This window comes from Lissotriton helveticus, chromosome 5_1, assembly GCF_964261635.1.
Source record: "Lissotriton helveticus chromosome 5_1, aLisHel1.1, whole genome shotgun sequence".
Lineage (NCBI taxonomy): Eukaryota > Metazoa > Chordata > Amphibia > Caudata > Salamandridae > Lissotriton > Lissotriton helveticus.
The window spans coordinates 5,598,972-5,743,150 of NC_136065.1; the positions used below are offsets into that span (position 1 = coordinate 5,598,972).

Consider the following 144,179-nt stretch of genomic DNA (forward strand, 5'->3'; position numbering starts at 1 on the left):
TACCATTAGGTCTCTCGCGTATGGAAAAGCTCCTGGGCCTGACGAGCTTACTGCGGAGTTTTATAAAGCACACGCTGACATACTGGCCCCTCATCTTTCGGCAATGTACGCGGAAGCACACAAGTCTGGTCGGCTTCCCCCCTCCCTGCGACAGGCCCTGATTATTACTTTATTGAAAAAGGATAAAACCCCGGAGTACTGTGACACCTATCGCCCCCTATCTCTTATAAACTTGGATGCCAAGATCCTGGCGAAAATCCTTGGCACTAAGTTACAACCTCTCATGCCACTGCTGGTGCTCCCCGATCAGGCGGGGTTAGTCCCTGGCCGCTCTACTTCCCTCAAATTACGCACTATTTTTGCCATGCAGCATGTCCTCAACCCTGACCTCCCAGCTGTTGCAGTACTGTTGGACGCCGCAAAGGCTTTTGATTCTATAGAGTGGCGTTACATGTTGCACATACTGCGCAGAATGGGTTTCCCCCCAGTCTTCATACGCTGGATCCAAATATTGTACACTGAACCGTCTGCGAGGGTACGTGTGGGCGGTAGCACATCAGAGCCATTTGAAATAGGATGGGGCACACGCCAAGGATGCCCCCTCTCCCCCCTCCTATTCGCCATTGTGTTGGAACCCCTGGCGTGTGCGGATTTCAATGTATGCGGACGACATGGTCCTCTATATTCATGAGCCGCAGCAATATCTTTCCCCGGTCCTCCGTGAATATGTTAAATTTGGCCTTTTCTCCGGTTTACATATCAATTGGGACAAATCTGTTATTATTCCGCTGACACAGGCCACTACGTCCCCTGCAGTTGAGTACCCACTGGTTTGGTCTGCAGATCCCGTTAAGTATCTAGGGGTATGGATACACAGAGACCCCGGGGTGGTGATTAGTGAGAATTATGGAGCAGCCTATGCAGCGCTAGTTACACAGGTTGACAGGTGGCTCTGCCTTCCGTTGTCGCTGGCTGACCGGATATCAATCATAAAGACGGTCATTCTGCCCAAATGTTTGTACTTATTCTGCAATGTACCGGTCCCACTGACTAGACATTTTTTTAAAACTGTTCAAACTCAACTATTGTGCTTAGTATGGGGTACTAAACAGTCGAGAATTAGCTGGCGTACACTGTCCTTGACTTACGAGAAGGGGGGGTTTAATGCCCCTGATTTTTACGTCTACTATTTGTGCTGTCAGGCCCAGTATGCATACTACTGGTATAAACCACACAACTTCATCCCTCATGTCGCGGTGGAGGAGGAAGACGCTTACCCCATCCCTTTACACAGCATAATTACACAAGTCCACAGGCATACACCAAGGGTGGCGATCAATACCATTGATGTCACGACGGCGCTTGGCAGGCAATTGGACGGCGTACACACAAACTTCCCCTGTATGCGCCTGCATTGCCAATTGATGGACATGCCGCTATGTCCGTAGCTCAGGATAGGGGTTCAGTTACGGCGCTTCGCGAAGCGGGCATCACACACATGAGTGATCTGTTTCCGGAGGGCTCATATGTTACCGGGGACAACCTAGCTTATATAACTAATCCCAAACTCCTGTTTCAGTTTACATGTTTTAGGTTACGGCGGGCAGTAAAGGGGCATTACCCTAGTTTTCTGGGTGAGCCAGCAACACTGGCGGCCCTTACAATTGGTAATTACAGCTTCGACGAAAAAGAAGCTGGTCACCAAGCTATATAAGGCGATTCAGGAGGACACCCCGCATGACACTGCTACCAGTTTGGCTCGATGGAATGACGGGCTATCACGGAGAGGGAATGGGTAAAAATAAGCTCAGTGACTGGCCGGTTAACGTCCAATAGTAATCTCCGCATTATTCACCTCAAATTTCTACATCAAACATATCACACCCCTCATAAACTGTGGAAGATAGGGCTCAGGGCGTCTGACAGATGCAAGTGATGTGGATCTGATGGGGCTGATTTCTTACATTTAGCGTGGCAATGCTGGCAAGTCCTTAGTTACTGGGAGAAGGTCCTGGCTATGCTCGCCAAGATGACAGGCCTAGAGTTACTCAACACCCCATGGCTGTGTTTACTAGGTTATGCTCCTCAGATCAAAGGTGCTGTGGGGAAATTTGTCCAGGTGGCCTTACGCTTGGCCAAGAGACGGACTCTGTTCACATGGGACAGCCGGCTGAGTCCCAAGGCAGACGCCTGGCTGGAAGATATGGGGGCAGATTTATGATGACTGGCGCACCCCCAGGGATGCGCCAGTCATCCTGCGCCGCTGCTCCGCCACCCATGGTGCGCCGCATTTACAATGCGGCGCACCATGGGGCAAAAACGGCACAGATGCGTGACGCATCTGTGCCGTAAAGGTGGCGCATTTCTGGAGTTGCGTCGCAAGCGCGACGCAGCTCCAGCAAGGCTCGGGGGTGCCCCATCTCCACAATGCTGCGTCAAGACCTACGCCTGCTTCAAGCAGGCGCAGGGTTTTGACGCAGCATTGTCCTGAAAGTGACTGAGTGAAATCTCATAGATTTCACTCAGCCACTTTTGCGAGGCGCACCTGCCCCGGAACGCCCACCCTGCGCCGGAACGCCTCCTGATGGCGCAGGGCTTTACAACGTGACGCATCTCCTAAATGTGTCACGTTGTAAATAGGGCGCATTGTTTGCGCCGCCGTTGCATCAAATAAAGTGACGCACCGGCGGCGCAAGGCCTTCATAAATCTGCCCCATGGTGTATTGTAGGAAGTAACTGGAGACTTATGCTGAGGAACTCCCACTTTCATCACGGCCTAAGGACATCTGGCCTCCCCTCCTCTGACTGAGACACACAACTGTGTGGCAGTTTTTTTTCCCAATGATTTCTATAATACCTGAACGTTCGTTGTATTATCCTAGCATGCTGAGAGGCGGGGGGGAATTACAATATGTGGTAGCCCACTGTTTCTTGATATTTGTAAGGGGCCTGTTATTATTTGCTGATTAATGTGACCTTTGGCTCTGTTATGTTCGGTTCTCTGAGCGTTACATTGCTAATATTCGATCTTATGCTACGACTATGCTGCGTGATTACTGTATGATCAATAAAAGTTTGATAAATATATATATTTTTTTTAAAAAGCACAGGTCACTGGCTAATTGCTTGTCATGTCATGGGCACCACTATCCTAGTGCCTACCCTTTGAAGAAACCGACACTCAGGGGAGATACAACATACTCCAATTCATTGTGGGTGGTCGACATCTCATCTCCTTAAAACACATGGCCCCAACCTGGATGATCCCGACTTCCTGAGACGCGTTTGGGATGGATGTGTGGCACTTTTCCAGCGTGCAGTACTGTTGGGAGTGATTTTAACTTGGTGGTGGGCAGGACCTTTACTGTCCAACACCGCAGCACCCCCCACGCTCCTGCTCTTGCTCTCTTAGACTCAATGGACACAGGTGAGCTGGTGGATATTTAGAGATTGTAGGAAGCTGGCTCGCTATATACTGTACTTAAAAGAAGTACACTATGCAGAAAGTCCAGAAATCCCCAAATGTAAACAAAGGCAAATGCAGATAATTCTGATGCTCTTTTTCTGTTAGCGATTATGTGCGCAATTACGCACCATAGGAAACAATGGGGAAAAAGTAGGAAATGCGTAGAAATTCAGGCAATGCTTTCAAGAAGTTCACCTTCTAGTTTTAGGTGAATGTTGGGACCTGGTCCAAAGTTTTAGCAGAAGTTCAGGAACATCCTGGATCAGGCAGGAGCAGAGTCCTGAGGGACTTGGAAACTTGTGTGCAAAGACAAAGGGGTCACGCAGAAACACACTGCCCAGGTGGACTTACAGGTAAGTTCGACGGGGCTCTTTTGAGGGAGAAGGTCACAAGGGCTAAGGGACCATAAGGGGTACAGCAGGTTAGTCAATACCTGGGTCGGTGGGGTTGGTTGCAGAGCGAACAGGTCAGCCAGGTGTCATGCGTCTTGGAGTCCTCGAGGTCAGGATCCGGCAACTAGGAGAAGCGATCTTGGAACAGCGGGGCCACTCAGGAAGTTGGTCTAGTGTCTCGACAGGTGTTTGCTTCTGGTGCTTCAGGAGTCCAGAGTGGACTCTTCTTCTCTGTGTTTGCCGTTGGGGGTCCGGTACCCTGGGTATGTGTATGCCGCAGCTCCAGTAGGTCTTGGTACCTCCAAACTTGGTGGAGGGCAGGTCTGACCCTCCGTAGCTTTCGTTCCCTTACTTGCTTCGGTGCTGCGTCGTGGTTGTTGGGGAGAAACAAGTTGACAAGACGGACTTCGCGGGATCGGTGCCTGCAGGGTGCAGGGAAGTGATACTTTCACTCTAGGGGAGCTTCTTGGTGATTTCTTGAAGGCTGGAGGCGCTCTGAGGTTTTTGAAGTCCTTTCAAGATCAGGAGGACACAGAAGCAGCAATTGTTGAGTCCTTGGAGCAGCTGGTAGGGTTTGGTGCCTTTTTCTTCTGCACAGGGCTCCTGTGTCTTCTTTTGTCCTGTTCTTCTATTGTCCATCGAATCAGATGTTCAAGACTCAGTGAGCCACCTAAATATTGAATTTAGGCCTGTTACAAGGGGAGACAGGTAGTAGCAAATGGACTACTTTCCTTTATGGTGTCTACACCCTTTAGTGACCCCTTCCTGAGGGAAGAGGCACTACCCTAAACCTGATTGGAGGTTTCTCCACCATTCCAAGATGGTGGAATTAATGAGAGGGATTCACATCACCTGCCTGGCTCTAGGGGTGGTGTAGACTAAGTGGGGACCATTCTGATTCAACAAATGTTCCTGCCTTCCCTCCCGCCAAAAGTGGAGCAGTTGCTTCCCCCACTATCTTGAGGTTCCTGGGTTGGGTTTCAAAGGCTGCATTGCCTTTGAAGGTTCCTGCCTGGGAAGACCATCCTGACGTAGAGGAGGTGTGAAGCACCTCCGCCCCCAGCCGGCTTTCTTTCTGTCCTCTGAGTGCGCTGGCTCTCACCCCATGAGGTCAGAAACATGTCCAGTGGGGGCAGGCTGGTAAACACAGGTCAGGAACCACACACGTGCTTGCTAGGTTTTTAAGGCACCCTCGAAAAGGGTCTCCTGGGTTAATGTATTAATAAATCCAACACTGGCATCAGCGAGGACTTGGTACTAAACATCTTAGAAATCGGTGAATTCATTATGGAGCTAGGATACTTGTGCTGACAAATAAACAGCCATGTACTCTTTATGGCTTCCCTGTTCACTTACAACATCACAGAATGGACTGGACATTTTTTAGGCATATCGGCTCTGCTGATATACCCTCACGTAGGATAAAATGCACCCTGCCTTATGTCTAAAGTAACCCTGGGCGTAGTTTGTGAAGTAGCGCTACACGTAGCTATGCAAAGTGCACTTCCCACTCCGCAAATATCGACCTACAGAAATATCGACAATGTGATCTAGTTCACCATCCATGGGTTTGGACCACAACCGCACCTGTTCAGCCACCTCCTTTTGGTGTTCTGAAACCTGGCATTGGGGTGCCATATGTGGGTCGGTGAGGTGTTGTTACCCAACGGTGCTTGCGGATGCTTCATGCTGTGTGGTCTGTTGCAGGGGCCGGGTTCTCCACCAAGTAGCTTGGCTGCCCTGGTCCTGGTGGTGGGTTGTGTGGGATGTCCATGGGCTGTTGCAGGGCGTCTGTGTCGTAGGTGTGGTGGTCCTCTCCTGCATCACTGATGTGTGGTCTTCTGTGCTCTGCTGAAGGTGTTGTGTGTCCCTCCACAATGTGTAGGGGAGATGCATGTTGATATTGTGTTTACATGTACGTTTGCTCATTGTTCTTGGTTACATGCAGACTGTATGACAATATACATTGCGACTGTTTTGGTGGTGCAGGATTTAGATTCGGGACAGTGTACATTTGGACTACATGACGGATGTGAGGTTGTACGCGTACATTTCCTTCTCACAGTTTCCAGCTCTGTCAGATGTAGTAGGTCTGTTTCTGCGCGTGTGTGGAGCTATTTGTGTCCTCTGCAGTGTTGGGGTTGCACATTGTGCCACATTGTCGTCAATGTGGATGTGCTGTTTCTGCTGTGTGCGTGTGCTGCAGTGTGCCATGGGGATGGGGGACATGATCCTGGGTCATTGTGGGTGTGCAGTGTGTTATACTTAATTTTGCATGTGTGCCATTGTGCCCATCTCCCCTTCTCCCAGTCCCTGGTCGTTACTCACCCTGTTGATGTTGTGTCGGGTCCTCCCGAGCTGTGTCCACACTCCCACCGCCTTGCACCGTCTCCACACTGCCGACTGTGGCCTCTGTTTCCTCCAACTCCTCCTGTGGCGCAGGACTCCCATCTCCTGTCACCGTTGCTGCCTTCCTGTTGGCAGCGGCTTTGGGCCTGGTTTAGGTTTTCTCATCATGCCACGCCTCTTGGCCTCCTCCATTGGCCTCCTCGACACTCCAGCTGCATTCGAGGTGGTCTGATTGTGGGTCAGTTGCTGGTTGCGTTCTGTCACCTCCTTGACGCTGGTCTTGTTTTCCTGCGGACAGCACCCTGTCTTCCTCTCCCTCTTCTCCTTGGCATTCCCAGAGCCCGTTGTTCCTTGCTGGTGCTCTGTGGGGCTTGTGGGGTTTGTGTTGGCCTCTGCGCTCGGTCATGGTGCATCCATGTTGCTACGCACTTTGGATTGTTTCTGGTGTGTTGTTTTTGTAGCTTTTATGGTGCCTTTTCCCACCAGACTCGTGGGATTTGCAGGCCTGCCGCTGGTTTTCGCTGCTTTTTGTATCGCGATTCGCCTCATCGCAGCTTTTTTGGCATTCGTGTTTCGCATTTTTATGGAATGGCGTTGATTTGAACGTGCCTATTTGACGGGTTGTCGGGTGACAATTGCATTGAACCGCCGTGTTGTGAATACTTAGTTAATACGGAGTAATTTTCCAGTGATAGGCTGCGATGCTGAGAGTTGTGATAAGCTAGTCTTGCAGTAGTTATCACACGTTCTTGAGAATATACCCCTATGTTGGCTGGACCATGAGCTTGTCTGTTAGCTTGAGGAGGCATTATTCTATCGGCGATATACAGAATACTTTGACGGATATGCTGTTTGATGGAGCACTGCTTTTTTGATCAAAAGATCAACAGCACTTGAACACTTCATAGAAGACAGACCCACAACAAGATCTCTGGGGCTTTAGTCCACAATTTAGGATTTTTGCTACTTTCAGAGACCCAAGGCCTACAGCAAAGGCGTTCAGATGGAGCCAATCGGCACCTGCTGGTCAACCTCAACAGAATCCCCTTGTTGGTCAGTATGGAGATGGGGCAAGAGACGCAGCTGTGGGCTCCAGCCGCCCTCCTCTGCACCTGCTAGGAAGCCTCAGGAGCTCCTCTGTGAAGGAGCTCAAGATGCTGGTGGGAGGACAGGTATCTTCTTTTCTGTGAGCCTGGCAGGCCATTCATTCAGAGCTGTGGGCCCTACAAAACATAGAAAAAAGGGTACATCCTACACCCATTAGCTATTCAACTCATTAAAAAAGCAAGAGAGAACTACAAAGGAAACACATACCATTGTTGGACTTTAGCCAGCGTCCTTCTAATCACTGGTTAAAAGGTAATCAACAATATTTTGGAGTCTCTACTAAGATCTAGTGATTAGATCAAGTTCATAATCTTTTTTAGCAGCTATTGTAATAATAGGATTTATACATCTTTTTTTCTCTAGTCTAAATGGAAACATCGCTCTTTTAAAGAAACCAACGAGGAATTCTGTCCTTTATGTTTTTAATAAAATAAAGCGTGAAGAGTATTTGTGGGCAGAGGTAGGAAGTCAGCAGTGATTTCTGTTTAAACAGGTAAGACTATCATCTGCTGTAATTACTTGATTAGACTACAGAGATATTTTATAATATTCCAATGAACATTTCTCTCTCATTTGAACAGCCATCACATACCGTCTCCAGTAGTAAAAGGAGAGGTGCCTTACCCGCCCCAACTACCACGTACTTAATAACCTATAACTTCTCTATTCTAGGTAAGGTTTTTTAGTGATGAAATCCTAAACGTCAATGAACTGTTGTAGTGTCCTTATTTAAATGTGGTTGCTCCTTTTTGCTCAACTATTTATAGACCTTGTAGTCAATCACAAGTGAAAATTCTAAAAGGTTTAGATTAGTATTCCCCAAAGAAGATAATAATATTAATTGCTCTGGCACAGGCATAACTAATTCCTCTTGCCCGTGTAACACTACATATACATATGGATGTGATATATGCAGCCAAAATAAATAGGTAATAATGTTTGGTAAATATTTTAGTATAAAATTCTAGAACTGCAGAATCTCCCAGAGATACCGGTCTATTAAAAATGTTACGCCCTTTTCTACCATATGACCATCCTCGGGATTCATCCCGTGTTTTTTGTAAATGTGAGATTTATCAAATATGTTAATGTTTTCCAACCGTTTGTTTTTTACATCTATGTTGTCCTTGGATATAAAGCCTGGCTATGTAAAGAAAAAGGAATTTTTTATAAAAGAAAAGAAGAAGCATGCTTTAAACAGAATCATCTCTTATACATGTGAATAGCTGCACTTGCAATGTACTGTTATGTGGTTGTGATTTTGTTTTATCTTTTTTTAGAAATAATGGCTGATATCGAACTGTCCTGAGGAAGACAAATGTTTTTGTCGAAACGCGTAGACTTACAGCCTTATATACTTTCCACATTGGAGAAATTATTTTTAAGAAAAATTCTTCTAAATCAATTTTTATGTATACTGATATGTTTGTTTGATATATATTGTTCGAATAATCCATGTTTATCTATATTATGCAATTATCTTTTTATTGAATCGGATGTATCCACATTTATATTTTTTATATAATTATATTAAAAATCAACCCTTTTGATATCATTACAGTCTATTGCTTTTTTAATGAGTTGTTTATGAACATATGTCTCTTTCAATAGCCATTGCTTGTCCCTAATTGTCTGCCTGGGTAGATACCTTTGCACAAAAATTGTTTTCCCTGACCCAGGAGCACGATCCAAATCAGGGGGTCCTTGTTACCCACAAAATACATCCTACACCCAACCATCTCTGCTCAACACTCCTTTAGTGGAGGAGACTATCTACAGATCCTGCAATGGGATCTAACCAGTCTGCTGTAGACGGAAGCCGTGGAGTTGATGCTGAAGCAGGAAATTAGCAGAAGTGCTACTCTGCTCTTCCTGGCTCCCAAGAAGGACGGCAGACTTTATCCAATCCCAGAGCTTAGGCTTTTGAAATGGTAAATACCTAAGGAAAAGTTCAGGATGCTTTTCCTGGCCAGGTTTTGCTAACGATGCAGAAGACTGGGTGGTGTCCCTCGACCTACAGGTACTTTCCTATATCAGTCTTGCGGTCACACAGGATGTGCCTATGCTTTTCAGTGGGTGCTGCTCATTGCTAATTTTCAGTCTTCCATTGAGTGGGCGTCGGCACCTCGAGTCTTCTTCTAAGTGATGGCAGTGGTCAAAGCCTATTTCAGGTGGTCTGCGGATCGTGGTGTTTCCATAGCTGGACAACTGGATGCTCAAAGCCAGTTTGCTGCAAATGGTATCACCCTGCTGATGACCGCTTTACTGATCTTTGATTTGGGGTTTTCAGTTCATGTATGTAAGTCTTACCTAGAGCCCTCCCAGCGCCTCCTGTTCCTAAGGATGGTAGTGGGTCACCCTTGCTCCAAGCATTCCAAATTCCTCAGAGGTCTGGGACATTTTGGGTATAAATCTGATGTTTCGGATTGCCGTGCAAAATTTTACAACTAGCTAGCATTGCTAAAGTGAAAATACCTTCCATAGATGGCAGTTCTTTCAGCTATCTAGCGCATAAACTTTGGACCTCCCTTCCTCTTTTGGTTTGTCTGGCCTCCTCGGAATCTCTCTTCTAGAAAAAAATTTAAACCTGATATTTAGATTGGGCTGATTCTGCGACAATTTGTGCACTCTTACCCTGCGGGAGTTTGGACCTTAGCGCTGGGTCACTACACCTGAAGGATCTAAGCGCTCTACAAGCCTCATTATTTTATTATTATTACACCTGCTCATGTTGTTGGCTATTTGCATCGTCTTGGTCACTAACGCAGGTTGGCATATGAGGACCATCCAGTGGTGCCTCTGTAAGCAGTGGCTTCAACATCGCTGAGATCATACAGACTCAACTATGATCTCCACAGATGCTGCTGCAGACTTAGGCTCGTGGGGCATGGAGGAGAACCTGTCTCAATGGAGGTCCTTATGTCCCCTGACCTACTGTGGCCACAGTAGTGACAAGCGAATCCACCTTTGAGTGGTGTGCGTATGTGAGATCTGGAGATTAGAGACCTCTGAAGAGCAGAGGTTACACCCTAATCTGCTGGAACTCTGTGCAATCCAGCTGGTGGCTGAGCCCTTCGACCTGGCCCTTCACAATCAGTCCATCCAGACCTTGACTGCCAACATAACTGCAATGTGGTAATCAACAAACGGGAAAGAATGGTGTCTTGTATTTTCTGTCGAGAAGCACTGATGGGCTGTGGCTAGTAGCCAACCATCTGGCAGGTTCACTCTGTCTGAAACAACAGCCTCGGTCACCGTCTTTTTACCATCCATGAATGGTGGCTCTTTGCTCTGCGGAGAAGAATCAAGTGGATCTGTTTGCCTCTTAGAGCGTCTCCAATTCCCCAAAGCACTGTGCACTCCAGTATCCATTGCAGTGAGTCTTGGGGGACCCTTTTCAGTTGAAGTGGAATTTTCGACACACTGTTTCCCCCAATACTCTTGATTCGTTGGGTTCTAAGACTAATTCACCACAACAGAGTCCCAGCTGTTCTCATAGCATTGGACTGGCTAAGAAGGGTATGGTACACAGAGCACCTGCATCTCATCCTGAGTGCTCCCCTTAGTCTCTTGCTCAGAGTAGAATTTCTCTATCAGTCATAGGGCTAGGTCCTGCAGCCATATCTCTAAGGATCACACCTTCATCCATAGAGATTGAGCAGGCCATCTGAGTTCACGTTCCACCAGAGGCGGTTGACTTAATCCTGTCTGTCCATTGGCCCCAACCAAGTTGGTTAACTCCAGAAGATGGAACTTTGTAGCCTAGTGGGTAAGCAGGTTGATTGACACTTTACCTTTTCTGGCTAAAGTTAGCCACGGTCACTTTAAAGCAGTTGGCACAGTCAATGGATATATTGCAGCCTTGTCTGTATTTTTTATCTTCCAAACCAAGCTTCTTTTGATCAGGATGCTGGTTGAATGCAGATGTTTTTAAGAATTTGACCAATTATACCACCAGTTAATTTTGTCATGCCCAAATGGGACCTGAATTTAGTAATTTAGGGCCCAGTTCACAAAAGTAATCTGAGACAAAATCCTAACTTTAGGACTTTCAGTGTTCACAAAAGGCAATTAGGAGTAGTAAAGTTAGGATTCCTAACTTTACTACTCCTAAACTGAGAAAAATCCTAACTTTACGACTTTCGGTATTCACTAAAGCCATTTAGGAGTCCTAAAGTTAGGATTCCTAACTTTACTACTCCGAAATGCCTTTTGTGCATACCGTAAGTCGTAAAGTTAGGATTTTGTCTCAGATCTTTTGTGAATCGGGCTCTTAGTGTTGACATTTTAAGTCAGTGCTCCGTTTGAGCCTCTATGTAGTTGCCAGTTAAGGCTCCTTACTTTAAAGCAGGTGCTTTCAGCACGGCACAAAAGGAAAAATAAAATGATAATAACGCAATGTTATTTTTATTTTATTTTTCCATGCAGAGGCAGTTTTTTGGGGCGAGGCTGGGCTGGCAGCGCAGGGGGAATGAGTGGTGATGCCCTCCTAAGTAAGCATGAATGTTTGGGCGGCCCGTTCGGCTGGACAAATATTCATGCACACTTTGCATGTTCTCAGGTTTTTAAAGTCTTTATTTCGATTTATAACAAATCATAAAAGACACATTATAACATATTAAAAGAAATCTTTCATGCTATGTAATTATATTAACAATGTGCATTTATAAGATTTATGAGTTTAAAACGTAACAGTGTCAACCTAGTACAAAGATAATAAAAGAAAACTTGACAAAAGAATAAGCAGAACAGGGAGAAAAAAACAGATTAAAGTTAAGATGTTATTAAACAACGAGGAATATAAAGACAAACCTATCGAAGACAATAAAAAGAAAACTCTCAAATACCATGAATTCATAAAAAAAGAGGATTAAGAATTTAGGAAAACCATTCCAGAAACAGCATAAGTTATGCAATATCCTATGCTAAAAGAGGGTGGAAGCAGGTAACCACAGCGTAAAAATATCGGAGGATCTATTTAGCGATTTTGACTTCATTTTAACCTAATAATCCAGGCCCAACCTAGGAATTTAGCTAGGCTCACCACGAACACCTCTGAGGTGTTAGATCTAAGGACCATGACGGCCTCTGCTGATTTTCTGAAAGGAAGGCGCTGAAACAGGGGTTTTAGCCATTTTGCTCGCGGTGCAGAGTAGGCAGGACAGGCGAACAAGAAATGGCCCTCGGTTTCCTTGAGGGAAGGGCACCATCTACAAAATTCAGTAGCACCGTTAATCCACTTGTTCGTAAAGGTATTTAATGGCAAGGCTCCCACCCGAAACTGGTGGTAGAGTTTCTTGTCTAGTGGTTTGGTAATTATATCCCAATATAACTCCCGAAGGGGATCCAACTTGAAGGTCAGGTACCGTCCGGTAAGACTACTAGTACCGGAGGCAAGGACACGTGTTCTGCGGAGTGAGGCCCAGTAGAGTGCCTTAAATTCCTGTTTGGAAGGAAAGGCACTGATACTGGGAGATGTCCATAACTGATCCAACCCCATGTCAACTAGGATCTTTTTTACCATTCGGAGCCAGGGAATTCTCCCAGAGCCCCCAATTGACCTTACTTCCGCCAATTCCTTCGCGAAAAGAGCAAGATCCTGAGAGGTCCATATACGCCTCCAAAAGGCCACTAGCCTAAATCTGGCCATCTCATCGATAGGAAGGCACCCCAGGTCCAAACAAAGGGGAATGGAAGGGGTCGATTGCGGTAATCCAATCAAGTTTCGTAGAAACTTACACTGAGTTTTAAAAAGATTGGAAAGATCCATGTAGCCCCAAAGGTTGGCACCATATAAGATTGCTGAATTTATTTTAGTGTCATAAATCTTAAGAGCTGGGATGACCCGTTTAGTTATTGATTTCTTTTGTTCCTTCAAAAGACCCCCCACAAGACGGGCGAACTTAAGCTGCTGAGCACCAACTTGGTCTTTCCATTTCAAACAGCGATCTAGGGTAACCCCCAGGTATGTCATGGTCTCAACTTGTTCCAGATTTACTCCACTCATGCTTACAGAGCTCCGGACAGGATGGTTCCTTGTGAGGACCATGAACTTGGTCTTGTCCACGTTAACCTTAAGGTCGCTAATGTCACAAAACTCCTCAAAGCGGTCCAGCGCCCGCTGAAGTCCGCTTCGAGTCCTGGAGAGGAGTAGGGTGTCATCAGCGAAGATAAGCATTGGGAACCTAGTCCCTGCCAACATGGGAGCATCGGTGGGAGTGTCCGCAAAGAATTTAACTAACTGATCCATAAATAGGATAAAAAGGGTAGGTGCCAGGACACACCCCTGGCGATCGCCGCGAGTTACGGGGAACGGTTCCGTCACTTGACCTTGACCTCCCCACCTCACCCTTGCAAAGTTGTCTTCATGCATTCTAACTATTAGCTCTAGGACCTCCATGGGTATGCCTCGTTCCCTCAGGACACCCCATAGTTTATCCCTCGGCACAAGATCGAAGGCGGACTTCAGATCGATAAATGCTGCAAAGATGGTACCGTTGCCAAGCAAGACCACCTTCCAGTAGATCAGACAAAATCTGAACACCTGGTCGATGGTGCTTGTTCCTGATCTGAAGCCCGCCTGCATGGGGGATAATATGTCCTCTAATTCGATCCATCCTTGGACCCTGCCCAGGACCATGCGTGCAATAATTTTTTGGATAGAGTCCAAGAGACTAATCGGACGATAATTACCCGGATTAGTCCTGTCCCCTTTTTTATGGATTGGGAGTATCTCCGCCCCCTTCCACGACTTGGGGATTCTAGCACCCTTGGCAATTGCATTGGTGATCTTGGTAATATAAGGCACCCAGAGGGCAGGCTTACATTTTAGCAAATCAGCAGGGATGAGATCCATGCCTGGTGCTTTCCCCCGCTGCGTCAATCCGAGTGCTAGTTCTACCTCGTCTTCGGAGAAATTAAGTTTCTCCGTGCAGGTGAATGGCGAAAGCGCCTTGCCCACAGTGCAAGGGGGATTAACATTCCCAATGCTAAATTGTGCCGCATAGAAGGTCACCCAAGCCTCGGGAGGCACATGGTTGGAGGGGGTACGTAAGTCTGGGTCCTTCCCCCATTTTACCAGATTCCAAAATTTAGTCGGGTCATTCATGGTAGAAGCATCCAGAAGATCCGACCAATACGTGTCCTCCCACTCCCGTTTGGCCACCCACTGGAGTTTCCTATATTGTGATCTAGCCGCTTTAATTACATCCATATTCCGGGATTTTACTGCCTTAATAACGTTACTGTGAGCCTCCCTGCACTTTTTATTATACCATTTCTGGCGTGGGACAATTGAATTGGCAGTTCCCTTCTGACATGGGAGAGAAAGTAGAGTCTTAAGATGGTCAAAACAGCATTCATGAAGATCAATGATTATGTTAATATTAGTACTATCAGAGCTACCCACCGGCAGATCATATAACATTATTTCATCAAGCGTTTTTAAGACCACAGAGTTAACATTTTCCTGTAAGGACTCATCGTTCACAAATCTAACCCATTTTAACCTTTTCCGGTCGTTAGTAAGATACACATCCCCTGTCTGTGAGGAACCAGGACCCTCCAATCTCCTCGTTCCTGGTAACCCTAGTTTAAGTGCCAGGGGGTTGTGATCACTTTCAGGGCGAGATACCACTTCCATGTCCACCAACAACTGCCAATATTCCAGCTTTAGCAGAAAATAGTCAATCCGGCTTTTCCTCTGACCTTGTCAAAAGTAAAATTGGCTCTTAAGTCTGATTTAGTACGTCCGTTTGTGGCCCTAAATCCTCAGGTTAAGCAAAGAGCCGTCCAGCTTACTGCAGCCTCACTTGCTTTAACAATTTTAGCAGGTAATAGATCGGGAATACCCCAGGCTGCATCCTCAGCTGTTCCCCAGTTGTCCCCTATATCATAGAGTGGCTCAAAAGTACAGTTTAAATCACCTGCTAAGATGGTAACAATTCCGCTACCCAAGCCAGCAAGTTTGTAGTCCAAAACATCCAACACGGGGGGGGCAGAGACCGCCAGGTAAGCCTCGAGCATATATGTTAAATACCACCAGATCACATTGGCCTGCCTTACTTAACTTAATTATCAAAAGATCAGGGTTCACTACATGTATCTCAGTGGGGTAATAACCGAGTGAATGCTTCACCCAGATCAACAGACCCCCGGAAGCTCGCCCCTTACCACCCTTGATTGCTGGTTTAAAAAAGTTAACATATCCCAACCTGTAGACTGGGTCTGGTGCCCATGTTTCCTGTTAATGGATGATATCAAATGTGTCCATGAACTCCAGCCAGTCCTCAGAAAGCATACGGCCCTTAATCCCGGCAATGTTCCAAGACAGTATGTTAAATGGTTCCAAAGAGGGGGCAACACTGGGGAACAAAGGGACCGAAGCTTCCATAGATACCAATTCACCCCCTATGCCCGGCCTTCTCTCTGTACCTTTGTGGTTATCCGGAGTTTGTCCCACCAACACATCCTCCTTTGTGACCCTTGGTACTGAGACAATGGCTTCATCGGTTTCTTCGGTGACCAATACTCCTGAACATTCCTCAGCATTATTAGTGGGCAAAATAACCTCCAGACAAGGTGACGGTAGCTCAAACCCACAATTCTCAGCTGAATTAGACTGCCTGAATGATATGTGATGTCAATCTACGGCCTCAAGATCAGAAAGGGGGCCATAGCGGTTGAAGAGAAATGGGAGTGATTGGGGATATGGTGTCATCGCTATGGGATGCCTCCTGACAGGGGGTCTCCCAGAGTTTTTGACAGGTGCAAAAGAACACTGTCTCTGGGGATAGAAATATGCTAGCCCCAGAGTTTGAACATCACCCTGTCTAGCAAACCTAGCTTCTCCACAGATGGTGTCTACTACCCAGGGGTCTTTAAAAGAGGTTAATATGCAGTCACCCTCTAAATCTTTAGTCCCGTGACCCACCCAATCAACTCTTCTTACGAAGAGAATTTCCATTGACAGTGATTGCGGCAGGGGGCGTTTTTTATTCAGCCAGAAGATCACCTTATTACGTAGATCCCCGTCTGACTCCTTGTAACCAGGTTTTAGAGGGGCAACACCAGTTAATACTATTGTGTATTGTGTTGCCTCCGGAGGGAGATCTGCACGGGGGTTAGTGTACCTAGAATTTTTCCCCATCCTCGGGATGTTTGGGCTTCGGTGGTTAGATGTAAACCTTAGTGATTGCTGGCGAGGAGTGCTGGGATTGAGTTTAACAGGGTTAGATTCATCATTTACCTTCGTCTTTGGAGCCTGTGAGGGATCGCCCTCAATTGCCTTATTAGGTATGTCTCTTGGTCTCCCCCCCCCTACCGATTTGTTGTTGTCTGCCCCTGTAACTATAGGTTTGGTAGTTTTACTAGTGAGGGCCTTTTTAGTGCAGGTAATCTTTGTTGTTGGCTGTGTACTAGGGCCTACCACCGAACAAGGGCTGGCTAACCGTTGTAGCAAACCCAGATTTGTCCTTACTGTAGACTCCAAAGTATCTATTTTAGAAGTCATCAATCTTGTACGTTCCAATACGGGAAGTAGAAGTGTTTTAATGATGGCCTCCATTTTTGCCAATAGGATTTCATCACTATTTAGACACACGGGACAGGGGTTAGAAGATCCTAAGGAGTTAAGGGAAGGGCATAGGACATTTGGGAAAACTGGTTGTATTTGTGTATCCCGGGGGAGCTCGTGGGCTGAAGCAACTTTGTTGGATGTGTCTTTTAATTTGGGCATCTTGCTATCTCTCCCCCCCTATGACTCATCTCTTGCTTCCTCTTACGAGAACTTGGATCTGGACCCAAGTGGTCTGCCTCTACTGGGGAATACGAGACGATGTTATTGGTATTAGAGACATTAGGAGATAGATGACAGGAGTTTACACTAGATGTGAAACTAGGTTCTTTACCGCCACTATCCTGAGTTTTGTCTCCCCCACTTAAAAAAATATTCTCCAAATTGTGGTGTACATGGGACAAGGAAGAAACAGGGGGGCCCTCTCCAACACTATCAATATGAACTAGTGCCTCAGTAGTAGTAATACAGTTAAAAGCTGCGTGTTTGACAGGGCTAGTAATCATTGCCAAACCACCCAGAGAGGATCGCTTCCCACTAACGAGGTCAAGAGAAAGTCTTTTTTCCACCATCGCAATTTCCTTTTCTAAAATCCCAGTAGCTCGGGTAATAAAAGCATCCAAAGGACCTGAAACAACTCCGTTGGTGGTTTGGATTTGGACAGTGCGTTCTTTGCCTGATCTTAGAGGCATTTTAAAATCTGCTTATAACTGTATAGTGTTTCACACACTAATCAGTGGGCTCAAAGTACAGGGAGCAAGGAAACAAAGGATTGCAAAGCAGGATTGGGCAAAGAGGATGGGCCAGGGCCGTACTCGAACGGCCTCAAACGGCCCGCTCTTTGCCCACGCTTCCGTCCGCGCGCGTCCCGCGTCCGCGTCTGATGGGAGGATAATATAGTTGGAAGAGGGGGCGGGAAGAGGCACCAGGTGCGCGCGATGACGTGGCGCAAGCACCTCTGGGCCTCGCAGTCCCGCTCCCACTGACTGCTTCCACTCCCCAGCTGTGGCGCTACACCTCCGTTGGAGCACACGGGCTCAGGATTCCTCAGGGTCCAAAATCCAAAGACTGTGGGCAAAACGAGCAAAGTATTTCCTCCGCTTTCTCCGTTAATAGCTGGGCACAGGAGACGACTGCGAGCGGCATGTTCTCAACCCAGGCTGCATTACAGCCTGGGTGGAGAACATGTCTGAGGGCCAATACCCCATCTGAGCACTGAACCACATTACTCAGACCAATCACAAAGCTGCATTGCATCGTTGTGATTGGCTATGGGGAGCCTCGGTGCTTCCTGTCGAATAGAAGCCAGGTAGAGAACGGAAGAGAGGGGGTGGCCAGACAACCGGCCAGCAGAAAAGTGCTCTTTTTTTTTAACCCCTACCTCCCTTCTTACACCTTCCCCACTCCACTACTGCTTCCTGGGAGCAGCCACAACTACTTTAAAGGCTATGTTAGTCCCTCTTTCACATGATTCTCCTCGGATAAATGGGTAATGTGAACTAAGGGCGCTTTACCACCTAAAGTGGTGGCTCCGTTTCATCTTGCCCATTGTTCATCTGCGGCATACCCTACCATGAAGAAGGAAAACAATTGAATGGGTTAGAGCTCAAGCGTGCAGTAAGTCATTATTTCTGATGGATACTTCCCCAGGCTTTCGAGGCTGCATCCTACTCCCATCATAGCACAGCCTGCCAACCTCCCTACGGATTCATTGCACTTACCATAATGTAGAGCCCAGATTTTGCACAATCTTTACAGCACCAATTCAGATAATTATGATTTTGAGGAAGGGGATGATTTTGTCCCCCAATATGATGAAAACTGTTATGAGGAACAACAAAATGCAACTGGCCTGGATACTTCCCCAGATATTGGTTTTGTTTCTCATCCAGGCCTTGCCATAAAAGAAAGCACCTCTTTCGCTGTCATTCAGCAAAGGGTGGAAAGGGGGCGTGGCCTGCTGCCGATGGAGACGGACGTGAGCTGAAGAGTTCCGACCGCCATCTCCCAGTAAACATTAATCCTGATCCCCCGACACATCAGGGGGAGCTGGAAACAGCCTAGCAGGACTCCGGAACATGCCTGCACTTAATGGCGGAGCCCTAAACTGCCGCTGTCGGTGTGCCCGGGAGTGAATTGGAGATCCCTGTCCTGGCGGGCCCACAAGCAAGATGGCAACCGTGAATTGAATACTGCAGCCGTTCCTGCTCCACAAGGCTGGCGGGCAAGTAAGAACAGGCGGGGTCGCCCAAGCTGATCGGTGACCACCTGCGTGTTGCTATGGAGGTGAGAGGGAGCTGGAGCGCACTGTAATGGATGAACTGCCTGGCAGCGCTGACCCCCTGAGAAGTGATGGAGCAGATTTCATCTGCAGTCATGCATTGTTTTATTTTTTGTGCTTCAGACAGGCTGCATTTAAATTGCCACGCACATTTTGGTGCAGGTTAAAAACATGGCACATGAAAAACATGAAAAGTGAGGCCTATTCACTTCAGACTGAAAATGCTTTTGCTGAATTAAATTAACATGTGTTTTTTTGCAATGTAGAGAAAAAGTGGCCTTTTTACCTTTGAAGATTTTTAATAGAATGTGTTTCTCTCTTCCCAGCACATCCATGTAAACTTAGGGCCAGATGTAGGTGGCCAATTACCGGTAGGTAACGGCCGAATTCGGCCGTTACCGACCGGTAATTGGATTTTGAGATGTAGGGGGAAAAAAACAGGCATTTTCGGTAATTTTACCGAATCGGTAAATATACCGGTCGGTAAAATTACCGAAAATGCATTTTCGGTATGTAGGTGCCAAGTTGCACATTGACACAGGGCTTTGAAAATCGGTATTTTACCATGCAATACAATTGCATGGTAAAATACCGATGCAGGTGTACATGCACATCTGTGCATGTACACCTGTGCCATGTGGCACACATACATGCCCTTAGGGCATGTATGTGTGCCACATGGCACACAAGCCTAAAACAGGGGTGCCAGAGGGTGTCAAAGTGACACCCCCTGCACCCTTGCTAAAATCGGTATTTACCGATTCTGTAATTACAGAATCGGTATTGCCCATTGATTCAATCAATAGGAAATACCGATTCGGTATTTCCAGATTCGGTAAATACCGAATCTTAACGATTCGGTATTTCCACATCTGGAAATACCTACATCTCCCCCCTTCATATTTACCACTTCTTAAATACCGAATCGGTAAAATTCGGTATTTAAGAAGTGGTAAATATGAATTACCTACATCTGGCCCTAAATGTATTATTCCTGTCTTAATAGACTTTGACTGGTTGCATATTTTGATAAACATTTTCAGTTAATAACACCTCTTTTTATAATGTGTGTGAATTAATAATGCACTTGGGACACATAATGGACTGATTTACATGAAATTAATATTATCTTTGTGTTTGTTTTATTTTTGGGGCCTACACAAAACATGGCTGCCTGTGAATCCATCAAGACTATGGCTTGCAATTTAATGAGAAGGGAGCATGCGCAGACTGTGGCAGCTTTCCTCATGACAAAAAGTCAAGGACAACCTGAATTCTTGTCATTCTGCCAATGTACCAGTTAGTTAAAAGTGTCCACCTACTGCGCTGAGAAGGAAGGAAAGATGAATTAGATTGAAACATTTTTCCTAGTAAATGTTGCAATGTTTATAAATGTAGTTATTCATGTATGCTTCTTTTGTTAAGACTAGTGAAGTCAGGTTTTTAGAATGAGTCAGGGAAGTGTGACCTCATGCCTTTATGACTGACCAATCACGTAAGGTTCTCCTGAAAAATGTTACATCTTTGTGTACTCTGCCAATAATTATGGTATAAATACTGCCCTCTCTGGATGGGAGCTGCCACTTCTTCTTTTTTCTCAGCTCAGCTGGCTTCTATTGGTTAGGTACGAGAAACGTCTCGGGAGATTGCTGAAGGGCAGGTTTGCGTCCGAGGAGATTCAGGGGGAGGTTTCTTGCTTCCACGTCATATCTTGGCACTTCATGCCGCATTCCTTTGAGGTCTGGTGAAGGAGGGGCTGCTTTCCTCTTTAGACACAGACAGACAGAGAGTGCAGTGAATCAGGATAGATGCTAAACTTTAAGTTCATGTTTTGACTAATTAATTAGGTCTAAAAGATTTATTTGTCTTATGCATTTATTACTCTTAATGGGAGATTTTTTGCCAACTATTTAATTATTGATTAGCTTTGCAAGACTATTTTTCTTAGAAACTCTTTAAGAATTGTGACTGAAATTTTGCGCCACATTTTCATAACTACATGTTATGCTTATATGCAGACTGTAATGTGTTCTGTATTATTGATATTTTTCCTGTTTTCCAAAATTCTGTAACCTAATTGATATTTTACTAATGAATAAAGGGTCAGAGAAAAATTAACTTTTTTGACTAGAAAATAAAACCCTTTAAAATAATCAACAACTCTCTTTATTGGTTTACAATAATAATTGCATTTTGACTGTTCATCTTTATTTAAATTTCTCCTGATGGTAATACATGGTGTGAAGGGCCCAACACCTTTTGAGCGGTAAAATAGAGGTAGCATGAGGGTTTTGCATTGAGAAACTACCAGAAGAAATTACCGCTCTCCATCAGTTTTTGGTAAGCAGAGGATGGTCATTTTTGATTAGTTTGGTGATTAGTAATTTTTGATTTCACCATCAACTACTCAACTAATGGATCATTAACCTTAAGAGGGAAATAAAATAATTGCCCAAGTTAGATAAATGTCCAAGTCCTGATTCCTGACTCCAATGCTCAGAACCTGAAGACTGGCAAAGCAGTACTGGCAGGTGATGCAAGAAGAGGTGTGAGTATCAATAGGGTTGTGAAATGGTGTTAATATGCTAGCATGTATTTTGAAGTGTTGAAAATAGTAAGGATTTTTTACTGTTGGTGATATTTTGCTCATTTTGAATTGATGGTGTTATTGATTATATTGGTAATTTCATAGGACATACTTTTTTGGTTATTGATTACATGTTTTAACTCTTCATGTTAAGTTAGTGTCTTGTTCTATGTTGTCTGGAACACGCAGGTATGCACACCTGTGGAATCCCGGGAAGGAATAGCGGGTGGTAAATGGAAGCCACACTGCACTGAGGTTACTCGTCTGTTGGAATAACACTGAGAAGCTAGGTAGGGCTGGCAGTGTTAAATTAGGGACTATTTTCTGTGTGAGTGATTAATAGCAAAGAGTTCGCTGGTGAAACTTTGGTCTGATATCACCTAGAAAGGGTCACACCAAAGGAGTAGCAGGTTCTTCTGAGCTTGATTGATAGCAAAAGGGTTCGCTGGTGAAACTTTGGCCTAAGATATATCCTGAAGGATAAGTCCAAAGGAGTAGCAGGTTCTTCTGAGCTTGATTGACAGCAAAAGGGTTCGCTGGTGAAACTTTGGCCTAAGATATATCCTGAAGGATAAGTCCAAAGGAGTAGCAGGTTCTTCTGAGCTTGATTGACAGCAAAAGGGCTCGCTGGTGAAACTTTGGACTAAGATATATCCTGAAGGATAAGTCCAAAGGAGTAGCAGGTTCTTCTGAGCTTCAGTGAAAGGTAAGCGGAAGGGATTTACCTGTAGTGTTTGAAGAGTAAACGGAAAGTCTTACTTTGTGAAGGGTAAGCGGAATGTGTTACTCGCAGTGAATATAAATCTATCCTTTATTTAGCACAACAGACAGAGTAGCGAATGTATTTATGTTGTTACTAACAGAGTTATTGATTAAGAGAAATATTGCAGTAAGATTTTGTGGAGGGTCAGTGGTAGGAGTACAACTGACTGAAATTGAGACTGACAGCTTCGGAGAAAAGAAATTGCATTGAACTATTGCAAAAATGAAACTGTTTGAAGGTTTAAAGAAGCTGTTAGGAGGTAAAGTGAAAAATTCGTTTTTTATTGGTGATGCTCCTGAAGGAACACCTGTGCATTTTATGTCTACCAGTTTGGGACAAAACACATGTATGTGGGTTCACCAATGGTGCAAGATTACTGAAAAAGAGGGTGCTTTGAGGTTTCCAAAAGATGGTACTTTTGAATTGCAAATTATTGACAAATTAAGGGAAGTGTTATGTGAAATAAAGACGCCATCTAAAGCTGCACAATTTGAGGCCTTAAGCCTGTGGGAAAAGACAGCAAGAGAGAAAGCAAGTGAGGATAAAAAGGTAGAGCACCATATACAGGAGAAGGGAATTAATGCTGACAAAGAGCTTCAAATAAATAATGATTCAGGGGATGAAATAATGGATGCATTGATAACTGAGTGTCCACCACTTTATGTGGTTCCCATGAAAAAGACTGAAAATAGTGCACCAATAAATACTACAGGGGCTACTGCTTCTGTTGAACAGAGGGAAATACAGACTGAGAGAACTGTGCAGACATTTCAGATTGAACCATTACCTGTTGATTCAGAACTGACAGTGATACCTCCAGGTGTTACTGCTTCAAATATGCCTGATTCAGTTCAAGAATTACAAACTGCAGATGCACAGATAATGCCTAGAAAAATTATGACTGTCCCAATTAATATGGTCCCTACTGAAAAGGTTCAAAGAGCTGCAGAAAAAGTGATTATGGAAGGGTTTATTTCACAAACTCAGAATTCACAGATTATTGAACAGAAATTACCCCAAGTACTGAAAGAGGAGGGAAAAATGTTATTTACAACAACTGCAGCCCAGAATAAAATAAATGTAATTGAAAATGGGATTTTTCAAACCTGCTCTGAGGAAGCAGCAGTGATTAAAAATATAGAAAACATGGGGGAACATATTAACACAGGCCCTGAAAAAGAGAAACAGCTTAGTGTTTTAAATTCAACATTTGAACATGGAGAAATTAACAGTCTCTGCTGTTTTAATAATGAAAATGTGAACCAGTGTCAAGAAAGAGAATTAATTTCCCTGAGTAAGGAAACAGCTACATGTTCATTAATTACTCATAATGGACTGACAGATTTGGCTCAAAAATATAAAACTGATGTTTCAGGAAGTTTTTCATTTCAGAAAAGTTTCAGGGTACACATGGATGATGAAGCAAATGAGAAAATGTATTCTTCAGAAATGCAATTGCACCTTGCAGAAATAAAATATATTTTCAAATGCAATGGGTTTGAGAAATTAGGAGACAAATGGGCACGAAAACATGAGAAGAAAAAGAAACGACCAGACCTAGCAAGGAAACTGGATAAGGAAAAAAAGCCACCAGATTTAGTTGAGAAAAATAATAAACAGAATGAGGGAGAGGCTTTTGCTTACTCATTGAGAGAAAAGGTGGGAGAAATGTATGTGCATATGCCACAGAATAAAAGTGAACTTGCAGCATTTCTGAACACAATCCCACAATTGAGAGACAAATTTATGCTGTGGTACCCACAAGTTGATGGATTTGATGAATTTTTAAAAGAGTTGTGCATTCATTTGGAAATGTTCTTTTACATTGCCATGCAAACGGAATTGTGGTTTGAATCTAAAGTTGTGGAAAGGCCAAGTGAAGAGACAATGAAAAGGGTTTGCATGAATGCACCATCATTTTCTGTTGTTATGGAGGAAAATATAGCAGTGATTTATTTCCTAAAGGGCAGAGTGCTAGCAAAGGATGTTGATTGGGTACAGATTAAAAGAACACAGGATGGAAGTAAAGGTGTTTTGGTTTGTGCAAATTCAGGTATGGATGTTGTACTGCTGGAAAATGTGTCCTTTTGCCATCTTTATAACAGATTTGAGCATTGGAAGAAGAAAACTAAATTTAAACATGATGCACAAAAACATGGAGAAATGCAGGTGCAAAATATGCCAGTTAAGCAAATGCAAATGTCAGTTCAGAAACAGGTACCTATGGCAGGAATTTTCCAAGCACAGATGGTCCCACAAAATATGGAAAATGTTCAAATTAATTTAAATAAGTTGCCCAGAGCAAATGTGAATTATTTCCAGAGACAAAATGAGAACCCAGTCAAACAGGTTGCTTTGTTTGCAAATGAGAGTTTTAACACTCACAATTCTGAATTTACCAATTCCACTGTGAAGGCAATGGAAAGTCTAGATTTAGTTGCAGGAGTTTTAAACAAGGAAATTACAAACCCAGTTTTAGAAAAGGTTGCACCAAAATTAGGCCCATTTGAGGAAGATTGCAAAACTGTTGTCTGTGACTCAGGCCTAGCAGGAAAACAATTATTTTGCAAATTAAGCAGCTCAGATTACTGTACCCCAGATAATGTTATTTTTCAGATTCCTGATGAGGATGTACATTTTAAAATGGCCCATCAAGAGACAGTTGTAGCATTGTTTTCAGAAAAGACAGTTGAAAAATTACCTTCTGCTTTGGAAAAAATATTAAACACAGAAATAAGAGAGTTCACAGAGAAGGATGCCAGGCTAATAAAATGTGCTGAACATGTCTTATTAAAATTTGAACCAGATGACATGTATTCAGGAACACAATCAGTTGCAGGAATTTTACCAATAAAAGGATTTTTGATGGAACTGATTGGAAGTTTGTGTAACTTTCTGATCATAGGTTCACAGAAAATAAATGAAAGGAACAGAATAGTGCAGGAGATTAAAAGCATATTTTTTCCATGTTGTCCTGTGGTACCGAATCCAGCCAATATATTTTTTCACATTCCATGTGGTGAAGAATGGCTTACTTTTATTGATTTTTGCCAAGTTCATGTCACAGTGCCATTGCATGAGAATAGTCAGGAGTACTGTCAAAAAGAAGATGAATGTCTGGGACACAAAATTGGAAAGGGAGGTAGAAAGGTGTCACCAGAGAGGGTGGAAATAATTTCCAAGATGAATCTACCTCAAATTCAGAAAGAAGTCAGGACATTTTTGGGAATGGTTAGCTGCTGTAGAGAGTGGTTACTAAACCTTTCCCTAGTGGCTAAGCCTTTACTGAGGCTGACACACTCAGGTGTGTCTGATCCGCTTCCATTGGACAACAACTGCACAAAAGCATTCCTAGAGTTGAAAGAGAAAAAATGGCGCGCCCCAGCACTAGGAATGAAAGTTTATTTGAAAGAAAATACACTAATTTGCAGTGAGAGGGAGGGCTGCGCTCTCTCGTTGCTTATTCAAAAAGATGAATGTTTTCAAAGGTCTGTGATGTATTGCCCAATGGCCTTTGACCCTAACTTCAGAGAAATGTCAGCAAATGGATTGGATTGTGATGAAACTGAAAATGAGTGTCTAAATATCATGAAAATATGCATAAAGCCAAATTCAGACTTTAAAGATGAACGTCTGAGTCAGCCCAACAATGTCCATTTTGTAGATGGCCCATGTTTGAAAGGTGACACATTAAAAGCAGCACATGCTGTGCTCCTTATACATGATGTTGTCAAAGCTTCATGGCTTTTAGTAATTACCCCAGCCCAAAATTGGAAATTGATTGCCCTTGCCATAACATGCAGTATATCTGCTCAATTGGGAGTCACTGTTGTCATGGGAGAGAGAAATGCTAATTCAGTTGCACAAATTTGTGTTCTGTTAGCATATACATTCTATGGAATCTTCACAGTTAAATTTAAAGAGGCTCAAGAAAATGTTTTTGAAGCAGCACAACAGGGTTGTATCAGAACTGTTTTTGAGAGAAATGACAACTGCATAGTGGCAAATGTGTTATTGCAAAGACTGATGCCCAGGTATAGATTGCCAGTTTCTCTGAAATCAGATCATAATGTGGTCTCAAAGATAATGAGTGCAGAACAACAGATTGGACAAGAAATGGATTGTAGCCATCTGCCTGAAATGTCACGCATAATAAAGCAACACAATGGCAGCACAGAGTTACCTTTTGCAAAAGACTGTGTTTCAGCATCACCAAAGTGGCTTGAAAATACGTATGCAAATGCACTTGTGGAAAACACTGATGAGAACACTAGCCATTGCTGTGTAGGTCTGGTTGATGTACAGTGTGCAGTTTCTCACCAGATTGCAGCTGCTACACAAGATCTGCATAATGGATGGTGCAACGGTTTTGATCTGAGAGATGCTGTGGTGAAACATCTGAATAAGATCAAAGTGAAAATAAGAGTGAAAGGCCTTGGTTGAAAAAGTGCAAAGGATTGATGGTGCTCTGTCAGAGTTTCTCAGCACCTAAGTAGTCCAATTTGCATGGAAAGTATGAGCCATTCTGATGGCAAGCTGATGACACAGAGCAAAGAAATGCTGAAACTGTCATGTTGAATTCCTTTTTTATTATTTTAGTTACTTATTTTAAAGAAGACTAACTGTTCCAAGAAGCTACTTACAGATCTCTGCACTAAAACATTTGAGCTTGGCTATATATGATCTGATTACAGACCAAACTTGTGTTTGCCTTAGAAATAGAAGTAACATTCTTATATGCTCAGCTTTTGCAATAAAAAAAAAAAAAAAAAATTGTCACTTATGAAATGAAATATGTGTGATGAATTATAAATCATTTTATTATGATTTGAATTATCAAGAGGGTGGATTGATGGAGCAGATTTCATCTGCAGTCATGCATTGTTTTATTTTTTGTGCTTCAGACAGGCTGCATTTAAATTGCCACACACATTTTGGTGCAGGTTAAAAACATGGCACATGAAAAACATGAAAAGTGAGGCCTATTCACTTCAGACTGAAAATTCTTTTGCTGAATTAAATTAACATGTGTTTTTTGGCCTTTTTACCTTTGAAGATTTTTAATAGAATGTGTTTCTCTCTTCCCAGCACATCCATGTAAACTAAATGTATTATTCCTGTCTTAATAGACTTTGACTGGTTGCATATTTTGATAAACATTTTCAGTTAATAACACCTCTTTTTATAATGTGTGTGAATTAATAATGCACTTGGGACACATAATGGACTGATTTACATGAAATTAATATTATCTTTGTGTTTGTTTTATTTTTGGGGCCTACACAAAACATGGCTGCCTGTGAATCCATCAAGACTATGGCTTGCAATTTAATGAGAAGGGAGCATGCGCAGACTGTGGCAGCTTTCCTCATGACAAAAAGTCAAGGACAACCTGAATTCTTGTCATTCTGCCAATGTACCAGTTAGTTAAAAGTGTCCATCTACTGCGCTGAGAAGGAAGGAAAGATGAATTAGATTGAAACATTTTTCCTAGTAAATGTTGCAATGTTTATAAATGTAGTTATTCATGTATGCTTCTTTTGTTAAGACTAGTGAAGTCAGGTTTTTAGAATGAGTCAGGGAAGTGTGACCTCATGCCTTTATGACTGACCAATCACGTAAGGTTCTCCTGAAAAATGTTACATCTTTGTGTACTCTGCCAATAATTATGGTATAAATACTGTCCTCTCTGGATGGGAGCTGCCACTTCTTCTTTTTTCTCAGCTCAGCTGGCTTCTATTGGTTAGGTACGAGAAACGTCTCGGGAGATTGCTGAAGGGCAGGTTTGCGTCCGAGGAGATTCAGGGGGAGGTTTCTTGCTTCCACGTCATATCTTGGCACTTCATGCCGCATTCCTTTGAGGTCTGGTGAAGGAGGGGCTGCTTTCCTCTTTAGACACAGACAGACAGAGAGTGCAGTGAATCAGGATAGATGCTAAACTTTAAGTTCATGTTTTGACTAATTAATTAGGTCTAAAAGATTTATTTGTCTTATGCATTTATTACTCTTAATGGGAGATTTTTTGCCAACTATTTAATTATTGATTAGCTTTGCAAGACTATTTTTCTTAGAAACTCTTTAAGAATTGTGACTGAAATTTTGCGCCACATTTTCATAACTACATGTTATGCTTATATGCAGACTGTAATGTGTTCTGTATTATTGATATTTTTCCTGTTTTCCAAAATTCTGTAACCTAATTGATATTTTACTAATGAATAAAGGGTCAGAGAAAAATTAACTTTTTTGACTAGAAAATAAAACCCTTTAAAATAATCAACAACTCTCTTTATTGGCTTACAATAATAATTGCATTTTGACTGTTCATCTTTATTTAAATTTCTCCTGATGGTAATACATGGTGTGAAGGGCCCAACACCTTTTGAGCGGTAAAATAGAGGTAGCATGAGGGTTTTGCATTGAGAAACTACCAGAAGAAATTACCGCTCTCCATCAGAAGCGCCAGAGTTGGCGACAAAATGGCGCCTAGGTTGTGAGTGCCCTGCGGTGACTGCCATATCCATCAGTAAACCACCTACGGTGATCCACATCTGGCCCCTCAATAAGCCTGGAGGCTCGCCAGCCTTGGTGAGGTGCTGCTGGGGCTTATTGCGGCGATCGTGGGCCAGCGAACTTCCCGAGACGCAAGCCTAGCGGGCCGATCATAAGATGGCGTCCACCTACTAGCTGGCCCAGAGGCTCACCACCAACCTGAAAAGTGCTCAGCGGCCGAAGGCAGTTCTCCCCGTGGGGCAGGGACCCCAATTGCGCCCCATTACAGTAGTGACCAGTGTTCAACTTGGCAGCGGTGTTTATCTAGCCCCGACAAGCTCACCCTCGACTGGCCCCAGCCAGGTGAAGAACCCGGAAGAGCTGGTGCGGTGGTGAACGGACGGACAGCAGAGGGGAACCCCCTTCACCAAGAAGTGGCCGGAACAGTGAGTAGGCCCGCCGGGCACTGGGGCGCAGCAGAGGTGGGAAACGCCTGGACAGTAGTACCATCATGGCGACACTCCCCACCCCCAAGCACCAGCATGCATGCAAATAAATACACACCACACAATTTGTTATTGGAAAAAACTGGTGCAGGTTTATTACATCCAACGTTATGTAATCTGGTGGGTTATTTTACAGGCAATCCAAGGGCAGGCAGCATTCTCACCACCTGCCCGCCTGATGAGCCAAGCAGCACTGGGGCGAACCCCATCTGTGCTGCCCCTTCTGGTGATCCTCCTTCGAAATCAAGTGACACTTATACTCGCGCCCCTTTCAGGGCGGAGCGTAGCAAGGGAAGCCCCCGGTTGTCCAGGACCACAACCGTCCGAAGGATAACGGGACGCCGACACGGTTTCAAGGAACCTCCCATGAGGCTCCTGGGCTCTGGCTCTGGCACCCCTATGTGCCGTGCAGAGGTACCCTTCTGTACCCATTTGCTTCCAGATCGCCCTGTAACTCCGCCTGCAATGAAAAAGTACAAGATTACAACATTCTCATCATGCTTCCTACTACCGACCACGCCGGGTAAGTGGTAGGGTGGGAGACAGCGTGTCCCGCGAGGCAGCGGCTGTGCGTGTCCGGTGCGATGACAAAGAGGTCGTCAGTGTGGCGAGGGGGACATATATACCCCTCGCCCCGCCTCCCGCACCGGACATGACGCGGCACTGTCCGCGCCCAGGAGGGGACTCCCTTAGAGCCCCTGCCCATTTGGGAGGAAGGAGTGGTGTGGGCTGCCCGATGGCACTACAGGGCCGCCCTCTTGAGTGGCCTCGGGCAGCCGCATAGTCCCCTGCCTCTAAGACGTGAAGTTGCAGTGGCGACCGCACCCTGACTGTGCTGGCTGACGCCAGAGGCTTGAGGCGGCAGAGAGTTGCCCGGTAACAAAGTCTGTAGTGCTAAGAGCCAGTGGCCTCCTGAATTGGACTTTAAGTGTTACCAGGCTAGTGGGGGTACCTGGATAGGGAGGTGCAGAAGAGCGGCGCAGCTTGTACCTAGAGCACCTCCCGCAGCGTGCAGAAGCAGCTCAGCAACCTGCACTAATGATGTCAGCCTACCTGGCTACCAGGACCAGATGTTTGAGGGTTGGTGGCGGGTGCCAGAGCTCCTACTGCGAATGCGACAAGCCTGGGCTAAGGCTAACACCGACTTGGTATAAAGAGCTGCGTTTGTACACAAATCACCCTATTGCTCCATGTGCGACCTGCTTTAAAACTGCTGGCCCAACCATTTGTGGCTGCCGAGCGCTTCAGCTTTGCAAGAGAGCCCTGTCAGCATTGGAGACCTCATAACCACCTGAACTGCCCCCGCCAGGGGAAAATTCGACCTTGCAGGCCCTTGCGTGGTGACAGCAACTGGCGCCGCTGTTATGGATGGTGATGCACTGAGGTCTGGGATTACGGACGAGACGGCGTTGCCCTGACCTACCTGCTACAACTAGAACCTGGAGGGGATATCGGCGAAGGGGACTCACCGCAACTGTGAATAACTCCCGTTCAGTGACTAGATGGAGAACAAGGCTTAACAGTAGCAGCAAAATGGCGCCTGAGTCTCCGGCATTCGGACTTAACCACCACAGGGGTGAGACAATACTGTTTCCCTGGAGGGCCACGGAGTGCAGTGTATAGCGGAAAGGGCTTATAGGAAGCTGCGCTACTAGGGGGAAGAAAGAGGTCGAGCAGACCACAAAGATTTACAAAGATTTACCTCCAAGAAAAAATCACTAGTCCCCTACGACTGCGAGTTTTTGAGGTGCGCAAACGAGAAGAAGACTGTGCTCAGGAGGGATTGGACTGGTGGCGCCCTGGTGCACCGAACACGGCGAACACAGAGAGCGCGCCAACGCCACACCAATACGAAGCGTCTTTGAGATGGGGAGAACTCAAAAGAAACGGGAGTTCGCTGTCCTTAGCGTGGATGCCCCTCGAACCCACTCAGAAGAGGAGGATGACTTACCCAAAACAAGTGGAGACCCGACCTCCCGGAAACCTACATTGGCTGACATCATCCAGGCTATAACGGCCTCCACAAAGGCGCTGGAAAGGAAAATTGATGCTATTGAAACAGACCTCAGCCTGCTAAAGGATGAGCATCGCAAGCTCAAGAACAGAGTGAATGGCCTGCCGGAATCTGTCCACGAGATGCGCCGCTCCCTCGCTGTCCTGGAAACTAAGGTAAAGACTGTAGAAATGTGTGCCGAGGACAGTGAAGGGAGGTCACGTCGAAACAAGATACGAGTCATCGGGATTCCAGAAAAAACATAAGGAACAAATATGGTCCCTTACTTGGAGGACTGGCTCCATTCTGAAGTTGCTCCAATGGGACTATCCTCCTTCAACGACCTGGAATGGGCTCACAGAGTCCCAGCTAAACCACTAAAACAAGGGGCTCCTCCACGTCCTGTTGTGGCCAGACTTTTATACTTTCGGGACAGGGACCACATTTTGCAAAGTGACTGCCAAAAACAGGAACTGCGCATTGATAATAATGTCATGATCTTCCCGGATTTTACGAAGGAGGTGCAACGCAGCACTGCTGTCAAGGCTAAACTATGCAAATTGAACCTGCCCTATGCCATGTTATTTCCTGCTCGGCTTCAGGTGGTACCCGATGGGGACTTGTTCCTTCAACATGCCACAAGAAGCTTGGGACTGGCTTGATACTCGCAGCTCGGCGGGTCAGCACACTTCAGTTCCTGGGACCCCATAGCAAAGTCCTCGCAGTCATAGGGCTGGAACCAAGACTCCTTCACTTAGAGAACTTAGTCTTGAGCGTCGCAAAGTAGCAGTGATATCGCAAAGCCACAAAAGAACTAGTTCTCCTCTGAGTGGGAGTGGATGCTACACTGGAAGGTCGGAGACCTCACCAGACCGCAGCAACAACGACAGTCTAGGAGTGGACATGCCATGGGTTACGCCCCCAAACAGCTGATGATCTCATGTGAAGGTCATGGGGTGACATCCAACGTGGAGATTTTTCGGGGACTCCCATCATTGTGTCATTGGAGCAGTGGCAGTGAACTTATGCCTTCCCTACATTGCCTTATGAGTAACATCCAGTTGTTGGCAAGATCAGTTACAGGGGGGGCGGCACTATGGGGTACTTAACACGGTTCTCATTGGGTTACCACCCCTTCAACTGTCACTGGACGATGGTTTGTGTTACTATGTTTGGGACGGGGATTCTATTTAGGATACCTGTTCTGGGGAGGGGGAGTAGGGGTCGTTTCTATAGTTGTTTTTTTTTTTAAGGGGACCCAGGTGTGTCATAGGCCTCAACAATGGGATCCCCATTAGGTTTGACTTGTCTCTCGTTGAATGTACGGGGCATGCACTCTATGGTCAGGCGCCATAAGTTACACTCTTATTTGATCCGCAGAGGCATTCAGATCGCATTCCTCCAAGAAACTCATATGCTTGCAAAGGAAGGGAAGGCATTGCAACGCCGCTGGATGGGTCAGGCTTATTACACCACGTTCCCTGCCTTTGCGAGAGGAGTGCTGATATGGATAAGAGCAGGTGTTCCATTGCAATGCATGTCACAAATGATTGACCCTGAGGGCAGGTATGTGGTGGTGTCGGGAAGACTAGACGGTAGGGACCTTACACTAGGTAGTATTTATGCGCCCAACTTGAACCAAAAGGCCTTCTCTCTTCTGCCAGGAAAGCTGGTGACCATACTTACGGGGTTGATACTCCTGGGGGTGACTTTAATTGTACCTCGAATGTTGCCCTTGACCGCCCTCACCCTCCACTCCCTAATGCAGCTGCACACAAACTGGCAGACTCACGTCATAACTGGCAACATAAATGGGGTTTAATTGACACCTGGAGGGCGCACCACCCCATGGCCCGAGATTACTCCTTCTTCTCGGCCCTCCACGAATTACATGTCAGACTAGGTGCCATTCTGTGTTCACTTGATGTCCATGAGGGGGTGGTCTGCAGCGAATACCTCAAAAGGACACTATCGAACCATAACCCTGTCCTTGTACAGTTACAATGGTCGAGTGTGCGCCCGAAAATTCCCACCTAGTGCCTGCGCCCGGAGACCTTAGACGACCAAGCTTTCTGCACTACAATAGGTACAGCTAATACTAACTATTTCCAAGACAACAGGGGTACAGCCACATCCTCCCTCGTGGAGTGGGACGCCGGTAAAACAGTCCTTAGGGGAGGTGCATATCTGAGCTGGTTGGCGTTAGGCAGGTTCTCCTCCAAGATATAAAGAGAGATGACGAACGCCTGCACACCCTGGAAAAGGACAGACCCAAAAACCCTGATTAACAACAGGAGCTACTAGAGGCCAGGGAGGTGGTAGCCACACAGGTAGAGCGCCTGCGATGCTTTGATTACAAAGACTACATAACTCAAGCACACTCGGAGAGGAATAAATCGGGGGTCCTTCTTGCCTGGCTGGCCAACCCGGCTAGACGGGTTCAGTCATACTGGAGATCAGGGACCAGAATGGGGAAGCCAGATATGACCAGCAAGGACGTATTTTTGGAATATTATATGGAGCTCTATCGAAGTCAGCTGTCCCCAATGGATGAGGAACTGCAGAAATTCATGCAAGGGCTTGATCTACCTGCGCTGGACAAAGATACAGCACTCTCGCTAGGACGAGAGATCGAAGTAAGAGAAGTGCGTGGAGCGATCAAGGGTATGGCCTGCAATAAAACTCCAGGCACTGATGGTCTCCCGATACAATTTTATCTGGCAAACATTGACCTCTTGGCTCCCAAACTCATACAATTATAAAGATGCCAAGAAACTTGGCAAGCTCCCTGTCTCTACTAGGATAGCACTCATCATCCCTCTGCTAAAGCCGGCAAACAGGTGTGGGATAAAACTGCGTACCACCCCCTTATCCATGCTCAATCTCGATTATAAAATACTAAGAAAAATCTTAGCCTCCCGTTTGCCCCCTCAAATGACCATCCTTATACACAAAGACCAATCCAGGTTTATCCCCACTAGAAACACAGCGGTCAGTATCAGAAGGCTCATGCACATCCTGGAAGCAGACACCTACCGTGGGGATGTTGCCACAATATTTGCACGTGGGAATAGGCTTGCAGCACACAGAGGGGGTGAACTGGGAAGACAGATGTCTTCCCTATCTGGGCACACATATTTACCACAAACAAGAAGACATTCTTGAGGGTAATTTCGGGAAGGCCATCAGAAGGACAAAAGCCATGTTCGAATTCTGGGGATCCCTGCCGCTGTCAGAAGCGGGGCGTGTGGCCCTTCTAAAAATGATAACCCTCCCGAGGCTCTTATATTACTTTGGGACCCTACCGATCTGGATCCCGGCAACGTATTTTGAGCAGCTTGGCTCTCAGTACATTCATGAGACCAAGAGCAGAAGATGGCCTGGCGGTTCCAGACTATGAGACCTATTATTTGGCAGCACAATTTCAATGGCTTACGCAGAGGGTAGCGAGGGCCACTAGGGGAGATGATGAGTGCAGGGAAGGCTTCGGGCCCCTGTTATTACTGTCCCGCATTGTACTGTGGCTCCCGGTTAACACCGCAACTCTCACCCTGGAATTCACAACGGCGCGAAAATGCTGGCACAGATATTTGCGCAGAGCCTCTACTAAATATCCCTACGCACCGGAAATACCATTGATAATGTGCAGGGCCCTGCCACTTGGTGGCAATTGGCAGAAATTGGAAACTTGGCTGGAGCAAGGGCTGACTACCATAGTGGACCTATATGAGGAGGATGCCATGATCCCGTTCAATGACCTGCAAACCCGCTCTGACCTACCCAGGGGTGATTTCCTGCAGTACACGGCCCTGACTGCGACTATCAGGAAGCACTGGGGTAGGGGACTTACAGAACCACCAACTTCCATGGCCTGCCAAAATGTAGTGTTGGCAGCAGGCACTTTTTAAAGCAGTGACGTGCCTCTAAAGGCGCATGACGCTGGAATCCTTACTCCCCTGTCTGTCCTGAAGCTCAAATGGGAAGTTGAGATAGGTGGGGACATCCCAGATAAGGCATGGGGGGAATTAGTGGAGAGAGCCTGGAAGAGCACAAGGAATGCAAGATTTCAATTGGCGCATTTCCATATTTTACATAGAGCATACCGTACCCCAGCAACACTACACGCATATTTCCCGGACCACTCAGCGGCATGCCAAAGATGTAACACAGAAAGCACAGGTTTTAAACACATGTTATGGGGCTGCCCGTTCTTTGACAGTTACTGGGAGGAGGGAACAACAACATTATCAGACCTCACTGATAGAGAGCTGGATCCAACCATGGATCGTTGTATTTTGCACTGGTTTCCCCACACGTCCAAGAACAAAATGGCTAGCAAATTTATAGACATGGGTCTGCTCCTGGCCAAATGGAACATCGCCATTGGAAGGCAAAACAGGGCCCTAGTATAGCAAAGTGAAAGCAGAATTCCTAAATTAGGATGAATGTGAGGGAATAATCAGGTTACAAGTAGCGAAGCGAACAGAGAGTGAAAAGGCCCTGGAAGCGATCGTTGCGGCACATAAACCTCCCGAAGCGGAGGGGATGACGCATCTGTAGGTGACCCTGCGGCAGCTAGGGGCTAATGCTTAAGCAGCTCTAAAACCACTTCGGTCTGAAGCCTCACGATTCTTAGCGGTGCTTGCCAAGCAAGCCAGGTGACACTCAGGGGCAGCAGCCTCCTATATGACTTAGTCGCCCCAATGAGATAACAGTTCTATTGTAGACTGCACTTAAGTGACACACCTGGGGAGGTTGGGGGAAGGGTGGGGGGCTAGTAGGGGATGGGAAGTTTCATTGGTTGCAAATACTTGTCGTGATGACCGTATGCAATGCCTGAACAGTTGATAAGGACATCATATGGTGCTCCAGTTATGCCATAAGTAGCCTGATTTGCACTGTGGCCTTGCTACCTATCTGGGGTATGTAATCGAAACCCCCCTTGTTATTTTGGATGTACGGAAAATCAATTAAAAAGTGTTTTTTTTTAAAAAAATAAGCAAAGGGCGGAAAAAGTACTGGGCTTACAACTCCCTACTATGGAGGTGAAGGCTAATGTTCTGGCAAAGGTACTCACTCTTGGCAGTGCACTTACAGAACCCCTCTTACCATTTAATGGGACCCTCATGGACGCACCCTTGGGCAAAACATGTTTGGGACGACTAGTCAGTAGTCATAAGCCAATAGGCAGATTCCTCAGGGCCATCTACCAGCACCAAGGGACCCTGATTCTTTACACGGTAATTGCAAACACAACAGTGATGGACAGAATATGGATCAATGTCACACATTCACCCCAGTCAAAAGATCTGGGCCCAAATCCATCGTTTTTCCACTCCACACCACCCTGGGTTAGACAATGGCGATATGCAAATCAGCGCTGACCCTGTGCCCCATGGGAACAGTCCAGTCCGAACTACAAAAGCCATGTCCTTCCCAGAACGGAAACAAGCATCCGAGGACCGGCCCGGTTTCGAGGTAACACCTCTCATCAGCCCGGCTAGCTTGACTCCAGTGGTGTGGAGTGCCTGGGACTCACGTCTGAGCATCCCCAGTACACTTAGAGCGGTAATTGCAAACACAACAGTGATGGACAGAATATGGATCAATGTCACACATTCACCCCAGTCAAAAGATCTGGGCCCAAATCCATCGTTTTTCCACTCCACACCACCCTGGGTTAGACAATGGCGATATGCAAATCAGCGCTGACCCTGTGCCCCATGGGAACAGTCCAGTCCGAACTACAAAAGCCATGTCCTTCCCAGAACGGAAACAAGCATCCGAGGACCGGCCCGGTTTCGAGGTAACACCTCTCATCAGCCCGGCTAGCTTGACTCCAGTGGTGTGGAGTGCCTGGGAATCACGTCTGAGCATCCCCAGTACACTTAGAGCGGTAATTGCAAACACAACAGTGATGGACAGAATATGGATCAATGTCACACATTCACCCCAGTCAAAAGATCTGGGCCCAAATCCATCGTTTTTCCACTCCACACCACCCTGGGTTAGACAATGGCGATATGCAAATCAGCGCTGACCCTGTGCCCCATGGGAACAGTCCAGTCCGAACTACAAAAGCCATGTCCTTCCCAGAACGGAAACAAGCATCCGAGGACCGGCCCGGTTTCGAGGTAACACCTCTCATCAGCCCGGCTAGCTTGACTCCAGTGGTGTGGAGTGCCTGGGACTCACGTCTGAGCATCCCCAGTACACTTAGAGCGGTAATTGCAAACACAACAGTGATGGACAGAATATGGATCAATGTCACACATTCACCCCAGTCAAAAGATCTGGGCCCAAATCCATCGTTTTTCCACTCCACACCACCCTGGGTTAGACAATGGCGATATGCAAATAAGCGCTGACCCTGTGCCCCATGGGAACAGTCCAGTCCGAACTACAAAAGCCATGTCCTTCCCAGAACGGAAACAAGCATCCGAGGACCGGCCCGGTTTCGAGGTAACACCTCTCATCAGCCCGGCTAGCTTGACTCCAGTGGTGTGGAGTGCCTGGGACTCACGTCTGAGCATCCCCAGTACACTTAGAGCGGTAATTGCAAACACAACAGTGATGGACAGAATATGGATCAATGTCACACATTCACCCCAGTCAAAAGATCTGGGCCCAAATCCATCGTTTTTCCACTCCACACCACCCTGGGTTAGACAATGGCGATATGCAAATCAGCGCTGACCCTGTGCCCCATGGGAACAGTCCAGTCCGAACTACAAAAGCCATGTCCTTCCCAGAACGGAAACAAGCATCCGAGGACCGGCCCGGTTTCGAGGTAACACCTCTCATCAGCCCGGCTAGCTTGACTCCAGTGGTGTGGAGTGCCTGGGACTCACGTCTGAGCATCCCCAGTACACTTAGAGCGGTAATTGCAAACACAACAGTGATGGACAGAATATGGATCAATGTCACACATTCACCCCAGTCAAAAGATCTGGGCCCAAATCCATCGTTTTTCCACTCCACACCACCCTGGGTTAGACAATGGCGATATGCAAATCAGCGCTGACCCTGTGCCCCATGGGAACAGTCCAGTCCGAACTACAAAAGCCATGTCCTTCCCAGAACGGAAACAAGCATCCGAGGACCGGCCCGGTTTCGAGGTAACACCTCTCATCAGCCCGGCTAGCTTGACTCCAGTGGTGTGGAGTGCCTGGGAATCACGTCTGAGCATCCCCAGTACACTTAGAGCGGTAATTGCAAACACAACAGTGATGGACAGAATATGGATCAATGTCACACATTCACCCCAGTCAAAAGATCTGGGCCCAAATCCATTGTTTTTCCACTCCACACCACCCTGGGTTAGACAATGGCGATATGCAAATCAGCGCTGACCCTGTGCCCCATGGGAACAGTCCAGTCCGAACTACAAAAGCCATGTCCTTCCCAGAACGGAAACAAGCATCCGAGGACCGGCCCGGTTTCGAGGTAACACCTCTCATCAGCCCGGCTAGCTTGACTCCAGTGGTGTGGAGTGCCTGGGACTCACGTCTGAGCATCCCCAGTACACTTAGAGCGGTAATTGCAAACACAACAGTGATGGACAGAATATGGATCAATGTCACACATTCACCCCAGTCAAAAGATCTGGGCCCAAATCCATCGTTTTTCCACTCCACACCACCCTGGGTTAGACAATGGCGATATGCAAATCAGCGCTGACCCTGTGCCCCATGGGAACAGTCCAGTCCGAACTACAAAAGCCATGTCCTGGATTTAGGCCCAGATCCTTGTACTGGGGTGAATGTATGACATTGTTCTACATTCTGTCCATCAACTGTGTTTTTTGCAATTTCACCCCGAGTGGGCTGGGGATGCTCAGACGTGAGTCCCAGGCTCTCCACACCACTGGAGTCAAGCTATCCAGGCTGATGAAGGCTGATAGCCAGAAACCGGTCCTTGGATGCTTGATTCCGGTCTGGGAAAGACATGGCTTGGTAGTTCGGACTGGACTGTTCCCAAGAGGCACAGGGTCAGAGCTGATTTACATATAGCCAGTGTCTAACCCAGGGTGGTGTGGAGTGCAAAAAAACGATGGATTTAGGCCCAGATCCTTGTACTGGGGTGAATGTATGACATTGTTCTACATTCTGTCCATCAACTGTGTTTTTTGCAATTTCACACCGAGTGGGCTGGGGATGCTCAGACGTGAGTCCCAGGCTCTCCACACCACTGGAGTCAAGCTATCCAGGCTGATGAAGGCTGATAGCCAGAAACCGGTCCTTGGATGCTTGATTCCGGTCTGGGAAAGACATGGCTTGGTAGTTCGGACTGGACTGTTCCCAAGAGGCACAGGGTCATAGCTGATTTACATATAGCCAGTGTCTAACCCAGGGTGGTGTGGAGTGCAAAAAAACGATGGATTTAGGCCCAGATCCTTGTACTGGGGTGAATGTATGACATTGTTCTACATTCTGTCCATCAACTGTGTTTTTTGCAATTTCACCCCGAGTGGGCTGGGGATGCTCAGACGTGAGTCCCAGGCTCTCCACACCACTGGAGTCAAGCTATCCAGGCTGATGAAGGCTGATAGCCAGAAACCGGTCCTTGGATGCTTGATTCCGGTCTGGGAAAGACATGGCTTGGTAGTTCGGACTGGACTGTTCCCAAGAGGCACAGGGTCAGAGCTGATTTACATATAGCCAGTGTCTAACCCAGGGTGGTGTGGAGTGCAAAAAAACGATGGATTTAGGCCCAGATCCTTGTACTGGGGTGAATGTATGACATTGTTCTACATTCTGTCCATCAACTGTGTTTTTTGCAATTTCACCCCGAGTGGGCTGGGGATGCTCAGACGTGAGTCCCAGGCTCTCCACACCACTGGAGTCAAGCTATCCAGGCTGATGAAGGCTGATAGCCAGAAACCGGTCCTTGGATGCTTGATTCCGGTCTGGGAAAGACATGGCTTGGTAGTTCGGACTGGACTGTTCCCAAGAGGCACAGGGTCAGAGCTGATTTACATATAGCCAGTGTCTAACCCAGGGTGGTGTGGAGTGCAAAAAAACGATGGATTTAGGCCCAGATCCTTGTACTGGGGTGAATGTATGACATTGTTCTACATTCTGTCCATCAACTGTGTTTTTTGCAATTTCACCCCGAGTGGGCTGGGGATGCTCAGACGTGAGTCCCAGGCTCTCCACACCACTGGAGTCAAGCTATCCAGGCTGATGAAGGCTGATAGCCAGAAACCGGTCCTTGGATGCTTGATTCCGGTCTGGGAAAGACATGGCTTGGTAGTTCGGACTGGACTGTTCCCAAGAGGCACAGGGTCAGAGCTGATTTACATATAGCCAGTGTCTAACCCAGGGTGGTGTGGAGTGCAAAAAAACGATGGATTTAGGCCCAGATCCTTGTACTGGGGTGAATGTATGACATTGTTCTACATTCTGTCCATCAACTGTGTTTTTTGCAATTTCACCCCGAGTGGGCTGGGGATGCTCAGACGTGAGTCCCAGGCTCTCCACACCACTGGAGTCAAGCTATCCAGGCTGATGAAGGCTGATAGCCAGAAACCGGTCCTTGGATGCTTGATTCCGGTCTGGGAAAGACATGGCTTGGTAGTTCGGACTGGACTGTTCCCAAGAGGCACAGGGTCAGAGCTGATTTACATATAGCCAGTGTCTAACCCAGGGTGGTGTGGAGTGCAAAAAAACGATGGATTTAGGCCCAGATCCTTGTACTGGGGTGAATGTATGACATTGTTCTACATTCTGTCCATCAACTGTGTTTTTTGCAATTTCACCCGAGTGGGCTGGGGATGCTCAGACGTGAGTCCCAGGCTCTCCACACAACTGGAGTCAAGCTATCCAGGCTGATGAAGGCTGATAGCCAGAAACTGGTCCTTGGATGCTTGATTCCGGTCTGGGAAAGACATGGCTTGGTAGTTCGGACTGGACTGTTCCCAAGAGGCACAGGGTCAGAGCTGATTTACATATAGCCAGTGTCTAACCCAGGGTGGTGTGGAGTGCAAAAAAACGATGGATTTAGGCCCAGATCCTTGTACTGGGGTGAATGTATGACATTGTTCTACATTCTGTCCATCAACTGTGTTTTTTGCAATTTCACCCCGAGTGGGCTGGGGATGCTCAGACGTGAGTCCCAGGCTCTCCACACCACTGGAGTCAAGCTATCCAGGCTGATGAAGGCTGATAGCCAGAAACCGGTCCTTGGATGCTTGATTCCGGTCTGGGAAAGACATGGCTTGGTAGTTCGGACTGGACTGTTCCCAAGAGGCACAGGGTCAGAGCTGATTTACATATAGCCAGTGTCTAACCCAGGGTGGTGTGGAGTGCAAAAAAACGATGGATTTAGGCCCAGATCCTTGTACTGGGGTGAATGTATGACATTGTTCTACATTCTGTCCATCAACTGTGTTTTTTGCTGATTCTTTACACAACATCCGATGCCGGTGAGCTTGGAAGTGCGGAAATCTGCCACTAATGTAAATCCCTTGCCTCGCCCAGGACCCCACCATCCCACCTGATTGTGATTCTAAAAGAATACAGAAATTTGGCAAGTGTGATCAGTAAACGCCTTCTGTCTTTTGGGCTGTTACTCCTATGCCCTATGGGGCACGGTGGCCTAAGTTTTACCTGCAGTTCCAGAAGCCCTCTGGGTGACCCAAACTCAAGTTATCCAGTATGGTCACAAAGCTGCAAAATTTGTGATCCTCTCTGTTTCTGACATAACCGGTGGCTTAGGTCAGGCGATTGGTATGAGTTTGGCGCTTTTCTGGGGATAGCCTAGCATCCTTGATCGACATGCCATTTGCTGTCACTCGCCATTTGGGCGAGAAAGTGGATTCCGCCTGGGAAGATTTTAAAGAAAGCTGGACCACAGCACGTTTCTTGAGCTGGTCTCACACATGCAGAAAATCGCATCAACAATTTCCCTTTCATAGAAGCTACGAGAGGGGTTTCTATTACCACCTCAGTCAGACTGCGCTTCCAATATAACAGGTCTCACAGCCCTTTTGTGGACAATACAGTGTCTTACAAATACAATGCCCCGGGCATCAGTGACAACGGGCAGCTTAGCACAGCTGCTACATGTGCAAAACTTCTTTTGTGTGTCCTTCACAGCACACACTAACCCTGTTGGGGCAGGATGCAGCATTTCCTTCAAGTATGGCAAGCAACTACATCAGATGAGGGGGTCCTACAAATTGTCAATTGGTGCTACGCCTTGCCTTTCATTTCGACTCTGCCACATCTTCCACTGCCATGACGACGGCTGTCAGAGGACCGCATGTCCATCTTAAGCAGGAAGTGCATAGCCATTAAGAGGGTTCCGAACCCAGAAGTAGGATCCGGCTGGTACTCCCACCACTTCTTGTGCTGAAGAAGGATGGAGTTATTTGTCTTATTTCAAAACTCTGCTCTTTAAACGCCTTCCTTCGGAAGGACAAGTTTCAGATGCTCACCCTAGCCCAGGCCTTGTCTGTCCTTGACCTTGGAGGCTGTATGTTGATGTTGGATGGTTATTTCCATATTCTTGCCCTGCGGGCCCACTGGTGCTACCTGTGATTTATAGTGGGCCAGCTGCATTTTCAGTTTGCAGTGCTTCCTTTTGGCCTCACTAGTGCCCCTCAGGTGTGCACAAAAATGGTGGCGGTGGTCACAGCACTTCTTCAGAGCTTGGGGATATCGGTCTCCCCCTACTTTGAGGAATGGTTGTTAAAAGCAAGCCCATCCCAGGTAGTTGTCAACCACCTCTGAGGCTGCTGGGATTGTTAGTCTCCTGCATCCAAAGGTTCAACATGCCAGATTGTACAAGTGGGCTTTGCTTTGGGACCTAAAATCCCAGTGGGCTCAGCGCCTGGAGAATCTCTCTGATTGTACGCAGATTTTGGAGGAGACTGCAAACGAACTGCAGTGGTGGCTGCTGGACCACAATTGGATTTGTGGTCGACTCTTCTTATCCCACCCAGATTTGACAGCGCTGACTAATGCATTGCTTCTGGTTTGCAGAGGCCATATGTGAGACGTGGAGATCAGAGACACATCACCTTGTTGAAGGTAAAGACAATTCACTTGGCATTTCAGGCCTTTCTGCCCTTCATCAGAGGAATGCTGGAGCAGGTGCTCACTGACACCACCACCATTTGATATTGCAACAAGCTGGATGGGTTGAGGTTTTTTGGGTCCTGTGGCAGGAAGCTTTACGCCTCTGGAAGCGGCTGGACTGCCACAGAATTTCTCTGCTGGTGAACCACCTGGCGGGATCTCTAAACACCAGGGCAGACAAACACTTAATAAACCTTCAACACTTAATGAATCTTCAACACTCAGTGAACCATGGCTAACAGTTACACACTTCCATCAATGGGGAGAACCTCGACTCTCATTTTTGTCACCACCAAGAATGCACAATCTCTGCACCTATGGGCATTGGAGTTCCCAAGGGCCTCTCACTCAAAGACACATTCGCTCTAAAGAGGAATTCGGACTCCTGTAGGCCTTCCTGCCTGCTACTTCTCCTGCCAGGACAGTGTGGTATTCAGAAATCCTGCCCATGAGAATCTGTACTCTGATCAAGCTACCACTTCAGGGGGTTGTTCTGTTGAAGTAGCATGACTGCACAGGGGTCTGCATTTTTGGGCGCATCCACTTTACTACAATCCTCTCTGACCATTCCACAATGTTCAATATAATTTTGTATATGATTTCCTTCCACCCCTTTGTATTTTTGAACGTTGACAGACCTTTCATGTGAGTAGGCTTATTTTGTATTTCCTTTTCTGATCCTTTAATTGGATTATGTTCATATGTTTTCTATATGCAAAATTTCAATAAAACCTGTTGAAATCAAAACAGAAGATGACTGTCAGGGACCCCTTTACCCACTGCAAACCAGAGCTGTCTCAGTGGGGAAGAGATTGAAGTAAAGCCATCTACTATTTCAAACTGCCACATACAAAAGGAGCCTAGAATGGATTCTACTGATCGCTATCAGGGCCAGTTGCACAAAACCTGGACACGACTGTGTAACGGGTCAGATTTGCCTACCCCGTTATATGCCGAATCAGAGGGAACAGAAGCAAGGGAATGGTGGTCTGCCCCCGCTGAGGACTGTCGATTCCTTTCATTTCAGCCGGAGACCTGGGAAGCTGGAACAGAGGCAGTCTGGTAGGAGGAATCCCCAGAAACCGGCGCATATACCTTTAAGGAGATCCCCGAACTGACTGGAAAAGCCCCGCCTGACGACGTCACCAGAGACCAACCAATCAGGAGACCCGCTGACAGGGAAAAGACGGACGCAAGAGGCGTAGAGACGAGCAGGCAGGAGGGAGAGTCGGAGGATCGGAGCTCGAGTGAGGAGGACGTGCGTAGAAGAGGAGGACGACCAGGACGGAGAGAAAATCGAGAGGAGAAGAAGACGTCACCGGAGGAGGTGCCAGGAGGACAACGGTACCGCTATTTGCCCAGCCACTCTCCTGGAGGAGTGTTGCTCTCCCAGGTACAGAGCCAGGTTGCGGGTTGGGTGGGAAGGCGGGGACGAGAGGATCCCTGAACACCTTGTGGCCAGTGTCAGCGTCCTCCGTTAGTCCAAGCCGCTTCTCGTTTCCCAACACTTCCCCCCCTTCCCTCACGTGCACGCCCTGGAGTAGAATACGTAAAACAAACACCGAATTGTGTTGCACCCCCTTCCCAATTCTGGTAAACGACTGTGTCCTAGAAACTGACACGTGTTCTCTTTCTTTCTTTCTCTTTGTTACTTTCGAGTCTCCGCTAGTGGAAGAAGAAGCCCGGGTGAGGACCAAGGCGGGAGAACCGAATCCCAGGACTGCCCCACCTCAAAGCTTTGATTACCGCATCCAGGAAAAGCACATTTAAGACTTTGTCCTAGGAAGAGACTGGACCTTGCTTTCTTTTCTTTATTTGTCTTTATTTGGAAACTGTTATAATCCTACCAACCCTGGCGACAGTAAAACGTCGAGTGTACCGGAAAATAAAACCCCATCTTCGACATATTGGTGTGAGCCTGTTCACTTCAGATGACACCCCTGAGCCTGGCCCGTCACACATGGTGGAGAATGCAGGCAATCAACCATTGATAACAATGGAATCCCTCATAAAGCACATTGTTGAGGCCCAGGATAAGCTGGGATGGGCAGTAGAAAGCCAGCTTACATCATCCCAAGCCGATAGAGAGGCCTTTAAAGAAACCATCTCGGCGCGATTGGAAGGGCTACAGAGAATCACTGCAGATAACCCCACGGGGTCCGTGCCATATGCTCGTCCGGTCCAACAGAACCCCACTGGGGTAGCCCTACAGAAGTTTATAACCGGGGGGGACCCAGGCGCCTTTTTACTGAACTTTGAAAGGGCGGCCAGGGCCTGTAATTGGCCGGTGGAAAAATGGCCCTATTTTCTAGCACTGCTGCTTACAGGAGACACCCAGGCTGCCTATCAGGTAGCAAACCCTTTGGGGACCACCCCGTATGTGGAGGTAAAGAAAGTGATCCTTGATCATTTGGGACTCGACAATGAGGCCTACAGAGTCCGATTCAGACGGGAGAAAGGGCACCCAGGGGAGAACCCTAAGACTTTGTTTTACAGACTAAAATTTGCTGCAGATAAATGGCTGAGACCGGATGTGTGTTCAAAGGAAGAAATACTTGATAAAATATATCTAGAGCAGTTTCTGGAAGCGGTCCCATTTATCTCCCAACGGTGGCTAAAACAGCATGCGAACCTGTCCACCAAAGAAGCAATGGAAATGGCAGCCACGTTTGCAAGAGCCCAACCCTGGCACGGGGGTCCAGAAACTGACCGTCTATACCGACCCCTCCCAGGCAAATTCGTAAGAGCCAAACATAATATGGAAGTAACAAAAGCAAAGGGAAAAAACCCCGAACTCACGCCCCCAAAAGGGCCCCAGTGCTACGAATGTGGGGAGTGGGGACATATAGCGCGAGCCTGCCCCAAACGGATGACCGAAGACAAACCTATGGACATCGGATACCTTCCAAAAGCAGTCCTATATTCGGAAGAATGCGGTCCATCCTTTTATGTTCACGTAAGGATAAACAAAAGACCGGTTAAAGCACTGTTAGACTCAGGCTGCAAGCAATCCGTGGTCCTACGGGAACTCATACAAGCAGACCAAATCATAGCAGGAAGAGTGGTACACATCAGATGCGTACACGGTGATGTGAAGACATATCCCGTGGCACTTATCCAGCTAAGCACCCAGGAGAAAGACTTATACTATATCTATGTAGGAGTAATGAGTCACCTCCCAGAAGAACTGAGGGACGGACAATACCGAGTTCCTAGAATTGTTCAAAACACTCCTACACAATAAAGTCAGGAAAGAACAACCTGCAAAAGAGGAGGGCTCCTGTCCAGCTCTTCTTTCTCAGGAGCCATGGGTGATGGATAAAAAGTTTAGGTTTGCCCAGTCTAATGACCCTTCTCTCAAAAATGCCTCGCAGTATTCATACAAGGAAGGGCAAACAGTACACACACAAGGACCCTTCTTTATGGGAAACGGGGGTTTGTTGTACTGCTTAGCGGACCACAAGAAAGAGCCCCAATTGCTAGTACCTGCTGCATTCCGTGAACAAATCCTATTTTTTGCACATTCCCACATAACCGCGGGACACATAGGTAAAGAGAAAACCACCCTTAATATCCTACGATTGTTCTATTGGCCTTGGGTCTATAGGGATGTCGAGAAGTATTGTAGGGAATGTGAGACATGCCAAACAATGAGCACCTACAAACCTCCACCAGTACCGTTACAGCCTATGCCGGTGATAGAGGCCCTGTTTTCCCGGATGGGCGTGGACCTAATAGGTCCCCTCCCGAAAACTAGAAAGGGTCACCTATACGCCCTAGTGGTGGTGGATTACACTACCCGTTATCCCAAGGCCTTCCCATTAAGAGCACCGACCTCTCAACTTATTGCTGATCGTCTGATCGAAATGTTTTCGCGTGTCAGATTTCCAAAGGAGATTCTTACCGACCAAGGTACACCCTTCGTTTCTAAACTCATGAGGGAGGTTTGTAGAGTACTTGATCTTCAGCACATTAAAACATCGGTCTATCACCCCCAAACAGACGGCTTAGTAGAGCGTTATAATGGCACCCTAAAAAGATTGTTAAAGAAAATGTTGGTGGTTTAGGGAAGAGACTGGGATCAGCTCCTCCTCTTGGCTCTCTACGTCATCCGTAGTCAAGTACAGAGCAGTCTGGGGTGCAGTTCTTTTGAGCTGCTCTACGGGCGAAGGCCTTGGACGCTTCTAGACATGACGAAAGAGGCATGGGAGAAGGAGGAGGAGGAGGAGGCCCATCATTTCCTCGAGTATACACAACAACTCACCTCCAAAATAGGGAAACTTAGAGACCTTGCCCATACACATCTGGAGAAAAACAGACAGAAACAAAAACATTTCTATGATATAGGAAAGAAATGGAGGAAACTGAACATCGGGGATTGGGCCCTGGTCCTTCTCCCCTCCTCTGCTAGTAAAGTTAAATCCAGTTGGACGGGACCCTATAAGATAGTAGGTACAGTGGGAAAAACCAGTTATAGGATACAAGTCAGACCTGGGAGGGTGCAGACCTACCATATCAATCTCCTAAAAAAAGGGTTAGGACCCCTGCTGAAGGCGGTGAATCTCACCCAAGCCCAGATTACCCTCGAGGCACTGGTTATCAATCCCAACTTGACTCAAGAACAACACCAAACCTTGAAAAAAGTACTAAAAGAGTACGATTCCACCTTTTCAGATCTACCAGGTAGAACCGACTTGATAGAACACACCATTGATACCGTCCCGGGCAAAACCATTAACCAAAAACCCTATCGCATACCAGCAGCAAGGAAACAAGCCATTAAAAAAGAGGTACGTGATATGCTTGACTTAAGGGCGATCCGCTCATCCAAGAGTGAGTGGAATTCCCCCATAGTCATGGTCCCTAAGCCAGACGGGTCCACCCGCTTTAGTATGGACATTCGGGCTCTCAATGCCATCTCCCGTTTTGATACATATCCCATTCCCCGGGTAGACGGCATGATAGAGAAACTGGGAAAGTCCACCTACATTACCACCATAGACCTCACAAAGGGATATTGGCAGGTCCCACTAAGAGAGTCTGACAAAAAAAAACGCCTTTTCCACTCCTGAGGGTCTATAGGAGTTTAATGTATTACCATTTGGTCTACACGGAGCCCCTGCTACATTCCAACGTCTCATGAACGAGGTACTCCGTGAACACCAACACTGTGCAGCAGCATACCTAGATGATATTGTGATCTTTAGTATCACCTGGGAACAACACATGAGAAACCTACAAGAAGTACTCAAGAGTCTTGCACTAGCCGGCCTACATGTAAACTCAAAAAAATCCAAAGTAGGATTTGAGAAAGTAAAATACCTAGGGTATGTATTGGGCCAAGGTATGATCGAACCCCAAGAGGAAAAAGTGAGAGCCATAAAAGAGACCCCCTTTCCCTACACAAAACGTGAGCTTAGGGCGTTTCTGGGTTTGTTGGGATATTACCGTAGGTTTGTCCCACACTATTCAGAAATCGCAAACCCTTTGACTGACTTACTAAGAAAGGGATCCCAGACTAAGGCCCTGACCAACCCCTCCCTTGAAAACTCACAAGCTTTTGAAGCCCTGAAAGACACCATTACCTCGGCCCCGGTATTGAGATCACCTGCCCTTTATCCTACAAACAGACGCCTCAGACCATGGGCTGGGTGCAGTACTTTCCCAACTCTCTAGTGAAGGGACAGAACATCCAGTCCTATTTATCAGTAGGAAGTTGTTCCCCAGAGAACAAAAATACCCCACCATAGAGAAGGAGTGCCTAGCCATTAAATGGGCTATAGAAAAACTGAACTACTACCTAGAGGGCACACGATTCACCCTCTATACAGACCACGCCCCCTTACAGTGGCTTAGTAAAAATAAGAGGCAAAACCCCAGGGTGCTGAGATGGTTTTTAAGTCTCCAACCGTACGCCTTCACTGTACAACACCGGAAAGGACTCGAGAACGGGAATGCTGATTTCCTCTCCCGGATAAGACCTCTCCAGGGGACGGAGAATGCAAGGGAGGGGGAGTGTAACGGGTCAGACTTGCCTACCTCGTTATATGCCGAATCAGAGGGAACAGAAGCAAGGGAATGGTGGTCTGCCCCCGCTGAGGACTGTCGATTCCTTTCATTTCAGCCAGAGACCTGGGAAGCTGGAACAGAGGCAGTCTGGTTTGAGGAATCCCCAGAAACTGGCGCATATACCTTTAAGGAGATCCCTGAACTGACTGGTAAAGCCCCGCCTGACGACGTCACCAGAGACCAACCAATCAGGAGACCCGCTGACAGGGAAAAGACGGAAGCAAGAGGCGTAGAGACGAGCAGGCAGGAGGGAGAGTCGGAGAGTCGCAGCTCGAGTGAGGAGGACGTGCGTAGAAGAGGAGGACGACCAGGATGGAGAGAAAATCGAGAGGAGAAGAAGACGTCACCGGAGGAGGTGCCAGGAGGCCAACGGTACCGCTATTCGCCCAGTCACTCTCCTGGAGGAGAGTGGCTCTCCCAGGTACGGAGCCGGGTTGCGGGTTGGGTGGGAAGGCGGGGACGAGAGGATCCCTGAACACCTTGTGGCCAGTGTCAGCGTCCTCCGTTAATCCAAGCCGCTTCCCGTTTCCCAACACTTCCCCTCCTTCCCTCACGTGCACGCCCTGGAGTAGAATAAGTAAAACAAACACCGAATTGTGTCACACCCCCTTCCCTATTCTGGTAAACAACTGTGTCCTAGAAACTGACACGTGTTCTCTTTCTTTCTTTCTCTTTGTTACTTTCGAGTCTCCGCTAGTGGAAGAAGAAGCCCGGGTGAGGACCAAGGCGGGAGAACCGAGTCCCAGGACTGCCCCACCTCAAAGCTTTGAATACCGCATCCAGGAAAAGCACATTTAAGACTTTGTCCTAGGAAGAGACAGGACCTTGCTTTCTTTTCTTTATTTGTCTTTATTTGGATACTGTTATAATCCTACCGACCCTGGCGACGGTAAAACGTCGACTCTACCGGAAAATAAAACCCCATCTTCGACATATTGGTGTGAGCCTGTTCACTTCAGACGACGCCCCTGAGCCTGGCCCGTCACAGACTGACACTCTTAAAACGGGGAGCATTTGGTAGCCCCTAAACCATAGAGCAGCGTTCTGGGATCTCAGTCCATTTACTAGGTGGCTCTTCACTGAGTTTGCAGGGTTTACTTGGGGGAAGCTGACAAAATAGAAAATACTTAGGAAACGTGACATGGACAGAGGGCCCGCTCTTCAGAGTCATGCCGCGGACTTACTGCCCAACAAGGACATCGAGATGTGCTCTTGGTACTCACCAATACCATAACTACCAACCAATGTCAAGAGTATCCACTGATGCTATGGGCACCTACCAAAGCTTTCAGATCCCACCACTGTGAAATGTACACACCAGTCATGAGTAAACCCAACACTATAGCAAAAGTAGCTTTTAGGAATCTAACTCATCACCCATTCTAGGAGTACCTACTATCACCATAACTACCTTTAAATGCTTAAAGTACTCACTTGCACAAGGACTGTTCACCAGTGCCATGACGTAATATCAATGGCTTTGCCAATGCCAAGACTGCCCTTAAGTGCGTCAAATATACCTCAGTACTCACCATAGACAAGAAAACCCAACAATAACAAAAATACTCACCAGTGCCAGGACTCCCATGAGTACTACGACTGCCCACAAAAGAACGTGTTCACTTTATCATGTGGTTACCCCACAATGTTACTCGTCTTCCAATGGTGGCCAGACCTACATTTAAATTGAGTCCTCTATATACCACTGAGAAACCACTGTGATCGCTTTCAGCTCTGCCGCTATGAGACAGGGAGTTAGGGAATTGAATATCTGCTTTGGATGTGATACCAGCTCGACCCTTAACCCGGCCATGCACTTTGGTTGAGTGACGCAAGTCAAACATCTCCTGAGATATAGCGCACTGCAAAATCCAAATTAAATGTATCAAAAGTATAGACAGTGACATATGGGAAGATTTGACTCGTTGATCTTTATTTAAAATGTGTGGTAAATAGATTTAGAAAGAATTGCATGTGCTTTATGGATCAGCTTTCAGAGTATTGCAGGGGAAAGTGTGTGGACATATCCGAGGTTTCCCTCTATCAGGTCTTGGATCCAGGCTCTGTAGATGGGCAAAGGGGCCGCATTCTTTTAATCTAGAGTTTCTCGGATTGGTACTGGTACATAAGGTCGCTGACGTCTTTGCTGCAGACTTTAATCCATCCATCTTCCTTCATGTGGTACACTGTGAACAGAAAGGTGTAAGAGAGCTTAGACATGGTCATGGAAGAGCCAGCCCAGGGCATTAGGGGAGAGCGGACTCTGTGATCACAGGGGGTTTATGCATGGGTAAACAAAGGAGAGACAAGTGTAAGATCAATAAATGGAAGCTATCTCAGGCCACGGTACCAGAGGAGGATCCATGACAAGAGACAGTTTAGACATGGGTAACAGTCGTGTTCTCAAAAGCGACAAGAAGGCAGAAAGGTCTAGTCAGCTCCTGTTCTAGATTTGAGATACGCCATCCCATGCCACAAGGGTGGAGTGCGCTCTATGGCCTGACACAACATAGACATGGTAAAAGAGCAAACTGCCAAGGGTAGAGGAGAGCAGAGAGGGCTTACACTGGACAACACAGAATCCCCGCAACGGTATCAAGAATAGTTTGAAGTCTAATCTAGGCCATAAAGGAGAAATTTCAATCTCAAAGAGAGAGCCTGTCTTAAGAAGGAGAAACCTTCTGGGACAGGTGAGTCCTTCTAGGCCAGGAAGGAGAGATTTGAATCTCAAAGAGAGAGCCTGTCTTAAGAGGGAGCAACCTTCTGGGACAGGTGAGTCCTTCTAGGCCAGGAAGGAGAGATTTGAATCTCAAAGAGAGAGCCTGTCTTAAGAGGGAGAAACCTTCTGGGACAGGTGAGTCCTAGGCCAGGAAGGAGAGATTTGAATCTCAAAGAGAGAGCCTGTCTTAAGAGGGAGAAACCTTCCGGGGACAGGGGAGTCCTTCTAGGCCAGGAAGGAGAGATTTGAATCTCAAAGAGAGAGGCTGTCTTCAACATAAACATTATCCCCTTTCCAAGGCCATGATGGGGAGGTGCAGTCTGCAATAGGAGGGAGAAACCTTCTGGGACAGGTGAGTCCTAGGCCAGGAAGGAGAGATTTGAGTCTGATGAGAAATAACTCATCCTGAGTTAGAGTGGGGCCCTTCTTAGGCCGCAATGGTGAAATTAGTGCTCGTTGTCAAGCAGACTTTCCAAAGAGGCCACGGACCATACATCATAAAGGTAGGCCAACCTCGTGCAAGGGAAACTGTCACCATTTCAAGGTCAGAAGAGGGGTTGTAAGCTGCAAACTTCCCAGATTGAGTGCCTCCCTGGTCAATAAATGGGCAATGCACAGTGGATCCGGGTCACACAGCAGACGGAACTGTTATATATAACTCACTATTAACGTAACCGCCAGAGTAGGTGTCCCGGTGCGTGGCGTGACAAATGGCTCGCTGGGCCAGGTCATAGGCCTCCTCCACTGTAAGGTCGTATCGGTAGCCACTGTCCACAACCCCGTAGGCGTAGCTGCTCCCAGAGCCAGTGGAGAAAAGAGGTCCAGCCAGACGCGTCCCATTGTCATCCACATAGTATAGCCCAGGGCCCTAGGAAGGAAGACAGACGGGTGTTGATAATATAATAATGTTTTTTTAAGTGTATAGTCAATAAAAACCATTACACAAACATTTGTTCACTGCATGTCATAAACGTAATCAATTTCTTTACTGCCACTCTGAAATATAGACCTTGACTATTTTCTCAAGTTGTTTTAATTTAAAAAGAATATATTTGAAATCTCCAGAAGGTCATACAGACACTTCTATCAAAGATAGACATTTCATCCTTTTTTACGTTCCTACTGTTACAGCGGCCATCTTTTAAATTACCAATCTATACCTCATTAATAGTACCCCACATAAGTCTTATAAGTCTTACTTCAATACTTATTATTCAAATTGAATGTTCTTTAGATCACTTATCTAGAGACGTAGTTGTTTTCCTTCCTAGTCTCATTTCCATACTTGGTGTGTAAATTAATTCCTCTTTTGATTTCTTTTCTGTGATTGAGGCCGTTATTCCCTTTTGCCTTGTCTGAACCCCTAGGTTTGAAGTGTCGGCGCATTGCAGAACTTCTAGTCAATAATACTTTGTTCTTACAACTTCTGCAGATTTTGTTCCCCAATGGTACTTCTTTATAATAGTACAAGTGCCTTGTGTTCATTGTTCCATTGCTTTTATGTTTGCTTTTACAAATGCTACACCTCAGGGAATGAGTGCTATTGAAGCTCGGGCTAGCCACAAAATTGCTGCTTGCCTGGAAGTTTTCGTTTTTAGATCTCTGAAAAATTCTTTTAGCAAATGTTTTACTTCTTTCAAGAACTTTGGGCAGACACAGAAAATATGTACCAGGATTTCTTCCTTGTATTTACATAGTCAACATTCTTGATTTGATATCTGGGATTAGAACTTTTGTTTCCCATTTTCCAAATCTGTACTGCATGAACTGGTGTTTTATTGACTGCGAAAAGTGAACTGTGAGATACTCCTGGGACATCAGTTTTTGTACGAATCAATCATTGTCCAGACATGTCATCTTAGGGAAAAGGCGTTCTTGTCTATTAAATATGTGAGTTGTTTGACTGAAATCTGCATTACTTGATACACGGCTTGTTTCCCAATGCTTGCACGCCAAGCTTCTTGTACTCCTATTTCATTGATGGTCTGGTTCAGATGTTGGCCGCACGACAGTAGTAATACACAGGCATACCTGCCACAGACACCGCCCCAGGGACTGATGACTCTACCAGTATACATGTTTAATAACACTCTATTTTCTCTCTGATCCCACCTGTTTTCAGATTTCAAAAGACCGCACTAGGTTCACTGCAGGATTGATTTTAGCCTCCCTGATGAACACCTTGGATGGTTCTAGGTTGGTTTCATCTCATTCAGAAGAGCAGCTGTTGTAAGCATACCACTCCAATGAAAGACACCTTACAAAAAACAAGCATTGAAAAGGCAACAGGTCTCGCCTTTGATTAAGTTTAAGACATTTGCTTTGCTAATGGTATTGTGTAGCAAAGCAAAAAACTTAATAAAAGGCGAGACCTATTGCATTTTTGATTACACAATAAAGTAAGCAGAAATAGACAAGCACATAAAACACACGTGCAAACATACGCACGTAAAGACATGTAACCATTGCACAAGAAAAGATCTAAAGCATGTACGCAGCCCTGCTTCAGACACAACCATTCATACCTGCACACGCACAAGTGCAATGCATCCATAAACAGCCGGCGATTCTGCACAGGAGAGATGCCCCAGGCAGAGACACGCAAAGAATAATTCATTTGAGATCACTTCTCTGCACTCTCTTGAATCGTGCCCCCGGGTAAGAAGAGAGGCGAGGGGCTGCCAGTAGCAGAAGAGAGGCACACTTGGAAGAGACTCACGCTCTGGACAGACCGCTCACTCTGATAAGATTGAGCAGATAGCAGAGTCTGGTGACACCGCACGCACTTATGAACACATAGGCACACAACAAACGCGCACACACACACCACAAATACATGCACACAACTACCCCTTTTACGCACCTCGACGGCTTGCTCTATTGCAACTGTAATTTCATTTCATTTCTGTGGACAATAAATTACATCTGCTCAGCACTGTATTTTACTCTGTAGATGGCACACAGCGTGTTTGTTTGAGGTGATTGCCAGGACTTTGTGAAGAGCTTTTCGGACCACATGTCCGAAGGCATTTTATTTTTTAGCATCCGTCCACCCACACCACTAGAGGTTGATTCGGAGACTCGTATCTCAAAGATCTGTAGAAAACATGAGCGGCCTATAGGAAGGTGGAACACTGTGGAATAGGCATGAAAGCCAAAAGAGTCAGCCTCGTCTTGTAGCTGAAGAACAGTATCCCAACTGTACCAGCCAATCCGGAAACATTCTCCACCAAGATGTCAAGATGTCCGACTTTAGCCCGTCAGATCTGGTCAGCCTCTTTGGTCAGCCACGGCCCGTACAATAGGTTTAACGTGGCTGAGGCCCTATGAAGATGCACGCTTCTCACATGATTCAACATGGTTCTCATTGTGGTGCGTGGCAGCCGGTTAGAAGTTAAGAAGGGCTTTAACACTGCTGAAAGCGCTACATACATTACGGGAATTTTATTTGTTTATTTATTTTGCCAGTGTTCTATAGCACGAACGTGGACCAAGAAGGGCGTTAAGAGAGCTTTACAATGAAAAAATAGGTTAATAATAATAAACATGATCAATTTTCATAGCAGGCACACAGGTAAAAGTTGATGGTGACGCGTAAAAAAGGCACTATAGGTGACAATCAAATAAGGGATGATGCCTGGACAAACAGGCACAAGAAGAAGTAAAGAAAGAATTAAAACAAGGCAGCGTTGCCAAGAAAAGTTACAGCCTTGTGTAGCGCAACTGGTGTTCATGTAAGGTGCTCTGATACCCGATACCTTCAGGTGAAGTTCGCACTATAAAAACAAGGCAGTGTGACGAGTTGCCATGAAAATGGAAAGCTTGGAATAAAGATGGCGTCGGACTGCCCACTGTCCATACGTGCATGCGCATTCTGTTATGTTTGGACAAATGGCGAGAGCAGCCGTCTTTGTCCATCCCAACGTGTGCATGCAAAGCCTTCAGAGAATCGATAACAAAAGGCACTTGCATGGCGAGTGCAGCGCATGCGCTGCTATCGCCAGGCGAGACCTAAAGAATACAACAAATGAATCACAGCAAACTCATACCTGGCTCATCTTTTAACTCTCATACCTGATTCTAATCCATGGACAGGACTAAAACTGGGCCGGACCCCCATCCAGTGGGTCACTGTTCCACAGCCAGCAGCCTGCCATCTATTCCTAGGGGACTCCCTAGAGCATCTGTGTGCTTCATGGAACTGTCCCCTCCACTCACCTTTTTGTCCCAGCCGCAGATCATGCTACCCATGGACAGCCCCATGCCGCGGTATTCACACATCATGTTGGAGAGCAGCTTGGAGGCGGTGGAGACTGAGATCCTCTCCCTGCTGCGCAGTTGGTACAGCCTGAGAAAGAGAGAGGAACTAATCAGTGAAGGTTAGGTGCCAGGGGAGCTACTAGCAAACTAGGGATGCTCATGATAACACCCCAAATCTGCTTTTGTGACATCTGGACCAAGGAAATGGGCGGGGCAGGCCAAAGGCTCAAGGGGACACCCAACAAGGATGCAGGGTCAAAGGACCAGGGAAACAGCAGCCACTGGAGCTCCATGGTGTCAGGTTGTATCAGCCACAATATGTACTAGCCCACCCAATGAGGTCAGAGGTCACCCATTGGAGACTTCTGTAGGGTCAGAGATCATGTGTAGGAAAAGGCAGAGTACGATTCAATGGGGTGGGGGAAGTATTGAATAGTTTTGTTGAGACAGAGTTTATGGGCTAAAAAAGATCTGAGCAGAATGGGGCTGGCGGTCAAGAGTTCAACGGTATATTGGACTGCTCCGTGGCACAGATTAAATGAATTCATTAGGTTGACTTGAGCATCACGGGTTATAGGAGATGTTGGTTACATTTTTAGGGACCACAGATAATGGTATGTGGGGTCAGCGATAATGAGGGACAAAAGAGAGCTCTTAGGTTCGAAGAGTGCGATGAGACCAAACATTATTGAGCCAATCTGCAGTGTCAGATGTTAAAGGCTGAGAGGGTACTGAACTGATCTATAGGAGTACAGATCTGAGGCAGAAGAGGTATTGGACAGTGCGCTGTGGGCCAGGTGTCATTGTCAATACATTGTTCTAGGAAGTTCTCTGGGACCAGGGTCTGTAGGCTCGATACTGGACAACTCAACAGAGTCACAGGTCATGGGCTGGAAGAGGCAGTGGACAACTGACTGGGGTCAGAGGTTGACGACTCGAATATGCATCGGACTCAACTCAGTCGGAGGTAAGTGACTGGGAGATGCATTTGAGGTCTATTAGTGAGACAATGTGTTGGCTTGTAGAGTTATTAGACAGATCAACCGATTCAAAGGTCAGGAGCTGGACAGGGTATTGATCATCTCAAGGAGGTTAGAGGTCAAAAGCAGAAAAAAGTGGTAGATCACTCTGTGGGGCCATGATTGATGGGCAGCAAAAGATACTGACAGCTCAATGAGTTCAGAGGTCATGCAGTGGGCCGTGATAGGATAGTTACGGGACACGAGGACATGAGATAGGATGGGGAGTGGGTAGGTGTGTATGGTCAATGGCTGAGCTGCAGTAGGTGCTGGACCCGTCTGTGGGCAGAGATCATAGGCTAAAATAGGTATACGACAGTTCTGTGCAGTCAAGAGTTCATGTTAAACAAGACATATGGAAGAAGTGAATAACGTCAGAGATCATGCGTTATAGGAGCTCATGGCCAATTCTATGTGGCCAGGGGCAGGCCTGGGCAGGAGAAGGCATTCATCAGGTCCTTGGAATTAGAAATCATGGGCAAGATGCTATTGGACAAGTGTGTGTGGGCGTATGTCATGTGCCAGACCATTTCAATGAGCTCAAAGTTCATGGGCTGGACAGGTAGTTGGACAGTTTTGCTGGACTAGAGGTAAGGAGTTAGAACAGCTACCATCCGTAACAGAAGTGTGGTTAAAGGCAACCTAGCGCCTGTACACCAGTCCACCCCGACTCCTGACACTCCCCCTAACCCTCCCTGTCTGGTCTGTTAATCAACTGCCCATCGGCAGTTAAGCACGCCGCCAATATTGCCGATCTTATCCTGAACAAAAATCTGACCTAGCAATTCTAACAGAATCATGGCTCAACAAACACTCATCTCCATGCCTGGACCTCTTACTCCCTCCCAACTATAACATTGCTAGACTCATTAGACAATCCAGCAGGAAAGGACGCGGCATCGCCTGCATCTATCGCTCTAAGTCCTTGTCACAGAACTTATGGCGGATACCACTGACTTCTGCAAATACCTCGCCCTCTCCATTTGCAGCAACTCACCCCAACTGTGCAACCATCACATCTTTTACCAGCCTCCTTCACGGAGCACCTCTTGGAAATCATCACAACTAAGATCTCCTCCAACGCTACAGAGATATTCCTTGGTGATTTCAACCTGCACTGGAACGATCCCAAGGATCCTCATGTCAACGCCATTAAAGACCTCCTGGCCGATCAAGCCTTGTCCCAAGCCTGCTATCTCCCAACTCACTTCAAAGGGGCCACTCTGGACTGGATCATCTCTAAGGAATCAACAATCAAGCTTATCTCTATAGACCCATGCGACTGGTCTGACCACCACGCCATTGCCTTCCTTTTAGCCAAGACTCACAAGACAACGGCACCGTAACTGGTGATTCCCAAATGCTGGGTCAGAGACACCAAGAACCTCGACCACAGGGTACTGGAGGCCCACTGTATATCTGAACTCCCACCCCTTCGCATATCACAACGATCAGAGACCTTAATGATCACTACTCAGCGACTATATCAATCATTCTGGATGACCTAGCCCCACTAAAACTAAAAAGAACACAAATCAAAGACAGAAACCCATGGTTCACTGAATCCATCGACAAGGAGAGGAGATCCCTCAGGCAATCTGAAAGAATATGGAGACAGCACCCCTCTGACGCTCATCTAAAACTTCTCCGCCAGGCGAGAACCGCCTACAACAAGAACATCCTCAACTCAAAAAAAGAATTCTTCAGATCGGAACTGGGCAACACTCAGAACAGACCCCGCAAGCTATTTGTACTGGTCAAACACCAATCCAATAAACTGGCTAAAACACTGAAAGAAACTCCAAAGTCTCTAATATCATCCAAGGAATTCTCCTCTTTCTTCACAGACAAAATCACAGCCTTAGGCAACAAACTCAATGCCGTCACATACTTTCAACTGTTGAACAAGCAGATTTTCCCCAGATATCCTCAAGCACTGCTTGGCGTTAGTCGCCTCTAATTCAATCGGTAATTATCAAATAAAGAGGCGGGCGCTGGTAATTGGAAAGCAGGGTGTCGTCTCGAGGTGCTCTAACTGCATCTCTGTGGCCTGGCCTTTTATATACAATCTCAATCCTTTATTGCAGTGTAACATATTCCTGACATTACTTTGATGTATGTTAACCATTTCTGGAATCCCCGCTTTAGGCTTCTTCCCACACATATTTCACACGGTAAATGACCCCCTCCTCCCCACCCCGATCTCAATAGGTGATGGCTAACGCGCAGCTGGACATTCCGGCTGGAGCTGAAATACACGCAATCGGTCGGATCTTATGGGGTTGTGCCATTGATTAATTCCGGCTCCTTTGATGGGAGGCGAGATTCTACTGTACGGGGGCAATAAACTGTATCCGCAGGGTCTGTTTATGGTCTGGGATCGGGTCGCACAACCAGGTGCAGGGGAAGAGGTTATCAAAGGGGTCTGTTCGAGCGCGAGAGATGAAAGGGCATGTGGGTCCGACACGGGAAGTGACTCCGGGGCAGGGTCGCGCTGAGGATGCTTTATTGGCTCTAGCATGTGTGCTTGGGGCTGCCAGCGTGCGGGGGATGATAGCGAGGTCAGGGAGACGTGCAGGCGATCGGCAATGTACGAAGAGGCCATGGTGTCTAAGATGGCTGCCCCTTACGCGCTCGTACGAGCCTAGGATCGGACAAGATGGCGCCGGTAGTGTTTACATCGTAATCCAATATTCCACAGTCCTCCCTTTGCACATATCCTAGCCAACTTGTCAAGTCAAAAATTTATTTGTGTTGGTACTCGACAGAGGACCACAAAAGAAATCTACATTTTACAAGAAGTGCAATAGTATTAATACAAAGATAAAAATTGTTTTAAAAACCTGTACAAGTTGAAACAGATGAATTCATTCAAAGGTACACCACACATGTCTAAAAGTTCACTCCCCTTAGTAATTCTGCAGCAGCGGAATATAGGATTAAGGTATCTTGTACGAGCTATGGTTACTTTTTGATTGGGACACACAAGTAATAAATGTTCAATAGTTTGGTCACCCCCGGTGCACAAAGTACACAGAGGAGATCCTCCTGGAAGCCATCTGGAGGTAAATGCTAATAGTGGTAAGATACCCAACCGGTACATAGTGATCGCTCTTCTTACACCATGTGTCAGGGTAAACCCAATATAAGGTCGAGTTTGCTTGAATTCTAGTTTCTCCACAAATGGCTTATAGATGGTTAATTTATTGCAGTGTAAACAATCCAATTCGTAGCTCAATTTAGGGGTAAAAGTTTTTAAGAACAATTTTAAATGCGCTGGAGACCAGGTACTCAACATTTCAATTTTAATGTTTGCCAACCGAAGTGCAACAGCCAAGTTTTCCAGAAAGATTTGCTTATTAGGCACTGCCCCAAAAGACTCCTTTTTCAACACTGACCTTAAAGTGTTCTCCTTTGCGTGTATCAGGTTGTAGGCCCACCTTATTACATTAGCAATAGCTATAGCATAAGAGCTTATGATAGATAGTTCTAATCTCAGTGCCTGTACAGGTACAGCATCGGAAACTTTCATGATCCTTCTTAATATTTTCCCTTCTTTTTGATCCATGAAAACCCATTGTTTTAAAGGGATGTATTCCGTCGCATATGATAATACAGGTGGTATTTTTACTCTGTATGTGCCTAACAGTGCAGAGAAATGTCTATTCCCAGTTGCGCTGTAAAGTTTCAGGAGAGCAGAGGCATGTATATCGGCTTTCCTTTGTAGGTTTAATACCTGTGTTGAATTTGTTAAATTTTTGGAGAGAATCCTTCCGAGATAAGGATAGTTGTCTACCTCTTCTAGTTTTTCTTCACCAATCTTCCAGGTATATTTGGCACTTGTCAATATACATTAATGTTCATCATATTTTGTATTTGTAGATCATATGACGTTTTCATCATTTCATTTTTAGTGTCCAAAGTCTTAGGGCAAATAGAGTTCATAAAAAGAGAGCACAGAGGAGGTATGCATTGTATCACCAGGCATCAACCACATATTATAAAAACTGGCACCAATATTATCATCAGTAGTTTCCAAACCCAGTCTTTCAAAGTGTTCCAAAACCAGTTTCCAAGTGTCCAGCCTTCTTGCTCTTGGTGGATTTCTGATGCCAGTCGGTGAAGGTGTTCGATAGCTTTGTAAACGGAAGGTGAATTTTCTGGTACGAAGGTGCAACAGCTGGCACCGATGATGCTGCATGCTCCTCCACGATCGGCTAGTACCACGTCCAAAACAAGCCTGTTCTGGAGAGCCACCAGGCAGAATACCTGTAGCTCAGCTGTGTTTGTGAGGATGTCGGCTGTGATGTTCAATGCTGTTTCGATTGCTTGGGTCAGATGTCGGATGGCTCGACTGTTTGCCATCAGACCCCACAGAGAAATGAGTCCTTTTGCTGCATCGAGGAACTGTGATGTGGTGGAGTCTGCTTGCTCTGTGTCCTTTGAGCGTTTCTGTCTGTCATGGTTAGCTGGTGCTACATACGTTGGAGGAAGGACAAAGGCAATGTAGCAGATGCCCCCCCCCAGCCTTTTGGGAGCCAGGTGTAAGCTTTGGTACCGCAGACAAAGTACATATTTGGTGATGCAACAAATGAAGGAGGATCGGCAGTGTTCAGAGTCCTTTTTATGAGGCAGGAACTGTGGCCCACGATTTTCGTCCCATGGCCTTCAATGCAAACAAGGCCTGAGACGTTCACCACAGATAGGGCCACAGTCAGAGTTGCAGCAGTTCGTTTCCGCAGATATGAGAAGGTGGGTCTGGCTGGGTTGTTGAACACTTGCATTTCGATTCGTTCTTTTTCCGGAATGTTCATTTGAAATGTTGCTTTTGAGGTGAGAGGGCAAAAGGGAACAGAGGTTTTTCCAGTTTTGTTCAGCCAGAACTCACTGTAGAACTGTGTGATTGTTCCACCAGATGTGGCATTGTCTTTGTAGCTCTCTTGCAGGAGCATCAGCCAGGCAAGGCAGGCTCCATGAACGGAGAAAGGTGAAGGGATGAAGGGAATAGAATGTTCGGTTGCATGTGGTAGCAGCCCACAGATTCAACAGTTTGTGGCATTGGCAGCAAGGTTGTGTTGATGCAGCAGTTGTAGAAAGGAGTTGTTCCAAAATTCTTTGCGTCGTTCTCGTAGATGGGGTGACAGTGACACCAGATAATGTTCTTTCTTGGTGGTGGGCTGCATAGTGGGTATCACTGTTTTGTGACCGGGAGCACTTTCTTCCATGATCCAAACTGTGATCATTAGCAAGAGGCTGAGGAGGGATGAAATGAAAAGTACAATTGTCTTTGTGCTATGCAGCTCGGCAGTCTTGGGGTCTTTGCGGTGGGTCTTCGGTCGTCCAGGATCTTCCATCACCTTCAAGAGGCTCAGTGGCGGGCAGGACCACATACTTTGTCTGGGGTCTCTCCTGGTAGCCTTTGTAGTGTTAGCTACCGCTCTGAGATTTTTGACTCAGTTAGTGGTCTGCTTTGACGAAACACTCTCCTTTCGTCGCAAGTTGTACCCTTTTCTGGATGGCACAGGGGGATCCGGAATTTCTGCCAATTCGAGTGTCTCTGGTTCTGGGTAACAACTCAGGGCTGGTCAGTCTTTGGTCAGGAGCTCTTCTTTGGTGTCCACGTTTTCGTTCGTCGTCAGGGTTGGGGATATTCTTTTACAGTTATGTGCATGGTGCCAATTTTTCTTCCCTTCCACTCAAAGTGCAGTTCGGGTGGTGATCAAGACTTGCCAGGGGCCCGTCCACCTGGGTTCCAGACTCTTCGATCTCTGAAAGTTCCGGATCAAAACATAATCTCCAGGTTTGATGTCGTGTTTGGGGCCCCTGGATGCATCTGGCATGGCTTGCTGCACCTGTTGATGGATACCAGTTAGTTCTTTGGTAAGATTATGCAGGTAATCAGACATTAGAATGTCTGGGACATCATTGATGGAGGTTGGTTTTCGGCGCGTCCCAAATGTTCATTGGCCGGCCATTGTTGCTCCATAAAATTCTACAAAGGCCATAGCGTGGGAAAAACTCTTTCAATAACACCTTTGCAGTAGTGGTGGCAGTATTGTCACGAGTGGGGTAAGCTTCCACCGATTTGCTGAATGCGCATACAATGACTAGGACGTACTTTAGACCATGGCACCTTTCTAACTGAATGTAATCCATTTGAACGATTTCAAAGGGATGGTCAGGGACTCCAAACCCTTCCTGTGGTACTACCGTCCCCTTCCCTGGATTGTGTTGTAGGCATACCATGCATTGTTGAACTAGGCGTTTTGCTGAATCTGCTATTCTGTCATTATGCCATACTCTAGTAATCAGTTCAGTCATGGGGCGGGTCCTATGTGTGCGGGTAAGTGTGCCATGGTCAATATAGGGATCAGATACGCGTTAGGTAGCAGCCATTTGTCTTTGTCTTTTGTCCTCCAGCAGCCTTCATCGTCTATAAGTCCCACCCAAGCCCATTAGGTAAGTTTGTGTGGTGTACTCGTTAGTTGGATATCTTTTATAGTAGTCCTAGCGTCTGTCCATTTCTCTGCTTGTGACCTGGTCACATACATTTGTGTCGTTGTTCTGTTTTCAGCGGTGGCTCGGGCAGTGATGTCAGAGAATGCATTTCCCTGTCCTATAATATCCGTTACTTTCTTATGTGCCTGGCATTTGATTACTGCTAGCTTCTTGGGGAGGAGGACTGCTTCAGTCAAGGTGGAGACTAGATCTCCATGTAAGATCGGTGTGCCATGCGAGGTCAGGAATCCCCTTTCTCTCCATAGGAGCCCAACATAGTGAACTACCCCGAAGGCATACTGGCTGTCCGCGTAAATGTTTACTGTTGTCCCTGCTGCTAACATACATGCTCGTGTGAGGGCAATCAGTTCTGCCGCCTGTGCGGATTGCTGGGCAATGCGGGCGGTTTCAATAATGGTTTGGGCTGTGGTGACGGCATATGCAGCTGAGGTGGTGCCGTCGGGGAGTTTGATGCACGAGCCATCTACCCATAGTTCTCCGTCAGGTTCTGGGAAGGCAGTGTCTCGGAAGTCTACTCTACTTTTGGTCTGTTCGTCAGTAAGGGTCACACAGTCATGTAGGGGAGTGACATTAGAGTCGTTTTCTGGCAGTGGTAACAATGTAGCCGGGTTCAGAGTAGTGCATCGCTTCAAGGTAAGGTGTGGTGCCAATAGGGTCAACTCGTATCCGGTCAGTCGTGCACTAGTCAGGTATTGGGTCTTGGTCTGATTCAGGAGGGTGTCAACAGCATGGGGTACTAATACTGTAAAGGGGTTGGAAAGCACAATTCCCTCACTCTGTCGTATCGTAACTGCTGCTGCTGCAACAGCTCGCAGGCAAGCTGGTAATGCTCTGGCTACGGGGTCAAGAGTGGCTGAGAAGTAAGCGCAAGGGCGCTGTTTGGGGCCAATCAATTGTGTCAGGACAGATAATGCACATCCCTCCCTTTCGTGTGTGAAAAGGGAGAAAGGTTTGGAGTAGTCTGGGGTTCCTAGAACGGGTCTGGCATTCAGAGGTCCAAGGGAGCGGAAAGGGAACATCTTTGGCTAGAAGGGAAAGTAGGGGCTTAACAATGAGACTAAAGTTCGGCAACCACTGTCGGCAGAATGAGGTGAGGTCTACCAGAGAGCGGACTTGCTTCTGGCTCTTAGGGATGGGAGTGTCTGGGATAGTCTGGATTCTGTCAGGTGTGAGTTTCCTCCCTTCCTTCGATAAGAGTTGTCCTAGATATGTCACTTGGGATTTACAAAACGGCAACTTCTTTCGGGAAACTTTGTGACCATTCTCTGCGAGAAAGTGTAGGAGCTGGATGGTGGCTGTGACTGCAAGTGGAGTGGTGTCGGCTGCTAAAAGGAAATCATCGACATACTGTATCAACACCACTACGTCCGGTAACTGAACTGCATCTAGCTGTCGTTTGAGTGCCTGGCTATAGATACTCGGGCTTTCGGTGTATCCCTGGGGTGCTCTACAAAATCTATACAAACGGGATCTTAGGGTGAATCCGAAGAGGTAGTGGCTGTCTGGGTATGGAGAAGAAGGCATTTTTTAGGTCAATGACGGTGAAAGTGGTGGCGGTGGACGGGATCAGGGTCAGGATGGTGGTGATGTCAGAGACTACAGGGTATTGTGGCACGACTATCTTGTTAATCTCTCGGAGTTCGATAATGAAGCGGTACGCTTTCTCATCTCCCTCTCCTTGTCTTTTGATGATCGGCAGAATTGGGCTGTTGCAGATATTGCTTACTACTTCTTCTACTACTCCTGCGTCCACTAGTGACTGTATTATTTCAATCAGTGCTTTCTCGCCTTCTGGTGATATCATGTACTGGGGTACTTTCGGTAGGGTCGCGTCCTGTTGTACAGTCACATGCACTGGATCTATCATCATTTGTCCTACGTCTTAGTCAGCTTTCGCCCATAAGTGCGAGGGTAACGTATCAAGTAGGGACATGTCTGCGTCAGTAATGGGGTACATGTGTTGTGAAGGGCAAGATCTGAGTAGGCTGGGGTTATCGTATAGGATAACTCGGACTCCGTCGGGCGAGCACCTGATAGTTGCTCGAAAATGCTTCAGCAAGTCAAGACCCATAATGGCGTCTGGGGTATTGGAGGAGAGGAGGAATGTTGTGTCAATGATATTGGTATCTAGGTCAAAGGGGATCTGTTTTGACAAGGGGTTGGAGGAGGGCGTACCATCAAATCCTATAGATGTCACATGTGAGCCAGACAAGGGTGCCCTTGGAATCAGTCGTTTAGATAATGCACTACGTGTTGCTCCCGTGTCTACCAGAAATGGAGACTTTCTGCCTAGGACCTTTACGGTAACATAAGGGCCTTGCTGGTCAACATAGAGCTCAACTGGATCCCTCCCTTGCCCTTGGCAGTCCTATGCGAAATCGTATACATTGTCGCAGTCAGTTTGCTGATACTGATTCTGTTGGGGACGGTCAAATGTATTCGGTCTACCTGGTCTTTCTTCACTAGCGTCGTTTGTGTACCCTCGTCCACGTCCTCTATTTCTTGGTCCATTTGCTATTCCTCTTGTCTTTTTATTCCTATTCATTTCTAACAGGACCGGACATTGAGACTTCCAATGTCCGTACTCTTTACAAAATGCACATTGGTTCTCGCCTAAGTCTCTACGCCCAGCGTAGGATATGGGTGCAATGTTTCTGGGCGGCGGAGTTCTAGGAGTATTCTGTTGATAACTTCCCTTGTATTGTTCTTTCCCTATATTCACGCCTTGTATTTGAGCTATCATAACTCGTTCCTTTAAATCTTTCTTTTTCCTTTCAGAGGCTCTATCACTTTCATTCTTCTGGTGTTCATAATACTGGGCCATTTGGAAAATGGCTGCGGGCTTTGAGGCAGCCCAACTGCTTTCACTAGTTTGCAATTTCTGCGAAACCTCCGGTAATATACCTTTAACGTAATTTTGTACAAACAAGTGATGTCCGGTTGCAGTGGTCATGTCCTGTCCACTGTAATCGGAGAACACCGTTTCGAACCGGGAGAAGTATTCGGAGACATCTTCTTGGGGTTTCTGGCGGCAAGCTGTTACTATAGACAAGTCTTCCTTTTTCTCGGGGATTAGGGTTTTTACCTTTTGTACGATCTCATCTGGGAGGTCTAATATGGCTTTCAAGGGTTTCTGCCCAGGGTCTCATTGCTTTGTTTGTTTGTTTTGTTTTGCAGAGTTTTATATAGCGAAAACTAGACCCGAACCGAATCAGGTATCAGAGCGCTTTACATATTTTCCAGTTACGTTACATGAGGACACACTTTCATTTTAGGCACAGGGAGATTAAGTGATTCGTTCAGAATCACAGGAGGTTTTCTTGCTTATCTAGGATTTCGAGTTGTTCCCAGGTATGTCCAAACAGATCAGTGTGGTTGACTTTCCGGATTTGCTTCCACACATCAGCTGGCAGACATAGCCCAAAGAATAAATTAATATTGGCAAGGGTCATGATCGTTGATCCTAAAGCGGTAACCATTTCCGTATATAACGTGGTGGGATTCTTCCGCAAGTCCGGCAAGGATTTGCGGAACATCAGGATATCCTGTCTATCCCAGGGGTGATACACCCAGTTGTATACTACTCTTCCTTTGGCGTCCTGATGGTTTATGTCATCATTTGTTCCCTGTCCTCTTGGGGGAACCCAGTAGGGGGCAGCTTCTTTTATGGGCATCATGTTATCTAGTTTTTCTATCGGGGGTTTGACTACTACAGGGGTGGCGCTTTTTTTTTACTGTTTGTCCCTGTTCTATGAGGTGGCAGAAGACTTCTAAAATGTAGGAGAAGAGTTCTGCTACATTGCATTCACTCTCGTCCCCTGTGTACACCTTTCTATATAGAGTCATGCGTCGGTCAGGCCCTACATTGTCGTATTTTTCTTCGTACGCTGTGAGGGTGTGATGGCAAAAATGCACGACGAAATGTCGTTTGTAATTGCCAGCGTAAGAGTTACACGTGTCTGTTATATATTCTTCGGTTTCCTTCCTATCGACTAAGATCTTAACTATTTTGTCGATGCCGGCCCGTTCAGTTTTGGTCAAACAGAGAATTCTCGCCGGTTCTTTTTCTTTGGTTCTGATCTTTTTTGAGGGGCCTTCTAGCGAGGTGTTTAGCACGAGAGGCTCGTTCGGCGCGGAGGCCATGGGTACCGAGGCCCTGGAGCTACCTTCAGTTAAGTTCTGGGGTTCTAGGTGCGGTACTAAGGGATGGGTAGGGGCATAAGGAGGAGGCATATAGATGATTGGGGGACCTAAGAGTAAATCATCGTCTGTCCTTTGCTTCGATGGAAGCTGAAGGTAAAGCGCTGAGGCCTGAGGTTTCTGATTCTCGTTCTTTTCTAGCTTTTTCTCCTTCCTTTATTTCTTCTTCTAACTTGGTACCAGCTAAGTGAGCTGCTTTTCGTAGCTCTTTATCGATCTTTGCTTCGTCTCCCTTCTTACGTTGCTTTGCTTCTTTGCGCCACATGCCGAGACTATCAAGCATGGTTGGCTTTGTTTTATTTTTGTGAAGGGCTATCTCTAGCGCTTCGATTTTTGTGAGGTCAAAAGATCTCATCAGTGGCCACTGACTTTCTCGATCTTTCTTGGTGTTCTTATGCCATAGTTTACTGTAAGCTACAGCGACTAGTCCATATCTAACATACATGTCCTTATTAGGGATGCCTTCCAGTGGAGCTGGATGATCTACCTCTAATAAACAATCCGGGTTAAACCATTTTCCAATCAGTGGGGAGAAGATAGGCATGAAGTATATCGGATAAGTGAACATCTCAAATAATGGTGGACAAAGGTCCGCACTACCTATCCTTCACTACCTGCAAAGGATAGACAGAATATTTCTATTCTTCGTTGTTTGTAAACAGAGAATATCTCAAAAAGAATCAATATATCGAGTAGCAACGAAGGTTAAACGAACCAATAAATATGAGTAATACTAGTATTTTCCGAACAATCAAACAATCAATCAATCAATCAAAAACAGTCGTGCTGCACGACCTTACCCGGACCGTATGGAATGTTTCTCGTCTTCCACTTCCAGCGCCCGATCGTCCTCTATTCTCCGGTATTGCCGCGGCACTCCTGTGAGATCCCAATCAGGACCGTAGATCACTCGAAAGAGGTCCGTTCAGAACCGGTGAAGGTCGGATGATCGGCTGCCAGACGAGGGTCTTTCGGGCAGGAGCTCTTTCCCGATCGTTGCAGTCATTCACTCCGTCGTTAGGACCTCTATCACTGGACCCACGTGTCGCTGATGGGCCCCAAGTTGGGCGCCAATTGTTGAACAAGCAGATTTTCCCCAGATATCCTCAAGCACTGCTTGGCGTTAGTCGCCTCTAATTCAATCGGTAATTATCAAATAAAGAGGCGGGCGCTGGTAATTGGAAAGCAGGAAACAGGTTCATTTTCTTCAAAGGAAAACACGTCAGATCAGACAGGCAGGGTGTCATCTCAAGGTGCTCTAACTGCATCTCTGTGGTCTGGCCTTTTATATACAATCTCAATTCTTTATTGCAGTGTAACATATTCCTGACATTACTTTGATGTATGTTAATCATTTCTGGAATCCCCGCTTTTGGCTTCTTCCCACACATATTTCACACTGTAAATGACCCCCTCCTCCCCACCCCGATCTCAATAGGTGATGGCTATCGCGCAGCTGGACATTCTGGCAGGAGCTGAAATACGCGCAATCGGTCGGATCTCATGGGGTTGTGGCATTGATTAATTCTGGCTCCTTTGATGGGAGGCGAGATTCTACTGTACGGGGGCAATAAACTGTATCCACAGGGTCTGTTTATGGTCTGGGATCGGGTCACACAACCAGGTGCAGGGGAAGAGGTTATCAAAGGGGTCTGTTCGAGCGCGAGAGATGAAAGGGCATGTGGGTCCGACACGGGAAGTGACTCCGGGGCAGGGTCGCGCTGAGGATGCTTTATTGGCTCTAGCATGTGTGCTTGGGGCTGCCAGTGCGCGGGGGATGATAGCGAGGTCAGGGAGACGTGCAGGTGATCGGCAATGTACGAAGAGGCCATGGTGTCTAAGATGGCTGCTGCTTACGCGCTCGTACGGGCCTAGGATCGGACAAGATGGCGCCGGTAGTGTTCACATCGTAATCCAATATTCCACAGTACCCCCTCCTGACCTGCTTCCTCTTTCTGCGCTACCCTCACGGGCTTCGCCTAAAAATCAAGCACGCTGGACTGACTTAAAGTGCTATGACGAAGAATCTGTCTCTAAAATCCTATCTACCTTAAACCCTAACAAACGCTTTAATGACCCGGTCCCATCCAGCTGCCTAGCTGCTGTCGCCAATCCATTATTTCTAGCTGGACTGCAATAATTAATGCCTCTCTCCGGCAGGGATCAATTCCTGACTCTGTAAGAGCCGGCCCAGTCCTCCCCATTTTGAAAAAAAGCGTAGCTGGATCCAGCCTCCCTTGACAACTTCAGACCTATCTCCAACATCCCTCTGTTTGCCAAAGTGTTAGAGAAGTGTGTAAAACAACAACTAAGTCAACACATCAACAACTTCCACCTACTCAATGACTTCCAATCTGTATTCAGACCGGGGCACAGCACTGGAACTACCTTGCTCCACATTGTTGACGATGCCCTCCCAAGCCCTTGACCAAGGAAAACATGCCTTCTAATCCTCCTAGATCTATCCTCTGCCTTCGACACGGTCAACCATGAAAAACCACTTGAACGCCTCAAACTAAGAATGGGATGGGATTGGATGGCTCTGTTTTAAAATGGTTTAGGGCCTTCCTCCATAACCGATCACAGAGATCCCTAATTAACGGCAACTTATCTGCTCCCTCACCGGTCACAGTTGGAGTCCCTCAAGGATCAACCCTGTCCCCACCCTCTTCAACCTCTACCTAGAGCTGCTTGCTGAGGTACTACGCACCGCTAATATCTCTTACCATATGTACGCTGATGACACTCAAATATACATCAAAACTTCATCTCTCAAGGAGATTCTCTCCCTAAATGAAGCCCTGAAACTGACTGTCCAATAGCTCGTCTCCAACCAACTGAAACTCAACGCAAAGAAAACAGAATTTCTCCTAATTTCCCCTACAAAAACCATTCCGGAGAAACTGATATGGCTCAATGCCATCACAGCCTTAAATTGCCCACGGACCATCGTGGACTCTGCCAAATCTCTGGGAATAATCCTAGACTGCAACCTGAACATGTGAAACCACATCAACTCAATGGCCAAATCAGCCAGGTTCCACCTGAGCTACCGAAGGAAGCTGAAACCCTTCATCGATGCTCCCGACCTAAAAATGGCAGTCCAGGTATTGGTCATCTCTATACTGGAATACGGCTATTCCATCCTCTCGGGTCTACCCAAGATCTCCCTGGCACCTTTGAAAGCCTGCCTCAACGCGGCCGCCAGACTTCTTACCGGCTCAAGGAAATGCGACCACATCTCTCCACATCTGAAAGCTTTGAATTGGCTGCCCTCGAGGCCAGAATACAGTTGAAACTGGCATGCATCACACACAAAGCTTTATACGCAAACTCCCCTGCTTATCTGCCACAGAAACTAGTGTTATCTGGAGGAATCAGAACCTCCCGGTCTGCCACAGACCTCTTGCTCCAACCTGCCTATTTTGGAGGGAAAAAAAACTTACCTTTGGGCTTTCTCCGGGGCCGCATCAAGAAGAATCCCTTCTCTGGCACACTTCCAAAAGGATGCCAAAACTTTCCTCATGGGTAAATTCCTCGCCTAATTTCTACCTTCAACCACCACAGAGACCCTGACTAACTTACGACTATCGCCTTTCCCTCGGACTACCTATTCCCTCCACCAAGAAATTGGGAGCCTTGTATTGAGTATCTGCAAATGTAAATTGTATATATATGTCCCCCAATCCCCTATGTACCCTGCACCCCTGCCCCTCTCCAAGCGTTTGTATACTCTGTGTCTCTAAGCGTATTTGTACAACTCTAAGAACCTTGTAAGCACTCTGATACCCTAACAGGTCAAGTTTGCGCTCTATAAAACACTTATTTTATAAATAAACAAATTTGTGGGGGTCAGAACTAAAAGGCTACAAGATATACCGAAGAGAGCATACAGGACAAAGATCATTGCTGTAATTGGTATTGGGAGGAGGAGGTAATTAACTGATCAACATAACCATAGCATATTAGGAAAGAGAAGAATTGGGCAGTATTGGGCAGGGGTAGTGGCCAGGATGACGTGGAGGACATCTCTATGCGGGCATAACTTAAGTATGTGTTTATGTCGTATCTGTATAGGGCCTCTAGAAAAGGTATTGGACAGTGTATGTGGTCAGAGGAAGGATTGGAAGAGGTTTTGAAGGCTTGCAGTAAATTCATTGTGGTATAAAGCCTTGGTATAGGAAATTTGAGACATAAGTATAGTTAACTGCCAATGGACTTTACAAAATGGTACATTTTTGAACAACTCTAAAATGGCATGTTTATTGTGTTTCTGTTTTTAAATATTTAAATAAACTAGGATTAGAGTTAAGGATTTACGTAAAGGTTCATGTAAGGGATGGGTTAAGGGATGTGTCAGTGGTAACGTCAGGGGTGAGGTAAGGCATGGGATGGGTTAGGTTATCCGCTAAGAATGAGATGGCAGGATACAGTTTAGGGCAGGAATTTTATTTATTTATTTATTTTATTTTAAAAGTTTTATATAGCGCTGGCTAGAACCAGAGGTATCAGAGCGCTTTACATGAGCATCAGATCATAGTTACAGGTTACATCGTTACAAAAGTTACACAGTTATTAGAGCATGGCATCATAGTTACTTGTAAGTTCGACACAAACCGGTAGAGGAGTCAAGGCACGCATGATGTAAGAGTTAGGGTAAGGACAAGGGAGAGGGGTTAGGGTCGAAGTCCACATAGTTAGAGATTACCATAAGGGATAAACTATGAGCAAAGAAAAGTATGACATTTTTGTTACAACCTTTACGGGTCTGAGTTTCTGCAGGAGACATTATTACAAACAATTGCCGTAGGCAGTTTACTGTGGTAAGAGGCCATGGGCTACAGGAGATACATTTGAGAGATGATAGAAATTACAGTCTGAAAGTTGGAGCAGTTCATGATATCAGCGGTCAATCGCTGAATAAAAACAACAAAACATAAAACAATGAGTACAACTGCACATGATTTGGGATGGACTGCTGGAGGACTGAGGCCCTTGCGGCACCGGCTACAGCTCAGGTTCCTACCTGCATTCTTTGGCCAGCATACGATCCCAGAATTGGCAGTCTGCGGCGCTCCCAGACATGGTGCCCAGCAGGTAGGGGTTAATCTCGATCACCTTGTTAGCATGTATGGTGGCTGCAGATGGGTGCAACAAGAGAGCAGGAACACAGGTAGGGGTTAATCTTTGATACCTTGTTACAGTGAATGGATGCAGCAGATGGGTGTGACAATGGAGCACGAACACGGATATGAGAACGCTAAAGGTTAATCTCTTACATGTTTCTTATAATGTATGGAGGCTGCAGATGGGTGCGACAAGAGAGCAGGAACACGGATAAGAGTGCAGGTAGGGGTTAATCTTTCACACCTTGTTACAGTGTATGGAGGCTGCAGATGGGTGCGACAAGAGAGCAGGAACACGCATAAGACAGCAGGTAGGGGTTAATCTTTCACTCCTTGTTACAGCGTATGGAGACCACAGATGGGTGCGACAAGAGAGCAGGAACACGGGTAAGAGTGCAGGTAGGGGTTAATCTTTCACACCTTGTTACAATGCATGGAGGCTGCAGATGGGTGCGACAAGAGAGCAGGAACACGGGTAAGAGTGCAGGTAGGGGTTAATCTTTCACACCTTGTTACAATGTATGGGGGCTGCAGATGGGTGCGACAAGAGAGCAGGAACACGGGTAAGAGTGCAGGTAGGGGTTAATCTTTCACACCTTGTTACAATGCATGGAGGCTGCAGATGGGTGCGACAAGAGAGCAGGAACACTGATAACAGTGCAGGTAGGGGTTAATCTTTCACACCTTGTTACAGTGTATGGAGGCTGCAGATGGGTGGGACAAGAGAACAGGAACACGGGTAAGAGTGCAGGTAGGGGTTAGTCTTTCACACCTTGTTACAGTGTATGGAGGCTGCAGATGGGTGCGACAAGAGAGCAGGAACACGGATAAGAGTGCAGGTAGGGGTTAATCTTTCACAGCTTGTTACAATGTATGGAGGCTGCAGATGGGTGCGACAAGAGAGCAGGAACACGGGTAAGAGTGCAGGTCAGGGTTAACCTTTCATACCTTGTTACAATGTATGGAGACTGCAGATGGGTGCTACAAGAGAGCAGGAACACGGGTAAGAGTGCAGGTAGGGGTTAATCTTTCACTCCTTGTTACAGCGTATGGAGACCACAGATGGGTGCGACAAGAGAGCAGGAACACGGGTAAGAGTGCAGGTCAGGGTTAACCTTTCACACCTTGTTACAATGTATGGAGGCTGCAGATGGGTGTGACAAGAGAGCAGGAACACGGGTAAGAGTGCAGGTCAGGGTTAATCTTTCACTCCTTGTTACAGCGTATGGAGACCACAGATGGGTGCGACAAGAGAGCAGGAACACGGATAAGAGTGCAGGTAGGGGTTAATCTTTCACTCCTTGTTACAGCGTATGGAGACCACAGATGGGTGCGACAAGAGAGCAGGAACACGGGTAAGAGTGCAGGTAGGGGTTAATCTTTCACACCTTGTTACAATGTATGGAGGCTGCAGATGGGTGCGACAAGAGAGCAGGAACACGGGTAAGAGTGCAGGTAGGGGTTAATCTTTCACACCTTGTTACAATGTATGGAGGCTGCAGATGGCTGCGACAAGAGAGCAGGAACACGGGTAAGAGTGCAGGTAGGGGTTAATCTTTCACACCTTGTTACAGTGTATGGAGACCACAGATGGGTGCGACAAGAGAGCAGGAACACGGGTAAGAGTGCAGGTAGGGGTTAATCTTTCACACCTTGTTACAATGTATGGAGGCTGCAGATGGCTGCGACAAGAGAGCAGGAACACGGATGTGGCTTGGACCTGTGTCCTACCAGCGGGAGACAACAGTTGACTCCAGAGGTGGCCATGTTCATATAAGTAAGAAGAGGTCACTCACCTATGTAACTCCCAGCGGAGGCGCGGGAGTCCACAGCTACGATCACTCCGTGCTGGAACTTGAAGGCCAGGGTCGTCGTCCCGTGCCAGAGCTCGATCTTTGCACCGTTGTGGCCCTCGGTGCACGACCGCAGGAACTGTGCAGGCTGTAAGAAGAGACTGAGGTTGGCAACGAATCATCCTCGGAGAGGGATGTTTAGAGAGCACCAGGTCTAACATGGAGTCTTGCTGGAAGTGAGATACATACTGGGTACTGGTCCTAACATGGACTCAGCGGGAGAAAAAGCGGCAAACAGTGGACCTGCATGGAGTCACGTAAGAAGCTGGAAACCTGTCAGGATGGGTGGGGCGAGGGGGTATACTGAGTACTGGGTCTGACGTGGACTGATACTAAAGGAGTACTGGACCTTCATTGAGTCACCTAAGGGGCAGGAAGTCTATCAGGATGGGTGTGGGGAGCGCATACTAAGTACTGGGTCTGACGTGGACTGATACCAAAGGAGTACTGGACCTTCATGGAGTCACCTAAGGGGCAGGAAGTCTATCAGGATGGGTGTGGGGAGCGCATACTAAGTACTGGGTCTGACGTGGACTGATACCAAAGGAGTACTCGATCTGCATGGAGTCACCTAAGGGGCTGTCAGCCTGTCAGGATGGAATTGAGTGTATACTGAGTACTGGGTCTGACATGGATTGATACCAAAGGAGTACTGGACCTTCATGGAGTCACCTAAGGGGCAGGAAGTCTATCAGGATGGGTGTGGGGAGCGCATACTAAGTACTGGGTCTGACGTGGACTGATACCAAAGGAGTACTAGACCTGCATGGAGTCACATGAGGGGCTGGCAGCCTGTCAGGATGGGTGTGGGGAGCGCATAGTAAGTACTGGATCTGACGTGGACTGATACCAAAAGAGTACTCGATCTGCATGGAGTCACCTAAGGGGCTGTCAGCCTGTCAGGATGGAATTGAGTGTATACTGAGTACTGGGTCTGACGTGGACTGATACCAAAGGAGTACTAGACCTGCACGGAGTCACGTGAGGGGCTGGAAGCCTGTCAGGATGGAAGGGAGCGCATACTGGGTCTGACGTGGACTGATACCAAAGGAGTACTGGACCTCCTAAGTCCCTATGGAGTCACCTAAGGGGCAGGCACATCTGGAGAATTGTAAAGTTCTTGTAATAAGAGGCCACATACAGTACTAGGAGGAAAGTGCTGAGCTTTATTAAAATGACCCCTCTGTGACCAGCAGCAACTCACTCCTTGGATGACTCAGGACACTTGAAAGGTAACTCTTGGGTATAATCCTAGAACAGATTAGTACATAGAACAGGGAGGCTAAGTAGCAGAGGTGAGATACCACACATCCCAGCTTATTAATCAACAAATCACAAAAAAGGAAACATAAGAAAGTAAAAACGATAATTTTGCGTGAGCAAGATAAGAAAGATACCATACACAGAGTGGTAGAGAAAGGAACTAAAATAGTCAATTGGTCAAAGTAAGCAAGAACTTGACATGTAACCCAATATTTAAAACAGCTAGTTGGATAACCCGCAACTATTAAGTAACGTAACCCTCAAGATAGCTTTGCAACTTCCGTGTTCTCCTACAACCAGCCAGGTTGCCCATGGATGTGGCTCCACTGATTTATTCCAGATCAACATCGCTGGCCACATCATGAGTTGTCCAGAGGCCACCACCCTCTCTCTCACGCACACAAATTTGACTTGTGCTACAAATCCTCCTGTCACTGGTTTTGACACTGTTGTCTGACAACCTTAATAGGCTTTGAAAATGTAGACCACATATTACCAAAGGTAAGAAACCTAGTTCTTCTGATGGATACTAACTGCTGGTTCCTCACCTTGTGAAAAGATACCAAAGCAACAAATCCCATGGCGGTGGCTCTGTGGATGGCTCAGGCCAAAAAGGTTCTGCAGGACCAAACTACCAAAGTGGCCTTCCCAATAACCTGGCAGTTGAGGTAGTGTTTGATGAACATCTGCATTGATGCTGCTGTGGCAGCCTGACAGATTTTGAAGACAGGTACTCAACATGTGAGTGCGGTGGTAGAAGACCTGGCCCGAGTGGAATGGGCTCAAAACCCCACCCGTAGGCAATTAAGCCTCCCGGGGGCTGTTTCTTTGCCATTACATAGCAGATTTTAATAAATAGTATTATTGTAAAGAATTGGATTAATGGTTAAGGGGGGTGTAAGCTCCACTCAAGCAACAACCACTATCTTTCTCAGGGTGAACCACAAGAGTCACCTGTGCATAACCCTCTGTCAGCTTGGCTCAAAAGCAGTCAGGCTTAACTTAAGAGGAATGTGTCAAGTATTTATGAAACACTTAAACAGCAACAACATGAAAACAGAAGAAAAGTCCCAAGGTAATTTAGAAAACAAGAGTACGTGCTAATAAATAAAATGATTCCAGAAGAACAAAAATCCAATCGGTTGGACGGGAGCTACTGAATTTTAATTATTTTTTTTAGTTAAAATAGCACCAAGAAGCAGAGAGTGCCACTAGCACGTATGTGGTCAGGCTAGACTGGGGAAAGTCACAAGGTCAGGCCGACAGTGATGGAGTGAGGGCCGGATGCATGGGCCAGGTTAGTCCTGCTGAAAAGTTACCTTCTCAAGTCTGGCGTGAAGAGTCCCCTTCACATTGGAGGAGATCGGAAGAAGGTTTCAGAGCAAACAGCAGGCCAGGTGCCGCAGACAATCGATACTGTAACTTGAAGATTCGGTCGTCACTGCAGCTTCGCATTGGTGGATCATCGCAGATGGTCACTGTCAGTGCAAAATGCAGGTATAGCGTTGCTGGTCGCGCCGGGCGGTCACTGTCAGCGCAAAGAACAGGTCTCACCGAAGCTATGCGTTGGTAGTTGTCGCCGGCGGCAGAGTTTCATCATGAACTGGCCTGTTCGCAGCTGAGAGGAGCCCATACTTAAGGATTTTCACCTTTTTAGGTCTCGCCTATGCAGCGCACATGCGCTACAAAGGCAAAAATACCTTTTCCCATCGCTTTGGCTTTTCAGCCAAGCACGTGCATGCGTTCCATTGCCTTCAATGGCAACGCGTGCACGTCTGGAGATTCACTTGCGGGAGCGAGCGCCAGCAATTATCGCTCCCGCAGGTGAATCGCGCAGGCCACACACCCCCATCCCCCCTGCTACTGCGCGAGCGCTTGTTGCTGTTGAATCTGCAGCGGCACGTCCCTGTACGTAAATAGGAGTCTAGGCTTGAGGCGTGCGTGATTCATTACACTGTAAAATATCTGTCCACTTTAAAACTCAACTTCTGAAGGATAGCGCACCGTCGGTTCTGGCTCAGTGCCTGAGATGCGAGATGTGTAAACACTGCTAAAGTGACCTGTGACACGAAGCAGAGGCGCAGATGTACTGCGTGCGCAGGGCCTTTGAAGCGGCTGGCCGTGACATACTGCATACTTTTACTCCATTATACACTGATCGGTCCATCCCTGCCCGCGGCCCTTATCTCACTAATATCTCTGCTTTATGATTGCTCTGCGGCAATGCCTGACTCACTAGACCATTATTAATTCAGAAATTCCCAAGACATGGCTTTCGTCCCTGGCTGTGACATTCGTGCGCACTGGTTTCTAAAGACTTGTATTCCAGATGAACAGCGAACAGGGGAGTACTGGTGCATATTTTTACCAACTGCTGCAGCCCGCGAAGTTTAGTTTGTCGGCTGCTGCACAGAAGTGCCATTCCTTCCTCCAGGGGCTGCGAGCTGAAGAGCTTGGCAGGACCAGGCCCGTTGAGTCCTGATTCTTGCTGAAGCTTGCATACCCCCGCCCACAGGCAACTACATATTTGGTTAGTCTAGAGTCTTGCACGTACCTGGCCATGTAACGCACGGGGGCTACCGTTGAGGGCTCAGGCACATAGCATTGGTCACACCAGAGAGGCGGAATTCTGCGACTGTCTGTTGTTGTAAAACACTTAGTGTGACTGGTATGCACAGGCGTGAGCTCTGTGCTGTGGGGCTCAAGCTGAATCCTACTGGGCAAGCCCCAATTAACCGAAAACAGGCGGGCGGTTTGTGTTCCATAAAGTCGGACCCCTCAGACAGTTCGGGATGATTTGCAGAGTGGCATAGTGGGGCAAACATTGTGGACTGGAGTGCAGCCCCGACCGATCACCAGGGTCTAATATTAGTACAAGCATTTATCCATCATCTTGTTTGCAGCCAGTACCACAGGGGCAACATGTAGAGGTACCCTCCACAAGAGGGTGTCACCAGCTGAGGTCAGACACATGAATGCAGATTAATTCTGGTTGTCAGTGGGACAGCTCATGGTGTCTCTGGGAGGGAGACAGCTGTTTACTTGAACACGCTGCTTACACCAAAATCGTCCACACCATAACTCGCTGTGTATAATCGATAACCTTGCAAGTCATTTCCCACAAGAAAAAGGTTTGTGTCCAGAATTAAAGCCATCACTCTATAACATGATTGATATCACATCCTCATAATAGCTAGGGTTAGCGAAGCTGTGCTGGGGCCTTTACAGTATCAGCAGGTATGGGCTACTCAAACGCTGGAAAAACCTCTGACTTGTTGTACCCCCAACCAGATCAACCTTTAGATTACAACCTTTTTCACTGTATAAGAGGACTGCCTCAGCCCAAACAGTCCCACAGAAGCACTAGTCTATCTGGAATCTTAAAGCCTGACTACACATACCCCAAGCTTGCTGACAAAAAATCTAAACATATAACAAACTCAACACTTGCCTCATCTTTAAAATATATGCCTGATGGGCATATTCACCACGGGTCCTTTGCTTCTATTCCACCCACCCTCCCCCAGCCAGCCTGTTTTGTAGCGCGTGCATCCTTTGTTTTTTGTCCTGATCACTCAGCTGCCTGTTTTGACCACTTCTGCTTCCATTGAACATGGCACAATTACATACATAGCACTGACATGAGTGGGGGTCGCTGGTACCCGAGCTAGCGAGCTGCCCCTCAGCTGTACCCCTGAAGCAACCTAAATAAAGGAGAAGTTTGCACTGATGCTGACAGTCCTAAAAGCTGCACGCCAATCTGCAACAAGCATTGTAATAGCCAATAGGTCTCACTTTTGGGACCTTATAAGTATTTAGTTATGCAGCACAATATCCTTGGTGCAACAACATCAACTGTTGCATGGCTAAACACTTATAAGGTCCCAAAGGCGAGACCTATTGGCTATGGCAATGCTTGTTCTTCTTGGAGGAGCTTCCACTGATGCCAACCCAGGGTCTAGGACCTGGAGTAGGGTGCACCTCTTGGGCATCAGGTCTCCCTCCAGTATAGGCCAGTGGCAGGGCTCAGGAAGGTCCAGTTGCACCTGGTCAGTTGCAGGGAGACCTCTGGAAGCTGGTTGTGTCCCTGAAAGTCAACCTTCTGACCCTTGTAGTCACTCTGAGTAGGGATCATGGCAAGCAGGTTCAGTTTTCCTATTTCAGACAGCAAGGCAGTTCCTCCAGCAGCCGGCTAGTCCTCTGGCAACAGGACAGTCCTTCCTTGGAATCTTTCACAGGTCCAGGAATTGTCTGATGAGTGGTTTTGAAGGTACTCCTTTTATACCTGGTGACAGCCTTTGCGTGGGGGAATTCCCTGACCTACCCCCAAAACTGGTTGTGGCCAGCTCCTCTACACCCTCTGGTCCATGCTAGGGTGACATAAGGCTGGGAAGGCCTTATGTTATGTTCCTTTGTGTGTGCTATATGCAAAGCCTTTTGAAGAGTAGGTGAGGATGGGTGCATCTCCTCCCCAGACATCCTGTCAGAATAGCACAACCTATTCACATCTAAGCCCCCTGTGTCTCACTGTCTGGAAACAATACAGAAACCCCACTAACAGAGCCATTCACAGTTATGTGACCCCCAGGACACTAGCAGAAAGGCAAAGTTGACTGAGATAAGAAAATGCCAGTATTGTAACTTAAAATCCAAATACGCCAATAAAGAGGATTTTAAATTACTATTATTTTGAGTGTAAACACCATATATGTAGCTGCTATCAATCTGAAGTTACCAATTATCAAATGTATTAAGGTAATCAATCAATCAATCAGAGTACTTGTAGAGCGCACTACTTACCCGTGAGGGTCTCAAGGTGCTGAGGGGAGGGGGTGCTGCAACTGCTCGAAGAGCCAGGTCTTGAGGAGTCTTCTGAAGGCGAGTAGGACTTGGGTGTGCCGTATGTGGGTAGGGAGGGTGTTCCAGGTCTTGGCAGCGAGGTAGGAGAAGGATCTGCCACCGGAGGTCGTTTGTTGGATGCGGGGAACAGCAGCGAGGGCGAGGCTGGCGGAGCGGAGCTGGCGCAAGGGGGTGTAGAAGCTGAGTCTGTTGTTCGGGTAGACTGGTCCGGCGTTGTGGAGTGCTTTCAGTGCGTGGGTGAGGAGCTTGAAGGTGATCCTCTTGCCGACGGGGAGCCAGTGTAGGTCTCCCAGGTGAGGGGTGATGTGGCTGCGGCGGGGGATGTTGATGATTAGTCGGGCGGAGGCGTTTTGGATGCGTTGTAGTCGTTGTAGATGTTTGACTGGGATTCCTGCGTAGAGTGCGTTGCTGTAGTCCAGTCTGCTGCTGACGAGGGCCTGTGTCACCGTTCTTCTTGTTTCGGTCGGGATCCACTTGTAGATCCTGCGGAGCATGCGGAGGGTGTTGTAGCAGGAGGAGGAGATGGCGTTGACCTGCTTGGCCATGGAGAGGGAGGAGTCGAGGATGAATCCTAGGTCGGCCACCAGGAGTCGTCCCAGGCTGGGAGGGTCAGTCCGAGGATGATTACCTCCGTCTTGTTCGAGTTCAGCTTCAGACGGTTGCTCCTCATCCAGTCGGCGACGGCCTTCATTCCTTCGTGGAGGTTGGTTTTGGCGGTGTGTGGGTCCTTGGTGAGGGAGAGGATGAGCAGGGTGTCGTCGGCATAGGAGATGATGTTGAGGACGTGCTGGCGGGCCACTTGTGCGAGGTAACCCAGTGCTAGTCATTGGGAGAGAGGGGCTTTCCAGCAGTGAAAAAATGAAATTGAGAAATATTTTACCCCAAGGCATGTAAAACTTATGTACAACTGCCCTCATTTTTAAAAATACTATCAACACTGCCCTATGAGCCTTTAGGGTCTACCCTAAGGGTGACATCTGAGTATTAACAAGCATTGGCAAAGCAAAAGGTCTCGCCTTTGGGGCCATATAAATGTTTAGCTATGCAGCACATTATTCTTGATGCTGTGCCACCAGGGATTGAAGAGCTATATAATTACTACACCCTGGGTCATGCAGTTTGATTCAGAAATACATGCTTGTCGAACACACTGGCTTCACTAGGCCACTCAGCTTGTGTAAGCCCCAGAAAATCACAGTATTTATTATGAAGGTGATTTACTTTAACCTAGTTTAACCTGTTAGACAATGTTTACATGCATATAGTGCTCACTACCTGTGATGAGGCGTTGTTATGGAGCGCCTTATGACTCCATATCACTAGGGAAGCAATGCTCCAGTAAAGGTTTTTTTCTGGTGCCTAAATTCAGCAGTAGTAAGGGAAGTGAAAAATGGATTAGAAGTTACAAAATACATTAGGGTGTTGAAGAAGAGCCCTGAAGTGGAGCCCTGCCTCCATGATGACAAGAAGTCCCCTGAACCAGGCTTCTCCAACAAGTAGCTGGTGGGCTACAGGTAGCTCACCAAGTACCTGTAAGTAGCTCTCCTCTATGCTGCCCAGACTGCTAAATTAGAAGCTTTTACTTTGTTGAATTCAGATTTGTTCACCTAAATGTAGACTGCATAGTTGATACGAAAATGTGTTGATTTTCAGAACTCACAAACTGATATTTGGAGAAACATGGATGAGTTTCTAAAATATATGTAAAGCTGATATTAGAGTGCTAAATCTTGGTATTGTGAAGACTTTTTACAAATGTCATTACCTTGGTGCCAAAGGCTTTGCAGCTATGGCTGTTATGTGTTACTCATGAAGAGGCATTCCATAGTGACACAGCCTTTTTAGGTCGAGCTAGACGTAAGCAATGCGAAGCATTGCTTAGTCTGCGAAGACATCTATTGTCACCCGTTTCTGGGAATGTGGACAAGAGAGGGTGCACGAGCGCAGATTGCACCTCGTGGGCGCGCACGGCGCCGTGCCCCTCTCCTGCCTCGGAAGCACCAACACGCATGCGCATACCCAGAGACACACACACACGAGCACCCATGCACGCACCCATACATACAAAGAACCCACCCCCGCCGTCGCATACACACACATGCGCGCACACACACTGCATACACACACTGCATACACACACGCTCCCCCCTTACCTCACCAGAGACACACACACGAGCGCACATACACACACGCACGCATACAGAGAACCCACCCCCGCCGTCGCATACACACACACACTGCATACACACACGCTCCCCCCCCCTTACCTCACCTCACCAGGCTCTTTTCTTGTCCTGTTTTCATGTGGGCTCCTTCTGCCTGGCTCCCGATGGATGGGCGGGCGGGTGCCGGAGAAGCGACCAAGAACACTCTGTGCCTGCGCGGAAGTGCACGCGCCCGCCTGACGTCACTTGTTTTGCTTGTTTACTATTGGTAAGGTTCCTGCGCCCCGCCCGGCACGAGTGCTTGCTCAAAGCAAGAAACTACATTTCCCTGTTGGGTGTGTAAACTGAGCGGAAACACTCGATTAACACATATGATGAGCATGGCCACCAACCAATCAGAGAGTTGTTCCAAGAGCGAAACCAATTGATGTGACATATGGGCGGGCTCGGTCTATTCGCACAGTATTGAGGGTCCGTGTTCGACGTTTCGATCGGTGACAACGACTCCTGTTTGTGTGAGTGGGGTTTGAAAGCAGGGTGCCTGTTATCGGCGGAGGTGTGGGAGGCTGTATATGAAGAAAATAGATGGTATGGTATCGTATACTACTTCAACAAAGCTCGACAACTTATCTGTTCTCTTTACTGGTATTTTGATTGGCTATGGCTCCGTTGTAAAATCTCAGACTAATCTTCAAGCGCTGTCTTGGTTACGATTTTCTAGTTTTGCACAATAATTCGTAGTTCTGAGTCTTCGATGCTGAGTTACTCACAAAGCCCCCAAATGAGTTTTGATCCTATTGAGTTATGCACAGATGTTAAATAATACAAGTAATAGTGTCGTAAGGGAGTTGAGATAAGCAGTGACAGTGTGAGGTGTGTTTAAAAGAAAAAAATTCTGAGTCCGAGGTTGGGCTTCTGAAGATGGGGGCACACCTCAGTAAGACATTACTCCAGTTCTACATCTCGGTATTCAGCTGCTTCTTCAGACGTTGCCTTGGGTGCCCCACGTAAATAACGTGTTTTTAATTTTGTCCAGGGACTGTCCAATGTCACTGTTCCAAGGCATTTAATAAGTTGCTGAAAAATACCTTGTGGCAGACTTCTTATTGTCTATTCAGTATGGGCTTTACATTTTGCGTAGTAATGATCAATGTGACTGACCCCAAATGTTTTGAAATGTTCAATTTTTCCATCACAGAGCCACTGGAACTTTACATTATATTAGTTACTAGGAACCCAATTCTAGTTCAAACATTCATTGTAAGTATTTTGTTTTAATTAAGCATTAGGACAGTAACCAGTGCTTGTTTTTTTTTTTAAACTACTCTATAATTGAATCCCTTCTTGTTAAAACAGAGCACTTTAATCTGGGGGAAATTCAATCCCGAGTTCCTCAACTTTTGCACCTACAAAAGTTTAAGCTATTGCCCTTAGAAATTACAAGGGGAGGCAAGATGGCCGCGGCTGGACGGTGCTGAGTAGTCGCACTCACCCTTTCTCCCACACCGGGATGAAATAGCACTCCGGAGTTTCCCCTGATGTCCCTGATGTCCCTTGCAACTTGGGTCCATGCGAGCCTGTCCACAGGGCTAAGGAGCTTCGACATTGACATTTACAGCAATATTTTCAGGAATACCGTCGGAAGTCTAAAGAAGCTGCTCGGGTCCCTGAAACAACAAATCATCACGAGTTGGAGTTGGACACAAGGTGTGACAGAAGTAAACGCTCAGCGAAAGGATACCGGCTTGACAAGATATCAACAGCTGCAGCAGTTACAGCTATATCGAAAATTACACCAAAAGATGCGTCCTCCAAAGCCCCGAGAGAGGGCAGGGCAAAGAGAAGGGACAGGCGGCACAAACGCTGGTTAAAAATGCTGCCTCAGCGGGGGCAAATGAGATGGCGATCAACATGGAGGGCCCACCACGTTCTTCTGGGGCAGTACGGAAAACCACCGCCCCCCCTCCAAGAAAGAAACCGGAGCCGCGAGGGAAAGCAAACACGCCAGGAGGGCAGGGCATTGCGGCGTCTATGAGCAAGATGGACTCGTCAAAACCATCTGATGGGGACAAACCCAAATATAAAGAAGCACCCCTACGGCAATCTACCTTAGTGGAAGTATTCTCACCGAGGATCTCTGGGCCAAGCGAGGGAAGCGCGAATGGTAGCGGCGGTGTGGCTGATGCTGCTGATGCCGGCAAGTACGCCCTCGAGGACGCTGAAGACGCAGAGAACGCTGAACGCAGGGTTGCTAAGCAACATCCCAGTCCAGGCCCGGCTGACAACATCAACGCTGCCAATTCTGCTGCAATCACAGAGACACCGGCAGCTCAGACAGTAACCCATGGCAGGAGAAATTCGGCGCCAGGCTCAGCGATAAGTCCTGCAAATCCTGAAAATGAGACTCGGCGAAGCTCACAGGAACTAGGTAAAGCTGATATGTTGGGAGCTATAATGATGTTGGAAGCTGAGCTGGGCATGGGCCAGGAAACTGGTAAAACCTGGGGGAGTGATGCAAGCCTGGTTGGGAAAAACACAGTTACCAGCAGTAAAAAAAACTATGAAGGAAGGGTAAATGTGAATGGGGAAGGAGCCTCAACAGAGGGAGAGTTTTTTTAGCCCAATGAGGATACAGAAACGGATCAAACTACCGAGGGAAGCTCAGATGAGTACGCTAGCTCAGGATTAAGTACCTCTGGTAAAGACACAACTAGAAAGAAACTGAAAAGATTGTCAATGCTAAGCAGGCGTCATACTGAGACACCATCGGGTGCTGGGAATCGGTTACCATGGGATTACTCTGCAACCTCTTTGACCTATTCTGAGGAGAACAATGCAAAGGAAGTACCCTCTGAGGCTACAGCGCAATCAGCCCCTTTCGATATTTTGTTTAATACTCTTAAACAAATGCAAACAGAAGCAAGAACAGAGAGCCGGAGAGCGAGGCAGGCTTAAAAAAAAATACAGAACACAATGCGGAAGATGAACAAACTCTACGATGAAATTGCGGATAGAGTTACGGAGGTCGAGGAATGCACAGGCAAGCTAGAGGATGATGTTGGGAGTTGGCAGACTTTTCAAACTACGCAGGAAAAGCTATCCGAGGACTTCCAGTGGAAACTGGAAGATTTCGAAAATCGCCAGAGGCGAAACAACGTTCGTCTTTTGGGTGTGGCAGAAGGGCTTGAAGGACAAGATACAAGACGCTTTGTGGTTAACATACTAAAGGGGGCATTTCCTGAATCCGATTGGCATTGGGAGAAGGAGATTCAGAGGGCGCACAGGTTCCCCTTCACATTGAAGAAAGGCCAAGGAGGAGGGGGGGTGGTCAGGGGAATTTACCCCGGGCGATCCTTGTAAATATAGGGAATTACCTATTAAGAGAAGAAATTATCGAGAAAGCTAGACCTGACAACAGACGCACAGCAGAGGGTGTTACCTTCTTTGCCAGACCCGATTTTTGTCATGCCACGGTGGAGAGAAGGTGGAGGTTAAGGCAGATGATAGCACCTTTACAAGCACAGGGCTCAGAAGCATACCTCCTCTTCCCAGCGAAGCTTAAAGTAATAACGAAAGGGAGAACAAGATTCTTCTTGTCGGAAATCAAAGCCCAGCAGTACTTAGATGAGCTAAAAAGTCAGAAGGGTGGGTAATAGATCAATGTGATATGTAACATTGGTTAGATGGAATTCAATTAGGGGACCATCACTGGGTGGCAAGATCTCGGGTGGGAGGAGGGTGCGACTGGCACAATCCAAAAAGCGGTCACATATAGGTCTTATTGACCTATTTGCCAGTAAAGGGGGGGGGGGATCAGATGGGGTGGGAAGGGTAAGGGGGGTAAAAGGGGATTGGAAAGGGGGGAAAATTTGGGTAACTTCATGGATTTGTTTCAGCACATTGTATTTTTTATTGTTATGACGATATCTGTGAGCACACTTGGTATGCGGTATATAAAAATTGCAATCAGTAGTAGAGATGTAGAAGTTATTGTTTATATCCACCGGAATATTCTTCTAAGTGGCTTGGGAATATGGCGAGGAAATAAGAAAAGTCGTAATGAGCTGTAGAATTGCAAGTATCAATGTGTGTGGGTTAAATGAGGCTAACAAGAGAAATAAAGTGGCAGCTTTGCTGGGTGTGTTACAGTTGGATTTAGCATGCCTACAAGAGACTCATGTGGAGATGGCACAAGGCTATCTTTTAGGGAAACTAGGATTCACTGTTTTAGCTAACTCGAAACAAGGCACAAGGAACAGGGGGGGTGGCGATTTTAGGGAAAATCAGGGATGTGGTAGTAAATAAAAAACAGGAGGATGAGTGGGGACGCTGGGTTATGTTGGATTTGACTCTTAGGGGGGAGAAATTTACTCTGGTAACAGTATATGGGTCAACACAAGATGATCCTGAGATATTTCAGTATTTAGATTCGGAATTGGTGAACTGGCCTGAGCCAATAGTGTTATGTGGAGATTTGAACATATACGATTTTAGAAACCCTCTGTTACAGCCAGGGACTCCCTATTCAGGGAGAAAAAAAAGAACTTATAGGGCATTATCCGATTTGGTTAGTAACAACTTCTTGATTGATCCTTGGATAGAGTTACATCCAGCCATAGACGGTAGTACCTTCGACTCTGCCCCTCACAAAGTGATGGTTAGGTTGGACTATTTTTTAATTTCTGGGTCCCTCATAAACGCGATTGCGATAGAAAAACATCCCCGCTTAATCTCAGATCATAGCCCTTTGGTGTTAACTATTAAAATAGGCCAAGATAGGAGGGAAATAAGGGAGTGGACATTTGAAAGGGCATTATTGCAGGAGGAGGGTTATAAAGAGCGAATGGGATCCTGGATCAAAAGCTACTGGGATATTAATAGGGATACAGCTAGCTCGGGGATGGTTTGGGACGCCTTTAAGGCTGGAGTAAGGGGGGAGACCTTGAGTTACGTATTATCTACAAGGGCAAAGGAAAAAAATAGGATCATGGAATTGAATAGGAAGCTCCTGGAGGCGGAGAGGGGATTGGGAGAAGCGATTCATCAACAGCTGTCTCTTGAGCCATACTTATTGAAAATTGTGTTATTTAAGGCAAAAGCTATAGAGTATATATCAAAGAAGGCGGTGGGGAAATATCTGGCTAAAAAAGAGGGGATATATGAATTTAGTGAAAAAGTTGGGCACCTGTTGGCTACACATACTAGACAGCGAGTGGCTGCAGCTGACATTTTGGAGATGACAGACCAGCATGGAAATCGAGTAGTAGGGGCTGATGGGATCCGGGAAACTTTTAGGCTGTTCTACGCATCCCTATATAAAGAAAATACGGAGGGGGATTCTCAAGAAGTAGAGAGGTATTTGAGGGGTGTGGTTCCAGTAGGCATCTCTCCAGAAAGTAAGGAGAAGCTAGAGGAGCCGTTTATGAAAGAGGAGTTCACGGAGGCACTAAACCTTCTCCCTCCTGGTAAAGCTACGGGTCCTGATCAGCTACCTGTGGAATTTTATAAAGTATTTTTCGGTGTGTTAGGTAAAGACATGTTTGATGTTATGAGTAAGGCACAAATGGGCGAAGCAATTCCTGATTCTTGGGGGGGGGCGGACGTAGTGGTGATCCTCAAAAAAGGGAAACCTGCAAATCAAACAGGTTCATACATGCCAATTACGTTAATGAACACGGACGTGAAAATTTACTCTAAAATTCTGGCTAGAAGGTTGGCAGTAGTTATTGAAAAGCTAGTTGTCAACTCCCAACATGGGTTCATACCAGGCAAGGGGACCACGCAACATACGAGGCAGGTACTAACTTTCTTTGATGCAGCCAGTATCCCAGGAGACTCTCTGGCAGCAATTTTTTTAGATGCTGAAAAAGCTTTTGATAGAGTCTCCTGGGAGTACCTATGGGGGGTATTGAGGTGGAATGGCATCGGCAAGAAATACATCAAAGCAATGCAGACGCTGTATAAAAATCCTACTGCGAGAATTAGGGTGTGTAGGGGGCACTCATCAGGAATCAGTATTGAAAGAGGTACAAGGCAGGGCTGTCCATCGTCACCTCTTTTATTCGCACTATATTTGGATCCCTTTCTGCGTCGGCTTGAACTGAATTATGGGATACCTAGGATGAGCCTGAATGGATGTGAAGTTAAAACACTGGCATATGCGGACGACGTGGCTATCTTAACCCCATATCCGGAGGAGGCGATGGTGGAAGTAGAGAGGGAGGCCGAAATTTTTGGACGAGTCTCCGGTTATAGCTTAAACAAAGCCAAGACCCAAATAGTATGCAATCGATATGTACAACATGGAGTAGATTCAAGAGTGGTAAAATCTGCAGTATATTTGGGGGTGGAAATAACCGCGGACTTGGAAGTAGTAGTGCAGAATAACGTGGGTCCCCTGTTGGTGAAAGTAAAATCGGATCTGGAACGGCTCAATAATTTACACCTGTCCTTGGTTGGGTGTAAAAATGTAATAAAAATGCTTATACTCCCAAAATGTTTGTATTATTTTAGGGCAATCCCGCTATTTTTTGAAGCAAAATGGTTTTCAGCACTGGAAAGAATCCTTAATAAATGTATCTGGGCTCATGGCAAAACACGCAGGGCTTATCGGTACATGACACTTCCCAGAGAAAGAGGTGGTTGGGGGGCACCCGATTTTAAATTGTATTATTGGGCTGCGGCTATTCAATATCTGCAAAGCTTAATGGGGGGGGGGAGAAGATCCAATGGTAAGGGATTGCTCCTCCAGAATCTATAAGGCTGTACTTGGTGAAGAGGTGGAAAACTGTTTTATAGCCTGTGTAGAATACGGGCATTTTAAAAGGACTAGATATAAGACGGTGGAGGCAGGAGTTAAGATATGGATGGCATTTATGAAAAAAGTGGGATTAGGAAGGTTCAATCGATACACGGGGTTGTTTAAAAACAGGTCATTCCTAGACGAGGTGTTTGGAGACATAACAATGGAGAGATGGATGCAAAAGGGAGTAGTAAGTATTGGAGATCTCAGGGGGCTGGAGGGCTTAGACACTTTTTTGGAATTGAGTATTAAGTTTGGGTTGAACAATAAGGACTTTTTCAAGTACTTGCAGATTAGGAGTTTTTTGGGAAATAAACAAGGCGGGCTGGTTGGGTATAACAAAGTTGAGATTATGGAAAAGATAAGAGTAGGGGGGGATTGCTCAATAAGAAGCCTATACGCCAGTTTTGTGTGTGGTATGCAGGACGATTTGGATAAATTTAGTGAGAAGTGGGTAGAAAAATTAGAAGGGGATTCAGGGTGGTTTCAGGACTCTTTGGAATTAGGGCGCACAATTCTTTGCTCGGCGTCTCTATAGTCGCAGCATTACAAAACTATATATTCCCTCTACTACACACCAGCAAGGATAGCAAAATGGGGAGGGACGGAAGGCATAACCTGCCCGCGTTGTAATTCAGAAGATGCGGACATAATACATATGTTTGCGCTATGTCCACAGTTATATACATTGCTACGAAACCTGGAACACTTCTTAGAGATTTCATTAAAGATTAAGCTAAAACTTAAGCCAGTACATATACTCTTAGGAATAGTACCAGATGAAGGGGAAGGGTATCAAGAGTTTGTCTTCTTGGCTATGGCAGTATATAGACTGTGTATTGCTAGGGCATGGCTAGACCCTAACCCTCCTACACTACAAGTATGGCTGGCTAGTTTATGGTCCACATATAATTTGGAAAAGCCAATTTATGCAAGGAAAGGCAGGAGGGGAAGGGAAAGAGGGTTGCGTATCTGGAAACCAATAGCAGATTGGCGTAGTGGGATAGGATAGGATACATTTGGAGAACAGAAAATTGGATGGGAATTCGGGGATCCGTTTTTTGTTTTATGTTCATTGGTATCTGATGTGAATTGTTTTCGAATATGAATTACATAGGCTGTATATGTATTATGGTTTTTTTCTCTCCTCTCTCTCCTTTGTAAATGAATAGATTGTATATTACTGTGTATTGTGCTCGATTAAAACAATGTGCTGGGTTGTAAGAAAAAAATAAAAATAATTTAATTTAAAAAAAAAAAAAAATGAACTTACAATAACTTTTATTTAAGTATTATTTAATTAGAAAAATTAACAGCCATTGTTATTTGTAATATCAATACATGTAAGTCACGTAAATACAACACATATTGCATTACAAATGCTATCGGTGTCACATTTGCGAAAGTTATAACTATTGGCATTGTAAATGACAAAGCTATTAATTTTGCTATTTTCAAAAACAAAACATAAATAAAAAATGTCATTTACAATACCAATAGCTCAAACTTTCCTAATGCGAGACCTATTGCATTGCAAATGCTTGTTATATTACTGCTAGCATAAGTAGCTTTCATTACAGAAGAGGTTAGAGACACCCTGCTCTACTCCTACTCAGATGTCACCCGTAGGGTAGACCGTAAAGGCTCCTAGGGTAGAGTTGTGTGTATGGCTTACAGCCTGTGCTGCAGGTAAGCAAACCCAAGGCCCGAAGCATCCTCTACCTCTCAGGTAGCATCTTCCATGCAACATAACGCCTGTTATTTAAATGAACATGTAAAGATCACAGTGATAAACTAAGCAAATGTAGACAATCCAACGCGTGGCTTTCACTGTGGACTCAGAACAGAACATTTTAACAAATTTAAGAGGTAGAGGTGTTTTCTCACCTAATGCGTCTACTGCAAATTAGGCAAATCTCTGTGAGACATGCGTGTTTTAGATTCGAAAATATACTCTAAAACACCCTGATGCTAAACGGGCGCACTCTGAGGATGAGCGGACTCAGACATTTTAAATGAAGGCAAGAAACACTAAGGTATGGAAGATGTTAACTGAAGGGATGAGAACTTTGCAGAAGTCCAGGCACAGCTGACCACTAGCCTATAGCAAAGCAGAGCTCGTGTGGGCCTTTGAAATGCGCTTTGTGCTACCGGAAGGATTCTCTTCAAGACTGCACGAATACTCCCAATAAGGGGTTTGAGACTGGCTCTTCTGACCTGAGCATACATTCTGCAGCAGGAATGAAAAACAGTCCACTGAAGCTAAATAAAGTGGTGCAGATTGTGAGAAAGTGCCCTCTTTCTGAAAGATTGCCCCCACGTTTTGCTGAACTGCCGATGTGCTTTGACCTGCTAATCAGCGACCCAGAGCCTATGTTATTTCCCTAAAACTGCATTGAAGCCTAAACCCAATTGGTATCTCTGGCCACAGGTCAGCCCCTGGTAAATGGTACCACAGGTACCCGGGGCACTATGACCAGGGAAGGCCTCTAAGGGCTGCAGCACTTATTGTGCCACCCTCAGAGGCCCTGTACCTCTACACACACACACTGCCTTTGCAGGCTGCGTGTCTTGGTGCATAACAAAGTGAAGAGTCAACATGGCACACATCTCTGTGTGCCATGCCTACAACCCACTGCCCTGGCATAGATCAGTCACCCCCCTAGCTGGGTGAACTATCCCAGTGGTGAGGGTACAGGTGCATGAGTCATGTACGCCTACAGTGCCCAAGTCCATTCTTGGGCATTGAAAGTGCAGTGCCGCCATTAGGATTATATGGTGCTGGGAGTTTGTCATTACGAACTCCACAGCACCATAATGGCTACACTGAAGACTGGGAAGTTTGGTATCAAACTTCTAAGCATATTAACCCTCACTGATGCCAGTGTGGGATTTAATGAAAAAGGCACACAAGGGCATCGTAGAGATACCCACTGAAAAACGACCTACTACTAGTGTCCAGACTGAGTGGCTGCTTTGAGCTGCCACCACCAGACATGTTTCTGGACCCCTGGGGCGAGTGCCTGCTGCTCTCGGGGCCTGAAACAATGCACATCCGGGGTCGAGGTGGAGGTGCCAAGCCTCCTCCCACAGGTTGGGCAGGTCCACGAAGGGAAAGCTTCAAAGGCCTGCTGCATTTGTGAGCATTCCCTGGCCATTTGCTGCTACCAGCAAACTGGTCCCCACTGGTTCTGACTCCCACTTTGGGCAGGAGAACCGGTGGAAAAACAAAGTGAGGGAGAGAGGTGTCAACTCCACCCCGCAGGTGGGGGCAGCGAGGTGAAGGACAACTCTCAGTCCCCGCCACCTTGCAGATGGGGGGACCCAGCCAACCAGAGTGAGGCATATGCCCCCCTGCCAAGGGAAGGGGGCATATGGTCCCTACCTTTTCCCTAAACACTAACACCCCTAAATCAAGTATTTAGGGGGCACCCGAACCTTGCCTCTTCAGATCCAGACCAGAAATGAAGAAGAAGGACCGAACAATCGTGCCGAAGCTAACAAGAGGAAGACGCCTACTGACTTGACCCCAACCCTACCGGCCTGTCTCCATCTCAAACCTGCGCCTGCAAAACTCTGGTGTGTCCAGCAGCCAGCAACCTTGAAAACCACGGAGGAACTGCCTGCCTTTAACTCCAAAGACTGTGTCTCCCATGAACTCATGGTTTTGTTCACCAGCATCCTCTGGCTCCGGACGGAAACGGCAAATCCACACCACTCTGCACCCGCCTTCCACGGCCCGAGCTTTGAGTGGGCAAACACCACGAGGAGGTCCCCCCGACGATCCTGCCCCGAGAACCGATGATCCCTGACCTGACTCAAGCCGACGCCTGCGGCCTCTAACCGAAATGTCCCCCCCCCACCAGGAGCTGGTAAGAACATTCGACCCTAAAAGGCACCCCTGCACCCAACGTCCCCCGGCCTCGGGTGGCCCAAACAATGGTGCTTAACCAGCCCCCAACATCTCAACTTACCTTGTGAAGTGGTTGTCGCACCCAGAAGACTTTCGTCCCCGAGCCTGCAGTGCTCAAAACACCACCCTGCACCCAGCCGCCCTGGTGCTGCTGAGGTTGTACCTTTATTGCTACTTTGTTTCCCCATTTGCCCTCAGCTCGTGTCCAGGAGCTTTGCTCCCACAACCGAGTGGCCTGCTCGTCAGCAGCCACCAACTGGAGGCCTCCTACCCCCCATTGGATAACATTGGCCTCAGCACTCTGCACACGGCTATCCTAGTGCGCCTGAGGGTTTATCAAGAGTGCATCACTGACCCTGGGGGACACCTGAGTCTGCCCCCAGAACCTCAACTCCCACAACCAAATACTTACCTTAAAACCAATAACTCTATTTTCCTCCATAGGATAACATTGACTGTTTTTCTTGGAAAGGTTTGTGTGTGCAGTTTGAAAACCTAAAGAAATTCTTTACAATTGTACGAACTAACAAAAACGTTTTTACTTACCTGTTTACAGTAGATGTCCCAGTGCAGTACCCAGGTATACTGCACTGTGTAAGAAAAGTAATCTCAAAAGTAACTTACCTGTCATTTTCTTAAAAAGCCTATACAAAGTATATGTACAGTATTTCACAGTATTGCATTATCAGTTATTCAAACTGTACCAATTCCAAAGTACATTTACAACTGCATTTCTAAACTGTATATTTACTGCAAAGTACTTATCACTTACCTGTGCCAGGCTTGCTTGGTTCTAGGAAATAAAATAACTAAAAGAATATTTTTATACAAAAAAACAATTGGTCTGAAGTTCATTCTTTGATTGTGTTAATTAATTAGGTTGACTGAGTGTGTACAACAAATTCTTAACACTGTCCTCTAATAAAGCCTTACTGCTCGCCCACACTACCACAAACAGAGTATGGTGTTATCTACTTTTACCTCTCCTTACATTTGGGGTTCCACTGGACTGTGCACACTATACCTCACTTTGGTATCTATACTAATATAACAAAGAGAGAGCCCAAACCTTTGAGGCGGGTAATCTCAGGAACCACAGCACCAATCACAACACCCAATACAGCGTTGGAAAGGGCAATTGCAGCAGAAAGGCATAGGCTATGCAGACGCCCACCACATACATTTAAAAGGTAAAAGAACCGTGCCAGCAAAGTAGTCCCTTTTGGGCGTGTCTGCGTTGTGCTATGGGCATGTGCTGGGGGCGTGACAAACGCTGGGGGCGTGTGATACGTTCCGCCGTTCAATCCATGTCTCATATCGTATGCTGTGGGCGTGGGCTGGGGGCGTGGGCGTGTGCGGGGCACGGGATTACGGAATAAAAAAAGCGAGCCTTGTGCCCAATATTTCATTGTTTTTTCTTCCCAGGTTCTGTACATTCCAGCTCCAGGTGTCCACCCTGCTCCCTTTAAATACCCCTGCACCCCATAATCATAACCCACCCTTACTCCTTAAAATACCCCAACACCCTTAAGTACTAACCCATCTTAACCCTATAAATATACCCTGTAACCCAAAACCCAAACCTATCCCTAAACCCTAAAAATACCCCTGTACCCCAAACCCAAACCTAGCCCTGAACCCTTAAAATACCCCTGTACCCCAAAACTGAAACCTACCCCTGAACCCTAAAAATACCCCTGTACCCCAAAAACCAAACCTACCCCTGAACCCTAAAATACCCCTGTACCCCAAAACCCAAACATACCCCTGAACCCTAAAAATACCCCTGTACCCCAAAACCCAAACCTAGCCCTGAACCATAAAAATAATCCTGTACCCCAAAACCCAAACCTACCCGAACCCTATAATACCCCTGTACCCCAAAACCCAAACATAGCCCTGAACCATAAAAATACCCCTGTACCCCAAAACCCAAACCTGGCCCTGAACCCTTAAAATACCCCTGTACCCCAAAACCCAAACCTACCCCTGAACCCTAAAAATAACCCTACACCCCAAAACATAAACCTAGCCCTGAACCCTAAAAATACCCCTGTACCCCAAAACCCATACCTATCCCTAAACCCTAAAACTACCCCTGTACCCCATAACCCCAAACTATATCTGAACCCTTAAAATACCCAAACACCCCAAAACATATACCTCAGTACCCCAAAACATATACCTCTATACCCATACTTACCTTATCCAAACATTTAAAAAAAACATGCTTTTACCATTCATGCATTTACAACGAATTTTGTTGTAAATGTATGCGTGGTAAAGCATATAAAATGTAATGCCATGCGTTATAATGGCATTGCAGAGTCATGGTACTTTTGTAATGAAAGTATGCGGAGTGATGGTATGCGGAAAGAAAGTTGCGGAATAATGGGTGTTTACCCTCCCCCGGTAAGTACATTGGTGGCACGGCGGCCCACATTTCCAGCAACATACTCATATTTTCTCACCACCGATTTGAAAAATGCACAGGTCTCTCTCATTGATGGCCAGCATCGACATACACTTTTAGACCCACCTCCCGCCACAAGTTCTAGAATTGCGAACTTTAGAGCTGGGGAGCTACGTTCGAATCTCGGCATCAGCTTAACATCCTGTGATTCCAGGCAAATCGCTTTGTCTCCCCATGCCTACCACAAATGAATGTGTTCTTCTGTAATGTAAATTGTGCTCATGCCATGTTGTCGAGTTCGCGCTACATAATATTGCAAGGAAAAATAAAGTAGGGAAACCCGAGTTCACACACTACTGAGCGCGCACTCTTAAGTGCATCAGCAGTGCACTGTGAATCGGAGCGTTTCACAGGCCTGTCACAGATAAGAAATGCTATCAAAACGAAATCCTACAAAATAATATACTACTGGCCGGCAGCAATTCATACCCGGACAACGTCGGGACGGGCAGCTAGTAGTATATACAGAGCCAGCTTCATACATTGGTGGATCAGCGGTGGGATATACAACTTTGCATTTGTTGAACTAACTTGGTTACCACCTGATCACACAACAGAACTCTTAAATTGTCTTTAAAATTATGATTTTTCCAAATTACTAAAAGTCTTGTTAGGGCCTTGGTTAATTCCCTGTTAGAATTTTAGAAAATAAAAAGTCACTTTAGTCAAGGGTAGAGGTGTTAAAACTTTTTTGTTAGAATGTCTCAAAACAAGAACCCAGGTATCATTGAAGATAACCATGATGAGATAGAGGTCCAGGTTGAGGAGCTCGACCTCACCCCTTACCTCCACTTGTCTTTCTAGGAGGTAAGGTCCCTATGTAAAAATAAAAACATAACCATGGGGTCCCATCCCACCAAACAAAAGCTCCAGGAGCTGTTGGCTGGGTAAGCAAAGGACCACCCATCTGAAAATGGTGACGACCAATCAGATGAGGAAGTAAATGGAGAGAATGAGGACACTTTCCAACCTCCCCCACTTTATAGGTAGAGAAAGGCCCAAGTGCCCTTAACTCCAAGAGTGAACCTCTCAGTGCCTAGTAGCCACAAAGGTGGTTCAGGTACTACTGAGGACATGGAGGACAGCCTCAATGAGGAGGACAGCCTTTTAGCAAAGCTGGCCAAAAGACTGGGTCTAGAGACCAGACTCCTGGCTCTAGCGAGAGAGAGAGCTGGGCCTAGCACCCATCAATGGTGGCAGCAATTTACTTAATAAGGATAAAGAGCAATCTTATGATCCTAAAACCCCCAAAGGGATTGTCCATAAATATGAGGAGGGTGATGACATCACAAAATGGTTCACAGCCTTTGAGAGGGCCTGTGAAATGAGAAAGGTGAAAAGGTCACACTGGGGGCACTCCTTTGGGATGGGAACGTTTTACTAGTAACTGAAGAGAAACACTCCTGGCCCTTTCTGGGGCAGATGCTGGGTCTTATGACCTCATGATGAGAACTCTGATTGATGGATTTGTACATTTTATACAGTCCAGAGGAAAAGGCAGATTCTTCCGCTGCTTAGAACACTAGGCCTGCAACAGTGACGTCCTGCATTCATAGTCATGCAATCCCTTGGGGAAGAATTTGTAATTTTATCTGTTTCATTGTTTTTAAAGTCTGTTTTTAAGTGTAGAAAATCGATTCTGATGTAAGATTTTTCACTGTATCCCTTATTCCATAACTTCGTGGTTTCCCATCTTTCTGTAACATGCGATTTTATTGCTTTATAAATATGCTTTTATGATTTTTTTATAATCAAATACAGCTTAAATGACTCACTGACTCACAACTGAGGAGTACACAATTAGATTCAGGGGGGCTCGCAAAACCCAAAAACAATCCTGGATTGACTTTGTAGACTACTCAGTAAAGACACTGGATGGTTGGTTGACGTGCATGATTTCAATGGGCTTTACAGTTTGTTTATGAAAGAACATATTTTAAGTAATTGTATTAATGTAAAGTTACATCAGCATTTGGTAGACCCAGGTCTAATTTCTACCCAACAATTGGAATATAAAGCAGACCACTGCGTCAAGATAAGAGTGTCTAAAACAACCACTGTGGGTGACCAAAAGCAAAGGGTTACACAATCTTCCCAGGAGAAAGGGGGTTAGAATCACTAAGATAAAAAGCCTGAGTCTTCTAAAGGGCCACAAAAACCTGCACAGTAGGGTAGGCCCCAAAACTCTTCCCAGTCCAATCATAGGTACAGGGGAAAGAACTTTGATCCATCCTGCAAAGGTCTGGTGTAACAACTGTAAGAATTTGGGACACTTAACTGGAGAGGTTACTTGTCCTAGTAAGAAGGCCCCTAGTCCAACTATAGCTACTCCTGGTGTAGAAAGTCTCCAGATGGGATCAATAGTGTGCCAAGAGAAAATCGGGTTGCACACTGAAGCAGTTATAGTTTCAGAAGAGTAAGTTGAGTTTGGCACTTTAGCTGTGTGGCCACCCAACTTAAAGAAGTATTTGCAATACGCCTGGATCAATGGGACTAGAATAGAGACCCTAAGGGATTCATGTGTAACTACGGCGAGACATGCACTAGTTTATCCAGGACAATACTTGATTAGGCAAACGTACTCAGTCACCAATGCTGACAGTGTTACCACTAACCATGCAATGGCTATGCTGACATTAGACGGAGGGCTGGAGGGGGGTTTGCAGGCCTGAAACAAGTAGTGGTCTCTCCAAAGCTTCCAGCTGACTGTCTGCTTGGTAATGATCTGGAAACCTCAGCATGGAGTGAGGTAGAGCTAAAAACCCATGGAGCAATGCGGGGTATCCCTAAGATGGTGTGGGTGAAAACGCCCCCCCCCCCCCGCGGCGGGATGCCTGGCTTTCCCCTTGGGGATGCCCTGTAGGGGCTATCTCACAGGGAAAAGCCAGGACGGGTTCCCAAGGCAAGCGCCAAGATGCCCCCCGGTGATTCGAGCGCTATATAAGAACATACAAAAAAAAAAAAAAACAAGAGCAAAGAGCAGAAAGCAGGGTGAAAAAGAAGTGTTGGACTCTGAAAGTATGGCCTAACCTTCCAAGAGAAAAGGTAGGAAGACTGGAAAACTAGCTTCTGTACAGCAACAGGATCAGGACCCCTCTCCTAAGGGAGAGAACTTGCAGACACCCCAGAGGTAACTGAGCCTATGGAGCTTGAGCCTTACCAGGTTGAGCTCTTGGGCCCAGGGGGGGACCCTCTAGGGAAGAGCTGTGCCTTAGGCAGCAGTATTGTCCAACTCTTGAAAGCCAGAGGCAGGAAGCTGCTGCACAGGAAAAGGGAGATGTCAGTGGTTTCCACAGAGTTTTTTGGGAAGAGGGATTACTGTACACTGAGGTCAGAGACCCCAACCCTAGAGCGGCTAGGAGAGTGATAGAGCCTCAGAAGTACAGGGAGTTCCGATGTGAGAGGGACGAGCGAAAAAAGAATCGAGGAGGTCTTATGCGTGGATCAATGATGGCTTTAATGAATTTTTTTTTAACACAAAAGTAAAGGTCAGGTGGTTTGAATATCTTCTTTCTTCTTTCTTCCCTCTTCTCGCCTGGTCTTTTCCTCCCGGTGAGTGATGGTAGCGTCCCCAGGTACCAAGGGAAAAGAAGAGATAGCAGGCGGTAAGTATAGGTGTCCTTAGATCACACTCATGAGAAAAGGGAAAAAAGGGCCATCACCAGGGTAAAAAGAATCAAAGTCACCCCTTAGTGCATGGTTCTCTTGGGAAGTGAACTCAGGATAGTTTATTCACAAGCCTCTGTCACCTTAAGTGCAGGTAGCTATATTGGGGAAGTCTCTGTAGCGGTTTTCCTGACTAGCAACGATGCGTTATAGTCTCCCCCTTATTTTCAAATACCACTGAGCAGGCAAGTTTTACTCGTGGCTAACCGTTCAAAAGAAAACTACCCGTTTAAAGAAAATTAAGCTCTTTGATTAGGGCAATACACAGAGGGCTTGCAGGCGCTTTTGAAGAAAATGAGGCTCCTGTTTGACTGCGGGCCCTCAAAATCCGCCCCCCTCTTTTCCCAAATATATCAGCAAAGAAAAACACCCCGTACTCCTTCTCCCCTCCCCTTTACCCTTTTCCCGGTGCACGTACTGTGGAAGCCGTAACTCTCCAGAGTTACAGCGGAGGGAAGGCGTCCTCCGGGGGCGTCCACCAGTCCTCAGTCCAGAGGTCGGGTTCGGCAGCTTCTTCCTCTCTGCAGCTGGGGTCCGGTCCGTCAGTCGTCTTCTCGGTGGTTGGGACGGTCTTCTCGTCTTCCGTAGCGCTGCTCTCTTCCTTCTGCTCCTTTTCATTCTCCTCCTCGATGTATCCCGGCGTCTGCTCTTGAAGGGCTGTTCCCGCCTCCGGAGTCTCCCCTGATTAGTCTCTCTCCCCTCTGGGCCGTTCCTCTTCCTCTCCTCGTCTCTTCCCTTCCTGTATGCGAGAGGAATCCGGAAGAGTTAACCCTTCGCATCCTGGGGAAGTCCGCCATCGTGTACAGCTAAGGTCAGTGTTTGGGGTAAGCGTGGGTTCCTCCTCACATACTCCTAACATTAGCTCATGACATCCCCCTAGCTGGACATCTGGGCCAAACCAAAACCTGGGAAAGGTTAGTTAGCCACTTGTGCCTAATGATGTCCCCTGATGTCTCAGAAAGTGGAGGAGTTTGTCAGCTCCGGCGTTACCTGTCAAGCCAGTGGCAAGACAGGTGGAGACCCAAAGGCCCCCTTATTTCCACTACCATTGGTTGGGGTACCCTTTGAAAGGGTAGGTGTGAACATAGTGGGTCCACTTGAACCTCCCACAGCATCAGGAAACAAATTCATTCTAGAAGTGGTGGATCATGCCACTAGGTATCCTGAGGCAACTCCCCTTAGGACTACTACAGCTCCTGTAGTAGCCAAGTCCCTCTTTGATGTCTTTACCAGGGTAGGGTTTCCTAAGGAGGTGGAGTCAGACAAACGGTCAACCTTCATGTCTGCTTATGCAGACATGAAGTCTGAAGCCACCTCCACACTCCACATGCAGACTCCTCACTCTTTCCACATATGCCTCAAGCATAGAGTGACTCTATAGATGAGTGTTGGTGTATAACAGGATGTATAGGTGTATGAGTACATATGATGAATGAGTACATGTATGAGTGACTATATAGAACTGTTGGTGAATGAGTGGATGTGTATGTAGATTTTGGAATTACTGAATAGGTTGTTCTAACTGGAATTGGTATCTCCATTTTTTTGAAAATTTTAGTTTCTATTTTTGATCGTGTGTATCAAAGGTTATATTACAGTGAGAGGAGGTCTGCCACAAGGATGAAAAATATATTTTTTTTTAGAAAGATACATATTCACTGGATGATGTCATCAGTGATGTCATCAGGGATGTCATCTGAGGTGTCATCAGTGATGTCATGAGTGATGTCATTGACCATTTCATGAGTGATGTAATATGGGACGTCATCAACAGTGCATTGCGGGCGCGCAAGTTATAGTTAGCTGAGCTAACTATAACGGAGGAATTTCAAAGGTTTTGTACGAGAGAAATGTTCAGCTAACTATAACATGTGAAACCTATGGTTTTTTCAATGAATTCGCATGGTTTTTTAAATGCTAATTCCTAACTATAACGTGTGTGAAACCTATGTTTTTTTCAGTGAATTTCAAAGGTTTTGTAAATGATAATTTATAAATGTATTAATTATCATGTCTTTCTTTTTATACTAATTTCCTATATTTTTAATATAAATATTTAGATTTATTTTATTTTTTAGATTATAATTTATATTCTTATTGTAAAATAATAACAAAACTAGATTGCAAAGTAATTTTGGGATTAATTATTGCTTGACTTCGGTTGCAAGTATAAGACAGCTCCAGCAATGCTCTTGGGGCCCTATGCTCACAAGGCTGTATCAATCCTTACACCTGCTTCAAGCAAGTGCAAGGTTTTGACGCAGCATAAGCTCAAAAGTGACTGAATGAAATGCTATACAGTTCACTTAGTCACTTTTAGGAGGCGTTGCTGCACCCCCTTCTGCACAGGAAAGCCTCTTCTGGCTCAGGGCTTTACAATGTAATGCACCCTCCAGATGCGTCACATTGTTAATAGCACACACCATGGCACATCTTTTGCACCACTGCTGCATCACAAAATGTGACGCTACGGCTGTGTAAAAGAGGCACAAGGGGATTGTAAATCCACCCCTAACACATACAAATTCACCCAGGCAGTTTCACCAGCAGCGCAAATTGAAGCATAGACTTGTAACATATTTATGTACATATGTTACATTCAAGTGCTTCGGACATACTACAGTATACTATAGGTAAACACCTTATAGATTTATGCTGTAGCACTTCCTTATAGTTCTGCACTTTCACATTCTCCATACACTAGTAATATATTCATTCATTTATGAACTACACATTCATTCTGACAAACTCTTACACACTAACATAGAAATATAGTTCTTTCTTTGACCAGTGAAGGTAGTTCTAAAAATAACTGTTTTTTATTGTTTTTTTACTTTTGTATTTTTTTTTGTGTTTTCTCAACGAATTCCAAGCGGAACAAAAGAATGAAAAAAAAAACTAATGTTGAGGACACCAGTGATCCTGCATCCTGCGCTTCATCAGGTCCATAGACTGTTCCCCATAACACAAAAGTTTATCGCAATAAATGCATAGAATTTTAACTGTAGCAAAGTCAGAATCAATTTGTGGGTGTGGACTGCTTGCTGAAAATGCTGCTGCCGCAGTTGATGTGCTTGGTGCAGCAGCAGGTGGGTTCTCGTGCAACCTCCGTCTTGCAGCTCGAGCAAAGTTGTTGAGGTGCAAGTTGTTCACGTGTCGCACCATATTTGCTGTGCCAAAAGAGTATTTTTTATATGGATCACCCCTTGAAAGAGTTGTTTGGCAAATTTTACAGGTTACTTTTGGAGCATTAACCTTTTTTGTTCTTCTGGAAAAGTAAAAAATTTCCAAATTAGAGCTTCTTTCCTCTTCTTTGGAGGTTCTTCAGGAATGAAATCTCCCTCTGAAGAACTGCTGGAAGATGTGTCCATTGCTCTTATTATGGTGATCTTCCTTCTATTTGAGAAGATTCTCAGAAGAAATGCTTCTTCTTAGAAAGTCAAAGTCGAATAATTATAATGGGACGGAACTTTCAACAGTCGCAATAGGAAAAGTTATGAACCAATCAAATCTTTACTTTTAAAGTCACATGGCTTTGCGTACGCTTATGATGCGCTTGCGCAGCTCTTTCAATACGAGTACGCATGATGTTCTACCGCGATTTGTGTAATTGTTTTTCAAAGTAATATATGATTGTTACAAGTATTAAAAAAAAAAATCTTTCAGCGGCTTCAAGCGATGCCTCCTCTAATGAAGGATCCAGGGGTAAGCCTGATCTCGGGGTAGATGAAACGTGCCCTGTTTGGTTATCCAGGTTATCCTGTTCGCCCTGCCTAATTTTTTGTTTTCTAAAGCAGCAGCCATATCTTGTGTAATCTGAAGTACTTGTGGCAGAACTTTAAAGTATGAGCGCAGAGACGGGGTTATGTCACCTGGAGCTTTTATTTTTTTACTCTTATTTTTGCTTTGGAGCTGTTTTTGAGTAATATGCCTGTCTTTGGCTAATTCTGGCTTTTTTTTAACCTGGGCTTTTTTTTTAAACTCCCCCAAGGTGTCTTCTGGGACCTGTAGTCGTTCCCCACTGGCCCTGTCTCCTTCCCTCTGTTTTTAGTTTTACTCCTGGTTATTCTTACTTGTGAGACTTTATTCAAATCGCTGTCTGTCTTTGCCCCCTCCTTAAATAATTCAAAGACCTTACTTGAGTTGTGAGAGAAAATGTTCCGATCACTCAGCTCGTCAAACCCAGCCTCTGCTGCAGTTGTTGTTGTATCATTCGTCTCCTCCACAGCCGAGACGGTCGATACCACAGCTCTCCATGACTCCTCTCCTTTTCCTCCACCAAATGCTGCCGCCGTATGCGTGCTACGAGCAGCGGCCGCTCGCTGCGCCTGATCTCCACGGCTGCCCGCCCCCAGAACAGGAGAGAGGCGGTGACCGGTGAAGCTAACGGCGGGCACATTCACAGAGGCTTCGCCGTTTCAGGAATTACTGCAGGACTCCCCTTATCGAGGCTCCGTGTGAAAAGGTACGCTCACTTTTCGGTGACAGCCGTCATCCGTAAGGGTAGCGACGAGGGTCTCAGGAGACTGCTTCCAGGCGCGCAAGCCGCGTTAGCCTACGGCCGCCATGTTTCCAGGACTCTGTCTGCTCTGCCTGTCACAGAAATACATACAGAGAGTTCCACCGATAACATAGCCCCTGCCCGACAAAAGGAGACCTTAGAAAATGAGACTCTGATAACTGAAGTGGGGAAGAAGAAAAATGTAACGGGTCAAAACTCAGATTTAGGTTTTGGTAACGCGCTCGAGGCCATAGTCTCCTCTATTGCAGCAATGAGAGAGGAGATAAGAAAAGACTTTGTGGTCTCTAAAACTAACCAGGCAGAGATTAGAGTAACCTGTGAGGAATTGGGTCAAAAGGTTGATAGCCTCTGTGGGAGAACGGAAGCACTAGAAAGCTCGGTAGGCCTACTGACCACAAATTTGGAGTCAGTTAGATCTAAAGTACATACTCTCCAAAGTGAGGGCGAAAACATGAGAGAAAGAATTGAAGTCTTAGAAAATTATTCTAGGCGTAACAACATCCGACTCCTAAAAATTCCAGAAGGGAAAGAAGGTGGGGATCTTAAAGGCTTCATAGTACAATTATTAAAAAGTTCACTCACCTTGGAAGAGACTGCTGAAGAACTAGACAAAGACATTCAGCGAATACACAGAGACCCATTTCGTATGAATCCGGCAAGGACCAAACCAAGGAAAGTGCTAATCAACTTTCTGACCTATGCTCTCAAAGAAAAAATCTTAAATCTCGCTCTGAAAGCAGGTATAATAAAGGGCCTTGATTTCTCTTTTGAGATACGTTCAGATCTCTCGAAAACCACGCTGGATAGGCAGTGGGAGCTGGGGCAGCGTATGGACAAATTTAGAACATTTGGTGCGACAGTACAGATGAGATTTCCCGCATTTCTCCGAGTCATGTATAACAATAAGATGCATAATGTTCGCTCTATACATGACGCCGATGACCTATTAGGCTCCATCAGAGATCACGCCCAAGCTCAGGCTCGTAAAACAAGTTAATATAGGTATCGCCAAAGGTAAACAGATCTTGTCAAAAGACAAAAGAAAGAATGGAAGGGAGGAGGAAAGGGGAAAGAGAGGGAGAAAAAGGAAAAAAAAAAGGAAGAAAGTAAGGAAGAAAAAAAAAGGAACAACTTAGAAAAAAGGAGGGGGGAGGAAAATGAAAAAAAAAAGATATATAATATAATAAAAAAATAATAATAATATTTAAAAAAAATCTATAAAAAACCCAAGCAGCAAAACAATAAAAAAAAACTACTAAATAAATTGAAAATAGATGTTTTTTATTCAATAGCACAATAGGGTCACATGCATATATTTAAAAAAAAAAAAAAAAAAAAGTAATGATAAAACCTTCAGATTAACTTTTAGATTAATCTCAAATACCCCCTCTTGGTATGATAGTCATTGGTGATATCTTTACCTTTATTGGCTCAGTCACAGCTGTTTTTTTTTTTCTTTTTCTTTTTTTTTTCTCGAGGAAAATGTAGCGGTAGAGGGTCAAAGAAAGGCTGCTGACGGGCGTTCACCTGGCTTAACACCAAGCCAGAATAAATAAGGGAGGGTTTCCAAGGGGGTGGGTGAGGGGGTGGGGTGGTAAAAAAGCAAAAAATCCTCATTTGTCAGTTCAATTATGTGTTCCAGCCTTCAACTTTTCTCAAAATCAAATTTTTGACAGGTTAAATCCAAAAAACAATAATCTAATAAAAAATACAAGTAAAAGAATGAAGATGCAAGGGAATGAAATTAAAACATGACAACAACTAATTACATGTCCTGGAACGTGAATGGTCTGCGCGTGAGAGGAAGAAGAGATCGTATCTTACAGTATCTGAGAGACTCACAGGCGCAGATCATTGCGTTGCAGGAAACTCATCTTCTTATATCAGAGGCTATCACTATATTAAGAAAACAAAGGTGGATAGATAAATTCTGCTCCACAGATCATAACGCGAACATAAGAGGGGTAATATTCATCTTCAAAAAATCGGTAAGAGCGCAAATACAGGACTGTAAGGAAGATAATACAGGGAGATGGTTAATAGTCAGAGTCTCTCTCGATGGTCAAATGAGGACATTGGTAGGTTACTACGGTCCCAACTCAGATGATCCATCGCACCTGGACGCTGTAAGAAATCAATTAATATCAGTACAGGAACCAATAATCTGGATGGGAGATTTTAATATTGTTCTAGACGCCAGATTAGATAAATCAACAAAATCCAGAATTTGTAGTTCCGTTAAATCTAGAGATACCCTTAAAACCATCATGACACATCTGGGACTGGCAGATTTCTGGAGAGAAAGAGTCAGCAATAAACCAGGTGTGTCCTTTAGGAACAGTCGCTTCAAACACAAATCTAGAATTGACTATGCCTTTTTCAGTTACTGTCTAAAGGACACTCTGGTTTCAATAGATTATATGCCATCACATCTTTCAGACCACTCTGCAATAAAATTTACTTTAAAATCTGAAATTCTGGTTAATCACCCATCCTGGTCTTTCGACCGGACATTGCTGCTTGAGGAGGAAGAGATCAAATTTCTGTCAGACGAATCTCTAGCCTTTTTTGAGATAAATAGAAATTCTGCAGGCCCAACAGTCGTTTGGGAGGCCTTTAAAGCCTTCCTAAGGGGACAGATCACTTGCAGAGCCTCTTATAGGCGGAAACTATATACTGAAAAAATAAAAAGACTAGAACAAGATATGAAACTCTTAGAATCAAAGATTGACCCGTCTTTAGTAACATCCAAAGAACATGAGAAAAGGACTGAGTTAAAAACCCAACTGGAAAATATTTTACAAGAGAGAATAAACAAAAGATGGGAAGTGAGCAAATCCTCCCAATTTGAATTCGGAGAAGCCGCAGGGAAGGTACTTGCGTGGAAAATAAAAGCGGACAAAGCCCTCAACTATATCAGGGAAATTAAGATACTTGGAGAGTCAGAGACAAGATCTACTAACCTAGAAATAGGGAGAGCTTTCTTTGACTTTTTTGTGGACATTTATAAAGAGGACCTTCCCAATGACCAGCAAGCAAGGGACAGTTGGCTGGATGCCATTACCCTCCCAACTTTATCAACAAGCAAGCCAGAGCAAACTCTTGGAGGATAAGATCACTGAAGACGAGGTTAAGAAAGCAATCCGCCAATCAAAAAAAGGAAAGGCGGCAGGTCCGGACGGTCTGCCTGGAGAAATTTATAGATCTCTTGAGGATATTATTGCCCCTGTGCTTATGGCACTTTTTAACGGCATCCTAATAGATGGTGACCTGCCGCCTAAAACTTGGGGAGAGGCTACAATCGTACTCATCCCGAAACCGGGAAAATCACCATTAGAGTGCGGGTCATACAGACCAATATCATTACTCAACAACGACTATAAACTTTTTACAACTATTATCTCTACAAGACTGGCTAGTGTCATAGGCAATATTGTACATTCAGACCAAAAAGGATTCATCAAGGGCAGACAATTAGCGGAGTTAACATATGAAGCTGTGGGGGCTATAGACATCGCTACTGCCTTTTCTTTACCCTTGGCTACTCTGACTTTAGACGCAACCAAAGCTTTTGACAGAGTCAATTGGCTTTATCTTAACAACGTATTAAAAAAATTAAACTGTGGGGAGGGGTTCTGTAGGACTATTAAACAGATATATAGTGCACCTTCAGCTAGGTTACTGGTCAACGGGTCTCTGAACGAAGCCTTTAATATATCTAGAGGTACTAGGCAGGGCTGCCCGCTTTCCCCTCTCCTATTCAATTTATACATCGAACCGTTCGCTCAGCTTTTAAGGGACGAGGCTAATATTCCATCTTTTAGTTTTGGAGAGTGGGAAAGGCGGGTAGCACTGTATGCAGACGATATTTTGGTCTTTACATCTAACCCAGTAAAGGCATACCCAGTCGTTATTCAATGGGCTGAAGAATTCGGTCATATATCGGGCTACGACATTAACTCCAGTAAAAGTGAGATAATGGCATGGAACTTACCAAACATACAGCTGGGGGTAAAAATATCTACATCGATGCGCTACTTAGGAATAAGAATAACCCAAGAAGTGGGCAGCATTGGGCAAACTAATCTGGATAGGATACACACTGAGAGCAAAAAACTTTTAAAATCTTGGTCACATCTACCACTTTCAACAATCGGTAGAGTGAATTTAGTTAAAATGTGTATCCTCCCAAAATTTACCTTTATTTTTAACACTATTCCAACTGCCTTTGATCCGAAAATGATTGAAAAATGTCAAGGGGAAATCAATTATTTTATTAGGAACTATAAAACCACAAGAATCGCATGGAAAAAGCTAAGAAGAAGAAGAGAAAAAGGTGGCCTTGCACTGCCGGACTTGTTGTATTACTCATGGGCCTTCCAGTTGTCACATTCAAGAATGCTCCTAAAAATGCCATCTAATCTTACAACTGATTCTATGTATAAGGCCATGTTAATGGGGGCTAATCTAGCACTGGATGGCTTTATGTTTAAATTTGGATGTCAGAAATTCTTCAAAAACATCAAACTTAAAATAGCACAATCATGCGCTAAAAACTGGTCTAACATCAGAAAGAAACTGGGCTTGTAATATTACTCCAACTACTCCCCAATCTGGGACTCACCCGGGTTGCCACCATGCTTGCGAGATAGTCTTTCTACAATAATAGAACAAGCAGGTATTACAAGATGGGGCCAACTATTTAAAGATGGTAATTTTATAGCTTGGGACGAGCTGTATGAACTAGTTGGCACAGGGTTGTCCAGATTCAAATACATTCAATTAAACAGCTGGGTGAGATCTCAGACTCGTATTGATGCCAATTTAGGGAAAACAAGCATAACGGAACAAAAGTTGGTAGAACGAGCTATTGGAGGGAAAGAAGTAGCTACATGGTACTGGCAGCTGTTGGAGGAAATTGATGGGAAATTCCAACTCCCAGATGAGCTATCGGGAACGGCGATTGGTATTCCATGTGAGGAGAGGTGGCAAAACTCTTTCGGACTATTATATAAAACTGTAAAGCCTTCATGGCTAAGACAAAACCACCTCTTCTCTGCACATCGTGCATACATAACTCCTTTGAAACTATCTAAATTTCTACCACATAAAAAATGTAACAAATGCAACTTGATAGGTGCTTGTGATATACATATGTTCTTGGAATGTCCTGACATCTTAAATTTCTAGGAAGATGTGAAGAATACTTTAAATTCTATCCTAAACACATCTTTGGAAATAACCCTGCCACTTGTCATCTTTGGGTTGAAAGATAACATTAAAGGCAAGGCGAAATCCTTTCTCTTCTACGCAATCTTATTGGCGAGAAGACAGATTTGCATACATTGGGTAGAGAAAACACCCCCATTACACTCTCGGTGGCTTTCATCCTTATATGAAACATCTAAAATGGACCTCAAAAGAACAGCTATTAAGCGTAACTTGGCTTTCTGGGATCTCCTAATCAACTGGAGATGAACCCGGGTTTTTTTTTTCTGGTTTTTTTCCCCCGGGTCCAATGATTATGCCTCGAACACTCCTGGACCAGGGCCAGTCAAGTTTCGATAAAGGTCCTACAGGTTGAAATACACCTTGATGGAGCTAAAAGAAAGCACCCTTACTTCTTCTTCTGGGACATCTCTACTACCAAATTATCAAATCACGCCTATAAGCCGTGCAAGGTGGTTGGTATGGTCCTTTTTTTGAAGAAAAGGCAAATGAGGACACAAAAAATAAATTCATAGTTACCCCAAATGCCTGCCCTTAGTATGCACATTAAATACATAAATAAATGTTTTAAACCAAGTAGAAACATTGCCGCCTTTCGCAAACAGAACGCCGTACATGACGTCACACGGAAGCTTTAATGCGACGCATAACCTCAAAGCATATTCGTACCGTATGGGCAGGTACGCACTGAGTATAATTAGCAGTACAAAGTATGGTGCGATCACGCTCTCAGTGACAAATCAGAGCTCAGGGCGCACTAAGGAGAATGATTAAAAGTGTTCACTCATTGCAGATCCGATTCTGGGCCTGCCTCTGCGTACATTATAACACCGCCCCCATCTCTCTCTGTTGTTAATTGTTAGTGCACACACTCATACTTGCACATGCGCCCACACTCCCCACATACCACCACCTAGCATGCTTGCTATCACTAAGCCTGGAAACCAATACATTAGCCAATGGGATGTCCCCCAGGGCAGTCATTCTTGCAGACCACGAAAACGCTACCAATGACGGCCCTGGGCATGGTTTGGTCAGCCCCTGCGGTTCCCATATAATGCGGGCACTGACGTGAGCACGCTCTCTTTTGCCTGCCTGTGCTGCGGTGACAAACAGAGTGTCGTCGTCGATTTTGCTACGAACTGATGCTCGAGCGGAGTAGGACTCCTGACACTCGACGTGATGTCACTGCTGCTGCCGCCCAGCCACAATACCATAGGGGCGGAGGCGGCGGCGCCCACACCCAAAACACCCCAGACTCAGCAAAACCGCAGCCTTTGAAGACACGACAAAAGACGACAGAAGCAAAGGTAAGAGAAGATGTCACATCATCAGCCGCCACTGTAAATTGTATATGCATAATGCAATTTTTTCTCCTTCATATGGCTTTCCTACCCCTCAATGGTTTTAAATTGTGCTTACATAATTGAAATGTTTATTTATAAGTCACGAGGTCCTATAGACCTTTAATTAAAAAAATTGTGCATGCATACATTTCTGTGTCGTATTTCTGTACTACGTCACGTGCTTAGGCCTCTATTATTATTAATTGTGCGTCCATGATAGTATTTTTTTTTCTGCGTCACAAGGCCGTCACAGGCCTGTATTAAGTTACTGATCTTCCTTTGTTTGCTGGAGCTGCAACAGTCTAACTACGGAATATTAAGACCCCACATTAAAATGTACTTTTGATAGTAGCCACGCAACTCAGTTTACGATGACTAATCAAAATGTCCTCTTGTTTCCTTCACCAAACATCATTCAGAAGCAACCACGGCCTATCGAGCAACAGCAATGGAATTGTCTGCAAAGTATTGAATATACTTTGACGTATAGAAGCAGAGTTCAAGTCGAGTGGTGAACTCCGGTGGCCGCACTGTTTATACATTATATAGCGTGAACTCAACTCACAGGTATTGGAGCCCTTTACATAAGCACCAGTTACGTTACACAAGGGCACATTTATTTTATATGTAAGCACTGCGGAGATAAAGTGATAAGAAGAATCACAGGATGCTGAGCCGGCGCCGAGACTCACACCCTGATCCCCAGTTCCAAAGTCAGCAGGTCCAGCAATTACGCCACATCCTCTCCGCAGAATTGTACAGTTCTCTTCAGAAAGGAAGAGTTTCCTACAGAACATATTCCTTCCTCTTCTGGACAACAGGCTTAATGTAGGATTTTCTCTTCAGGGATCTGGATTTTCTTCAGGACGCAAAGTTCTCTTCGGTACGAGAAGTCCCTCTTTGCAAGGACAGCCCGATTATTCTGAATGTAATATCTCTACACAAGAGCAGGGCACCCTCGGAATGAACCATCTCTCTTATATGGCAAAAGCTCTCTTTGATTCTCCAAACGTCTCAACACACATCTGGAATGGCTGAGTTCTCTTCCAAATGCCACACTCCCTTCATAAAATGAGGACTCTATCGGAACGCAAGGCTGTGTTGAGAAGAGTTCGGCTGTGTTCTGGATGCGGATGCAGGCCTATCCTTCACCACTGTTCTCCTGTGCCTAGAGTCCCCTTTTCCCTCTGAAAAATCTGAAGGGATTCCTCTTCTTTAAAATAATCCATAAAGCACTTGAACTTCCTGCCAGCCCCCGCTCCGTGACTTCCCTGGCAACTTCAGCAGATAATATAAATCGAGCTAGTTGACCGTATAGCGGACCGAAGCCCGGCAGCCTCTGCTCCTGGCACTGGTATATTTGGAGCGTTCGCTTTGCATGTATTCCCAGGGCCGGACTGGCCATAGCGGGAACTGGGCAATACCCCGTTGCGCCGTACGGGTGGGGGCCGGTTTTGGGCCCCACCGTGCCATAGCTGCAAAATCGTTCCTGTACCAAAATCGGCCGAAAACCGGCCCTGGCATAGAGCTCGGCGGCACCTCTAATCCCCCAAGTGGGGCGGGCGGGGGCCGGCCGAGCACTTTGCCAGGGCCGGTTGTGGTTCCCAGTCCGGCCCTGTGTATGCCCTAAACCCGGCTATCCCAGCGGTGAGTGTCTGACTCTGGATCACAGGAGCACGAGCACAGAGCATCTCTGAATTAAATTATCACAAGTGTTTTTGAAGGCCAGGTGTGGGATAACTTGAAAACAAGCATTTGCAATGCAGTAGGACTCCTATTTACGCGAGACGTATTGCATTGCAAACGATAGCCATCACGGACAACGAGAGGGAGGTACAGACAACGGGAGGGAGGGGGTGGAGTAGAGAAGTCAGTAGGAGAACCTCATTAAAGAAAATAGAGCTCACAGTCTAAATAACAGGGTACCACGTAAGACTTGAAGTAAAGGGGCCAGTCGCCATGGGAGGTGACAAATGAAGAGGAGTTGGTACTAAGGAGGGACTAACATCATCATCAGGTAGGAGCCACTCTATTAAAGTATCTCTTTGGACTACCGAAACGGTTTTAAATCGCACCTTCACTACAATACATCTACACTTGCCTAGGCCCCTCACCCACACCTCACCAAACGGCAAGGAACAAAAGATCTCCGCCAAAGACCCCCTTCATTGGGTGCCCTCTGGTATTGCAGCACACAACGAGGAGCAGTCCCAATGATGAATCATGACACCTAGCTGGCTGGGTGTGTGAGGGCCCTAGTTCCGAAAGGAGGAATTCCGCCTCCCCCTCCTCCACTTTCTCCTGAAGAACACCTTGTCCTAAAGGGAATTAAGCACTTCCTACCTCGTACTCACCCTTGGGGTGATCCACCTAGGAACTGCATACCCTTTCTGTTTCTGATTCATTTGGGCAAGTATGCTAGACTTGACCAAAAGACCTTTCTAATCCCTCTTGTTGAAGCATAGAGACATCCGAACACCCTAAGATTAGGGAGACATTTAAATATCCGAGGGATATAGAAGCAGTCATACACTCTAGGGGAAAAGAGATATCCGAACACCCTAAGATTAGGGAGACATTTAAATATCCCAGGGATATAGAAGCAGTCATACACCCTAGGGGCATAGAGACATCCGAGCACCCTAAGATTAGGGAGACATTTAAATATCCGAGGGATATAGAAGCAGTCATACACTCTAGGGGAAAAGAGATATCCGAACACCCTAAGATTAGGGAGACATTTAAATATCCCAGGGATATAGAAGCAGTCATACACCCTAGGGGAATAGAGACATCCGAGCACCCTAAGATTAGGGAGACATTTAAATATCCGAGGGATATAGAAGCAGTCATACACTCTAGGGGAAAAGAGATATCCGAACACCCTAAGATTAGGGAGACATTTAAATATCCCAGGGATATAGAAGCAGTCATACACTCTAGGGGCATAGAGTCATCCGAACACCCTAAGATTAGGGAGACATTTAAATATCCCAGGGATATAGAAGCAGTCATACACCCTAGGGGCATAGAGTCATCCGAACACCCTAAGATTAGGGAGACATTTAAATATCCCAGGGATATAGAAGCAGGCATACAGTCTAGGGGCATAGAGACATCCGAGCACCCTAAGATTAGGGAGACATTTAAATATCCGAGGGATATAGAAGCAGTCATACACTCTAGGGGAAAAGAGATATCCGAACACCCTAAGATTAGGGAGACATTTAAATATCCCAGGGATATAGAAGCAGTCATACACCCTAGGGGCATAGAGTCATCCGAACACCCTAAGATTAGGGAGACATTTAAATATCCCAGGGATATAGAAGCAGTCATATACCCTAGGGGCATAGAGACATCCGAACCCCCTAAGATTAGGGAGACATTTCAATATCCCAGGGATATAGAAGCAGTCATACACCCTAGGGGCATAGAGTCATCCGAACACCCTAAGATTAGGGAGACATTTAAATATCCCAGGGATATAGAAGCAGTCATACACCCTAGAGGCATAGAGTCATCCGAACACCCTAAGATTAGGGAGACATTTAAATATCCCAGGGATATAGAAGCAGGCATACAGTCTAGGGGCATAGAGACATCCGAACACCCTAAGATTAGGGAGACATTTAAATATCCCAGGGATATAGAAGCAGTCATACACCCTAGGGGCATAGAGTCATCCGAACACCCTAAGATTAGGGAGACATTTAAATATCCCAGGGATATAGAAGCAGGCATACACTCTAGGGGCATAGCGACATCCGAACACCCTAAGATTAGGGAGACATTTCAATATCCCAGGGATATAGAAGCAGTCATACACCCTAGGGGCATAGAGTCATCCGAACACCCTAAGATTAGGGAGACATTTAAATATCCCAGGGATATAGAAGCAGTCATATACCCTAGGGGCATAGAGACATCCGAACACCCTAAGATTAGGGAGACATTTCAATATCCCAGGGATATAGAAGCAGTCATACACCCTAGGGGCATAGAGACATCCGAACACCCTAAGATTAGGGAGACATTTCAATATCCCAGGGATATAGAAGCAGTCATACACCCTAGGGGCATAGAGACATCCGAACACCCTAAGATTAGGGAGACATTTCAATATCCCAGGGATATAGAAGCAGTCATACAGTCTAGGGGCATAGAGACATCCGAACACCCTAAGATTAGGGAGACATTTAAATACCCCAGGGATATAGAAGCAGTCATACACCCTAGGGGCATAGAGACATCCGAACACCCTAAGATTAGGGAGACATTTCAATATCCCAGGGATATAGAAGCAGGCATACACTCTAGGGGCACAGAGACATCCGAACACCCTAAGATTAGGGAGACATTTAAATATCCCAGGGATATAGAAGCAGTCATACAGTCTAGGGGCATAGAGACATCCGAACACCCTAAGATTAGGGAGACATTTAAATATCCCAGGGATATAGAAGCAGTCATACACCCTAGGGGCATAGAGACATCCGAACACCCTAAGATTAGGGAGACATTTAAATATCCCAGGGATATAGAAGCAGTCATACACCCTAGGGGCATAGAGACATCCGAACACCCTAAGATTAGGGAGACATTTCAATATCCCAGGGATATAGAAGCAGTCATACACCCTAGGGGCATAGAGACATCCGAACACCCTAAGATTAGGGAGACATTTAAATATCCCAGGGATATAGAAGCAGTCATACACTCTAGGGGCATAGAGACATCCGAACACCCTAAGATTAGGGAGACATTTAAATATCCCAGGGATATAGAAGCAGTCATACACTCTAGGGGGATAGAGACATCCGAACACCCTAAGATTAGGGAGACATTTAAATATCCCAGGGATATAGAAGCAGGAATACACCCTAGGGGCATAGAGACATCCGAACACCCTAAGATTAGGGAGACATTTCAATATCCATGGGATATAGAAGCAGTCATACACCCTAGGGGCATAGAGACATCCGAACACCCTAAGATTAGGGAGACATTTCAATATCCCAGGGATATAGTAGCAGTCATACACCCTAGGGGCATAGAGACATCCGAACACCCTAAGATTAGGGAGACATTTCAATATCCCAGGGATATAGAAGCAGGCATACACCCTAGGGGCATAGAGACATCCGAACACCCTAAGATTAGGGAGACATTTCAATATCCCAGGGATATAGAAGCAGTCATACACTCTAGGGGCATAGAGTCATCCGAACACCCTAAAATTAGGGAGACATTTAAATATCCCAGGGATATAGAAGCAGGCATACAGTCTAGGGGCATAGACACATCCAAACACCCTAAGATTAGGGAGACATTTCAATATCCCAGGGATATAGAAGCAGGCATACACCCTAGGGGCATAGAGACATCCGAACACCCTAAAATTAGGGAGACATTTTAATATCCCAGGGATATAGAAGCAGTCATACACCCTAGGGGCATAGAGACATCCGAACACCCTAAGATTAGGGAGACATTTCAATATCCCATGGATATAGAAGCAGGCATACACCCTAGGGGCATAGAGTCATCCGAACACCCTAAGATTAGGGAGACATTTCAATATCCCAGGGATATAGAAGCAGGCATACACCCTAGGGGCATAGAGACATCCGAACACCCTAAGATTAGGGAGACATTTCAAAATCCCAGGGATATAGAAGCAGTCATACACTCTAGGGGCATAGAGTCATCCGAACACCCTAAGATTAGGGAGACATTTAAATATCCCAGGGATATAGAAGCAGGCATACAGTCTAGGGGCATAGAGACATCCGAACACCCTAAGATTAGGGAGACATTTAAATATCCCAGGGATATAGAAGCAGGCATACAGTCTAGGGGCATAGAGTCATCCGAACACCCTAAGATTAGGGAGACATTTAAATATCCGAGGGATATAGAAGCAGTCATACACTCTAGGGGCAGGAGAGTCATCCGAACACCCTAAGATTAGGGAGACATTTAAATATCCCAGGGATATAGAAGCAGGCATACAGTCTAGGGGCATAGAGACATCCGAACACCCTAAGATTAGGGAGACATTTAAATATCCCAGGGATATAGAAGCAGGCATACAGTCTAGGGGCATAGAGTCATCCGAACACCCTAAGATTAGGGAGACATTTAAATATCCGAGGGATATAGAAGCAGTCATACACCCTAGGGGCATAGAGACATCCGAACACCCTAAGATTAGGGAGACATTTCAATATCCCAGGGATATAGAAGCAGGCATACACCCTAGGGGCATAGAGACATCCGAACACCCTAAGATTAGGGAGACATTTCAATATCCCAGGGATATAGAAGCAGGCATACACCCAAGGGGCATAGAGTCATCCGAACACCCTAAGATTAGGGAGACATTTAAATATCCCAGGGATATAGAAGCAGTCATACACTCTTGGGGCATAGAGACATCCGAACACCCTAAGATTAGGGAGACATTTAAATATCCCAGGGATATAGAAGCAGTCATACACCCTAGGGGCATAGAGACATCCGAACACCCTAAGATTAGGGAGACATTTCAATATCTCAGGGATATAGAAGCAGGCATACACCCTAGGGGCATAGAGACATCCGAACACCCTAAGATTAGGGAGACATTTAAATATCCCAGGGATATAGAAGCAGGCATACACCCTAGGGGCATAGAGATATCCGAACACCCTAAGATTAGGGAGACATTTAAATATCTCAGGGATATAGAAGCAGTCATACACTCTAGGGGCATAGAGACATCCGAACACCCTAAGATTAGGGAGACATTTAAATATCCCAGGGATATAGAAGCAGTCATACACCCTAGGGGCATAGAGACATCCGAACACCCTAAGATTAGGGAGACATTTAAATATCCCAGGGATATAGAAGCAGTCATACACTCTAGGGGCATAGAGTCATCCGAACACCCTAAGATTAGGGAGACATTTAAATATCCCAGGGATACAGAAGCAGTCATACACCCTAGGGGCATAGAGACATCCGAACACCCTAAGATTAGGGAGACATTTAAATATCCCAGGGATATAGAAGCAGGCATACAGTCTAGGGGCATAGAGACATCCGAACACCCTAAGATTAGGGAGACATTTAAATATCCCAGGGATATAGAAGCAGGCATACAGTCTAGGGGCATAGAGACATCAGAACACCCTAGGATTAGGGAGACATTTCAATATCCCAGGGATATAGAAGCAGTCATACACCCTAGGGGCATAGAGACATCCGAACACCCTAAGATTAGGGAGACATTTCAATATCCCAGGGATATAGAAGCAGGCATACACCCTAGGGGCATAGAGATATCCGAACACCCTAAGATTAGGGAGACATTTAAATATCCCAGGGATATAGAAGCAGTCATACACTCTAGGGGCATAGAGACATCCGAACACCCTAAGATTAGGGAGACATTTAAATATCCCAGGGATACAGAAGCAGTCATACACCCTAGGGGCATAGAGTCATCCGAACACCCTAAGATTAGGGAGACATTTAAATATCCCAGGGATACAGAAGCAGTCATACACCCTAGGGGCATAGAGACATCCGAACACCCTAAGATTAGGGAGACATTTAAATATCCCAGGGATATAGAAGCAGTCGTACACCCTAGGGGCATAGAGACATCCGAACACCCTAAGATTAGGGAGACATTTCAATATCCCAGGGATATAGAAGCAGTTGTACACCCTAGGGGCATAGAGACATCCGAACACCCTAAGATTAGGGAGACATTTAAATATCCCAGGGATATAGAAGCAGGCATACACCCTAGGGGGATAGAGACATCCGAACACCCTAAAATTAGGGAGACATTTAAATATCCCAGGGATATAGAAGCAGGAATACACCCTAGGGGCATAGAGACATCCGAACACCCTAAGATTAGGGAGACATTTCAATATCCATGGGATATAGAAGCAGTCATACACCCTAGGGGCATAGAGACATCCGAACACCCTAAGATTAGGGAGACATTTCAATATCCCAGGGATATAGTAGCAGTCATACACCCTAGGGGCATAGAGACATCCGAACACCCTAAGATTAGGGAGACATTTCAATATCCCAGGGATATAGAAGCAGGCATACACCCTAGGGGCATAGAGACATCCGAACACCCTAAGATTAGGGAGACATTTCAATATCCCAGGGATATAGAAGCAGTCATACACTCTAGGGGCATAGAGTCATCCGAACACCCTAAAATTAGGGAGACATTTAAATATCCCAGGGATATAGAAGCAGGCATACAGTCTAGGGGCATAGACACATCCGAACACCATAAGATTAGGGAGACATTTCAATATCCCAGGGATATAGAAGCAGGCATACACCCTAGGGGCATAGAGACATCCGAACACCCTAAGATTAGGGAGACATTTTAATATCCCAGGGATATAGAAGCAGTCATACACCCTAGGGGCATAGAGACATCCGAACACCCTAAGATTAGGGAGACATTTCAATATCCCAGGGATATAGAAGCAGGCATACACCCTAGGGGCATAGAGTCATCCGAACACCCTAAGATTAGGGAGACATTTCAATATCCCAGGGATATAGAAGCAGGCATACACCCTAGGGGCATAGAGACATCCGAGCACCCTAAGATTAGGGAGACATTTCAATATCCCAGGGATATAGAAGCAGTCATACACTCTAGGGGCATAGAGTCATCCGAACACCCTAAGATTAGGGAGACATTTAAATATCCCAGGGATATAGAAGAAGGCATACAGTCTAGGGGCATAGAGACATCCGAACACCCTAAGATTAGGGAGACATTTAAATATCCCAGGGGATATAGAAGCAGGCATACAGTCTAGGGGCATAGAGTCATCCGAACACCCTAAGATTAGGGAGACATTTAAATATCCGAGGGATATAGAAGCAGTCATACACTCTTGGGGCATAGAGACATCCGAACACCCTAAGATTAGGGAGACATTTAAATATCCCAGGGATATAGAAGCAGTCATACACTCTTGGGGCATAGAGACATCCGAACACCCTAAGATTAGGGAGACATTTAAATATCCCAGGGATATAGAAGCAGTCATACACCCTAGGGGCATAGAGACATCCGAACACCCTAAGATTAGGGAGACATTTAAATACCCCAGTGATATAGAAGCAGTCAAACACCCTAGGGGCATAGAGACATCCGAACACCCTAAGAATAGGGAGACATTTCAATATCCGAGGGATATAGAAGCAGGCATACAGTCTAGGGGCATAGAAACATCCGAACACCCTAAGATTAGGGAGACATTTAAATATCCCAGGGATATAGAAGCAGGCATACACCCTAGGGGCATGGAGACATCCGAACACCCTAAGATTAGGGAGACATTTAAATCTCCAGGGATTCGGATGGAGGAGCACCCCAGGGGTGTGCATACAGACATGTGAGGGGGCAGGCGTGTCCCTGCAGGATCAGTGCTGGAAGGCAGCGTAGTTTCTGGAGTTCAAGGCCTCGGACACAGGCCTCTGAGAGCAGAGGGGGCTCTGAAGTGCGCAGGGTCGCGTGGTGCTGCCACCCCCCCCCCCCCCCCCCCCCCGCTGCAGTTTCCATGATAATGAACGCAGGGTCCAGTCCCTGGAGCATACACACGTCATGGGCTGGTGCTCTCGGTGCCCCCCCCCCCCCGGCAGCAGCTGGCACAGAGCTCCTGCCCCGCCCGGGGATCCCCGCCCTCCTCACCTCCAGGCCCCGGGGCAGGGCCATGTGGCCCCCGAACAGCTCCCTGCAGGGCCCCTGGCCCCTGGCGTCCTCGGTACTGTCCAGGGGCAGGGTCCAGTCCCGGGGCCCCCGGAAGAGGTCGAGCAGCGCCATGAAGAGTGCGTGCAGCCGCTGTGAGCGCTCTGACTGCCCTCCCAGCACCCCCCCCCCCTCGCCTTCCCAGAACCGAAACCGAAAGTGAAGGTGGCAGAGCACAACAAGGGGGAGACGAGCGGGCTCACCCCGATGGGGCGGGAAACTGTACAGCTGACACTGCACATAACGCACACACTGCACTCATGCCCAGAAAGGCACTTTTACAAACAACCTGCGCTGTGCGCCGCCCTCCGAGAGGTGTGGGGACACTTCTCAGAGGGGGGGGGCTGCCATTCAGGGGGCACACAAGTGAGCCGCGCCCCGAGAGGTGTGGGGGCACTTCTCAGAGGGGGGTGCTGCCATTCGGGGGGCACACAAGTGAGCCGCGCCCTGAGAGGTGTGGGGACACTTCTCAGAGGGGGGGGGGGGGCTGCCATTCAGGGGGCACACAAGTGAGCCGCGCCCCGAGAGGTGTGGGGACACTTCTCAGAGAGGGGTGCTGCCATTCAGGGGGCACACAAACAAGTGAAGCAAGTGAGCCGCGCCCTGTCAGCTGGAGAGTGGTAAGGGTGTGGTGGGTGGGGGGGGCACTTTGGCGCACACTGTGACAGATGTATGACTAAGGCATGGTGTGGTGGTAGCCACTGACATTCAGCACATCTTCAAACACGCCCAAAGGGACCCATTTGTAAGCAAAAAATGGCTTTATTTGACCTGTCTCCTGTCTAAAAGAGCCTTCTCAACATGGGTACTCGCAAACATGTTCCAAGGAGGCCCAACATGTGTTCTGTGGTGTGAGCGAGGGCCGCACCTATGCCAGCAGAGGGGTTTGGCGGGAAGGTGGTGGTAGGGGAAGCGAAGCATCGCACAACGAAAAACCAAACAAGCATTTACAACGCAATAGGTCTCGCAGCATTAAAGTTTGAGTTACTGGCATTGTAAATGACGATGGTTTGCATTCATTTTTTTATTTTATTTGCTATTTGTATATAAACATTGTTTATGAATGGTTAGTTGTTGCTTATGCTAAGCAAAGTCGGCAGTTGTATAGAGTACTAGTTTTGCTTGTTATAAGCATGGATAATTATTAGAAAGTTTTTTGACAAGTAAAGGTAAGTTTACAGCTGCGGGCTTAAACAGGTTTTTTTAGTTTTTTTAAAGAAACGTAAATGTTGCTGAACACACAATGTATGTATGTGTAAAAGTATGCTGAATACAATAGCCACTAGTAAAAGAATGTAATGAAAAGTGCTTGTTTTATTTACTACTTACATTTACGTCTTACATTGCGCCCATTGTGAAAACAGCGAATTCAAATCGCACTGCTCTTCATAATAAATGGTTTATTGGTTTATAACAATTTCATATTCCTATTTATAAATTGACTTTTGAAGGCCCAAAACAATATTTAATGTGTTTACAATGATGCCTTTTAAAGAAGCTTACCACTGTGGGACTCTACTTCTCAAATTATTTTCTGTTTTGAGGTTTTTTGTGCTTTCTCTCGATAGCCCAAACGAAATCCGGACACATAAATACATGATTAACTCGGAAGCGATTTTAGTCGCAATGGAACAATAACATGGTGATCTTGAGGAGCACAGGGGGTCTGAATTACACTCAAAAATACTGAATTTCGTTTGATTTTGCCTCCCCAGAGCAGTGAACCCGAGTAGAAAAAAAAGTTTCTAGTGGGTAGATCAAGGTGTGAAACTTGAATCGTGGGCAACGGAGTATTTCAAAAATTACATCCTTTTCATAAAAATAAAGGGATTTATCTTAAGTGCCTCCCTGTGGAAATGTTTCTCCAAATACCATCATTCTTAAATGGGCTATATATGGGATTTAAAAAACATACACACCCCGTCAATTACAGCCCGTCAATTATCTCGTGGAAAACATGAGTAATCTAGAGATGTGTTTTGAGTAATTAAATACACTTTACCCTTACAGGGTAAAAAACAATCTAGCGGTTTGCAGCCCCACACACAACCACCACACACACACAGATTGCTTCCCCACCCTCCTTCCCTTCAAAACAGCATCAGGAAAACAATAGCCGTCTCAGGCCTCACCTGTGTACACAATGGCGTGGAGGTACAGTGACTTCCTATGTTATGTGATCGCAATTTCAAGATACAAGTACACAATACAACATTTCTTTTTGTGTGCGTGATCGTTTTAAGTATACATATTTAAGTACATTTAGTACTTTACACACACACGGTTTATGATTTAACTTTGCAGTTTTTAATTCGACTTACACCTGTTAATTCCACTAACAGGTTAATTATGCATCCACCTGAAATGAACCCAGGAGAGTATATTTATATAGCGCTTACTGATACCCTGTGAAGCGACAGGCGCTTTCTGGGTGGCCCAGCTGCATTATCCACAAGACACAAAACGCCCGCCAGCCCATCGCAGTGTCTTTAGGCGTCACCTCTGATATGCCATACCACTATGCGCAATGTACAGCTCCAATAAAGTGAATGCAAACTCCCCTGGAAGTCTCAACGCAGTGAACTCTCTTACCTGCAGTCCGGGTGGGCTCTGCGGAAGCCTGTGCCCCTCCCCCGGTGTGCGGACTGTTCCAATGGCATCAGAGGGGGCGCTCAATGCTGGGCTATTCTCATCGTGGTCCTGGCAGCAGGAAGTGAGTGCCTGGGTGAGGTGCACGGCTCCTCCTAAGGAGGAGGATCCCGGTGGTCCCTGCACTCCCTCTGGCTGACACGGCAAAGCCTGTGCCTGGTCTGATCACAAGCACACCGGAAGGCGCCTGCGCTTGGCTGCTGGCTAGGTCTGTACCGGATCTTATCAGACGCAGGTGCAGCAGTAACGTGCCGGTGCGTAAAGTGCCTCCTCTTGGGTTACCGTTGGGGTCTGCCCTGTGCAGGGTCGCGTCAGGTAGAGACGGAAAGTGTCTGGCTTGACGGTCCTTCAGAGTCAGTTTACTGTTAGAAAGTGCCGTGTCTTCAAGTGCCTGTTCCTGGATGGTTTCAAAGTGCGTCTGAGGAGCGATCAGAGGGCCAACGACATCAAAGGACGGCTGGTGTCAATTGCTTATCAGCCACTGGTGAAGTCTGTCCTAGTCGTGATTAGTGCTTGAAATAACAGGAAAGTGCCGTATCGGAAAGTGCCCGAACCTGGTGGTAGGACTGCCTTAAGGCGCCTTAGCATTAGCAACTGCAGAAGAGTGTCTTGGGTCGCTGGCGAGCCAGGGACAGCAGGCATATGTTTCGCCCGGAAGTGCTTGGTAGGAAAGTGCCTGGACGAAAAGTGCCTGGTCTGAAAGTTGTAGTCACGACCTGCTGATGTAATCTATGGTCAGAGGCAAAAAAAGGTGTCTGGTCTGAGCTCTAACCTCTTGCAAGAGCCCGATAGAAAGCTAGCGCTGCGTCGTTGCTGCAGACAGACAGCGCCAGTGCTGATCGCTCCTCGCGCAGTCTGAGTCCTCGCGCTGCTTGAGCAGTGCACAGAACTGGCTGCAGCAGGCGCACCAACCGCACGACACTAAAGTCTCAAGTTCTCTGACAACAGGCCGCAAAGTCACATCACAACTACAGCAGCAACCCCCAAACTGCCAAGACCTCTCCAGCTGCAGGTCCAACACTCACAAGTCCTCCCCAACAGCAGATCCAAAGTGGGAAGATCTGTCTAGCAACAGGTGCCAAAGTCACGATCGAGCCAGCAGCAGACACGATCCCTTAGCAGGTGATCGTAAAGTCAATAGATCCTGCAGCCAGCGATGCCACTGTCATTACGACCCCTCTCGCTGGCAGATCCCAAAGTCGAAAGCCCCGCACAGCGGTAGATTCCAGAGTAACACGATCCCTCCAGCAATAAATCCTAAAGTAATAAGATCCCTCCAGCAGGAGACCCCCTAAAAGCTGCGAGGTCCCTGCAGCAGTCCGGGGGTGTGGGGAGGGCAGAAGTTGAGCCTTGCTGCATCGATGTAAGAGTTGGGGTCCCTGCAGAGACAGATCCAACTTCGCGCATGTTGGACCTGGCCCTTTTTGGCAGGTTCACCCCGAAACTTTTTGCTTTTTCCTAGCCTGTTTCTGTGACCTGGTGTTGGTGATTTTAGGCCTCTGTGCACTTTTTCACTGTGGTACAGTGTAAAGTGCGTGAGCTCTCTGTGTATGTGTGGTGAGTGACCTGCCCTCCCATAGGAATGCATGGGGAATATGTGTGACCATGGTAGTTCCTGATGTGTGGGGAGTGCAGGCTCGAGTTTGGTATGTGCGAACTCGTGAGATTGAATGCTGCGCAATGATATATGCGGCATGATTGTGTCTAGTGTAGAAGTGCCACTTCTAGAAGTTGGCATATTTGTGTAATTTGTGTCTGGCGTGTGATTGGCTGAAGCTGGCTGGAGCCTGGCTCCAAGAGTGTGCCTGGGCCTGCTTGTGGATTGACTGTCTGGTTTGAGGGTGACAGGGGCTGGGGAGCCCCCAGGAGGTTGTCTGAGTCAGCCCTTGGTTGAATGACTGCATCTGCAACTAGAGTGGTGGGAGGAGATAGCACCTGGGAGTGAATAGGGCTGTGCCTGCCTGCCACAATGCTGGCTCCACCTCCTGCTCGGCGGCTGTCACCTCTGCCCCTCACACTAAAAGGAAGGAAGAAGCCAGGAAGGCCAAATGCTCCAGCAACACCCAGAACTGGTTTAGACCGGGCTCAGGGCCCACTTGCACAAAGACTTCAAAGACTTTTTGGGGTATAAGAGAAGGACCCCTGACTACAGAAAATCAGATTCTACAATCAAGAGGAACCTCTGCTGGAAGAAGGACCACTGGAGAACTGAAGGAAGATTGCCTTGCTCTGTGCTCGAAGGGCTGACCTGTTCTGCTGACCAACTGAAGCTGAGGAGAAGAGGGACTTTGCTGTGTGCTGTGACCCTGCTTGCTTGATCTACAGAGACTTTGCTGTGTGCTGTGTCTCCTAACTGAATCTCCAAGGGCCTGAGAAGAGCTGGCCTCCTGTTCTGGAACCCAGGGTTAAAAGGTTCCTAAGCATTGCCAAAGTGCTGCAGAGATCGCTGCGCTGGCTGCTCTCTGATCTGCTTGAGAGCGCCGCGCTGAGAATCGCCTGCCAACCAGCTGCTGTGCCGTGGTATCGACGTGTTCGTCGGCACGTGTGTGGTAGTGGTCGTGAGCCCGTAGGCATCACCAGGACGAAGCAATCCTCTGTCAGGATTCGCAATACTCAGATCGCCCAGCTCACCCTGGGCACGTTAAACTCATCTGCCCGCAATTCACCGCCGTGGCCCGGGGGCCTGAAATTGACCAGAAGTTGTTCCAAGTGCCGCGGAGAAAGAAACGAAGGGGCTGTGACCTGATTGGTCAATCAACGAGAGGAGCCACGCTCTGATTGACCTTTGCCGTAGGCCTGCCCCCGAGAGCCGCGCTCCGATTCGCTGCCTTGCCGCAGAAGCTGTGACGTCAGGAAGGGCCTGCCCCGGGAGCCGCGCTGCTATTGGCTGACTCCCGGGTGAGAAAGGAGGCTCGCCGCGAAGGCCGCGACGGGATTGGTCCGCGTCATCGGGACTTTTGGGGAAGCCGCCAGGAGCCGTGTGTTGATCGCCGAAGCCGGGGAAGAGTGACCCGACCTCGCCGAGGGAGCAACAAGAGTGATTCCTGCCCCTGGCCTGTTTGTCCCTGCTTGGAGAGCCGAGCTAGCTCCCCGACGCTCCCTGAAGTGCTGAGAGTGGGCGGAGGGCTGGTGGGACCGGCTGGGGATTCGTGCAAGTCTGCTCTGCTCGGCACGGTGGTGCCTGAATAGCCATCGGTGAGGCGCGCTCGCATTGCTTGGGCTCATTAATTCGAAGGGCTGATTCTTGAGTTGATAACACGCTGGCATTGCTTTGGCTAATCATTTAAAGAGCTGATTTAAGCATAGATCGGTGATATTATTTTTAACACTGATTTAAAGAGACTTGAGACTATTCTTTTACAATAAGAACTTCCTAATGCCAGTGCAACCATCAAGATTAAGTGCAACCTTTTACCAAAGAAGCAACCATTGTGTATTGTTGATTTTTACTGCTGCAACTAGATAAAGTTATATTTTTATATATATACTTACCTGTGTGGTCTCAGTTTGTGGTGGATTGGGGATCATTGTTTGTGTTAAGTGCATTTATTATACACATTGCCTTGGGGATAAGCCTGTCTGCTCGAGCCAAGCTACCTGGAGGGTGAGCAGGGGTTATCTACTGTGTGTATTCCTTCACCCTGACTAGAAGCAAGGGTCCATACTTGGTCTAAGGTATTTACCTCTGCCAATTAGAGACCCCCAGATCTAACAGCGCAGAAGTGCCTTTGAGCCCCAGATCACACGGCCCCTACCTGCTGCTACCCCAGCTGACACCTGTCCTTAGCCCTGCCGAAGGGAGGGGGCGCTGGGAGGACGGGCTGCTGCCGAGGCAGGGGGTGGAAAGCTGCCTGCAGCGGCGGGGAGGAGGATTAGGGGGCTGAGGGAGGAGGCTGGAGCTGCGCGAACACACTCCTATGCAATAATCCTGACGTGAAATTTAATTCCAATCCATAATGACCACCTTTTGGGTTTTTGTGGCCTGTACATACAGCAAACGTACACCACTAAAAACGAGTTTTGAAGGGCATGTACATGCAAGCAAGCTCTTTTCAAAAATGCCTGCCCCCTTTAGCAAAAACGAAACCGTGAGCAAATACGAAACCTGCCATGGGGCGGGACTACCGTCTTCGGAAGCCCGCGCCCACGGAGTGCCTGGCCAGAAAAGCAGTGCTGGTGACGCGGGGCTCCCATGCCCGAGGGAGAGCCCCGCGGAGGCTGCAGAGTCCGGCGATGCGGTGAGTAGGGTTGGGGGGGTTCTCTGTATGTGTGCGTGTGGACGGGGGCGGGGGGAATTGTCTGTGAGTGTGTGTGCACTCGTGTGTGTGTGGGCGGGGGGGCTGGGGTGATGTGGTGTGTGTCTGTATGTGTGCGCTCGTGTGTGTGTGTCTCTGTGTGCGTGCGTGATCTATGGTAACTGAAGAGCCTGCCGGAATCGGAGCGCGTGTTCACGTGCGCGACCTGATCCGATTCCGGCAGGCTGCGTGCGCGTGACAGTCTCTTGTCTCCTCTGGGTAGTCCTTGAAAGCGGAAAGGACTGAAATGATTACAATAGACTCGCTTTGCGACAGGAGGGGCTTTCGCCCCTGCAATCGCAGGCGCGAGACCTAAAAACCTGGGATTGCCAATGGAATGGAACACAAAGTAATGGATCGTATATAGAGCTTGGGCATAACTTGCAACGCATCTACCTCATATATGGACCACACATGGCTACCTCAACGGGCAAACAAGAAAACCAACGGAAAAAAAAAACTAGCAAGTAGAACAACCACATACAACAGCACAAGAACAATACCGGAGAGCGTGAGCCCAGACACACCATCCGAGAGCAAAAGATATCCTTTTAACAACCATGCTATAGAACTATTGGGGGGGGAAGGGGCTGCCCCTCAGAAAACTGGACAACTAAGACTAATCAGAATATTATGCAGAGAGGGACACTATGTGGATCCATCCACCGTATGTAATAAGAGAAATAAAACCAGACTATACTACAGCATTAAGAGATCGGGGGGGCGGGAGGGACCTTGCTGTTGCACGCTCTCAGTACTACACACCAGCAGGGGGGGGAGGGGTGGGAGGGAAGGAAGGAACGGGAAGGAGAGGGAGGGGAATGGTCTTGTCATGTACGTCATGTCCGTCCTGTTCGTCATGTTTGTCAAATAAGTCAAGTCCAGATCCTTATCATACCTTTAGACAGAAAACACGGACCAACAAATAGACTATCACCAACTCACTCGGTTAGACCGCACATACCCAACGATCTCTGCAAGCACAAACTGGTAAGACCACGACAGATACACCGTCACAATGAGTAACACAAACACAATGCAGTCTGACCTTAAGGTTATATCCCTCAATGTCAAGGGCCTGAACCACCCAATCAAAAGGAAAAAAATATTAGATTACCTAGCAAAAACAAAAGGTGATATCATCCTCATGCAAGAGACAAAACTATCTATGGAAGACGCAAATAAGCTTAAATCGAGATGGATAGGCCAGCTAGCCTGCTCACCAGCTGTAGGAAAAAAAGAGGAGTAACCACCATAGTTAGTTCCAAGTCCAAGATAACTATTGAAAGCATTGAGCAAGACGACAAAGGCAGACTTCTGTGCACACAACTCAAAGGAGGAGAGGATAGAATATTGGTAACAAACATATATGCGCCGAACATAGATGACACAACCTTCTGGGAGGGGGTAACAAGGAAATTGGAAGCAAATCAGACACACAACATGAACATTGTAGCCGGGGATTTCAACCTAGTCCTAGACCACACCATCGACAGATAATCAGGCTCCCAAACGAGACCCCTAGCCTCATACAACGTCCTGAAAAACATCTGTAACAGATTTGATCTACAAGACCCTTGGCGCCTGCAGCACCCAGACACCAGCGACTACACCTTCTACTCCAATCCACACAACACATACAGCAGAATTGATTACATACTCATCTCAGGAACACACACACACCTAATAGAACACACAGATATTGCTGCTAGAATGGTCTCAGACCACTCCTGCATCAGTTTACACCTAACATGCAGGCACAACGACCACACTACCCGTAGATTGTGGTTCAATAACATAATGATTGCGAAACAGGACGACAAAGATAAGATTGAGAAAGCAATCAAGGATTACATAAGAGAAAACAACACACCCGACATTGACCCTAAATGCCTATGGGAAGCCCTCAAGGCGACGATCAGAGGGAATCTAATAGAAATCAAAGCCAGAAGAGACAGGGAAGCAAAAGGGCAGCTAGACAAATTAGAAAAGGACATAAAACAACTGGAAACTAAATATATAGACAACACCTCAAACTCAGAGACCCTACTAGAACTTACAGGAAAAAAATACGAATTTAACAGGATCCTTAGCGAGAGGGCGGGTCTGTGGATAAGGAAATACAAACAAATCAACCTCTGCGAAGCCAACAAGGCAGGAAAAATACTAGCGTCATATCTCAAGCGCAAGCAAAGACAGCACTGCATCTCCACAATCATAGATCAGCACAACAAAACACACACCCGGCACAAAGAAATCCTACACACATTCATGGAGTTCTATAAAGACCTCTACACAAGAGACGACAGCATTGACCTGGAAAGCAGCTTAGCCTATCTAGACAGACTAAACCTACCCAAGATAACGAAAGAGGTGTTATGGATCATTTTAGGACCGTAGTACAATGTTTCAGATTCAGGCCCTTATATAGGTATAATTCACTATATACTTATATAGGCATAGAAATCATAACCATATTTAGACTCAGCCAATGCAGTCCAAATACGGCATGGCTACTTCCACTAGTTCCGAAAATCCACAACGATTTCTTGGAAAAACCCGCCTTCAGCAGTCAGGGATTTCCCCCTGCTTGAATATTGATTTATCCAAGAACTCATGGAGTTTTCAGAGAATTAAGTCTCTAATGACGTTACTATGTCAAACCTTACGTCAAACTCGGCACTTTCAAGGTATAAATATGCCCACATTTGCCCAGACAAACACACGGTGGTTTGGAGCAGATCGACTATCTACTTGCCCGACGCCCTGCTGCAGCAAGTGCCGAAGGAAGCCGACCCTCCAGCTGACGCACTGAGAGACGCTGTCTTTTCTCCAGCCGAGAAATCCAGCTCCAGTGTTTCCAGGCTACCCTTGCGGGTTGCTGGGAAAGCGAGTCCTGAGAGAGAGATACCAGACCTCCATCATTCTAAAACCAAGGTACGGAGCTGATTAGACCCTTAGAGAATTCTTGGATTAGATTCTTGGCAAAAACTACTCAACTTAAGCTACACCTCACTTACTTCTTCCCTTGCAGTAGACCTAGGTTAGGTACACCGGGGAAGGCATATTTTAAAAGCACCAGTTGAGTACTTTTAGTCATTATTTATTAATGTATGTATTTTATCTATTTTTTGGCTTAGCAGAGCTTAGGGGGGACGAGCTACCCCTAATCCGGTCATGCCGGCCGGTGTCCCAGCTGTGGGAGACGGAGGAGCTGGGACGGCGGCAGCAGTATGGGTCAAGCAGGCGGTGGTGCCTCTGGCCCCCTGGGGGCTCCTCCCCCCCTAGCCCGAACGTTAGAAAACTTAGTATCAGCAGTGGCCGGAGAAAACCATTGAGAACTGGCTGGACACTTTTGCTATTCTCCAAACAGTTATCTTAGAGAAGCATCCCGAGCAGGCGCAGGCGCTGGTCCAATACAGCACTTTAATTCGCAAAGAGGCCGCGAGATGGGGCGGTCAGGGATGGGTGAGCTATGACCTTGAGTTTAGGAAGAGAATGTCTTTGTGTCCAGAAATGAGGTGGGACCAGAAGGAGGTGCAGTTGTGGATGAATCACATGGGTTCTCACTTGCTACATAGCGCAGGGATACAGAATGAGTCAGGGGAACAAGGATTCAGGCAGTGGTGTCTTTCGTAGTGAGACGTGGGGGGACAGACGGCCCTTTCGGGGGGGTTACATTGGGAGAGGGAGTAACAGAGGGGCTTTTAGGAGGTCGTCCCCGAGGACCTGTCGCTTGTTCAATGCTGGGGCTTGCTCCTGGGGCAAGATATGCAAATTTGTTCACTCATGCACCAAATGTGGTGGCTCCCACCCAGCAGCTTCCTGCCCCTCTCAGCAGGGGGGCACACACAAAAATAAACAGGAGTCAGGAAATCAGTAAGGGCGTTGGGGGTCCCCCCCCTCCCACACATCCACCCCCCCCCCCCCCTGTTCGTGTTAGGCAGCAGTCTCCACACCTCCCTGGCCCCCCTCCCATTGGTCACCGTTAGTGCAGGCGCAGTGAAGGTACCCTCACCTGTGATCATGTCGAACATGCTGCTCCTCTTGAGAAAATACCAGCTCACACGGGACAGTCAGTTGCTGCTGGACGGATTTAGCGAGGGTTTCAGAATACATTATGTGGGACCAGAGGGGCCCAGGGAGGCGGACAATCTCAGGTCAGCTAAAGATAAGCCGGTTGTGGTCAGGGCCAAAGTGGAGAAGGAGAGGTTATTGGGGAGAGTGGCTGGCCCGTTCTCTAGGCCACCGCTGGACAATTTTGTGATGTCTCCTCTGGGAGTGGTACCGAAGAAAGAGCCTGGGACTTTCAGATTAAATCAAAACAACCTCTCCCACCCCGAGGGGGCCTCTGTCAACCATTGTTTGGAGGAAGGCGCTTGCTCCGTCACGTATCGTACCCTGGACGTGGCGTTAGATTTAGTCAGGAGGGCTGCCAAGGGGGCATGGTTGGCCAAGGCAGACATTGAGTCGGCTTTCCGGTTACTACCTGTGCATCCCAGCAGCCAACATCTGCTAGGTTTCAAGCTAGATGGCCAGTACTTTTATGATCGATGCATGCCAATGGGTTGTGCAGTGTCATGCACGTACTTCGAGGCTTTCAGCAGCTTCCTTCAGTGGGCTCTTCAGTCAAGCTATGTGGTCAGAGGTGTGTCGCACTACTTGGACGACTTCCTTTTCATAGGGAGTGACGGGTGCCTAGGAGTATAGCGAGGCACTACGAGATTTTGAGTCACTGACTACGCTCCTAGGGGTCCCCCTGGCACCTGGTAAGACGGTGGGTCTGGCGCAAGTATTGATCTTTTTAGGAATTGAAATCGACACTGTGGGGGCGTATCCAGGTTACCAGCGGACAAGGTCCGGGACCTTGCGCAGCACATTTAGGCTGCTTTGGGGCAGAAGAAGGTGACGCTAGGCTTCTTACAAGGACTGCTGGGCAAACTTAACTTCGCTGCCAGAATCATACCGGCAGGAAGGGTCTTTGCTCACAGAATGGCCAGCGCATCAGTAAAAGTCAACAGAAGCTACCACTTAGTCAGACTCAGTAGGGGGATGAAGGAGGGCTTAAAAATGTGGGCAAACTTCTTGGAAGACTTAAATGGTTCTGTGGTTTGGAGGGCACCTTGGGCGAGGTCTCCCGAACTCGCCATGTTCACAGATGCGGCAGGAAGAGAGGGCTTTGGTGTCATCTTGGATACTGAGTGGTGCGCGCAGGGTTGGCCGAATGTGTGGCGTAAGAAAAAGATAACAGCGTACATTACTGTCCTAGAACTCTTCCCGATAGTAGTGGCTTTCCACCTCTGGCCAGCGGCGCTGGCGGCACGAAGGGTCTTTTTTTGGTCAGACAATTTGGCGGTGGTGCAGGCCATCAATTCACATTCAGCGTCCTGCCCAATTGTCTTGTGCCAACTCAGGGAACTGGTGAGGGTGTGCTTGGTGAACAATGTCGAGTGTAGAGCGCAGCATATTCAAGGGGTGCAGAACATAGCGGCTGACGCCTCTTTCTCGCTTGGCCGTGGAGAAGTTCTGCGCAGTAACCGGGGCTTGGGAACCCTCTGGAGACCCGGACTCAGGATTTCATCATGTGGGCTAAAGATCAGGGGAAGTCTCAAATTTGGGTGGCGGGACACCTGTCAGCTATCAGCCACCACGCTTAGATCCCACCTATTCATTCCTAAATAGGTCGGCTCTGAAGGGCTGGTCCTGAAGCGAGCCACAGGCACCGGACACCAGGTGAGCGATAGACTTTGCTACACTTAAAGAGATGCTTGATTGGGTTGATAGGGCCACTGTTGGAAAACGAGGCAGCATCTGTGAGGCCTGCACAAATAACATGACACATTTGTCCTTCACTGGGAACCAAACACCCTAGGGCAGCGCCTGACTCTCAGTGGTAGCGTTGCAGAGCAGTCTGAGGCTTACTCAAGGGAGGTGGTGTGGGCTAGTAATCGCCATTTGCAGGTGCGCAAAAATAATACTCAATAATTGATTGTCCAGTCTGTACTTTGCTTTATAAAAGTAAGAGTACATTTATTCAAAAGACACACCACTCAATACTATGCACCAATTTACAAATATACATAAGCTGATGGAATTCCTATGTGACATTGCATAACATCTCCACCCCTCCCGCAAGGGGGAGGTGGGGTCTAGTACCACCACTCCCATGTATGCACATCATCTTGCCCCCAATACAGTGAATTGGTCTTCACCTGGAGCGAGGGCCCTGCACACTGGCACCATCCCAGTGGCGACCCCCCCCCATTACCTCAACAAGCATTAAACAGGCTACACCTGCCTTGGTGACACATGACCCTGACTGAGCATCTCCTACCGACGATACAGTATTCACCTCTTCATCTTAAGGGCTAACAGTCTGGGGTCTTCACCTAAGCGCAGCAGCAAGAATACAGGTTTACGCACACTTTAGAATGCCAGTACTCAGCACATTTGGATATCATTAGAATGCATTGCAATTACAGCCCCTAAAGGCATCACAGATAAAATCACAGGTTTAAATATCTACAGCCAGACACCCTAGCAGGAATGTCTAGCCACTTAAATCCATTTATCTTATGGCATCACCTTGCACCAGCATTTCACATTAACCAGGTGAAATTCAGTCCCTCTACAAGAAATAACCATGAATAATCGCAGTTCAGTGCAGTTACACCTCTTCACCTCCAGGGGATGCCCTTCTAGACATCCCCTCCTCAGCCCTTCAGTCCTTGATGCAGTTATCCACAAAACCCTCAGCTGAAGAACAAAAGTTCCAGCGCGGGCTGCATAATAGATGAGCGGCTCTCCCGCTGCTCCGGGGAGAGCCGCGCTGGTGCTTCGCCGCTTCCTGGGCCCTCGGTGGGGGGTCCGGTCCCACCCGGACCCCCAGGTAAGTCCTTCGGCTCGGGGAGCCCACCCCGGGCCAATCTGCCGATGTTCTGGGGCCCGGTCCCACCCGGGCCCCTGACTCCTCCTTTCAGTCTTCTTGGGGGGCCCCGGTCCCACCCGGGACCCCCGCGGGCTTCCATGCTGGAGGGCAGTCCAAGGAGCCCACCCCTGGCAGCCCCCGCCGGCTCCCCGCTCGGTCCGCACCCTTGTGTGCGACCACGGGAGCTGGCCCTTCAGGTCTCGTCTGCCTGCTCCGGCGGCAGACACGGAGACCAGCGCGGCTCCCGCTGGCCTCTGGGGAGTGCAGCGGCACTCCCCCCTCCTTCCTCCTGACATCGGGGCCCGGGGATGGGGTCCCGGGCCCCCGGACTCGTTCGGGGGGGGGCGCGACGGCGCTCCCCCTCATCCTGGCACCTCGGGGCCTGGAGACGGGGTCCCGGGCCCCGCCTTCCGCCTTCATCGCGGGGGGGGGGGCGCGACGGCGCTCCCCGGCTTCGCTTCGGGGCCCGGGGATGGGGTCCCGGGCCCCTTGGACCCATGTTTGCGGGGAGGGCACAATGACGCCCCCCCAGCCTCTCCGGTTCAGCGGGGGCCAGGGTGGGCTCCTGGCACCCCGCGGGGGCATATTCACGGGGTGCGCGACGGCGAACCCCGGCTTTACTTCTTTTGGGGGGCAGCCCCGGGGGCATCTCTGAGACCGGCGACGGAGCCCCACGTGCTTCATCGTCGGTCTTCTTAGGGGTCAAAGGTCGACTACCTTCCGGGGGCCATATCTCAGCCCCTGGGGGTCCGATCTGCCCCATTTTCGCATCTTCTCGCTCCTGGTGACGTCCCCCAGCCACTGGGAGCACTCTCCTTCGTCCTCTGGGTCTCCAAGAGGGTGCATTCTGCAGGGAGAGGTTTTCACGTGCTCCCTGCGCCTCTCTTCTCCCTGCGCAGAGGCCTCCTCTTCTGCACCACGATCCTGGGCTCTTCCCCTGGCGCTGTTAGGGGTCTGGGGGGCAGTCAGGGGTTTCCTCCTTCCAACTGCCCATTGTACCAGGCTCCAGCACCTTTCGCCTCCGCAGACCACACCCCAGAGAGAGCTTCTCTTCTTGTGCAAGTACTTTTTAAAAGTTGAGTAGGGGGCTGGCAGGAAGTCTCTGGGTGTCCTATCACACAGCGACACATCACTTCCCTGCCCCCTCCCTCCTTCTTGTCCAGCCTCTGGGTTGTTCAAAATGGAGTCGTCCAGTGTCTCTGGCCACATGGCCTCTGAAACCCCACTCCTTCCCCCCTTCACTGCCTTCTCTCCTGGGTGCAAACTGGTGCCTGGCACCCAGCGACAGCAGTTGATGGATTGGATTTAGCTCCACCTATCTTTTCTCCTTGGAGGGAAGATCTTGCTCTGGGAAGAAAGGTCATTAATCTAACCTGCCATGGCCAGACCCCAGCCAGGGACTCAGAGAAATATGACATTTCTGGACAACCCAAAAGCAGTACAAATATGACTTTGGACTTTACAGAATACTCATTTTCACATCTGCTACACTGGACATTTGTGCGTGTCTGGAATCTGTAGGCTTTGTGGAAGTCATTTTAGCCATGGGTCCCACATCCCCATAGGGAAATAATGAAGTAAAAACACAGTAAAACACACTGACTTTCCCTGGCATGTTCCTTCCCAGGGTATAAAGCCTATTCCATGTCACCGCCCAATTCTGCCTAAGCTGGCCACGCCATTCACTCTGTAGCTGCTCCTGGACTGCGCACGCTAGGAATCTCCTCTGCGCAGCCCCTACAAGTGTGCACATGCATGTACACCTGTGTCTGCATGTAACCAACACGGTGTCCTATACTCCAGCTGCTGCGCAGCGGCCTGGTCAAGCCAGGGGGACACCAGTAAAATCTCCATGCCGTCTGCTTCATTATGAGTTCACTGTGGGTGAGTCCCAGATTATGAGGCTCACAGTAAAAGCTCACAGTAAAAGCTCAACAATTAGGTGCTCAAAAAGCGAAAAATCCGGGCGGCCCATAGTGTCAGAACCACCTTCTAACAGCCACTCACTCAGTTTTTGAAGCAGCTCTCTTTGCAGCAACTTTTGCGCTGGCTTTCTTTGGTGCATTTAGAATAGGGGAGCTGGTGGCGAGATCTAAACAGGATGCATCAGGAGTAGCCTTGTGCAGACGGGATGCTGTCCTGACAGACGAGGTCCTGCCTTTAAGGTTGAGGAGATCTAAAACGGACCAGGAAGGGGCAGGGAAAGTTATATTGTTGAACAGGTTGGAAGATGCCAAGTATTGCCCGGTGCGCCTGGTTGCGAGATACCTGGCGCTGCCCCCCCCCTGGCGAGGGTTACCTCCTGATGCATGCTGATGGGACCCCTTTGACCAAATATCAACTACAGCGCATAATGGAGGTGTGTTTGGAATTCTCAGGCAACAAGGTCCAGGGCAAGCGCTTTTGTAGCCACTGCTTTAGAATAGGGGCAGCAACCACGGCATTCCAAGCAGGCTTGCCAGTGGAACACATAAAACAAGTGGGTCGTTGGGAGTCAAGTTGCTACAAGAAATACATACAACCTTAAGAGGCAGGTTTAAAAACTGGCCTTGAATTTTGATGTGCTGTTGTTGTGTGACTTGGAGTCGGTGTAATCATGTTTGCAGTGGTTGAAGAATTTGGTTTGTGTACATAATAAACAATGTGTCAAACATCTGCATCTTTATTTACCAGGTAAAACAGTCTGGGTGACGGGACATGCGGGAATCCAAAGGGTAGCCCGTTGGGCGGATAGCAGAAAGTGGAAGCACGGGTTCACATCAACAAAGATAATGTGGCTAGGAACTCCCGACATGCACTGGAATAGCTTGAAGTGGAAAATTCTTCAGAGACTGGACGGGGGGACTCACCACCCGATTTATTGGTAATACACCTAGGAGGTGATGAGTTGGTTTACCTGGGGCGCAGGGGCCTGCTGCACATGATGAGGAGCACTTTGGGCGAATTGAGCAACTTGCTGGGGACCTGTGAGATATGGTGGTCCGAAATTACCCCGAGGCTATCTTGGCGGGGCGCACGGTCAGGTGAGGCAATGGAGGCCTCGCGCAGGCGGGTGAACAGCGCAATGCGCAAATTCACCGAGCACAGAGGATTTGGTTTTGTGAGGCATGGGTTGCTACATGCAAAATGCACAGGGTGTAATGAAGAGGAAGGCATACACCTATCCAAAGTGAAGCGAAGGTGAAGAAGCCCACTGACTGTATCGGAAAAAAGTTAGCCTCTAGTCTAACTGAACATGGATTATCAATCCTGAATGGCAACAACAAGGGGGATAGGCCGGCAGCCGTCACATATCTGAGTGGCAGGGCGCACTCAATAATTGACTATTCAATAGTAAGTGACGAGTTACTTCCCCGTATCGAATCCTTTTACATAGAACAGCGGGCAGAAAGCGACCATTTTCCACAACTAATAAGGCTGAACATTGTACCAAGTACGGCACCAACAACGAACTCCCTTCTACTCCACGCTTCAAATTTCAACTTGAGGAAATTAAAATGGCGCGGTGAAGGACTGGGTTAAATTACGGACCTAGTAAAAACTCATTTGGCAAATCTTGGAACTCAAAAGACACTAGCAAGCCAAAAAACACCAGGGTCAGTGGTAAATAAATCTAAACTAAGGGGTGCCAGGAGTATCTACAGGAAGGCACTGAGGGCTGGTAAGTACAAATACAAAGAAACCATCTGGAACAAACTGTTAATAGAGGGGAAACACCAAAACAGCCGAGACTTCTGGGGTATTATAAATTATTTAAATCAAGGGGTAAAACTCCAACAAGAAGCCGGGGTCGGAGCCGATACCTGGACGAGACATGTACAAGCTTTATACAGCAAAACAGATCAAGGCCTTGCAAACGGTTCATGGGCAGTTAAAGATAATTCGGAAAATTTAAAAAGAGCAAATAGCAAGGAGCACAGGGATCCTGAACATGAAAGACCATCGAACGGGCAGAAAGAGCCAGACGACCTTACCTCCATAAAGGAATTACGTAAAATCATTTTAAGATTAAAGTCAGCGGGCGCAGCAGGCCCAAATGGCCTACCGAACGCAATCTTTAAACATGATCCAGATCTGTGGTCAGATACCCTAACGCCACGGTTCAATCAATTATACAGACAACCAGAGTTACCAGCATCCTGGAATGGTAGTATTATCTGTGGGAAGTTGGCCTGATATATGATGCTCACTAGTTCTAGTGATCACCCTGTATCAGTCCAAACAACCCTTATGGTGATTGGTTGTTAGTCAACCTTATACACCAGCTATCCTAATGGTAGCATGGACAAAGCAGTCTTAGGCTAAACTCTTTTGGCAAGTGAAGCCAGCTGTTTTACCACAATATAACCCCTTGAATACCAGATGAAAGGACACCACACAGGTTGTTATGAAAATAAACAGTATATTTATTAATAACAAACACCTCTGAACTCTTTATGAGGTCAGAGGGCTAAGCACATGACAATCTCTTAGGAAAAATACAATAAGTTGCACAAAATGACAATGGTGCCCTAAGGGCACGACAAACCATATACTAAGTAAATGGTATAAGGAAATCGATAGAAGGAATGGAGCTGTCCAGAGGCTGTAGGACCGCTGGGACTATGCTATCCTAACTTTAGGTAAGTAATAGGAGGCCCACGGGACGCGGGTGCAGAGTGTGAACTCACACGCGGGATGCGTAACAACGTCTATGGACAGTACAGTTCAAGAAAAAGGTGAGTACGGACAATCCGGACTAGTTAGGACTAAAACGACTGTGAATCTGGACACTAGGAGAGTCAATCTACCCTTGAGCACCGAAATGCTCTTGTTACCTCACCCACGGGCTGCGGGTGCATAGGTGCGAAGTCGTGTCGGGTTTCTGCGTTGAAGTCTATGGAGCCTGGAAGAAAAGATGCTGCAGGCGACCAGGAGGAAGATGTCCGGTGTGATCCAAGGGTGGATCAGGGATGCTGAAGACCTGAAAGCAGAGGGGACAATGTTCAAAGTCACTAGCCAGTGACTGGAGTGGAACCAGGAAGGAACCAAATGTCGTCGTCGCGATCAGGTGAAGAGTGGACGCTTGACTCTGCAGCCACGTGGACCAGGAGGTGTCTTCGACGACCAGGATGGAGGCACGAGCTGTCCCACGCAGGCTCTCGCTGTCGGCGGTGTCTGTTCCGGATTTGGGCTCAACAGGCCTTGGCAAAGGCAACCCACGCGGTGAGTGGTGGCAAAGGCAACCCACGCGGTGAGTGGAAAAGGCGTCTGGTGCAGACTAGGAGAGTCCGGGGTGCCCCTCTTTTGGAAGGGAGCAAGGGCCAGTCTGGAGCAACCAGACCAGCAGTGTAGTTTTCAAAGTTCGTCGTCTAGGAGGCCACTAGCCAGCCGGCAAGTGACCAGACAACGCGTCGAGCAGCAAACAGGCAGAAGGGCCCCACGCAGATCTCGTGGAAGCTGGAGGGCTGATCTTCGGTGCAGGAGCTGCTCGGGGCTGGGGCTTCTTAATCCCCAAAGCACTTGGTCGAGTTTACCTCGGGAGTCGTGCTGGAAGCGAAGTGCAGTTTCTTCCAAGATGGCCGGTCCCACGTGTCTCGTCGCACCCACGGATCTCAGCTGTGCTGCAGACGTGAGTTGAGGTCGGAGAGGTCTGGGAATCCAGGTCTCGTCGGGCTCTGAAGTCTGGATCCTGGAAGGAAGACGGCGAAGGGAAGCCGCTGGACGCTTGATGGTGCCTGCAGTTGCAGGGTGGACACTCCTTGCCCACAAGGGAGATTCTTCAGTCTTCTGTGGAACAGAACGTCGAAGTCCAGAGTTTCTTCTTGTAGAGTAGTTCAGGATTAATCTAATTTGGAATGGGACCAGCTCCTACCTTTATTCTCCTAAAGGGGGGCTGCACTACAACTAGGTCCCTCCCATGGGTGGGACCAGGAAGGGGGTGGTTACACCCCCTATCCTTTGTCCGGCTTCGCGCCAGAACTGGGGCAGGGATGCCCCAGCAACTGGTTTGAACCGGTGTATGCACAGGGCACCTTGTGTGCCCCAGGCATGTCTCATTCCTTTCAGGCCGGTCCTACCCAATACACAAAATCCTGTCTGGGGTGGGGCTAGCACCTCCCAACGCAGGAAACCCTTTGTCCAAGCCTCCCTCACTGGAAGGACTCCCAGCAGCAGGAGGTCAGACTTGTGTCTGTGGTGGCAGCATCCATTTTGTGATGCTGAGGCTCGAGTTAACTTTAACCGGGGTTCACAGTTGCATACATGTCGTGTCCCTCTAGAAGGGTGGAATGCTACCCCCGTCGCCAGAATTGGTGAGGGGGTAGTATTCCAATTCGTATGACACCTTACTCGACATGTTTTGATAATGCTATACCAAAGTTAGCATTCAACCGCGAGGATTATAATGCCCTTAAGAGTATATGGTATAGCGTTATCATGGAACAGCTATTGTGACTTGGTTCCGCAAGCTGCAGACGGGCTCAGCTCATGCCAGAGCATCATCTCACATAATTCCAAGCACTCTGCCTTCAGGATTGATAAGGCCTGCCATAGGAGTGACTGATAGGAGTACATGTGTCCATTTTAGGGTTAGATATAGGTATACTATATCTACAGCAAAGGGTGATTACACCACCTTGCCCCAGCTGTCATAGCAGCCAGTTGTGTCAGTTTTGGATGGCCAGCCAGGGGTGGCATAATATATGCTGCAGCCCCTGGTAGGCCCTGGGTACACCTATGCCCTGGGTACCTAAGGTACACTGTACAGGGACTGATAAGGTGACCCAGTATCCAATTAGGTATGTACCTAAGGTACATAGAGTCCCATTTTACAGAGAGAGCTGCTACCGTCCTGGAAACAGTCTGACCAGACGGAAAAATGCCGCCTCTGTGGGTATAAAACGGAATCACTTGTACACCTTTTTTGCACATGTCCGGCCCTGATAAGTCAGAGACGACTTTTATTGAAACCTATCTTCAACGAGTTAAAAATTCGTTCCTGCAGACACGCAGTTACAAGCTGGCTTGGAGGATCCTCTATAATCCTGGCTTGCCGGGGGGTCAAATTTTTGGCTATAGCAAAAAAAGCCTTAGAATCAATTGAACAGGAGAATGAGCCAACTGGCGGGCCATCAGGGAACCTTTTAATCCAAAGACCTAATACGCACCGGCCCTAACAAAACAGAGACAGCGAGACACAATTGCAGTTTTTTTTTAAACTTTGTATTGTAATTTTTATCATGTAAATGTTGTAATAATTTCAATTAATTATTTAAATAAAATTTCTGATTCTGATTTTATCCAAAGTGGGGATGGACCTCTTCCTGCTAGATTTAGCGGAGGCATTGGTAGCGGCAGGTTGTAAGTGAAAGGACAGTATGAGGTGGGGGGGCTCTGGGGCGGTGGGGGCCACACCCAGAGCCATGGCAGAGTTACAGGGCAATCCAACGCTGGAAGGTACAGAAAGGTACCCTCTACAGGAGCACAGTAAGGGTGCGAGAGCCAATTATCGCCAGGGAGGTCCTCACGTGAGATCCGGGAGGAGCGACGGCGCCCCGTTAGTCCTTCGGGTGGTTGTGGACCTGAGCAACCGGGGGTTGCCTGCAACGCTCCGCCCCCGTAGTGGGGAGCGGCGTGAGTAAGGTCTGGACTGGCGGTCCACCGGGCGGAGGGGCAAGCCCTTCCCCTAAATTGACAACACCCCTGCGGTTAATACCACTGGGGTTTATGGCTCATGAGGTGGGCAGGTGGCAAGGGGCGGCCTGACCCTGGATCTCCCGTGAGATAACACAACATGTTGGCATAATGATTATGCAAATAAAGCTGCAACAACTTTCTCCACCAAAACAATGTGTTGTGTCTGTTATTATGAGAAATTGTTGGGAGCGGGCTGGGGTATGGCACTAAAAACTCTGCAAAAACAGAAAGGTAGATCCCCAGGCAGAGGCCACTTTGCCCATGCATGAACACGTCTGCGCCCCCCATCCCTCACACAGCCCTACTTCTCCCTCTTCTGGGGCCTCGCCCTCCTCCAGAGCCTCCCCTGGCCCTCGGGGGGCTCTTCTTCCTCAGCCCCAGCAGAGCAGCACCTCAGACAGCCCTACTTCTCCCTCGCCCTCTTCCAGAGCCTCCCCTAGCCCTCGGGAGGGCTCTTCTTCCTCAGCCCCAGCAGAGCAGCCCCTCAGACAGCCCTACTTTCAGCCCCACTTCCCTCTTCCGCCTAGCTGCGCGTGCACCAATGGGGTTAGAGGATCTGTGCGCGTCATCAGTCGTTAGGCAGCCTCACTCGTCAAACTGTGCATTGTTTTTCCGCGCGTGGATCAATGGCGTTGAAGTTCTGTCCGCGTCATCAGTTGCCAGGGAGGTGTCTATCTCTGAAAGCTCCTGCGGAGACAGCCAGAGCCGTGAGAGGGAACCAATGGCGTGAGAGAAGTCATCGCCCGTCACCGGTTACCAGGGAAGTGTGTACCTCTGAAGGCTCTCGTGGTGACAGTCAGGGCCTCGAGTTGGAACCAATGGCGTGAGAGAACCTCATCCCGCGTCACCAGGTACCAGGCAGGCGTACAGCTGGAGCGAGCCGTCCGGAGCGTCCCGCACGGTGATGTCAGCCAATGGCGTGTGCGTGCGTCCGTAGCGTCACCAGTCTCTGGCAGACGAGCGCGCGCATGGAAGGGAGACCCCAGGCCCTCAGAGCGGGGGAAAGAGAGAGAGCTGGATAGGTGCGCGAGGGCTCACGAGACAGCCGCGCGCCCCCTGGCGGGAGCGTCACGCACTGCACCCTGGGAGGCCATGGCGCCTGCCCACACCACTTTAGTTTCACTTTCACTTCTGAGCTCCTGGGGCTGCAGCAAAGGCGAGGAGGGCGGGGATTAGAGGAGGAAGAGGAAGGCACCGACATGGCCAGCACGGCTGAGCCCTGGGGCACCGCCTGCGAGGT

At 47.0% G+C, this 144,179-nt stretch overlaps 1 protein-coding gene across 1 annotated transcript; it reads right to left on the reverse strand.

Annotated features, from left to right (window-relative positions):
- Nucleotides 1-51,574: 51,574 nt before the first annotated feature.
- Nucleotides 51,575-121,504, reverse strand: LOC144752886 (proteasome subunit beta type-8-like). Its single transcript, XM_078640713.1, has 6 exons — nucleotides 121,334-121,504; nucleotides 75,302-75,446; nucleotides 73,406-73,517; nucleotides 56,600-56,729; nucleotides 53,045-53,249; nucleotides 51,575-51,848 (listed from the first exon to the last, which is right to left on the reverse strand). Exons 1-6 carry the CDS (start codon nucleotides 121,463-121,465, stop codon nucleotides 51,760-51,762), a joined length of 813 nt encoding a protein of 270 aa, XP_078496839.1. The 5' UTR covers nucleotides 121,466-121,504; the 3' UTR covers nucleotides 51,575-51,759.
- Between the last annotated feature and the right edge of the window lie 22,675 nt (nucleotides 121,505-144,179).

Excerpts from the sequence above, each read along its gene's own strand:
- LOC144752886 (XM_078640713.1), bottom strand. The coding sequence starts at position 121,465 with ATGGCGCTGCTCGACCTCTTCCGGGGGCCCCGGGACTGGACCCTGCCC. Across the intron at positions 56,730-73,405 it reads ATGCTGGCCAAAGAATGCAG|GCTGTACCAACTGCGCAGCA; the intron begins GTAGGAACCTGA and ends TCTCTTTCTCAG. Across the intron at positions 51,849-53,044 it reads CTCTGGCGGTTACGTTAATA|TGTACCACATGAAGGAAGAT; the intron begins GTGAGTTATATA and ends TTCTGTTCACAG.